The following is a 104,889-nucleotide window of genomic DNA, read 5'->3' on the forward strand; positions in this document are numbered from 1 at the left end:
TGATGATTTACCCGGGGTGATCCCTGGGCCGATCCCCGGGCCAGGGGCCCGAGGGCTGATTTATGGAGCAGTAAAACTGAACAGTCTTGTCTTCATCATCGGTTGGGTTTCTTTTTTCCCCCCCAGAAAAGCTTGTAGACGTTCTCTTCCTTCCGGTAAAAATCCCAACCGAGCAGAAAAGCCCTCCCAGCTACTTACAGCCTCGTCTTCCCCGCAAAATACCACCCTGAACCCCGATTCCCACCGTCCGACAGACCCAGCTAGGGTCGCATTGCCAAAACCCACCGCCCATCCGCAGATCCCCAGGGATCACGTGCCGGGGATCGGGTGGTCTGGCACCCTCCTCGCAACACCCAAGTGATGGTTAACGGAGCCGCATCCGCCCTCCCGCCCCGACCCCGCTCCCCTGCATCCCCCCGGGACTCCCCGCAGCCCTCCGTCCCTGGGAGGGAGCCAGGTGTAGCCAGAGTTTAATTTGTTTTAAATTAATGTGGGAGGTGTGGGGGAGGCTGGAAGGTGAAAGGAATATTTTCTGGGAAAAATACGGCCGCCTCGGTTTCTTCGGGAAGCTCTCGCTGCGTCCAGGGAGGGAGGGAGAGGTCTGCGAGTTCACTTCAATTAGGGGTAATAAAGCTGTTTTCCTTCGCCCTCGGTCCCAGGGAAGTGTGGCATTGAGGCGGTGATGGGTTTAACCTGCTGCTGGTTCAGGGGAGCCTTCTCCCAGCCCAAATATCCAAAGAGAGCTCGCGGTGGGTGGCGGCAGGAGCAGCGAGAGCAGGAAAAGCCCTGGAGATGGAGGCAGGTAGGGTGCAAAGCCACAGGGTGCTGGTTATTCACGTCCCGTCATGCTTCTGCTAGCAAAGAGGGGAGGAAACTCAAAAAACCCCCCCCCCGTGCAAAATCTTCCACGAGCTCTGCAAGTGCAGCGATGTCTTTGGGATGAGGTCCTGCCGTCGGATTTTCCTGGGATAAGACCCCGCTGCTGGGGATGGGGACGCGTTTTGCATTTAACCGCTGAGGCTCTTGGAGACGCTGTTTTGGGGAAGGTTGGGGGTGCCGAGGCCCGTCCCCTCGGGGTCTGCAGGCAGAGGCTTTGCCTGGAAAGTCAAGGGAGATAGGGGGAGAGGTGTGTTTTGGGGGTGCCACGAAAGTGCGGGGGAGGGGGACGTTCCCGGGCTCTTCCCTGCTCTGGAGAAAAAGCAGGATTTGGCAAAAGGCGGCTTTTGCTCAGCTGCAAAGCCAGCCTTGAGGGGGGAAAGCATGTGGGGTGATGTGGTGGTTGATCAGCGCCGAAAGCCTGTCGGGGACAGACAAACTGCCGTTTTGCTGCAGCCCCGGAGCATCGCGATTCACTTCCCGGCTGCTCCGTGTCCCGGAGCAGCCCCAAGTCTGGGGCTAAATCATTCCCTTCCTCGCAAACGGGGGGGCTGATCCTGCTGCAAACGGGAGGATGCTGCCGGCAGCACGTGCCCTGCCAGCTCCTTCGAGGCACGGGGACTCGCGGGGAATGAGAGCTGAAGTGGCAGCCTGAACCGCAGACGTCCCCGGGTCCCGGAGGCAGCCGGCGTTAAACTCTCTCAAGACACTTTGTCTCGCAGCTCAGGCAGCGCCGACGCTTTCCCAGTCCCGGCATCACCCCTTTTTTTTGCATGCGATGGCGAGACCCCGCAGGGACACGGTGCCGTCACGCCCCCACGTACATCAAGCAGCCGGAGATGTTTTAATTAACCGGCGTGCAACAAAAATGACAGAATGGAAGAGGCAGCGCTGGGAGCAAGCCATCGCTTCCCCGCCGCCCCTAAAAATGCAGGAGCAGGTCCGGATCGCGGTCCCCGTCGTCCCCATCGCATCCCGCGGCTCTTCCCAGCAGCCTCGCGGTGCCGTGGCCCCGCGGGCGGTCAAAGAGGGGACGGGGACGGGGATGGGGGGGTTGTGTCTCTTCAGCCATTTCTTAAGGAAAGAGAAGTGTGGCAACGGGCAGCGGGAAATCGGAGCGAAGTCCGGCCCTGGCTGGGAAGGATTTACATCCGGAGGCAGGTTGTGTCCCGTGCACATGTGTTAACCTCGCTCCTGCTTTATATTATTTATTTTATTCATAGATGGGATGAGTCAGCGGGGCCAGGGAGAGATTTCTCAATTCAGATAAAAAATTTGAGGTCGTTTTTCAAGTCCCTGCTTTTGTGGCTGTGGAAAATGCTGCGGGAGAAACACAAAACCATGTGAAACTCATTGAGGTTTCAGCTTCGTTACGAGCACGAAACTCGGACCAGATTTCTGCAGGGGCGGCTGCTGCGCTCGCCGCCCTCCCCGCAGCCTGGACGCCAGAATTAGACCCGGGTTTTTTTTCCCCTTTTTTATTTATTCACTGCAAACTCTTTGAATGCCTTCTATTTTTGGTGCCTTTCATTTAGCCAAAAAGCAAACTGAGTCACCTGACGGATGAAATATTTTCTTGATAAGACACTTCTTTCCCCTTGTTTTGCTCCCCGAGGCTCCCAAGACCGGTCCGTCCCGGCCAGCTGCTGGTCCTCATGGAAATATGTGCTATAACTAAACCTTACACAGCTGTTTCTCACTAGGGCATTCTTCAGAGGTGGATTATTTGTCATTCCCCAGCTTAATAATAATAATCCGTTAATGCATTTTTGTCATCCAATGAAGGAACAAAATGCTCCCATGTCTTTTTACAGCAACGGTGCTTTTCCACGCACGCAGACGGAGTTCAGGCTCTCCCTGCGCCCCGGCCCAACTAAATACAATAAATAACTCCCGCAGCGTCAAGTATTAAGTCTTATAATATGGCAGGGTGGGTCAGAAGCACACTGACTAACAAGCATATAAAAGAGATGTAAACGGGAAGGGAAAAGTGAACATTTCCGACATGCCGGTGGCCGTGGGGATCCCCTCGTCCCCCGCCCCGACTTGTGCTTCCTGGGAATCTTGTGAAAATATTTGTTTTTATTTCCGCGCTGGATCAGATGCCGTCCCACGAACGGGGGAGTTTGCGGTTCCCTCAGTGCACGCTCGATGTTTTGCAGCCGGCGGGCTGTGGGCAGATGTCCTCGTCCAGATCCAGATGTGCTGCACGAAGCTGCGGCTCTCGCCTTCCCCCCTCTCCCCGGCTCCGGGGCTTTGCCGGAGCATCTCTCCGAGAACATCCCGAGCACCTCTTGGGAATAAAGTCATCCTTCCAGTGGGTTGTTGGGTCTCTGATGAAAAGGGACCGCTCTGCCGCGGTCCCTTCCCTTCCTCAGGTAGGAGTGGTCCGAGCCTGGTGCCAGCTCCTGGCAGCAAAAATGGGGCATTTTGCCCTTTTTTTTGTTGTTTCCACTGTTGCCAGTGCCCTGGAGCCAGGCGGGGGCTGAGGACGAGGGTTCGCCCCACGCCTTGGTGTAAGGATGCAGCTACAGCTGCCGTCAGCCCCCAGGCTGCAACAACCGCAGCATCGTATAGTTATAACCTGGCCAAAATCCTCCTCGGCAGCCAGGACAGAGCAGGCTGAGCATCCCTCCGGACATCCCTGCCCGCGAGAGCCGGCCTCGCGCAGCCCCGGCTGCCGTCCCGGCGGTCGCTGCAGTAAGGGAGAGCCCTGGCAGAGTCGCGGGGGTGAGCGGGGGTGGCTGAGCCCCAGGTCGCTGGCAGGATCCTTCGGGAACGTTGGGTCCTCAGCTGCATCATCCTCCCGGCCAGCGCTTCGGAGCCAAAACTCAGCAGTTTGTCTGCGGTTCCCGGGTCAGTGGCTTTGCCAGGACGGAGGAGCCCACGGCCAGGGGCCAGGGAGGGATTTGGAAGCCCTACCTTGAGTTCTTGCTCCACCAGAACATGTGGGAGCCAGTCCCACATGTTGGGGTGATGCAAATACACGTGTTGAAGTTTCGGGGACACGGATAGGAGCGAGGGAGATCCAGAGGTCACGGCAGCACCTCGGGTGGTGGCTGCTGAAGTTGTCCCTGCGACGCAAAACTTCAAATGAGGGGTCAAATTCACCGACATTGAAACTGCTGGGAGCTGGAGGCAGCGTGTGAACGCAGCGCAGAGCAAGCGTCGATGCCAAAATTCGGGTGACTCGCTGTGCTTCAAGGAAATTAAAAAGCGCTTTCTCCTGTTCTTGCTTATCCAAACGTTCACAGCCTCCGCTGGCCTGGTACGCCAGAGGAATCGGCGTTTGGAGCAGGCTTGGACTTTGATTTGTTTCTTACGGCTTCCTGATGAGAAAGGAAAAGTTATTTTGGGAACCTCATGAATGAAACCCAAGAGGTGACCGAGGCATCAGCAGGGCGGGCAGGAGCGGCGGGGGCAGCCAGACACAATATTTCTCCTACCCGCAGGAGAGATGCTCTGGAGGCTGTTTGCCTTTGATTCCTTCTCCCCGCTGCTTCTTGGTGCAATGAAGAGCAATTATCCTTCCCGTAAAAGGCTCCTTATTTTAGGGGACTTCCAGTAACTTCAAAGAAGGGGCAGGTTTCTCTCGGGAACAAAGTCATCCTTTCAGTGGGTTGTCAGGTCTCTGATGAAAAGCACTGTCTAACGCTCGCTGCTGGGTGCTGGACCTCTGCTCTCTCCCCGTACCCCTGGTTTCGTTCAAAGCACGCGTCCCCGGAGGAAGATGCTTTCTACGCACTAATCCCACGCTGCAGGAGCCCGTCCCCAGCCGGGCTGAGGCCAGGAGCACCGATACCCGCTTCGCATGGAGCGATGGAGATGCCCACAGCCACGCAGGGATCTGCCGCGTATCCCAGTCCTCTGCCATCGAAGGGGCTGGTGGGGAAAGCATGGAAACGCTCAGCTTTCCAGCTCCTTCATCCCAGACAAATATTGTTTCTCCTTCTGAGGAAAAGGCAGCGTTACCGGAGCCGAGTTTGGCCGATGTCAGTGAGCAGCGCTCGGTTGGATCGATGCTTTTTTTTTCTCCCCAGCTCCTGTTCTGAGCCTCCAACTATGTTAAGAAATAACCTTTCCCAAAAGCCAAGAAGCGGCTGCTGCGGCCGGGGGATGCTTTTCATCCCGCCCTGGCAGAGCACCGGCCCTGGGCTGCTTGTGCCAGGGCTCAGTGGCACTTTTGGGCTTGTTTCTTGCAATCAGGAGATGCTTCCCAGGCGCTGTGGGGACCATGACGGGCAGGCTGAGCTCGGGGCTCGAGGGCACCGGGTCGGGGGGAGATGGCCACGGAGGAATTAAATTGTATTTAGGCACTGCACAAGCGCTCTGGGATGCCGCTTGGTTTCCCAGGGTGCTCCCATTGCCGGGATTGCCCAGGTTTGAGCTGCTTGGCAAAGCTGCTGAGCCCATTGCGGGATGTAACCAAAAAAGTTCCCATTTCGTCCCCTGCAGCCAGAGGGGCAGCACGGCTTGGGGAAGCACGGGAAAAGCTGTGCAAGGACCAGGCGAAGGGGAACTGCTGCAGTTTTGCTGGAGCCGGAGCTGCTCAGGACCGTGTTATCCCGAACAGCGACGGGAGGGAGCGGGTTGAGTTGCAAAGAGGCAGAAGGCACCAGAGAAACGCTTTGGTTTCGGGTGCCGAAGGGCCGAGCCTTGTCTACCTGCTGGCTCTGATCTTATCTCGCCAGGCAGGCTGCTCAGGGCAGGGGTTATCTCTGCTCCCCAGGCTGGTGGGGAGGAGATGAAAGCACCGTGGGCTGGGCTGTGTCCCCGTTTGGGGACCCCCAGCCCCCTGCCGCCAGCACCTTTGTCCGTGGGGTAACCGTAGCCGGCGGCGGGGGCAGCCGGTGAGGGACGAAGCGGGAAGGAGAGGGCGAGGAGGGTGTAATTTGGTAACCCAACCTCCCCGCTTTTCTTCCGGACAAAGGGGGTGATTACAGCCACCCCGGCTGGGATTACAGCGGGGAGGTGCAGAAAGGTCGGTGACCCACCTTGCCTCCCCTTCCCCTTCCCCTTGCATCCCCCTCCTTGGGTCCAAAATGTTTCTGCTCCCCCCGCTCAGAGTCCAGCAAGATCTGCAACCCCTGCGTGTGGCAGGAGGTAAATGAAACACGGACTCCCCTGATGCTGATGCTCTGCAGCTTCGACCAGCCAGTTCCTCTAAGCCAAAACTCCCTGGATTAAGCCATCGCTGCTCCCCCACCTCCAGAGTTTGGTCTCTATCCCCACATTTCAGAATCAAACACCCCATATTTTCCTAACATCCATTTTTCTCCCACATCAGCATCTTCCCTCTCGACCCAGCGCTAGGGCTTTGCATTCACTCTGCAGCAGGGACTGAGCGCAGCAGCCACGGGGTGATGGGCTGTCAGGGAATGGGGGGCTTGGGGGGGAGGGGGGGATGGGTAGGAAATCTTGGCAGAAGCCCACGGACCCTTGTTAAGTGTTTCTGGCACCTTTAACGATGCTCCAATCTGCTAATTGTCTGCATGCAGCCCCGGCTGAGCGCCGGCTTCCAGCTCGTGCTTCGCTCGCCCAGACACAGAGGGGCGTGGGAACGGCCGGGGGGATCCACCGCATCCTCACGTCGTGTTCGCCGGGGAGAAAGGGGCTGCCGAGCAAAGCAAACCCTGCGTGGGGTGGCCCACAGGCATCTGCCCCATCGCATTTCCCTGCAGCCGGGCTGGTCTTAGTAAAGCCCCGGCGATGGCCGTGCAGCAGCCGCTTTCTCCCAGTGTGTCCCGTCATCCAGCTGGAATTTCCCCAGCTGTGATTTAACCTCTTGCTACTTGTTTTGGTCCAAGAGGTGCTGATCCTGCAACAGATTTCCACACCGCAGGGTACTCCCTAGCTCCATGTACCGCTCTCTCCTGGGTTAAGCAGCCCTCAGACCTTCTGTCCTCCCTTAAAGGTGGAGATTTGCCCCTTGGTTTCTCCATCCTGCCCTTTTCCAGCACAAGGGGGGGACCCAGGACCCATCTCAGGTTTTGCAGCAATCTGAGCTCCGATCTCCATCCCTATGGCTGAGCAGCCGGGGAAGGGTCATATAACCACGGGGCTGGTGGGGGAGCCCCTCGGGGCCGGCGATGGAGCCCAGCTGGCCCCGCTTGCTGCCCAGCCTGGGCAGGAGGCCGGTGGGGGGGACGAGAAGGAAAAGGGGAGAGGGAGGAGGTGGTACGGTCAGGGACTGCTTGCTGGAGGGGATTAAAGGCTCAATCTTGAGTCAAGAGAAGGAAATTAGAATCAAATCAGCTTCTAGCGCCTGCTGGAAATCGGGGCAGGATTTATGGCTGGGGCGAGGTGGGTTGGGGCATCCCACGGCTGCCCCCGAGGGTCCTGGTGGGTGATGAAGGGGGTCGTGGTCCCTCCTCGCTCCTCTCGCACTGCTGTGGAGGGTGGTGGGACCGAGGAAGGGCCTGGGCTGGAGGTGACCCCCCCCTATTACGGGGACCGATGGGCTCCCTGCGTTCTCTGGACCGAAATATTCTCAGCAGTGCCTGGAGCTGGTGGGAGAGGCAGGAGGTGGCGAGGGAGGGACGGAGAAGGGCGTCAGCGCTGAGCTGTGCTGGATGCGGCCATGCGCAGCCCACCGCGTCCTGCGGGAGCCGAATTCCCGCAAGCTGTTGTAGGGGAGACAGGGATGCCCCGATGCCCTGGGGCAGCACCCGCGGGTCCCACGGGGGTGGCTGGTGGGGGCTCAGAGCTGAATGCCGGGGGCTGAGCACGGGCAGGAGCCAAGAGATAAAACATCACCTGCCGCTCCCCTCCTGCCTCCTCTCTGACATTCGCACCTTCCTTCTTTCCAAGCAGGCAGCTGTGTTTGCAAGCCCAGCACCAGGTCCCCCCCCTCTTCCCCACTCCCTCTCTCCCCAAATCCCACATTTCCAAACCTTCCCTGACCCCATCCATCACTTCTCTCAGCTTCCATCCTCTTCCTCCTCCCTCTCCCCTTCCCTTTAGTTTTTCCTGCCTGCAACCTCTCAGCTCAGCATCCCGCCAGCCTGCCCAAAGCTTTGTCCTCCCCATCACCGAGCGGGGCTGGAGCATCACCGTACCCCCACACCAGCACCCTGGGGTGCTCTGCGGCTCTGTCCCCCCTCCCCAGCCACGCCACCCCCCCCCCGCCACCGCAGCGGGGTGGAAATGGGGCGCCTGGCAGGAACCGCCTGTAAAACGAAGAAAGTTAATCACGGAGATAATTGAAACCAGCGGCCGTGGCTGGAGAGCGAGCGGCTTTTTCTGAGCCGAGGGGAGGAAGGAAGGGGGTGGGAAGCTGGGGGTCTTTGGGGTTTTGTGTTTGTGTTTTTTAAGCCAGGGAACAAATCCATATGGTTGCACGGGCAATTCCCAGGAACTTTTAGCCTGGGCTCAATCATAAATGTTTCAATCCTTTCACTTCAAGTGTAAAATTGAGGCTTTTTGGAAGGAAATGGGTTGGTTGGCGGCTCTTTCCTGGGGCTGTGCAGGCAGCCCTGCCCGGGGGGGGGTCCCAAGGCATGTGGCTGTGATCGATACCCCCCCGGGCAGCATCTGCAGGGGCCAACTATGTTTCTCACCCAGCCCTGGAGAGCAGGACTGTGCTGCCTGCCCAGCCCGTGTCCCCCTGAGTGCCCTTAACCTGGGCTCCCTTTGGGGAGTGGGGCTGGGGGGTGGCAGCACATCACCCCCCCCCCCCATCCCCAGCCACGTTCCTGGGCGTGATACGGGACCGTGGCACCCATCGACCTCACCTCGCTTTTCATTCCCCTTCCAGCAGCGCTGGGTGCCTGGGAGCACCTTGCAGGAGCAGCAAAGATGGAGGAGGAAGGTAAGGCAACGTCTGGAAGCTCAGAGCCTGCCCGGGGGGGTGGCAAGGGGGTGGCCCCTCTCTCGGAGGGGGCTGCGGGTGCCGGGGTTCCGTGCCCAGCTCAGACGGGCATTGCCGGTGATTTTGTTTCCCTCCTCACTAATTTTCCCACAATCTCGTTCCACCATCCTGCTTAAACCCCCCCCCCAGCCCAGGCTGCCCCCCACCCCCACGTCCCCCCGCAGCCAGCACCCGGCCCAATGTGCGGGTACTTTAGCTTGCAGCAGGTTTTAGCCCAAAAATGCCATTTTGGTGTCTGTGGCCTCAGGTCATCGGAATGGGTGAGGGGCAGCAAGGATGCACGTGCCCTGTGTGGTCCAGGCGCGTGGGCGGGATGCTGCTTCCCTCCGGCTATTTTGGAAAACCCCGGCTCGGGCTTCGGCTGGGGCTGGTGGCGGTGGTTATCCACCCGCAGATCTGCAACTGTTTTACGCCTCTGGTTTTTTGACCTTGCAGTTGTGTGTGCATTGCCTTGGGTATTTTCCAGGGTTGAGCCGAAGCAGCTCTCCAGAAAGCCCTGATTATTCCAGGCTGAAGAGCAGGTCTGAAACAATTAGAGATGGAACAAAACCCTTCCAGCTATGGAGCCGCACAAGGGAAACAGGGGGGGAGAATTTGCGTGGGATGGATTTGAGCTTAAAGACAGGCTGGACCTGCAGGGAGGGAGACTTTCCCCCCCGCTCAGGAACCGAGCAAAATCCTCGCTGGCCTCACGTCAGTTATTTCTTTTCACTCTTCAAGCTTAATGAATATTAGCGAGAATCGAGCGTTCGTCAAGAGGCTGCCGTGGTGGTGACCCATCCCTGGCAGCACAGGGACATGAAGTGACTCACAGAGCTGGAAAGATGCGGCCGCACCAAGATTTGCTTTGGTTTTGGAGGGACAGGCTGCAAAAACGGGTCCTTCCCCAGCATCTGTCCACCAAGGGGGGGGACAAGGATGTGCCCAGGGATGGGAAAGGGAGATCATGCACGAGGGTCAGTGCCGGTGCGCTGGAGTTGGCCGCTGTTTGCTGCCTTCCCACGGCTCGCCTGGCGCCCAGCCCGGCCTCCCTAGTTGGAAAACCAGAAATCTGTATTTCTGAGTACTTAATCTGGCAGTTTTGCAAAGCGGAGCGCAGCCTCCGGTCCCGGCTGACGGTCGCCGGAGTTTTGCAACGCGTTGCAACGCGTTGCAAAACTCCGGCGACCGTCAGCCGGGACCGGAGGCTGCGCTCCGCTCGCTTTGTTCGGAAGAGTCTCATTTTGCATCTAATGAAAATTTTATTCCATTTTTTTTTTTGTTTTGTTTCTAACACAAAGAGACATTTCCAACACCCAGCAGCTGGAGATAAAAAAAAAAAAAAAAAAAGAATAAAATATTTATTTTAAAATGAATAATAAACTAACCTGGGAGCTTGTATCTGAGGAGGATTTATATTCACTCTGTTTTTTCAGAGGGGGAAAATGAGTCACCAACTAATGGCCAAGGGGAGCTGATGAACTGGAATAAATTGCATGGGGTTTTTTCACCTTTCAAGGGAATTAAAACCTCTTCACCATCCTTCCAGTCTGGGTCTCAGCCTGGTTTTGCACCCAAGTAGTAGAATTTTCCCAGGAGAGGGCTTACAAGCTCGCCCTGGGAGCAAAGGACCCTGGAAGCCTCCTCTGAAGCAGCACTGTCCTGGCTGAAGCTCATCTGCAGTTTGCCTGGGAATTAAAATCTCCTTCATCTGCCCCGTCCTCCCTTGGAAACAGGAGAAAGTCGATGCTTCCAGACCCCTCGGAGGGTTTTTCCTGCTCTCGGTGATTTTGCCTTCAGCTGCGTTTGGAAGGAAACCAACCCGACCACTTTCTCCCAGTCTCTGTAAATCATTCCCCCACCCCTTCCCCTTTCATACTCAAATAAAGGAAATAATTAAAAGACCAGGAAAATGAGCTGTTGGCAAGTTTCCGACAAAATTGCTCAGCGCTACGGTGGTGTGCAGAGCTTGAAGCCCTTCGCGGGAGCAGGGTAGACTTTCAGGGAGCTGCTGCGATGTCTCCATCGGAGGGATTTGGCCACTTCTGTGGCTCTCTGCTCCCTTCCCTGTGCTCCGAGATGGCAGTTTGCTGTCTCTTTGCCAGAACAAAAGCACTGCTCAATACCCAGGTGGCTTCTTTTCAGCTTCAGATGAAGCCAACCTTCGCACAGGAGCCTGCAATGTCACTGGATTTACCAGCCAGCGGCAATTTGCATCTCAGAGTGATGCTTTGAGGGAAACCAGAGTGTTTTCCCCCACTTATCCTGCGGCTCGCCTGGCTGGGGGGTTACTTTGGGGTTCCCTGGGCAGCTCCGTTGTACCCTCACTCTCGTGTTGCTGGGCTGGAGATGGGGTTTCTCAGCATATTTTGGGCAACATCTCACACCCCCTGTGCCAGACCCTCTGCGCGGGGTCTCGCTGCGCTGATTCAACAGCAGCGACAGGAATTGCATGTGCTTGGGGGGGAACCGCTGCCTTGCCCTGGCCTCTGTATCCCCTCTCACGTTGTCTCCCTTGCTAACTCCCCCCAAGCGCATCCATCTGGGGCTGTTTAACCTCTCCCTGCTCCCTCCAGGAAGGCCACATCCATTAGAGTAAAGCCCCATCACCACCTCCCTGGGTTTGCACCCAGCTGCAGCAAAGCAGAATCACCTGGGGGAAATTTGGGGAAGGAGAAGGAGAAGGAGAAGAAGAAAGAGGAGGAGGAGGAGAAGGAGAAGGAGAAGAAGAAAGAGGAGGAGGAGGAGAAGAAGAAGAAGAAGAAGGAGGAGAAGAAGGAGAAGAAGAAGAAGAAGAAGGGCTGGGCTGGGCTTTCCCTCTCCTCCTCTCCCTCTGCTGCCTGTCCCCGCTGGTGGTGGCAGTGCTGTCCCTCCTTCCTGGTGAGCGAGATGCAATATCTCTTAGATGCATTGAATTAGGGATGGTTTCGAGCGAGGTGGCTGCAGGTGGCTACAGCTCTGCTGCTGCTCAGATGTCCTTGTCCTGTGATAACCTGTGCCAGGACACCCGTGCCCACTCCCTTATGTCCCCTGCCCCATATGAGGTTGTGGGGACACCTTGAGTCACAAGGACTTTTCCCACCTCTGCCCTGGCTTGCCAGGCACTTGGGTGCTTTGCTTTTGCCCCTTCCTCACCCGCTGGCTTGTCCCCTTGCCTTTTGGGCCAGGTTTATCCTAGGCCAGGTTTATCCTAGGCCAGGTTTATCCTGCTCCAGGCACAGCCCTGGTTTCTGCTGGAGTTTCTGGATGCTGCATCCACAATTACTTGAGGTTTGGACCATGCACGTGTTTCCCCAAGCCTGGCTGATAGAGATGTGGTGATGGGTTAAACCCGTACCGTGTGATGCCGGCTCAGCCCCAGCTCTCTGGAAAAGCCTCGGGCGAGGAGCCGAAAGCAGGTTAAAAGAGGAAGGCTGCCACGCAGCTCTCCCGGGGGCTGTTATCTCCCACCTCGATCCCGCCGGCCTCCGAGCAGCCCCTGCGCTCCCGAGGCACGAGGCAGCCTCGGGCACGGGCTGTGCCCGGCGCTGGAACATGGCCATCGCCCCGGCGCTCCTGGCTTTGCCGTCAACCTGCTTCCCATTATTTGGGAATGTGGCTCTCGTCAGCATATGGGAGGCAGATTTTGCCCGGGGGTGTGAAGGAGGGAGATGGAGCTGCTGATGCCGGCGCTGACCCCCGTGCCCCGCTCGGGGCAGGCACCACGGGGCTCTCTGGGGTCTGGAAATGAAACATCTCCAAATCCCCCCTCCCTCTGGCCGATTGCACCCCCAAATCCAGGCTAAATTACCTGCAAGAACGCCTGCTCGGCTCGCTTCTGGAGACAGACAGATGGACGGGGAAGAAATATAGGTGAGATTAGCGTTTGTCAGCTGCAGCTGGGTGCCGTGAGCTGTGGTTTCACTTGCAAAGCCCTGCTGCTATTCTGGAAGCTCAGCTTGCTTTTCCCATCTTTGTCCCTCCGCGAAGGGAAGGTCCCGGCTTCCCACAGGAGCCAGGAGGCAAATGAAAAGCATCTCCGTGTATCCTGGGGGTTTAATGTTTTTGGTTTTTCTTCCTTTTTCTCGGGGGCTGGTGAGGTTATCCGAGACCTCATGCTGGGGATGGCGAGTGGTTTAGCAAAGCGGTTCTTTGCCGGGGGTGACGGTGGCCGGAGCGGGCGTGTGGGTCCAGCACGGGTCTGTCCCTGTGCTCCCACGCTGGCGGCTGTCCTCCTGCCCCTCCTGCCCCCCCAAACCAGCCCCCAGCCTGGGGGAGCCCCTCCAGAGCTCCTTACAGCAGATGCGAGATTAAGCAGGGGGCTGTTCTCTCCCTCCCCAGGCACCCATAAAGAAGGGAAAGGAAGTTTTCCAGGGCCCTTTCCCCAGCCCTGCTCACCAGCCGATGCAAACATCAGGCTCCTTTCCAGATCTTATTGTTCTTCCCCCCCCATCCCCTGCACTCACCATAAATCAGGTTGCTCTCCCCAAGGACCATCTCATGCAGCTGATCCCACACATGAAGACCACCTCGCAAAGCTCCTTCCCTCCCTCTCCCCATCCCCCAGCACGGCTTCAGCCTGGGATGCAGGGAGAGTCGGGGGGGGAGAGGATGCTCGTTGCCCCCCCGCCCGGGTCCAGGCTCCCTTCCCCGGCATTGCAGGCAGAAACCCTTCAGCTCACGCTCGCAGCCCGGCTCCGCTCCTCTTCTCCATTCCAGCCTCTTTCCCAGGGGAGGATGGGGATTAAGAGGAAGCAGATTAAACCTAATGGATTGATTGCAATTATTTTCCCTTGTTTATTTGCAGTACCGTGTGGGAGCCTGAAAAAAGGAGAGGGAACGCTCTTTATGTGCGTGCAGTTCTGGTCCTCATTACGTTTCCTGCTAGAGAGCGACCCAGGCCAGCCAAAAATAAAAGCAGCTACATTTGAGCATCCTATTTCAAGCTCTTATAAACTGCAATGTGTAAATACTTCCGTGCGCAAACCCACACGCAATCCTGGGCGAAGCGACTCCGACACCGGCCCCGCGAGGTCCCAGCTGCCCTCGCCCACGTCTCCCACGTTCCCTGGGGACACGTACCCTCCTAGGAGCCATCGGAAGCTCTTTGAGGCGAGAGCCAACCCTCTTCTTTGGGGGAAGTTTTACCTGTGGGGTAGAACTGGGGGTTTTCCCCCCTAATTTGGCTGCCCAAGGGCTGTGTGAGTATTTAGCATCAGAAATGTGCCCTGTAGCCCTTTGCCCACCCAGTAGCTGAGCCCTCCAAGCCCCTCCTGGACTCGTCGTAAAAACTTTCCCCCACCTAAATGAATCTGCCCTGGGTCTGGGGGTTTTGTGTAGGACCCCAGGAGGGTGATCCTGCACCTTGGGGTGCTGAGGGCAGCATTGCTAACGGCACCGGGGTGCAGAAATAGGCGCCTTGTGCCCAAATGCTTCAAAATAAGTGGACTGGAGCCTTTTAATGCTCTTTTACAGCAGCTGAAGTAACTCGGAGGGGCAGCAGGAGGAAGCTACCCTCTTTTTTCTGTTTTTTTCCCCAATATCGAAAGTTTCTCCTGGAGTGCACCGGCTGTGCTGGCCCAGGGAGCGGGGTGGGCAGCGCTGGGGGATGCTCGGGACGCTGCCCAGCACCGCAGCCGCTTGTGTAACTGTTGTACAAAGCTGGATAAGTCCTGCAAAGCTGCCGATGCCACGTTCCTGGCTGAGGTCCGAGTCTCCGCCGCGCGCTCCCAAGAAATCCTCCTCTACCAGATAAGATCAGACTTTACATTCCTGCCATTTATAAGGTTAAAATAGAAAGATGGGGAAGAAAGAAGGAAAAAAAAAACCTCCACCCTTGAAGGCTTTGAGGCCACCTTTCCTATCGTGGATTCACAAACCTCAGTTCTTGGGGGCAGGGGGAAAAACGAAGCGGCACGCCAAGGTAGTGATGCTCTTTATTGGCATCCGATGGATACACAAGGACAGCTACCCACCCGGCCGGCGCGGCGGCCGCCACCCCCCGTGCATTGCCCCCCCCACCTCATGCTGCTCACACCCCACCCGCAGACCCCCCAACTCCTTCTACGACGGCTACTTCTTCACCGTGACACTTCCTAATAAATCGGCACTGGTATTACACAGGGGTGAGTGGAGAAACACACGTTCTTTGTACAACAGAAACATTAGAAAAGGACACAAAACGTACCGACGAGCACTAACTTTGGCTTGGTTTTCCCTCCTTGTTTTTCTTTTTTTTTTTTTTTAAATTTTTATTTATTTCCTGCAACCAGGGATTTGAGGCATCTCCTGGCTTCTCTTTGGATGCTGAGTTTGTCTCCGTTTCCTCAGCCCTGAGGAAATCCCTTTACTATGGCAATTGAAACCTGAGACCATGGCAATATTGTCCTGAAGAAAAGCAATTTCCAGCTGGCAAGGTACGGCCAAGTTGGCTTCTCAGACGGAATCGGGCAGTTTGTTTTGCTTTTGATCTGGGCACTTGATTCCAGTCGCCCTTAGTTCATATTTGAGTCGCTTCACCAAAAAAAGGGATCGATGGAAACAACCTGACGACCAATATTTAAATTCATCCAAAAGCATCCCTGTGGATGGCTTGGTCTGCAAGGAGCCGGTGCCCCAGCTGGGGGCTTGCAAGCCGGAGTCGCCCGCTGCAAGTGGAGTTGCAAATTTGGGGCAGTTTCCTTGGATTTTAGGCATGGGAGAGGGTCGGGACTCAGACGTGGGACTCGCAGCCCTGTCGAGGCCAAGTGTTTCTAACCAACGGGTTTGGCATGGGCAGCCAGTGGCCAAAGTTGTTCCTTCAAAGGGATCTTTGCTCTTTCATTGCACGAGGGCAGGAGGCATCAGATATCCCATCCTGGAGATCCAGATTCAGCCTGTGCTGCTTTAACATCCAAAGCACAGAGGGCAAAATTCCCAAAAGCTTTTGCAGGACCTGGATGCTCGAATCCTATTGACGCAAGCTCCAATCCCTCGGAAAGCGCCGAGCTCTCCTGACACCCAGCAGCTCCGCTGGGAACAGCCAAATCCCTCCACATTCCCAAGTTTCTCATGGACCTGCTGCAGTGATTTTTTGGGGCGTGCGGTTTCCCTGCCTCCCCATTGAGTCTTTAAGGCCAGAAACGAGGTGGGACCGAAGGCTTGGACTGCAAAACGAAAGCTCGCCTTGCAGGCAGAAAGACTGTGTGGAAGAGCAGAGGGGCCAGGGTGGGCACCGTCACCCCACGTCACACGTAGAAACATCGAGAAACGACACGGTATTATTTACAAGTCTTGCTTATCTCCTTAAAGAGGGGAGGAAAAAAATCGCCTTCTGCCTTCAGGAAAGATCTGAATCCGGAGGCAAAGGGGGAGTCCGCAGGCGCAGACGTACCTGGGACCGGTGCTGTGCACCAGCTCGCCTTGCAGTCCTTCATCTGCAAAAAGCCTGTGATGCTCCAGGCGAGATGTCGAAGCCATAGCTGTGTTGGGGACATCCCCCAGGACCGCGCTGGCTGCTCGGTGGCAGCTCGCGGGGGGAACGGGGTGCTCGCCCGCCCGGCGGCTGCTCTCCAGCATCACCCATGAGTGAGCTGGGTGCTGGGCGGGGAGCTGATATGCCAAGAAAATGCACTTATAGCTCTGGAGATGTGGAGGCGGTGAGTGATGTCCCCTCCCTGGGGCTGCAGTGGGGTCCTGGCAGAGGGAGGTGCTGGGGCCACCCGGGGAGGCAGTCAGTGCCCCAAGGGTGGGCAGCACCCGCTGCGCACCCAGACGGAGGCGAAGGGCCCGCAGGGGCGTTTCTGAACCCCCCTTCACAGAGCTGGAGGAGAAGGAGCCCTTAGAAGCAGGGGGTCGGGACCACCAGCCCCGACCGGGTCTGCGGGCGAGGAGGGACAGTGCAATCGCGGCAGGGTGGCTTTGCTCCTGGGTGGGTGCAGCGTGGGGACGCCGGGGCTGGTGCTAGGGGAAGGATGAGCAGAGCCCTTTCGTCATGTCCCCACCACAGGCAGGCACTTTTTCAGCCCTTTAGACCTCCGGTGTGTCCCCTCACGGAGCTCCAGCACCAGGGAGGCAGTGGCACCCAGATGCCTGGTCCCCGACATTGGGGTGGTCCCAGCCGCTCCTCACCGAGACCAAACGCTGGCAGCCCTGCGGAGCGTGCGTGGGGGTTGCACCCCCCAAATTTCACAGTGTAGGTTGGGTTGCTGGAAGCCAAGTCCTTTCCCCCAGCCCACCCGCCATGGCGCAGCCCGGCCATAGGACCAGATCCCTTCCCAAATCCTGGTACAGCAGCTCCAGTTCTCTCCGCGCCCATCCCAGCCCTGCCCTTCACCCGCGATTTGGGGAAAGCAGCTGGATTTCAGGGCGCTGGAGGGGAGCAGGAGATAGCGGCGGGGTGGGCCAAGGAGGAAGGGCAGGAGGAAGAGGAGAACTGGAGCCCCAAGGAAGGAGGAGAAGGGGCTGGAAGGGGAGAGAGGAGAGGGCTGAGAGCGCGGTGCTCATCTCTGCATCCGTCCACCCAGCCTCATGGGGCTGCAGAGGACGCTCCGGCCGCAGACGGGCTTTGGGCGTTGAGCGGGACTGAGCCCTGCTTACGGGCTGCCGGGGGGAGGCGGCGTTGGGAGGGGGCGATACCGAAAACAGGAGCTCAGTGCATATAGGACTGTAAATTGGGGGGGCCCGGGGAGCCCCCGCTTCCTTCCCACCCTCCCCTCCGGAGCTCTCAGTACCGGGGAGGGGAGAGGCGAGGGGGCGAAGGGGGAAGGGGACCCCGCGGGGCCACCCCGGGCCACCCTTCAGACGGGAGAGGTGGCGGTGGAGTCGCTGTACAAGCTCTCGGCGATGTCCCCGCGCTGGATCTTGCGCAGGGCGGCGAGCAGGGCGTCGAGGGTGGCCGTCTCCTTGGAGGACCAGTCGGTCAGGAGAGCCCGGGCGGGCGATTCCTCCCGGGTGAAGGAGTCTATGAGGTCCTCTTTGTAGCCCAGCTCCCCGGCCAACTGCCTCCACGTCTCCTCCGCGGAGCTGCCCAACAGCTTCTCCACCTCCTCCTGCTTGCTGGGCGGCAGGTTGGTGTAGAGGTTCCCATCTCCCTTGGGTGCTGGGAAGGATGAAGCGGTGTTAAGCCCATCCCCGGGGTGCCCTTGCCCACCCTGCAGCACCCGGTTCGTCCTACCTGGCCCCTGGGTGCTCTGGCTGGGGGGCTGCTGGTCGTGCAGGCTCTGGCTGTCCACCGAGATGCCGCTGTCGCTGTGCAGCTTCTCCCCCTCCGGCGAAGGCGTCTGGTTCACCGGGCGGTTGTTGGCCCCTTGCTTGTTCTGTTTGCAGTTGTTCCACCTGCAGGGAGAAGAGCGGGGAGGTGACAGCCGGTGGTGACATCCCCCAGGCTGGGAGCACGTTTGTGGCTTTGTCTCCCTTTCTTGGGACCACTTTTCCCAGGGAGAAGCGTTTCTCCTGCAGCCTCGACCCCTCCAGGATGGCAGCCGGATTGGTTTAAATTGGTGTTTGCGGGTGCCGAGCTCCTGGACTTTGCGAGGGACCAGGGCAGGGCTCCCTTCCGCATGGATCTGCTGCAAAAATGCGGCTGCACTGCCGGAGCTCGCAGGGGTCTCCCCACCACCCTTGGGGTGCCTCCAGCCCGGGGTGCCCGGGGAGCCACCGAGCCGGCCCTGGCCTGCCCGGGGCCAGGTGCAAACCCAGCGCGCCAGGGATGAGCCGCTGAGCGTGATCGGCCGCGACGGCCGCCCGCGGCGTGCCGGAACAAGCAGGGGCTGGGCCAGGGGGGAGTTTTGCAATGAAGGCTTCCCCACCCTGCTGCCATCTCCCTCTTTCACTCCTAACCGCCTGATTTCTCATGTATTTTTGGAAATCTGGCTCCTACCCATCCAGCCTGGTCCCCTTCCCTTCCTTGTTGGTGACAGCTCCGGCTGCGGGACCTCCAAGGGGGGGGCACAGCCTGTTTCCCACTACCCAATTCCTCTGCCACGACCCCAGGGCGCTGCCTTGGTCCCCCACCTTTTGAAAGCGATGTAGGCCACCAGCCCCACCACCACGGCCGCCAGGATGGAGCAGTAGACGGGGATGAGGTTGTCGGCGGTGCCACGGCTCACGACGGGCTGCGAGCTGCCCATGACGGTGGTGACAGTGTCTGCCAGGGTGCTGGGCATCACTTCGGTGTCGAAGGGGTCCCTGGTGACGGGTTCGGGGCTGTCGGAGCCCACCAGAGATGGCGTGTGCGTTGTCCAGCGCGGGTGGAGGTCTGCCAGGCAGGAGGGGAAAAGAAATGGGAATAATTAGCCGTGCCGCCGGCCATGCCTTGTAACGTGCTGCGGCAGGTGAACTGGTGAAGGGACAATGATCTCCACAGGGATCTTCTTCCAAAGGCTGTGGGGCTTGCGGAGGTGCCAGCTCTGCCCCATCCCCTTGTCCCCACGTTTGTCCTTGCAAGCCACCTTGTCCCCTGGCCCCAGACAGCACCAGGTCCCCAAGACGTCCCCCGCCCCGAATGGCTGATGGTGCCTGGTCACGGCTGGACATGGGCATGGCTTTGTAAGCTCTTCTTTCCCAGCGCTGGGTTTGCTCGAGTCCTGCAGCTCTTCCCCCGCTGTACAAGCTGCAGACTGATCCCCGGGCTCCCATCGCTGGTACCGAAGCCCAGGGATGCGGCCTCAGCTGCCTCCCACCCACCGCACATCTGCACCGGGACCCTTGTGAGGCAACCCGGCCGCCTCCACAGCTCGCACGGAGCCGGGCTCCTCTGCTGCCAGCAGCACCAGAGCCTGGATGCGCCCCCTTCCCAGCCCCTGTCTGCAGCCACGCACCCCGCCAGCCCGGCCCCGTTTGGGAGTGACCCCCTTCCCGCCGCACCCAGGCGTGTCCCACGGAGCGAGTGGATACGTCTTGTCTTGCCCCGGGAAAACGCTCTCACCTGGGGCTGCCCCATCCCCTCCCGGGGTGCCGGCTCCCTCCCTTTTCCAGGGGCTTGTCCTGCGCCCGCTGACAGCGGGGCTGTGCCACGTCTGCCAGCCCGGCGAGGATGGAGCGGGTGCCACGGCGGGGAACTGGCATCTCGCCCTGCCGGCCCTCCCGGCCGCAGCCCCCGGCCAGACCCCGCTGCCCTTTCGGAGCGGCGCTTCGGTGGCCGTCACGGCCGTTTCCGGCGGGACCCCGCTGCCGGCTAACAAAGCTGGCCCTGTGCTCCTTGACTTATGGCTCCATTTACTCGACCCTTTCAAGGGAGCTGCGCCGGCTGCCCCTGCGCTGTGAATCAGCGGCAGCCGGGACAAAGCCCTTTTCTCCCCAGCCGGGCCCGGGGCAGGGAATCACGCTGCTACTGCCAAGGAGCAACCGAGGCGTCCCCAGCCGAAGCAGCCCTGCCGCTCCTTGGGGGGCCGCGCACGGCAGCGGGGTGCGGGCTGGCACGGCGGGGGGCTGCTGCCGGTGAATGATGCTCTCCCCCTTCCCCTGGGCACTGAACCCTCCTGGGCTGCGGGGCCGGCTGTTCCCCAGCTCTTCGGGGCAGTTAATTCCCATCAGAAAGCCATCGACTGCCAAGTTCCCTTCTGATGAAGGCTCGGGCGGTGGCGAGCACGGCATGCGAGACTGGTGAACCTCTCGGCTCCGCTCGCTGCTCCTGGACCCCAAAAGCGGCCAGCAAAGTGCCTGCACCCATGGCAGCATCCTGCCAGGAGCTTGGCCAGGGAAGTCCCTGGAAAGGGCTGGGCACACCCTGGGGCCAGGCACTTGCAAGGGAGACGAGGGCTCACGGCAAGCGCTGACTCGGTAGGAAGCTGCGTGCTGCAACGCCCGAGCGCTGGGGGTCTCAGCTGGACACCGGGGTCCTCTCCTCCGAACCCAGACACATGCCCCTACCTCCCCATTGCTGTGGTGCAAAGGGAAACCAAGGCAAGGAGCACTACAGGAGACCCGGCGAACCCAGCTCTCCCCTCCGCACCGGTTCTCCCCGTTACCTCTGCATTCGGCGTCCGAGATGGCCGTGCACTCCTTCACCAACACCTCGTTCTCCTCGCAGGTGGTGCAGGGCAGGCAGGGGTCCACGAAGTTGGCTTCACTGGAGAAGGTGCCCTCAGGACACTCCTCGCAGACCGTGTCCTGCGAGTCCTGGCAGGGGAACATGAGGCCGAAGCCCACCTCGCACACCCGGCACTCCTGGCAGCTCCCGCTCAGCTCATCCTGGTAGTAACCGTAGGCGCAGCGGCACACGGCGTCGTCCGACTCCACGCAGGGCGCGGACATGCTCTGCAACCCCACGCACTGCGTGCAGGGCTTGCACGGCTCCGTGGCGCTCACCGTGTCCGAGTAGGTGACGCCTGGCAGGGGACAGAAGGTGAGGTGAGCGGGGTCCCAGCACGGCGTCCCCATCCCCGTGGGCCACTTTGCTCCCCGTCACCAAATGGTGCCGGGCCGGGGAGACGGGCTCGTGCAGCGGCTGCTGGCTGCAACCATCTCCCCGTTCACCATTTTCTCCCTTTTCCAGGTGTCCCCCCCTGCAGCCCCCCAACACCCCCGAGCATCCCCCAGCCCCCCTCCCCATTAACAGCTACACCCTTTCTGCAGCCATTCCCCAGCTCAGCGGGGTTCTGAGCTCCTGCAGCCTGGGCAGGGCTGGATGCTGCCCTCAACGTGCCCATCCCAGCACTTGGTGGCCGTCTCTGTGGGCAAGCATCCTTGTCCCCAGGCAAGCATCCTTGTCCCCAGCCAGAGCATCGTCCCCATTTTTGACGTCCAGGTGGTCCCCGTGGGCATCCGACAGCCATCCCTGCTCCCCAGCATCCCAAACGCTTTCTCCTCCGCATCCTGCCCAGGGGGTCCCTCGGGGCATCGCCGCCCTGTGCCCCCCTCCTCGGCCGCGTGTCCCCTACACGGGGCGTGATGTGAACAGGAGGTTACAACACTAATTGCTGACTCTCCTCTGGCCCCGGGGCTTCTTGCTCTCCGGTTTCATCCTGCAGGACCGACTCTGCCGGGGAAATCAATCCTCCTCCTCCCGCAGCACGGCAAGCTGCCCCCGTGCCCCCTCCCTCCCCCTGCCCGCTCCCAAAGGTGTTTGAAGATATTTTTAGCCCGGGAAGACGGGTCAGCTCCCGTCCTGGAGGGCACAGCTGCCGTCCCTGCGTCGGCTGCCTCCCATCGATCGCCCCGGCGGCCGCGCTGCCGCAACGCCCCGTCTTCCCTCGTCCGAAACGCCGCGGGAAAGTCCAGCCTCCTTGATGGAGAAGGTGTCGGGGAGATCAAGCACAATCCCTCTGCTAGCCCTGCTCCTCGGGAAGTCAATCCAGCCACGTGCTAACTTTTAATTACCTGCCTGTCTCCCGAGGATGATGGTGGGAGACGGTAATTCCCACCCTCAGTGGCCTCCAGCTTCCCTGGGTGGCCAAGGAGAGACCATGGACAGGCTCAGGGCAGAGCTGTTCTGGTGCTTAATTTTTGGCTGCTTTCAAGAGAGAGGGGAGTGAAGAGCCCTGAGACCCTGGTGATGGGCAGGGTTAGAGGGACGGAGGTGCCAGCCCAGCCTCGGCAGCTGCTTTCCCACGGTGGCTCAGGGCGAACCCCCCAACACCTTCTCCCGCTCCATGCCTGTGTCTGGGTGTCCCGCTCCTCCCTCGGGGCCGGCCCCGTGCCCCCCCTGGAACTGCAGGACCCCGGGGATGAACCTGCTCCGCCGCTGCCGGCCCCGAGCTGCCGCCTCGGCTCTGCCCCGGGGTGGGCGAGCAGCCCCTGCCCCGCTGCCCGAGCAGAGCCAGAGCAGCACCGGGTCGGCCGCCGGCGTGCGCAGCTCCCATTAACCTGGGCTCATCCTTTGCATTATTCTGAATTATTGATAGGCGCCATTAGAGCGGGGAAGTGGCCAGGGAAGGCATAGAGCTGAGTGGGCACATTTTCAGTGGCAGCAAGGATCCGAGCTGAGCCATTACAGCTGAGATCCAAACAGGGCCCCCTCCCTCCTTCCCTCCCGCCCGCAGCGACGGAGGCTGGCGAGGGGGATAAATAAATCATGAGGCAGCAATCAGGGGTGGCTGGCAAGGGAGGGGAGAAGGAAAATTATAATAAAAAAAAGCCAGTGGCCATTTGGGCTAATGCAGCGACCGTTTCCTCCGGCTCCCTGGCCCCCGCGGGCTTTGGCAGGGATGGTGCTTTGGTTGTAGCAAATTTTTGCAAAACACTTTGGCTGGTGAATCGGGAAGACATCCAAGGCGAGAGCTGGGAGGCAGCCCGGGGTGGAGGTGGGGATCTCGGCGGCCCAGGGCCGTGCCCGCATTCCTCCCCGCCGGCTCACGCTTGGCAAGCAGGGCGCTTTGCCGGGACCGGGGCTGCCTGCACCTGCCCAGCGCCTGCGGCAGCGGGATCCGGCGTCAGCCCGGGTCCAAAAGGACCCTCTCCCCATCCCAGCAAGGGCTGATGATGGAGTTTGCAGGTCTCCTTCTCTCCCCACCCCAAAATCCCATCTCTGGGCTCAGAGATGATCACCCCATGGTCACCCCCCACCCAGCAGCTCCCAGCTGACGAACTTCTGGGGATTTGTCCGTGCTGCCGTTAGTGAATGGATGAAAGGCTACAGCTGGGGCAGGGCTGGGGGATAAAGCAGGAGGGTTTGCAGGGGCTTTGTCCTGGTTGTGGCTCCCCAGCTTGCCTGCTGCTCCCCTCGTTGAGGCAGTGAGGGGGGTGGGTTGTCCCTTGGTGCTGCTGCTTATGACGGTTGCCTGATCCTGCCCCGGGGTGTAAACCACACCACACCGCTGTGCGGTTGGGTAAGTACTGGGATCTCACAGGGTAGATGCTCCCAAGCAAGGGGTGGCAGGGCTGTGAGCTGCTGGACTGGGAGGCAGGTGAAGGGCTGTGGGGGGAAACTGAGGCACGGAGAAGGGGACTGGTGGTCCCAGAGCAGCTGCCTGGAGGCCAGGAGCACTCAGCTGCGCTGGTCCATCAGCAACAAAGCTAAGGTGGGCACAAAGTGCTGCCCTGGGGGCTTTGCTCTCAGCCCGTGTGTGATGCTGGGAGGCCTCGGGGCTGCAGTCTTAGCTCCTGGCTGCTCCCATCCCCGCAGGGATGGAGGAGGGGGCCAGACCCTTTTGCCCTGGTTCTTTCCAGCTCAGGTCCCTGACCCAGCAGAGCCACTGCCTGATGTTCATTCCCCTGCAAAAATGCAAATGCCTAACGTGGGGCTGGGCAGGAGGAGCTGGGATGCAAACCAGAGCAGTGACACTTGCACCCGCGCCCCAGCTGACGCACGGGCTTCCAGCACCGCACCCAGGTCACGGTCCTGGTCTCTCCATAACCTCCGCATCCCACGTCTTCCAGGGAGGGTGGAAATTCCCTTTATCCCCTCAGTTCCCAGAAAGAAATCCGGGAGATGAGCCATCTGCCAGCCTGGAAGTGCTGGGCTTCCAGCACTTCTGGAAGTGGGGAAACTGGCTCATCTGAGCATTCCCAGGAATGCAGAGCAACCCTCTGGATTTACAGCCTGACCACGGAGCTGGAGCCCCACACCCCGGCCATGTTCCCTGCGGGAAGGGCTCATGGAGGTGGATGGCACAGTGGATGCCCTGGCACCAGACCCACAGCAAGATGGGTCTGAGCCCGTTGCAGCCCGGGAGGGAGCGAGCCCGAGGGACTCATCCTGCACAGCAGCCCCGAGGTTGCAGCCGGGGGGATTCAGCCTCCCCAGCCCCTGCAGCCAGGCGCTGGGAGGGTAAGCGCCGTTCATCGATTTTGCAGGAAAGCAGAGGTATTTTTAGCAGTGCCCTGACACTGCTCCATCCCCTGCTCTGGGCTGGCGCTGCTCTGCTTCTTCTGCTTCTCCCCTCCCCGGACTTTGCCTCCTCTTTGCTCCCCCGCAGCCGTGCTCTGTCCCTTCCCCCTCTCAAATCCCATTCCCGGAGCAATCTGGGCTTGGCTGGCACAGCTTTTCCTACAAATACTTGTCCTTAGGTCTTCAAAGGGTTTGCAGCAGTAAACTTGAAGGGCAGAATTGCTTATGCCTATCATGGCATTGTTTAAACAGCAATAGTTGGACCACTTCATCTGTAAGCATTTAAGCAGGTCTCCAGCACACATCTCCCACCGACATTTATGAAGCATTTGACATAGGCAATGTGCCTGGAGCTGGCCAGGAGAAAACTGTTCCCCTCTCTCTTGGGGACCTATGTGATTTGCTTCTCCCCTCTCAAACTTGCTTTTATTTTGCAGTCTTTACGAGGTTTTTTTTTTAAAAAAAAAAAAATAAAAATACAGGTGGCTCATCGGGAGACATCCCCGTGGCTGGATTGGAGACCGACACCCAGTCAGCATGGGGAGAGGAATTTTTCGGAGACAAATGTTGGTCAGTAGCCAGGGAGCCATCAGGAAGGGCTGGAAGGGGGATCTGCAAAGCTGCCTGGCACCACCGGGTCCCAAAACAGGGAGAGCTGCTGCCTCCGCGGCTGGGACTTGCAGGGCAGCGGTTTTGGGGAAATGCTGGAAGTAACCCTGGTGTCACCGCAGATGGGTGGCCCGGGCACGCCGCCTTGCGGGATGGAGCCCATCTGTGCAAGGGCTGTGCCCAGGGCTGTTGGGCTGTGCACGGAAAGATTGCAACAACCAGCACAAACTGTGCCCAGGCAACACCTCCAGGAGGGAAGGAGGATGCACATGGGGAGACCCAAGTGCCTCGTGGTCCCCAAAGCCCCCCTGTACCCTGTGCCAGCCCCTTTGTGGTGCTTCGCGGAGGGGAGCGGGTACTCACTGTCCAGGCAGGGCTCGCAGACGGTCTGGTTGACCCCACAGGGCTGCACCACCCCCTCTCCCAGGTTGCAGGCTTTGCAGCATTCCCCGCTCGTCGTGTACATCTTGGTGGGACACTTGTCCTTGGAGCCCCAGGCGGGTCCCTGGGAGAGAAAACAGAGCCGGGAGGTGACCCTTGTTATGGGACCCTCCCTGCAAGGGCAGGCGGAGAAATGCATCGCATCCAGGTAGGGTCCCGCTCTGGGGTGGACGTCCCATGTCGGGGCTGAAGGGGACTCAAATTAAATATAGGTCCTGGGAGAAATGGTTTTCCTATGAGCAAAACTTGCTCATCAGGAAAGCTGCTGCCAAGTGCTGCTGCTGGAGGGAGGTCAGGAAAGCCCACGTCTCCACAGTCCGGGCTGGTGGGTATTTTTGGGGGGGGGGATGTGAACTTTTCTGCAGGATTACAGCATTGTTTGCCCTTGTCCGTCATCTGAGTTGTCTCCTCTAAGGATGCTTTGCCATCCTGAAGGGTTCAGCCCTTCCCACCCTGGGGGATGGCAGGGCATTGCCCACGGGCTGGCAGTGGGGAGACCTGCCTGCCCCGATGGAGGGTTTGGAGAGCTTGGGTGGCACATGGGGATGAGAAATCAGACCCCACGATAGAAACGAAGTCTTTGAAGGGAGCACCGAGAGCTTCAGCAACATTACTGTCTAATGGAAGTAAGTGTATCTGCTTGTAAAACCTGTCGTCACATATGGAAGCAATAAACATGCCACGAGCGGTGGGATCAGAGCCACCCTCCACATGCACTTTGCAACCGGGGGAGCAGGGTGCATTTGCAGGACGGCAGCTCCCCAAAACACCTCTTGGCCAGGGCCACGCCGTGCAGGAAGCACCTCTGCCTGGGTGCAGAGCTGCCGAGATGCTGACGGTGATCTGAGCTCTGCCAGGGCTCCTTTTGCTCCCTCTGCTCACAGGCAGGCGTGTTCCAGGGCTGGACCATTTCGCCATCCAACTAAGCCTGATTTTCGGGGAAGAAACTCAGCTAATGCTTGGAGAAGCTCCCCCTCCCCGTGCATCTGGATGCCTCGTCAGCCAGTTGGCCGCCTCCTTGCACAATGCGGCGTTATGAACTCGCTGTGCATCATCCGGCCCGGCTGAGACAATGGAGCGCCAATTATAGGCATCTGAATGACAAAGTGCTCCAATTACCCTGCGCTTGAAAGCATGTGCTCTCCTCTCTGGCGCTGCTTCGCCAGCCCAGGCTGGCAGCCCGCTCCAGCGCCGGGCCCCAGCTGCGCAGGCAGGAGGGCTTGGCATGGGGTGGGGGGGGGCTTCCCAGCACCCCCCAAAAGACAGCTGGGAAATGGGTTTAGGGGTGAGGAAGGGGCTTGGTTTTGCCTCTCCTGGGGGACAGATCCAGCTCGTGGGGAGCAAACCTGGCTGGAGCTCACCCCGCTGCTCCATCCCCTACAGCCCCGACTTGCAATGTGTCTCCCCTGCTTGGCCAGGGGTTTGCCCCCCTCCCACCTCCCCATGGTTGTGGCAGCAGCAGCCGTGAGCGGGGCTGGGGGAGCAGCCGAACGTGCCTGGCTATAAATAGTGCTGGAAAGGCTGGGGCACCGCAGCTGGGGCCGGCAGCGGCCAGCTCTCCCACGCCGCAGGCAGCTGCGAGCGGCTCCGTGCGCCCGCGGGGATGGGACCCAGCCACGCTGCTTCCTCCATGCAAAACCCAGACCCTCAGCAGCTGACCCCAGGGACCCCCTTCTGGCCACATGTCCCCTCCCCATAGGGCTGCCAGGAGCGACCGATGCCTCCCCCCCTGCCAGGTCCCCCTCTGCTGTAGAAAATGCAACTTCCAGTCCCAGATGCTGCACCCCCCTACTCTGCCTGCATTTCCCTTTCAGTTCTCCGTCTCGAGCACTGAAACCCCCATAAAGATTAACACACTTATAAGAGGGGCACATGGTCTGAATTAGCTGGCTGAAATGTGTATGTTATTAACACAACTCCTGTTGACAAAGCCACAGGTATTAACACCATAAAGCATTTTGACAGCTGGACCAAGGAGGGGGGCACGGACGGAGGGCGCGAGCAACACCTCTGTAAGCTTTTAATTGCTTTCGGAGTTGTGTCAGGGGGTTTTTGTGTCCTAGCAGATGCCGCCGGTTGAGGATATGGCCTCGGAGGGAGCTACGCAGAGCGGGAATTCGGCACGGCACCATTAGCTCCGGAGCCCTGGCACAGAAAATCGCTTCTCACCGGAGCGGGGAAGGGAGGGGATGCTACAGCTGGAGATGGGCCCAGCGGCAAGCCTGGATCCGAACCACCCGCGAGTCTGACAGACGGGCTCTGCCTTTCTCGGCAAAACACCCTGTCTAGGAAAGGCCAAACCCCTGGCTCTGAGCAATCCCTAAACTTTGGGCAGCAGAAAAAGCCACGTCTGAGGTCTGCGGGTCCTGCCAACCCTCAGCACGGCAGGACCGGGAGGGCTCTGCCTCTTCCCACACGGAGCTACCGGCCAAGCAGCACAGGTAAAGAGAAGAACACAGGGTGCCCGGGGTTTGGGGTGGCCCCGGGGCTGCAGCCACAGCTGTGGGTGCACATCTGGACCTGCCCGGGCAAGGGCTCAGCGGAGCAGCCGGGCTCCCCCCGTGCACACCCCCCAGTACCCCCGGTTCGGCAGGTGTAATCCTGGGAGGCACATCCAGCCCCAAGGCAGCGGGTGCCCTGGCCGGCGACGGCTGGGCTCAGCCCTGACCTGGGGAGGAGGCTGCGGAGATTTGGGGGACCCCGAAGCCCAGTCCCGCTGTGGCAGGCAGGTGGCTGCCCGAGGTGGGTAATTCCCTGGGGTGAAATCATTTGAATCCATATGGTTGGGACAGTTCCTGCCTTTCCTGCCACCCGCCCGCCACCACGAGCTTTGCCAGCCTGATCCCATGCCCGGCACCGCAGGTGTACAGGGCAAGACGACCCTCGGGCACGGAGCTGCAAACACAGCTCTCCTCCTCGGTCTCTGCACGAAACCACTAAAGCACCAGCTTTAATATCCTGCCCGAAGGGTGTCCTGCTGCCTAACGAAACCTCTGGGACCCCCGTCAAATCCTCCCCCAACAAAAGCCCTGTTTCTGCCCCAGGTAGGTGCCCCATGTGCCCACCCGGCTGCCCTGCTCCGGGTCCCTCTTCCCTGGCCCCCCATGCCCTGAAGTTTTGTCTCCGGCACACGCTGAGGCTGTGCCCGCCCCGGGGGCTCACGCCTGGGGGAAGAGGGTCTTGCCCTTCACTCTGGGCAGCGAGTTTGGAGCTGGGAGGGTCTAAGGGAGATTTTGGGGATGTGGGACGGCAGGAGATGAAGGCACTGGGGGTGTTGGCAGCTTCTCACCTATTGAGTGAGGGCTGTCAGCCTTTTTTCCTGGGTAAAAGGGACGACAGAGCTCGGTGCAGCGGGATCAGAGGGGCTGCACAAGCCATCCCTGTGGGTTCCCCATCACCACCCACCCCCCCGGGCCCCCTCCCTCTGCCCCCAGAAGTGCTCTGCCTGCCACCCCCGGGGCCCCCGCCCGGCTCCCCCCGCTCCCGCCCGGTGCCTCCGGGACGCTCCAGCCCCGCACGGCGGGGAGCCCCGCATTGCCTGCCTCCTACCCCCGGGACCTCCCTCTCTGTACCCTCAGGGCTCTCCATCCCGGTACATGTGGGACCCTCCGTGTCTGCCAGCCTGGTACCCCCAGGACCCCCCCAAATACCCCTGTGTGGTGCCTCCGGGACTCTCCATCCCGGGACCCTCCATCCCATGCCTGCCTGGTGCCTCCGAGACCCGGTACCCCGGGGACCCTCTGCGCTCCGCGCCCGCTCCCCCCGGGATGCTGCACCCCCGCACTCACCGCCGGCAGCAGGAGCAGCAGCAGCGGCAGGAGCCCGGCCATGGTGCGCGGGGGCGGCGGGGCCGGTCACCCCCCCCGAGAGCCGGTGCGCGGCCGGGCTGCCCTCCCTCTGCCGCCCGCCGCCTCGGCGGCAGCCAGAAAAGAGCTGCAAGTCCCTCCTCCTCCTCTTCCTCCTCCTCCTCCTCCTCTCCGCCCCCGGAGCATCACGGCGAGCGGCCGAGCCAGCACCCTCCTCCGCCGGCACACAAAGCCCGGACCCCCCCGGGGCCTCCCCCGGCCCCCGCTGCCCTCCCGCGAAGCGCTTTTGGGGTGCGCTCGGTCTCTGTCCAGCCAGCTCTCCCCAGCCCCTCAATTATTGATGCCCATCCATCCATCTCCATGCACCCTCCTCTGCTGTCCATCCACCCAGCCATCCATCTCTCTCCATCCCCTCAAACACCCACGTCCATCCGTCCGTCTGTCCCTGCACACCTCGCTCCAGCCCTCCGCCAGTCACCGTCTGGTTCGTTAAGGATATTGCATGACGGGTTCGTTAAGGATATTGCAGTCCCGTCAAGAGGCTCTGGGCAAGTCAGTGGCCGTGGCTGGGATGGGGTGACCAGACCTCCTCTGGCCACAGGGGACAAGGGACAACATCCCACTGGTGCCTAGATTGGTGACACCCCCAGGTCTGTCACAGCCACCCAGGTGACATGGAGAAGCCCCCAGCGGGGAGCGGGCAGGCGATGCTGCGATGTCCGTAGCAGTGGCTGCCTGCTCCTCTTAGTAAATCCACCCTTGGCAGTAAAAAAGATCCCATATTGACGTCCTTTGGTCCCTAAAAATCTCCTTGCTCCCCGCATGCCACTATCCTCTGCCCCGGTGCTTCCAGCTTCTCGCAGGATGACTCTGCCTGGTGTCCTGCCCAGCCCAGACCCCACGGTGATGGGTTAAGCTGTGCGTGAGCTGGAAATGTCACAGCCTGTCCCTTGTCCCGGCGAGGCCCCCGCCTTGGTGTGCCAGCACCAGAAACGTTCTTTGTGGGGCTGACTGGAAAAATGAAGTGGGCTTTCTGGTGGCGTTGGTAAGGGAGGGTAGCTGGAAATGGCCCAGACACGCAGTCACTGGTCCCCGGGGTGGCTCCTGCGGCCGGGATGGAGGAGAGACGCCTTCCCTCTCCGACTTTGTCCACTGCACAGTGGATTTGACCTCGTGTCCTGCCCATGCCAGGCATTTCCTCACCCCTCCGGGCTCTGCAGGTGCTTTTGGGGTTCCTCATAGCGATGCTCGGTCCAGCCTTTCCCTCCACCGCGGCCGTTCAAGCCCCCCCAGCTCCCGACGGCCCCGCGGGCTCCTCCCTTGGGTCACATCAGCCCCTCCGGGCAGCAAAGCGCCCGGCGCTGAGCACAGCTCAGCTGGATTTCCTCTTGAAAAGCAAATTATCGACCTCCCGAGGTGTCGGAGGTCAGCTGCTCCCAGCCGGCTCGCGCTGCTCCGATGGGCAGCCGGGAAGGGCTTTAAGGAAAGTCCCTCGTTCGCAATCTTGCATTTCAATAAGATTAAACCAAAGCCAAAGCTGCCATTTGTTCTCCAACACGGAGACGCGGGAACACATGTGCGAGCCACATGGCGATGGGTTTGCCGGCCAGAAAGCCGTGCCGGGGCCAAGTGGGGACGGGGCAGGATGCGCCCGGGGCCGTGGGGCGCGGGATGCCCACCCGCATGTCGGCTGGGCAGCGAGGGAAGTGATAAGCCGAGCATCCTGCTCTCTTTTTAACGCACCGATGGATGGAAATGGGGCAAAGCTGCCTGCAGACATATGGTGGGGCTGGGCACGGCGGGGGGAGCAGCCGGGGTCTCCCACAATTAATTTGCTTTTGCCGCTCTGCCGCAGTGAGCAGCGAACCCAGCTGCTTTCCTTGGCCTCTTTGATAAATCCTCCCACCCCGCAGGGTTTTGGGCTGCAGCCTTCCACCGCGGGATGCGCTTGCCGGGGTCGCGGGGCTTGGGGCAAGCGGTCCCCGAGCCTCCCTCCCTGCCACCGCCCCGAGCGCGGGTGCTGCACCACGGCCTGATGCCACCACGGGAGTCATCCCGGGAAAAACCCAGTACCGGTGATGTAAAGCCCAGCCCGGCAGACAGAGACGGCCGCTCAGCTGGGCTGCATCTGCACGAGGCTGGGCCGACGGCCAGCAAAGGTAAGTGAAAACTTCTGCTCCCATCCTAACCCTCCGCGGCTCCTTTGGTGAAGGCACTCGCTAGCGCTTTTCATTAAATCCCCCGCACGCTTGGGTTTTTTTTTTCCTGTCCCAAAAAGGTTGCGGCCCTTTCCTGGCTCCATGAGATGACAAAGAAGCTCTTAAAAGTCTGCTGTCGCCTCTCGGAATTAAAAGCCAAGGCTCCAGGGGTTTATTTGCTGGGGGAGCATCCTTTAAGCTGCCAGACGGTGCTCTCTGCCGAATTGCATCCCCTAAGGTCAACCAAAAGCTATATCCACCCGCAATGGGCTCCATGTGCCAGAGCGTGGCCGGTCACGCTCCCAGGGCGGCTCGTGGCCACCGAAGGGGCCCAAAATTGTGGCTCAGCGATGCTGCTGGTCCCGCTCTGCCACAGCGGGACGGTGCCGCAGGGGCTGGCACGGCGCTGGCCGCCGGCAGAGCTGGGTCTGCCTTGCTGAGAGCAGGTTGGGGAGTGGTTTGGCTGCAAGCTGCCGGTTTGTAATAAGAAAAAGAGCTTTGGGTTTTTTTGTTGGTTCCCGACCTCCCTTCAGGCTGGGGGGGGTCACCCATGGGGGGGGGTTCCCCGTCGGAGGGGCAGCGTGGGGCTCCCGGCTGCTTGGCTGCCAGCACCCGGGCGGCATCGCTGCCTGGCAGAGAGATGCAGCTTGCACCGGGGTGCCTCCCTCCCCCCCGCAAAGGGAAGGTTTAATTAGCAGAAGCCCAATTACAGCTCGGTGAAATATTGCATTACGTCCCTCTCAAGGAGAGAGCACGCAGCATCCCTGGAGCGACCGTCTTCCCCCCTCGGTATCCTTCTTCAGGCTCATCCAGGTTCTTCCCCCAACCACTTCCAAAGGCCAAAGGTGTCCGAGCAAACCCGGGCGATGTTTCCCCCCCTCCTACCCCCCTCGAGGGCTCACCAGAGCCCCCAGAAATGGCACAAGTTAAACACTGGGTGAGAGCTCCCGCCTTCAAACTTTTTATTGATTTTACTAAAAAGCATAGGTAATTACTTTCCCGACAAAGACAGTAACACAGTTAATGGTAAGTTATAAATAACGATGAATAAATAATACACATTGGGCAAATATCATCCCGGCTGTTCACGGCCAGGGCTGAGAGCGTAAATAAAGGGCTGCAAGGAAAAGCCTGGGGGGAGCGAAAGGGCCCCCGCAACCGTGGGCTGGGACCGTTTTCAGAGCAGGGGATGGGTCCTGTATGGGGCAGAGCCCGGCTGCTCCGGGGGAGGGCAAGAGGGACCCCGCACTGCCCATGTTGTGCTGGGAAAAGATCCTTTTGAGGGGGAAAAGGGAGGAAATTTGGGATGGAAATGGGGCTTGGGGTTATTGCTGCCGACTTCAGCGAGGGGCTTCAGTTCGCCGGGAGCCATCGGAGCTTCCCTCGACAGACAGTCTCTGCGGGGTGGAGAGGAATTTGTGTCAATAAGGCACCTTTTTGAAAATTCATTATAATTTTTTCCATGGAAAAAGGAAAAAGAGGAGAAAAAAATCATTTCGTTTGAATTCTCTAGGCCAGCTCTGCTGAGAAATTTGCACCTTGGGCCACTTGGCAAGAGCCAAGCCCAGGTCTAGAGAGCAGGAAGCCGAGGGCTCCCGCGGTCCTTGGGCCTCTGGTTCTCCCTGCGATCGATGGGATTTAGGCACTTAAAAGCTTTTAAGGATGGAGGCCAAGGTCGGCGCTCGTGCAGCAGGCGCACGGGTGTGCTCTGCGCTCCCATCCTCTGCTCGGCCCCTCTGCCAGCTCCAAAACCACCCATTTGTTCTCCGTGACGGAGGGATGGGAAGATCAGCTCCGTCTCGAACCGCAATTTAAAAACTGCCGAGCATCTTTCCCGGCTGAAGCGTAGCGAACGCCGGGCGGCTCCGGGCTCGTACGCCCACGGCAGCGTTTTACCATTCAGGGGCAAACGGCTCTCTTGATTTAGGCAGCCGGGAGGGCGCTGCCATCAATGCCTTCCCCTCCTCCCTTACTCGAGCCTTGTGCCCGCTCATCCTATCTGCGCCGTGCTTCGGGGGCGGGCTGCGAAAAACGGGGAGTGCTGTGTAAAACCAGCGTCTGTGCTCTGCAGGGAGTTATTCCCGTGGGGACGGGACTCAGTTATTCCCATGGGGCTCAGTTATTCCCGTGGGGACGGGGCTCAGTTATTCCTGTGGGGACGGGGCTCAGTTATTCCCATGGGGATGGGGCTCAGTTATTCCTGTGGGCACAGGGCTCAGTTATTCCCATGGGGATGGGGCTCAGTTATTCCCATGGGGATGGGGCTCAGTTATTCCTGTGGGCACAGGGCTCAGTTATTCCCATGGGGATGGGGCTCAGTTATTCCCATGGGGACGGGGCTCAGTTATTCCCGTGGGGACGGGGCTCAGTTATTCCTGTGGGGACGGGGCTCAGTTATTCCTGTGGGGATGGGGCTCAGTTATTCCCGTGAGGCTCAGTTATTCCTGTGGGGCTCAGTTATTCCCGTGGGCACAGGGCTCAGTTATTCCCCTGGGGACGGGGCTCGGCCGGACCACGGCATCCAAAGCAGGCGGTTCAGAAGTTGCCCTCCCGGCCGGGTGGGAGATGACACCGTTCCAGCGCAGGCTGGGCCAGGATCAAACCCGGCCCTTTGTAGGTACCGGGACGGATGCAGCCCGCTGGCGTCAGCGGTGCCGGTGCAGGTGGATCAGGGAAGGATGAATGGACGATCCATCCACTGGCACGGGGGACGTGCACGTGGGACCGAAGGGCTCGGGGACACGCAGGGCACATGGCCGGGCGCTGCCTGGATTGGGGCCGCGGGGCTATCCCGCGGCTGTCTGGGGCTCCTGAGCAGAGATTTCACTTGGGTTTTGGCCCCCAGATACCCTCGAGGTGTGGATGTGGCCCGAAATCGCAGCTGGGCACCTACTTGGGGGAAGACTCAAAGCACCCCAAAAGCAGAGCTCCGGGGTAGGAGGGATTCAGCATTCCCCAAACTCACAAAAAACCCTGATTTCCATTACTATCAAAGTGTCCCAATCTGGTTTCGATTACACTCCTTGATTTCCATGCCTGTAATTTCTCCAAATGCCTCTCTCCGTCCCCCCCTCCTTTTTCACTTGCTAACCCCCAGCCTGACGGCTCCCAGCCTCCCTCCCTTCCTTTTTTTCTTTCTTTAACTGTCTTTCCAGCGTGATCCATCACCCTGACTGCAGCAGGGGGGATTCATGGTAGCGGCTGAGATGAATCTCTGGTTCCTTATAAGGACCGACCGAAGGAATCTCCGGCGAGCGGAGACCACGATGTCCGGGAAACTCAATCCCTCCTCGGGATGGAGCCACGGCAAAATCGTGAGACAGTAAAAATAGACCGTGGTTTCCCTCCCTGAGAAAGAAGCAAGATTTTGTACAATTTAAAATAACACTGGCAGGGCCAGGCAGGGGGGAGAAAATCGCTCCTCGTGGCACATATAATATAGGACATAAATATGTCCGCGGCAGCAACATTATCAATATTTTTCTGCTTAAGGTATTGATTGATTCCACATGCCAGGGGCAGGGCTGGCTTTCTTCTCACCAGCCCGGCTTTTGGGAACTGATTGATTCAGTTTTGTTGCTGATGGATCAAGAATTCTGCTGTTAGGAGGAAATGAATGTCAAATCCGTCGTGGCATCGATAAGGACGGAGCAAGGCAGGCGGCGCGGGCTGAGGCAGGACTGGGGGGGATGTTTTTTCCCTCGACTCATAGCTGGGCTTTTTGCTGGTTTTATTTTTTGGGGGGAGTGGACATTTATTTTAATTGCTTCAATGCTTAGCCAGTTGTAGAATAGAATAGAATAGAATAGAATAGAATAGAATAGAATAGAAAAGAATAGAATAGAATAGAATAGAATAGAATAGAATAATTTCAGCTGGAAGGGACCTACAACGACCATCTAGTCCAACTGTGGGATGCTTTTCCAACTGGTTTTCAGAGCCCAGACAAGATCCAGTGGGTTTTTTTGCCTCCCTCTTCCCTTCTCCCAGCATCTGGCCCACACCAAGCAGTGGTTGTGCTAGAAATATCGCCTGCTAACTCTGCCGTGCCTCAATTTCCCCAGTGTAAAGCAGGGAAGCTGATCCCTGCCTCTCCCACCCATATCTGGAAAGATAAGCTGTTTATTTGCCAAGTGTTCAGAGATACTGGAGTTCTATTCATTAATTGGTGAAACTGGAAATGTCAGATCAGGGTGTTTTCTGCTCTGCAGGTCCCAGGGCTGTTTTCAGGCTCCGTGCGGGTGCATGGGCAGGTGCCGTGAGGACGGGGACACCCAGCCACCCCCAGGGCGTCCGCTCTCCTCCCCGCCCAAACCTCAGAAAACCCAGAGGGCATCCAGACAGCAAAGCTTTGCCCCTGCTCCTGGCTGTCAGGAAACAGCCGAGGCTCCTATTTGGGGATGAGATTCTCTTTTTTGCTCCCCAAAACCTTTGCTACCGGAGTCATGAATGCATCGGTCGCTGTCCCGCCGTGCCCACCTGCACATTTGCACCAGCCGCTTCCCGCGGCTCGGCCCCATCCCGACCCTCTTCCGACAGCAAGATCCATCGCTGCGACCGCCCCGCCGCCCATCGCTCATCCTGCCTCCCCGGGGCACCGGCCCTAAAGGTTGCAGGTCTTTAAATCATCTTCATTTCCCCCCTGTTCCAGGCATTTCTGGCAGCGAGCAAAGGGGGGGCAGCGGGTTTGGGGCAGGAAGAAAGGGGCAGGGGCTGGGGAGGGGGGTCCGAGCCCCTTCCTGGAGCGTGACGAGGTTTCTATGAGGTTGGCCCGGGGACGAGCAGCTCCGGCAGCGCCGGGGTGAGGGGCTGAGCTAGCCTGATGGTTGTAATCTGCTGGGGATGTGCAAAACAGCTGCAACGCTCTGGCCCCACTTATTTTCCTTCTCCCTGGGGGTCCCCCGAGTCCCCTGTTCCATTTTGCTCTCACTGAAGTCGCTGGTGAAATCTTCATCGGCCGCTGAGCGGGGCTGGAGGGGATGAAATGCTCCATCCCGTCCCCACGAAGACCCCGGTGCTCCCCGACACCATCCAGCCCAACCCAGCGCCCCTTCCCTGCTCGGAAAAGGGAAACGATGAATCCCTCCTCCCGGGGCCGAATGAAGCCTTTTCTCCAACATTTCCTCAAAGCCAGGTAATAAACGGGGTAATAAACTTGACCAGATTACAGCTTCCTAACGAACTCGGACCTCTCCTCGCAGTGACTGCCCATCCCAGCCTCGGCGCCGGATGGTGCCCTGCTCTCATGGATGCGGGGCAAACCTGAGCAGAGGGAGCTCAAATATAATCCCATTTTCTCCTTTTATCCACCCAAATTACACAGCCCGTGGGAGTGGAAGGAGCGAGCGGGGTACCGCGGTGTCAGAGGGCTCCTGTCTCCTCTGCTTTTGATTAAGATGCAAAATGTTTTGGAGCACTTAGGGGGAAACAAAGAGATCCAGAGAGCCGCCTTAGTTTTCCTGGGATAATGATGTCGTCCATGATGTCAGCTAACGGGGGGGGCTCGAGTGACCCCCGACGGCCCCGTTCCTCAGATCACCACGTGGTTCCTCCAGCCCCGTCTCCCTGATGGATGGCTCTTTCCCATCGCTTTTAGCGAGGGCAAAAGGTGCTGCCTGTGCTTCCCCCCGGGATTTGGGATGACTTTGGGCTTTCCCTGCCGGCGCTGGGCCGGACGATGCTCTCCCACCCCGCGGGGCGAGGAGGGGTCGGTGCGGCTCTGCCTGCTGGGCCCCAGCAGCCCAAACCTTTGCTTTCATCAAGGGATACAGCTTTTTGGGAGCCACGTTTCCCTTCCCTGCCTCCTCCGTGCTCCAGTCCACGCTCGCTCCGGCAGACCCCGTCCGTCCGTCCGTCCGTCCGGCATGGCAGGCGCGATGCTTTCCAGCATCCAGCGCTTTCCTCCCGCACCCACCCAATGCTCCCCCGGTGCAGGGGGATTTGACCCTGGTAGAGCTGCTGAACCGAGCTCCTCGCAGAGATACCGAGAGGGAGAAAAGGGAAGGAGGGGAGGCCAGGACTGCAAATGAAGCCCGAGCTGCCGCTCAGAGATGCTGTCCCTATGGCAACTGCTTCCAGGGCCCGGCTGCAGCATCCTCCCCTTTTCATCTCCTCCTCGGCGCATCCGTGAGCAAAAGCGGGGCAGGAAACCTCCTGGGGAGGGGGGAGGGGGCTGGCCTGGGGCTGAAGATCGGGTGCCATCGCAGGGCTGCGAGGAGGGGTGGGAAACCGGGGGGGTTTCTGCCCGGAGAGCTGTGGGGGAGCCAGTTTGGGGGGCCAGCAGAGCCGTGACCCCCCGCTGCAGCCCCACGTGCTGCTGCGGGAGATGCTGGATGGCCAGACCCCAAAGCCTTCCTTCCACCTCCCCTCTGCCATCCCCCGCAGGCTGCTTTGGGGATAACCTGGGGTTTAAGCCTTTGCATCACCCAATAGAGACCCCTCCCCTTACTTTTTCCCCAAATGTCACATTTCTCCAAAATCTCCCATTTGGGGGGATGCTGGGGACCCCAGCAATGGCCAGGTAAGCCGGGAGATGGGAAGCCCTGCAGGGTTTGAGCCCAGCTGGATTGAATTAAGGACTTTCAAGGCAGATGGGAGACAGGAGATGATGTTGGGAGGGCAAAGGCATTGCACCTGATATAAAAGCAAAACTTTTCTCAGTTTTTATTGGGATGTTGTTCCAGAAAACCCACAAGCTCCTTGCTTTTGAAAGTATCGAAGGTTGGAGCCTCAGAGCTGTGCTGGGTCCTGCCCGGGGCTCGGCTCCTGGATGCATTAACCAGCAGCGATGTGGTTGGGAGAAAATGCATTTCCATCCGTCTCCCCGCAGGACAGCGGCTCCGATCAGCGCCTGGCAGGGAAGTGCTCATCAAGGTGAAGCGCGCGGGAGCGTAATGGGGAGAGGGGCTTCTCTGCGCCTGCCAGGCTCATTAATATTCCTGTGGGGAATAAATCTTCAAGGAGAATTACTGCTCCATGCCGAGGGAGGGGGTGGGCCGGGGGTGAAAGATGCAGGCAAAGACATCTGCTCTCCCCTGGGAATCCTCCCCGGGGCAGGAGGGTGAAGCAGGAGCCGTCATCCCTGGGGAAATGCCGAACGGGGGCCAGGTCTGCCTTCTTCCACAAGCAAAGCGGGTGCTTGAGGCTTCCCGTATTTCATCCATGTGGGATCTGGCAGAAATGAGGCCGGAGATGAGGAGGGCATGTGCCGAAGGCTGAGCTGCAGCAGGTGAGCGCAGTGTGCTGGTGTGAGACTGGGTTGACTGGGACGGCGGCTCTCGTCCCCGTTAGGCTGAGCCTGGCGTGGCTCTGGAGCGGGTGCTCGGTGCGGCGGCCGCTCCCCCCCTGTCCCCAGAGCCTCTTCCCAGCAACTCTGATTGAATCAGAAGGGAGCTAATTTCCCAGTCTGCTGAGATGATGAGGTAAACTAATTGCTGCCTTCATTCCCTATGCAAATCAGCCAGCCGCTGGCCCTCGCAACAAAGCCCGGAGCATCTGCAGGAGCGGGCTGAAAGCGGGGCTGGGAGCTTCCCGGCTCCCCATTTCGGGTGGGAGCCGCTGGGCTTCATGCACTGGCTTCTGCTAACCCAGCACCGCTGCACGCATAGCATCCATACGTGCCCCGCGTGCAGGGTGCCTACAGCTCTGTGCCCCCCAACGCTTTCCCTGCCCAGCTCCTGCCCCCTCAGCTCAATCGGCTCAATTATAGTGTTTGGTGTTTTTGAAATCCCCTGTTTCCCAGGGGGTCAGGGCAGGTTTCGTGGCTGTTTGCCGGGCAGTCGGCTGCACGTATAGATTAGAGCCAAGGAGGGAAAGGAAGGAAATTGTACGTTGCAAACGTGTTGTGCTCTGGAAATCATGTGAGAGCTTTATAAAGGTCAGATAAATGAAGATCAATTGGGTAAGGGTAATCTGATTGGGAGGAGCAGCGCTGTCTCTGTGGGGAAGCAGGCCCTTCAGACCTGCTGGAATTCTCCAAGTAAACAATGCTGAGGACAAGGAGGAAATTGGTAAAAGCAATTTTATTCTGGCTTCTAGAAGGGTTTTAATGAGGTCCATAACATGACAGCGATACGGAAATGCAGCTGGCGTTTGCAACAGCGGGCTGGGCAAGCGGGGGAGCTGAAAATCCACCTGGGAGAAGCAGCGCCTGTTTTGGGGCGAGCATCTCCTGGGTGTGCTGGGTGGATGTGGTGAGGCCGAGCCAACCAGCCCCAGGATGCTTTAAACAGGGCTGGATCTCGGGATGCACGTGGAGGTGGATCCCTGCAACTCCCCAAGGTCCGCACCCAGGTTTGGTGACCCGGAGAAGTCCCGTGCTGGGCTGGCAGGGGCTCTGCCGGCACCTTGGGACGGGGAAAGGCGGCTTTAACGTCTTTATAAACCACGGGTGGTTTGCTCTAAGGTCTCCAAGAGCTTGCACAGCCCCATCCTCGCCGCTTCGGAGGAGCAGGGGTGGAATGCCTGGGCTGCGAGGCCGAGCCTTCAGACTCCCCGGGGACCCGCGAGACATGCTGAAAGCAAACAAACCATTATCTGCCGTTCCTGTCGCCAAAAGCCTTCCCCTGCGTCCGCTCAGCCGTGCCCAAACAGCACAACAAACAAGCGCGTGTGTGCGGGGAGGGGGCCGAGGGCTGAGGGAGCCGCCGTCCCCGCGACTGCCTTGGTTTGGGGTTTCGGCTGAATTTTTGCTGGAATCGGCTGAGCCGAGCGCGGGAAAGCCGGGAGGTTTGGGGAAACGCTCTCGAAGCCGGCGGGATGGAGAGGAGGAGGAGGAGGGCGCGATGCTCAACGGCAGGGGGTGAGCCTGGGGGCTGGGTTTTCGGCTGCGATGTGGGTCAGAGCTGGGGACGAGCAAGGGCTTAAACCAAGCCCCTCTTTCACCTCTTGTGCTGTTCAGAGGGTGGTGAAGAGCAGCTCAGGGGGGGCTTTTCCTTCCCCCACCTCCCTCCCCATCCCCTGGCATGGGAAGGGGCAGGGGACCCATTTGCCACCGCTCTGGGGGTGCTGGTGGCTGGCTGAGCCCCCGAGCCACCTCCTGGCCACCCCCAGCAGGGCTGGGGCCCACAAACCCCCTTCTTTTGCCCTCTGGGTCCTGCTGGCAGCCCCGGTTGGGGAAGGGACGGACGTGGCAGCCCCCGCTGAAACCTGAGCTGCGGCCACTGGCAGTGACTGATCGGCTGGGGCTGGCTGCTGCTTTTGAAAATCTCCTCGCTTTAAAAGCATTACGGCTCCCTGGCTAATAAAGCGAGGGATTTGCTGAAGCTGCTTGAGGTCCCATTTTCTCTGGAACCCATTTCCATGGCATGAATCACCGAGTGGAATGAACTCAATTAGTTCAGACAGAGGCAGGAGATAAATCAGCGTCCCATTAGGAAACCCTGAGGTTAATTTATGGCCGCGAGCAACGCTGGCTGTCTCCCTTCTCTCCCCATATGCAACCTGCTCCAGAGCAAGCCGAGAAGCAGGGTGGCATCGCTGTTATCTTTCCCCGTGGTGGAAGATGCACTGGAGTTATTCAACCAGCTCTCAGCCCTCGCCTTGACCAGATGACCCAGATCCGGAGAAGCGGAGCAGCTTTCCTCGCAGGGAGCCTCATTCACCCGTTTGCTCATTCATGCATCACAGCTTTCCTGCAAAGGGATGCTTGGAAGAACGCTGTAGCCTTCCAGGAAATCTGGGCTGGAGCTTCCCTTGCAGCAACTCATAGCCTGGATGCTGGAGGCTTTGCCCTGTTAAATCCGTATATAGGTGATGAGCTCCTTGGGCCGCATCCTGCTTTCCCTGCTTGCAGTCTCAGGGGTGCTTGTCGGGCGATCACAGCAGAGGTGTTGCTCGGTGCTCTCCCTGAGCACCCACTGATGGAGGCAGAGCTCCAGGCGGGGGGAGATGAACCTGGATTTGGTCTCTCTGACCCATCTTTCAAGCCTTGGACCCACAAGGAGCGTCTCGACAATGCTCTTGTTCATACGGTTTAGTTTTAGGTAGTCCTACAAGGACCAGGGATTTGGACTCCATGATCCTTATGGGTCCCTTCCAACCTGAGATATTCCATGCAGGGAGGTGGCTGGGTGCTCGGTGTGTGCTCTGGAAGCTGCATCTCTACCTCAGGCATCAGGCTGAGATGCTTCTATGAATAATGTAGCTGCTGTGGTCTCCTTCCAGTCATTGGAGAGGGACAGGAATCTTCTGGGGGACAATTTGTATCTTAGTTGGGCTGAATCATCGCCTGGGAAGAAAGAGGCATGTCCATCCCTTGCTGAGGGATCTTAAGGCAGCTCGGAAGAAGGATTTGTCTTTGTGCACGCACCCGACTTCACTCACATCCCTGGGACAGGATTTTCCAGGGCATGTAGGATGCCAAAAGCCTGCCCTGTGCTGCAGAGCCAACAGGAAAGCCCTTGGAAAAGCCACTGCCCATCTCAGGGCACTTGAGCCCTGGACCCTAACTTCTCCACAAGTGGTTTCCCTGGAGCAAAGGGCTGCCTGGGAGGCTCCTGGGGAAAAGCTGCTCCTTCCACACTTGTTTTCACCAGGAAGGTGCTTGTGTGTCCTGCCAGAACATCCCTGGTGATGGTGCAGGGTGTTCCTGGCCCTTGGAGGCCGCAGGCTGTGGTGGTCCCAGGGGGATCAGCTCTCCAGGGAGGTGGTTTTGCTCTGGAGGTCCCTGGTTGCTGACAGTGAGCTTGAAAAGAAACCACAGAGCACTAATGGGCTGCTTCAGACGAGCCCTCTCGGGAACTGGGCAAGCGGGGTGCCTGCCTGCTTTGTTCACGACGGGCAGAATAAAAAATAGATGGATGGTGCATTTGAAATGTCAGCGTCCCAGGGATCTCATTACAGAGCATCCCGCTCCCTTCCTCCTCCCACTCCGGCGCAGCCTCGCGTTGCAGCCCCGGAGGCTCTCGGGGCGCAGGAGACCTCGGCAGAGGGGCGATGCCGTGCCGGCTGCAGCCTCGTGCTGTTGGGGTGGCTGGTGCCTGGTGGGCAGAAGCAGACCCCAGCCCCATCCTTGCGTGGGAACGGGATCCTCCGGGCTCGTGGCATCCCTCATCCAAGCCAGGTCCCTGCACAGGTGGGATAATGGAGGAACCCTGCTGGAAAACAGCTTTTCCCGTGACATCCCTTCTCTTTCCAAGAGATGTATTTAAAAACAAAAACCTATTGCCCTCTATCCGAACCCACAAATTCAGAGCTTTCCGTCGGTTTTGGCTAGAGGTCTTTGCTGAGGGTGGGAACGTGATCCACTGTGTCAGGTCCTGTCTCTGCAGCTTGAGCGCTTGGCTTGATCATTCCCCATAAACAACTCGCCCAAAATGCAGCGGCTGTTCCCTGCTCTGGTTTTCTGATATCCCCCTCGGTTGGTTTTCTGTCGTCTGCTGCTGCTCCTTAGCCAGCTCTCGGAAAGCTTGTAACGACGCTGTCTGCAGGTTCCCCTGGGTCCAAGGCAGCTGCTGGGCCGTGGGTTGCTCTCCTGCATCTTCTGCTCGTGGGAGGTTTCCCTGGGTAGAAAAACGGTGCCGAGGCTGAAGGGTGCAGGTGGGGGACCGGTGGCAGGGCTGTTGGTCTGTCTGCTCCCGTGCTGCTTCATCTCTGGGGCTCTGCACTACAGGTCATCGCCCCCACGGTGGGGGGGATGGAGCCCCTGCTGCCATTTCGTCGGGCTCTGCTCACCCCGGTGACTGCGGCAAAGGAGCCGCGACCCCTCGTGAGCGGGGACCTGCTCCCAGTTCGAACGGGGGGGCTGCAGCGAGCGGGGCGAGGTGCTGGGGGCGAGAGCCATGGCGCCTGGCTCAGCACCCAGCCCTGCTACACCCTCCTGGAAATCCCATTTCCAGCATCTCCAAAGGATATTAAAATTAAAACAAACCACCCTGCGTGCTTTTCACCCCCACAATTGTATTTAATTAAAAAAAAAAAAAAAAAAAGGGGATGGGTGCAATACTCCCATCTGTACGGAGCTTTGGTGAAAGCTTTGCTCGCTCTGCACGGAAACCCTTGAGCCCAAAGCGCTTTGAGCGGCGAGCGGTTCCTGCTCTAACCACGTCTGTCGGGCAGAAAGCAGCTCAGGCACGTTCCTCTCCGGGGAACCTTCCCCGGCGTCTCCTCCAGCTGCTGGCCTGGCCGGGGCTCCTCCGAGGCCACGATCCCCTCCTGCGATGCCACCTTCACCCCCTCCCAGGTTTGCAAGGTCCCGCGTTCTCTGCAGCCGTCGGGGCCCGGGGGGGTCGCAGTAAAACGGGAAACCTTGGGAAAAACTCCCATGAACGTGTCCCGGGGCTGAAAGTGGAGGAACCGGAGAGGGCTCGGCCGTGCACGCACCAGGGAATCTCCATCTCGGGCGGTTAACCCCCGCTCCCCGGGGGGTCTGGGCAATCTGCTGCGAGTTCCCAAAGGTTTTAAAGCCTGGGGGGGGATTTTGGGAAAAGCAGCAGCTTTGCTCCTGGAAAAGAGCATCTCCCCCCTTGAGAGCTGCCCAGGGCAGGGGTGCTTTTCCCAGGAAGAGCTCCGTGGCCAAGCCGGCCCCACGATGTGGCCAGGGGACACACGGCCAACCCCTCGCAGTGAGAACCCCCACGTCCCCCCCCCCGCAGCCCTGCTCCCCCCACGAGGCGCTGGCAAGTGGCGTTTTGAACAGCTCCGCTCTCGATATTTATTAGCCCTGATAAAAACCTCCATTCAAAGGCCCCGGGGAGCAAATCTGGTGCAGTGCAGACTTCCGAGATGTCGCCCGGGGAAATACCCCCCCGGCGGGGAGGTTTGGGTGAAGCTGGGGGGGCCGGGGGGGAGGGCGGGCAGTTCTTATCAGGGCAAAAATTCTCTCCAGTCTTTTTTGGCTTTTATTATTTACTTAGCAGCTTTTGTTTAAACCTTTTTACTGTCTATATAAAGAGGCTGGGAGCATCGCTCTGCTTTGATGGCCATCGGCATTCCCGGGCGGATCTGTTCCCGGAGCGGCTGCTCCCGGAGGTGCGAAGGTGGTTTGAGCAGGGAGGGCTCAGCCTTGGTCTCTCCCCACCCAAAACCCCACGCGTGGAGGGTGGAGGTCCTGGACCCGGCAGTGTTCATGAAACCCCCCTGCTCCCAAGCCCTGCGAGCGATGGGCTGGGGAAGGGCGAGGGGGGTTCGAGATGGGGGGGGAAGGTCCCCCCCAGCGGGTGCTTGCGCCTGGGTCAGGTCCATCATGATCCTGAGTGATGCTGGGACACTAACAACCCCCAGCACCTGACCCCCCCAGCACCACCCCCCCCAGAACCCACTCTTCTGGGTGTTCAACATCCCCCCAGCCCCTCTCCTGCAGCCTCAGCCTCCCTCCTGCCAGACCTTTAATGAAGGATCAGCTCTGGGAGAGGGGAGAGCAGAGGTCCTTGCGATCCGTCTATTTAACTGGCAGCCACCACAAGGCTTAATTGAATTAAATGATTTAAGGATTTCCCCTTCGCTGCAGGGGAGGTGGGGAAGAGCCAGTGGCTGGGAGCGGGGGGCTGCAGCCATGTCCCGGCTTCTTGCAAGCTCCTTGGGACGGGGGGTTTCTGCTCCCCCCGCCGTGCTGTAGCACCTTCCCGGACCATTCGTCCTTCATCCCAGCAGGAAAAAAGAGACTTTCTCTTTTGCTTCCTCCCCTGCAAAGCAATGGCCGGCGCTGGGAGCAGCTGCCTGGTCCCACAGATTTGGCTTTGCAAGGCGAGCGCTCCGTGCCCCCCGAGTCGCCCCCAGCCCCTCTCGTTAGCTCTGCCACCAGCCTGCCCGATGGCTCAATTAGCAGCAGTTTGAAAACTGAGCTCCGTCCCTAATGCAGAGCCTGGCAATAAACCCCAGCCGGGACCAGCACCCCCGGCTCCTGCTCTCCTTCGAGAGAGCAGGTTTTGGCTGTGCTTGTGTGACCTGCTCCCGCACCCTCCCCTGGCAGGGGTCTGGGGGAGCTGCCCCCCAAAATGCTTCTGCTGGAGGTTGCACAGCTGTGCCCCAAGCTGGGGTCCCCTCCCTGCCCGGAGCACCCACCCTGTCCCGGTGCTGTGGGGACCCCTCCTCGGCAGCGATAGCGGGGGGCCGTGTGTCACCTCTCTGGTGGGGAAGGTCTCCTCCAGGACACGGCTGGGTCGGAGCCCCTGGTGTCTCTCCTTGGGGGGGCTTTTCCCCAGCGCTGGGCTGAGCCCCCCAGCCCAGGGGACCCAGCTCCCGTCCTGCACCAGTGTCCCCAGCGTGTCCCCACCGCCACAACCTCCCCGTGCCATGGTGGCGAGGGCTGACCCCAGCGGGGACGTGATGTCCAGACGGTGCCTCCGGAGGAGCAGATGAATCCGGGCTTTCCCCGGGGCTGAGCCCCCCCGCTCCCTCCCCGGGACCCGCGCAGCCCCCGAAGGTCTGGCTCCAATAAACTTCAAAGCCTCCTCCGTGGGCAGCCATTAGCTGAAGTGTTTTTTTCATCTCCGTTTCGTGGTCGGACTCATTATTTCTGCTGCCGAGGCTTCCCCGGATCGCGTGGGGCAGGGATGCCGGGGGGGACTGGGGTCACCCCCCCGCCTCGCCGGGGGCAGCTTCGCAGCTCTGCCCATTGCAAAGCAAAGCGGGGGACGGGGCAGGATGTGGCCTCGCCGTGCACGGGGGAGAGCAAAGAGTTATCCCATGGACGAGGGCATCGGGGGGAGGTGGGAACCGGAGCGGGGGGGGGGATGCCTTCTGCAGAGCCCCCCAGGTCCATCCGAGCTCAGCATGGGGCAGGATCGGGGCCGTGCCTTTGCCCTCCCGGCTTTGGGGATGTTTCAGTAGCAGCTTTGGGTCGACACGAACTTTGCTGCCGGGTCTGGGAGCCCGGCTGCGGGGCTGAGCCCCGGGGGCTGCCCCAGCGGACCCCCCCTCCACCCCGGCCAGCCCCCGGCCCACAAAGAACTGGTTTTCTCAGCATCTTTTCCCCGATGCTCTGTGATCTGGCTGAGCGCAGCTGAGTTAAGGATGGATTCGTACAGCCCCCGAGCTGCCGCTTTCCCAGTATCCGTGCATTAAACATTATGTGTGTCAGCGGGGAATTTAGGGAATCAATTGGCAGACAATTAAAGTCCATTGAAATTTGGGTGTATGGAGAAATAGGCAGCAAAAAGGTTTAATCTCGGAGAGGTCCCGGTTGTTAACGGTGCCAGGGAATGAAAACGCTGGGAGAGAGCCATGGGGGAAGTAATACCTGGGGAGCGATGGAGATGCATTTGGCAGAGAAAGCCCCCGGCCTTTTAGAAGCTGGAGGAGTTAAAGGGAAGGGCTGGAGGCGGCGGGGTGCTCAGCAGGGGGGCTGGCTGCCAAACCCCCCCGCGGGCTGCCCGGCCGGGCTGCTAAAGCCAGCGGTGCGGCAGGTTGTGCTGGCGGGCAAAGGGCAGGGGCCGGGTAACCCCCCGATGCCTGCGAACCCCCCGATGCCTGCAAGCCCCCCGCTCGGCTCTCGCTGCCGGCACTGGTGGTTCCTGCCCTGACTCACAGCGAAGGGGCCCTGCGGTTTGTGCCCCCCCCCCCCAACGCTCTGCCTGCAGGACAAAGGCAGCCTGGGGCTGCCTGACCTCGCCGGCGTTTCGGGGTGGTTTCTTTTCACGGCAGCTTCCACAAAGCGCCGGATTGTTTCCCCCACGGCAGCCGGCAGCTCCGGCAGCGTTCTTGCCTCCTCTGAGATGGGGGGAGTGGGGGGAGGTTTTTTTTCCAGGGAGCTGCTCCAGAGATGGCTCCTACACCCATCATTGCCCCTCCGGCTGCTGGCTCACCACGTTGCCGCGGCACGGCACAGCGCCGGGTGCTCAGCGCGGTTTTGGCTGGGGTGAGGATGCTCTGGTTGGTACCGCTTCTGCGGGGGGGCTGCACTCAGCGGGTGCACGTCTTGGGGGGGCTGCAGCGCAGCATCCCCCCGCCCCATCCCTCCTGCGCGGGCAGAGGGGGATGCTGGGGATGAGCTGACCTTGGCAGGGACGGGGGGACCTTGCCAGGGACAAGGTCACGGGCAAGGGATGGGCAAGTGCAAAAACATCGCCGCAGCCTGGCTCAGCCGTGAGAGGGGACTCGGCAACCTTCACCAGGAGCCCATCGATCCGGCGGCTCGGAATAGCCGGGCCAGGCTGGAAAGGCATCTGCCGGGGTCACACAGACAAGAGCAAGCACCTGGGACTAATTGCACTAAATAAATGAGCAATTAAGGACATTACAGGAAGACTAAAACATCCCAGACCTCCCCCTGACCCCCTTGTAGTTTCCCTGGAAACAGCCGCCCGGCCGGCAGGTCTGGGATGCTCAGCCCGGCTGTTCCCAGCGGGATGGGGGGCATCGCAGCCGCCCCGGGGGCGGAGGGGGCGCAGGGCCGCGGGGCACGGCCGTGCGGGCAGCTGCTGGCGGCGAGGCGAGACTGAAGTGCTATTGTCCCAGGGACGGATGAGCTGCAGCAGGAGAGGGCAGGATTTGTCCCGGCGCGGGATGTGGCATGCACCGAGCCCAGCCCGTCCCCCTGGGAAGGTTTTGGCTCAAGGCTGGGGAGCCCCGAGACAGGGACAGCGATGGGGCTGGTGGGACACGGCGGTCTCGGTCCAGGACCACCGGGATGCACCAACTGCATCCCCCCAGACCCGACCCCCACCTTGCTCCAAGCCGTGCAAAAACCACCAGGAGGGTTTTTCCTCCCTGTGGGCACCCCGGCAGCAGAGACCCCCACCCAATCCTGGCCATGTCGCCCCCAAAACTGTTAATTTTGCTCTTTTTTTTTTTGTGGGGACTATTCCTGCCCTTCCTTGGGCAGCAGCACAGAAACGCCGTGTCCCCCCAGCAAAGCAGCTCCCACCGGCTTCACGGGGGTCCCAGGGCTCCAACCTCCGCCAGTCCAGGGTGAACCCCCCATCTCGGAGCCGTGCCACGGCTTCACCTTCCCGTGCCGCCGTGCCAGCGTGGGGCCGGCTCTTTCCAGCGCTTCTTGTAACGCCCCAGCTCAGATGAAAATGCTTTCAGAGCCCCTGGGCAGAGGGGAGCGGGGCTGGGCGCAGCCGCCATAAATCCAACGTCAACGGCAGCGCGGAGCCATCGATCGCCCGGCCCCGCACGGGTGGGCTCAGCCGCCCCCACGGAGCACCCACGGCCGGTGCTGCCTTTTGGGTGGGTGCAGCATTTTGGTGTTGGGGAGGCATGAAGAAGCAAGGGAAGCGATGACCGTGTCAGAAAAGTGGGGGGGTGTCAGAGCCCAGGGTGGGCTGGGTGTTATTCTGGTGTCTGTGGGACCCCCCCGTCTCCCCCCAAAGCCGGGGGGATGAGAAGGTGCTCGTTAGAGGATGCTCTTGTGGCTCAGGATACGAGCAGCCGTGCGCATCCCGGGGTGGGATCCTGGAGCATCCTGGTGTGATGGGGAATTAATGAGCAGTTAATGAGGAGCAGAGTCCAGCCCCGTTAGCCCTCCTGGCTGCTCTGGGGTGGGTGGGGGTGGTGGAGATGCTGCAGCAGCTCACAGACTTTGTTTGGGGGTTTGTACAGCTCCTAGCACCCCAAAAATCTTAATTTAATTTAGGTCTTAATTTAATTTAAAGCTTAATTTTCTGCAGCACTGCAAATCCTCATCATCAGGAGAAAGGAGCAGGGGCTGACAGCACAGCTCCTTGGTGTGCTGGGGCTCAGTGCTGGTGTGGGATGGGGTGCAGGGGGTTCACCCTCTCCAGGCTGGGCTTTACCTGCCCCCCGCCCTCCAGAGCCCCGCTCGCTCCCCCCCAACACCCTTAACAAGCAGCCAATTTGCTGGGAAGGAAATAAAAAGGTATGCAATTACAAAGCTGGTAGCCACAACCAGAGAGGGTCAGCGGTTCATGTGCTAATGCAAGCAGATTTTGTTATGATTCATTAAGTCATTAACTCCCTTTTAATTGGAGCTCCTTTATGGAGATGCCATTATACCTTTGCAGAGAAAATGGGAGTTGAGAATGGAGGGAGGATGGGAGAGACCCCCCTCGCAGCACGCGAGGCACCCCCGCACGCCGGGGTAGCCTCCAGATCCCCCCGGGGTCGTGTTTTGGTGCCGGAGACCCGAGCAGCCCATTTACTTTGCAAATTTGGTGGAAGCCAAAGGAAGGGGATGGGGATGGGGAACAGCTGGAGGATGCGGGGAAGATAAAGGGGCTGTGGGTTTTGGGGGGGCGAGGTCTTCCGTGGCCCAACCCCAGCCTCCTCGGAGCTGCTGGCTGACAATTACCAGCCATTACAGCCTTCAGGGAGCGGCGCGGGGCTTAATGCAGCCGGTTTCAGCTGGCTGCTCGCTTCCACCGAGGAGGAAACTTTGTTAAGCGGCGATAACCATCAAGGAGAGCCAAGAAACCCTGGTCCCGGCGCCCGCGGCGCTGCTGGGACCCCGGGCGGCAGAGAGCCGGGATGCTCCAGCTCCAGCTCACCGGGCGTTGGGGAGCCCGGTCCAGGCGGCTGCAGCTCGCTGCTCACGGAGCTCGACCCCAGATTATTCCCTGATGGGATTAGGGATAATCCCGGTTTTCTCTAAACCCTCCAGGACTTTCCATCCTCGAACCCATGGCTGAGCCCCGCGCCTGCTTGGGGGTCCCGGCCCCGCCACCCGCCTGGGGGGTTTTTGCTTCTCTGGGGTGAGTCAGGTGAAGTTGCCCGAATGAAAGACAGGCTCAATTTTAAAGCAGATTAATTAAACTGCATTATGGGCCTGTGTGGACAGAGTTCAGAACGAAAACAGCCTTAATTCGATTTCTCTGACTTGCAAATCGTGGCAGGGAAGTCAGCTGAAATCACATTAAGGCTGTTTCCACTCTGAACCGTGTCCTCGCAGGGGTTTAATGTAGTTTAACTAATTTAATTTAAACGCTTATTGAGACTAACTGGGTTACGTGCCGGGCGCGGGGCTGGCGCTGCCGGGGCTCGGGCTGGGACCCCCGTGCGGGGCCGGGCGGGTGGGAATGGGGCAGCAGCATCAGCCCCATCCTGCCGCATGTGAACCAAACCTCTGGTTTGGGTTAGAAAAACCTCATTTTGCCAAAAGCCATTCTCCTCTCGGGTGCCTCTGCCACCGCATCCCTGCAGATCAACGCCTGCCTTCACGGCCCCGGGGTCAGCGGCTGCCGAGTGCTCGGATTCTCCGCAGTTTGCAAACTTCATGCCATAAATTTTTCAGGGGCAGCGCCGGCCGGGGACGCCCGGTTGCGGAGGGCCGGAGAAGAGGAAGCTTTTTGTTCCTGTGCCGCGGTGGCCGGAGCTGGGCCAGGCTGCTCGGCCCCGGCCGCACCGCCCGAGGACAATGAGCCGCTTCTTGAAGCCGCCTTTTTCTTTTCCCCGTGAAGGAATGTCCCCCCGAAATGTGGTGGACAGCGGCAGCCTCGTTAAAAGACTCAAACGAGGGGTGCAGCTCGTTGCCATCGCCCGACAGCGGGGTCTTAGCCCGGCGCAGTTTCGGGGTGCACCTCCATGGCTGCCTTCGCCCCGTTCCCCGGGGCAGAGGATGCTCCTGGCTGTTCAGGGCTGCTCAGCTCCTCGCCTCCATCCCGAATCTGGCGAGTCAGCAGCCACCGAGGCTTTGGGCCGCGTCCTCCAGTCCACGAAGCCGGGGACGGTCTCGGCAGGCGGCGGGGAGACGCATCGGGTCCCCCCATGCCACCAAGCAGCGTGTCAGCCGGTACCGCCGGCGTCAGCCCTGGCTGAATCACCCGCCAGATATTCCCTGCACAAAGGACCCATTTTTCTCCGGTTTTGCCGTGCGGGTGTCACCGGCTCCAACTCGGCGGCTCCTGGGGCTCCCACCCTTAAATCCGGGCCCTGGACCAAAAATCCTCATTGCCATGAGCCTTTTTCCCTTTTTTGCATGAATGGGAAACACTCATTTTACGTGGTGAGGAAAAGGGAAGGGGGCTGCACCAACCCAGCAGCAAACGCATTCGCAACGGCTGCTATGAAATGCAAAGCGGGGGGCAATCCCAAGCAGGGGGGGTGCAAAGTCCCGGTCCCCCCCAGCTCCATAAATCCTGAGTTTAATGATTGAATTGTGCCCTCCGTGAATCTCACATCAAAAGGGAATAAATCTCTCAGTGTTTATAGCTGTGGCTTTGTCACCAATTAGGATGTTGTTATTAGATTAGATGCAAGTAGATAGAAGCCTCCTGGGACAAAGTCATCCTTGGGGGAAAGCCCAGGCTGGTGGGGGATGCACCGGGACGGCATCGGGCCGTGGGGGCTGATCCTGCCGGCTGGGCTGGAGGCGGGGGCAGATGCTCCCGGGGTTTATCCCTGGAGGGAGGCACGTGGCCGAGGGCTGGCGCGGGAGCCCCCAAAATTCAGCTTTACACTTCCCGCTTGCTGCAGTTGGGGGTTGCTGGGATCTGGCCCCTAAATCAATTTGCGGTGATTTCGGGGTTTTGGGAACAATGATCGCAAGGAGGGCCAGGTCCGGCTCAGGACCGTGGCTCCCTGGGGCACCCCCATTTCAGCTGGGCTTCAGGGGGGTCCCCGGCAGGTCTGGCCACTGCTGAACACCTTCACCTCGTCGTGGTCCTCTTTGGCGTCTGCTTCCCAGCGCTGCCAAGGCACAAAAGAGCTTTTGTGGCCTGGGAAGGAGCATTGCCAGATACAGGACGGGGCTTCCACAGCACATCTGTCCGCACAGCTGTGCCGGGGACCCAGCGGACCCCGAGATGCCCGAGGGGACCTGGGAGGGAGTGACCTTCCCAGGCAGGAGCTGCTCCAGCGCAGCCGCCCCAGGCTGCGTACGCGGGGTTGGAGGCGCAGGCAGGTGAGAGCTGGGGATCGGGGACATCAGCTGGGCCTGCCCTCACTTTTAGGGTCCCCGACTGTCACCTCAGTCAAAGGGCAGCACAGGCAGCTGGGAGGCTGCGGCACAGGAGCCTCCATTGCTGGGTTGCTGAGCAGCTCCGTGCCTCAGTTTCCCCATCTGGAGCAGAGCAGGGGGGAAAGGGACCCTCTGAGCTCGCAGGGGGGACACGATGCTCCCCAATTGCTCCTGGGATCTGCTGGGCCCTAAAGGAGGGGGTTCACCACCATTTTCATCCTGAAATGCTGTCGGGGAGGACGTGGCCTGGGGGGTAATGAAGTCCCCTGTGCCCAGCGGTGTCACATCAGAAGGAAAACCCAGCAGGGAGGGTGCACGGCGGGGACAGGACAGGGGAAAGCGGCTCCTCTGGGTCTCCCTGGGTTTATTTTTTTCATCCCCTTCTCTTTTTTCCTTTTTAATCAGGATTCCTGGAACTGACGGGAGAGTGCTGCTTCCCTCTAGCGGCATCGGCCCTGCTGCTTGTGGGGTTGCTGGGCCAAAGGGGGGGCTCACGGCGAGGGAATAAGGGACCTTTGTCCTCTGCCAGCACCGGAGCCCCGCAGCGGGACGGGGGCTGCGCTGGGGGCTGTCTGGTTTCTCACACCGAAGGGGACAAAGCGCATGGCGGGTGCCTGCCTGGTCCGGGGGCAGTGTCGCAGGCAGGCGGGGGATGTGGCCGGACGTCTGGGGTCCCTCCTTGGCATTGCCACCGCTTCTCCAACAACCATTGATCCGCCGCTGTCCGCACGCCCCCCCAGCCCCGGACCCGCTGCCCCTCTGTCCGGGCAGTACTGGGAGAGGCCAGTTCCAGCCCCGTTTTCTCCCGTGACAAGCGAGGAGTGGGCGCACGCTGGCCCACCCTCTCTGGGCGTTCAGGCAGCACCTCTGGGCCCCCGCACGCCTCTGCCCCGGCCCCGGCCCAGGGCGCCCCGCTGCAGCCCCCACGTGGCTTCCCTCCGCCAGGACTACAGCTCCCAAGAGGCCTTGCGGGCAGCGGGACGCTGCAGCCAATGAAAAGTGGCCTTGCTCAGAGAGTGGGCCGCCGCGGAGCTCGCCGGGAGTTGTAAGCCGCCCGATAGCGGGCCGGGCTAGGTAGAACTACATGTCCCAGAATGCCGCGGAGAGGCGCGGGCCAATGAGGAGCGGGCGTCTTGGCGCGGCGCGCAGGCGCGCTGGGGTGGGTGGCCGCGGATTCATGTGGAGGTCAGGGGCGCTGCGGGAGGGGAGCGGGGCGGGAGGGCGCGGTAGGTCCCGGGGCCGGGGCCGGGGCCGGGGCCGGGGCCGGGGCCGGGGCCGGGGCCGGGGCCGGGGCCGAGCCGAGCCGAGCCGAGCCGAGCCGAGCCGAGGCCTGGGAGCGGGAGCGGGGCCTTGGCTCACGGGACGCCTGTCCTGGGGGCGAGAGGCCTAGGAGGGAGCGGGGAGAGGGAGGCCTGGCGGGGGGGGGTCTGGGCTGCGGGAGGCGGCTGAGCCGGGTTCGGGGTACGGAGGGCCCGCAGCGGAGAGGCGGGGTAGCGCAGAGGGGCTGGGGGGAGCCGTGACCCGGGGGCGGGTCGGGGGAGGCGGCCTCGACCTCCGGGAGGAGGGTGGGGGGTGCCGGGGTGGGGGTGCCCACACACGCGGGGTGCTGCGGGGCCTCAGGCTCTGCGCCCAGGGAGGAGAGGCGTGAGGTGTGCGGGTGGAGGAGGCCCGCGGGGCTGGGGTGGCTGTTGAGGGGGAGAGACAAGAGTTGCCGGGGGGAATGCCGCCGCTGCAGGGTGGGTTTTTTGGAGGGGGGTCAATCCTGGGCTCCGTGGGCACCTGCACACGGGACCCCCCCGCCCCTTCTGGCTTCATACGGTTTTAACAAGCTCGTGTGGTTTTGCAGGAGGGACTTTTTAAAGGGGCTGGAACCGGACGCGTGAAATGGCTGCGAAGGTGTTTGAAAGCCTTGGGAAGCTTGGCCTGGGGTTGGCTGTCGCAGGTGGAGTTGTCAATTCTGCTCTTTACAATGGTGAGTGGGAGAGGCCGAGCGCTTTCCAGTTCGCTTTGTATCTTTTTTTTTGTCAGCATCTTGGCTGCTCTGTGCTTTTATTGCTAACGGCATCGGGGGAAAATAGACACGGAGCCCTGCTGGGCTGTTTGATACCTCGTGCATTGCACAAGCGAGAGGATTGCGAGGTCCCTTCTCTATGAGCCGCTGCCCTTGCGAGCAGACTGGGGGGCCAGCAGTCATGGCTGCATCTTCTCTTTGCCGTGTTGCTCCCAACAAGGAGCAATTCAATTAATTTCACCCGTCTCCTGTAGGAAAAGGCTTTGCCTATCCCCGATAGACCGTTTCCATGGGAAGGTTTTGGTGGTGCGCAGGTACAACGGGTGGCAATAGCGAAACCGCGCTTGACGTGCTGTTTTCTTCTCTAGTCGATGCGGGCCACAGAGCTGTCATCTTTGACCGATTCCGCGGGGTCCAGGACACGGTGGTAGGAGAAGGTACCCACTTCCTCATCCCCTGGGTACAGAAACCCATCATTTTTGACTGCCGCTCTCGCCCCCGTAACATTCCTGTGATCACTGGCAGCAAAGGTGAGTGCTGGGACCCAGCAACTGTAAGAGAACCAGGCGATGACGTGCTGTGGCTTATGCTGATGCTGCTCGGTTAGCAGCTGGGTGGACAGGAGAAAAAGCTTTACCACGGTCAAGACTTTTGTGATCTTTAACTTCCACAAAATGAGTATTTGGGTGGGATTTTCCTCTTCTGGACATGGAGATCCCACGTGTGCTGAGTCCGGTTTGGCACAGAGTCAGGAATGGTTTGATCTGTCTTTTTAGGTACAGAACAGATTAAGGGACCCTTCCTTCAGTCCCGTAAGTCGTCCCTTTAAACATGAAGTCTCTGTCTTTACAGTAGAGCAAGTAATTCCCTGCACCGCAAACAAACTGAAGCTTAAGGTGAAAGGGGTGTAATCCCTCCTCTGTAAGGAGGATTTGGATCCCAAGGTGAAAGGGGTGGTAAAAATAACTCGTCTTTGCTGGCAAAAAGAAGTCTGAATGTTTATTCTTTCTCATTTAGTTACCCTGGAGAGGACAACTTTCAGGATATCTCCTGTCCCTGTGGTTTGCCACTAAACTCGTGACTCTCTTCCTACAGATCTACAGAACGTGAACATCACGTTGCGTATCCTGTTTAGACCAGTGACTGCCCAGTTACCACGGATTTTCACCAGTATTGGAGAGGACTATGATGAGCGTGTCCTGCCCTCAATCACAACTGAAATCCTCAAGTCTGTTGTGGTAAGGACAGCGTGAGAGCAGCTGGGCTCTGCCGGTCATCTTCCTTTCCTCTTTTTAGCAGTGAGGGACCTGCTGGAGGGTGGAATATGTCGTGCTCCAGAATAAAGCTGCTCTTTCCACTTCCCAGGCTCTCATGGGCCATCCAGAAGAGCTAATTGTAGCTACACTAATTGTTTGTGTCTCGGTCATTCTGACTGCTTGGCCTGACTTGATTCATGTTGGATGATCTCTGGATGGAAAGAGGTTTCTTCGTTACCTGCTCTCAGTTGTTAGCTCTGCTCTTCAGGCTGGGAGTTGCAGACAGGACACTGGCATTTTCATTTCTCCTGTATTCTTAAATTTCGGCTTACTGAAGATCTCCGTTTTTGGAAGCATCCCCAGGGGACTGTGAAATAACCACTAACCAGCTTTAGTCCAGCTTTTACATTAAGTGCTCAACTAGACAACCTCCCCTCCAGCTTACGCTTAAACTCCCAGTCATTCAGTCTTTCTCTTACTTAAATGTCTGGGCAGCTCGCTGTTTGCTGGCTTTGGGAGAACTGGATTAACTCTGGGGCTCATGGGTGCAAAGACGGGCGGGGCATGCAGAATCTATCACTTCTTGGAGCTTTCTTCTCACTGTTGTCCGCCCTGATTTCAGGCTCGCTTTGATGCTGGAGAATTGATCACTCAGAGAGAGCTGGTGTCAAGGCAAGTGAGCGAAGACCTCACGGAGAGAGCAGCAACCTTCGGGCTCATTCTGGATGATGTGTCCTTGGTAAGAGCTCTCCTTTTCCCGTTTTTCTCTTTGGAGTGCACCCAAATAAGAGCAGTGGAGAAGAGAATCAGTGGATGGCCAGAGAAGGGTGGGCTGGAAGTTCAGACACATGGACTACGTTCGTCTGTCTGCAGTTGCATGGGATGTAGCGATTACAGCTCAAGTCAGTACCTCTGGTTTTGTCGCTGGCCTTCGGTGACCTTGAGCAAGCCTTTGAAGGCTCCGCTGCGCTGGCTCATCGACAGACTTCACTGCTGCAGGGCTTTTAGAGTTAAAACGAAGAGCAAAAGCTTCTGAGGGTGATGGATCAGGCTGCACATTGCTTTAGAGAAGGCAGCTGTTCCACAAGCACCCTGAGACACAGGGAGAAAGTGCTAGGCATGAGGAGGTAGTGCAAATGTACACTTTTCATAGCATCTTTTTTTCTATGAAGTATTAGTTATTCTCCTGGCTGTGTAGTCTTCTAAGACTATTCAAGGAGGGAGCTCTTCCCTCATACCTCCCTATAAGCTTTGTAAATTAAATCTGTTGTAATCTGGCTTGTACATGCACCTCTTCCTTTCTCTTTTGGGACTTCCCTCGAAAGCCTGCTTAAGAGGAAAGGGAAACGAGCTCTTTCATTTGGCTTTGAACATATAGGAAGTCTTCGCAGGAAGGTGACTTTGTTTCTGCAAAATGTGAGGTTTTGACTCTTTGTTTCTGGTGCTTTCTACTGAGCACACTACTGAAGGAAATTCACCTTTCCCTTGTCCCATCCCAGGAGCCTGTAGCTGTCCAAACAGCCCAGACTGAGCACACCAGTGCATAATGGAGCACGAAAGGTGTAGGATGGCTTGGCAGACAGCGGGCTTCCCTGCTTTGGGAGGGGAGCGCTGGGCGAGCGGGCTGCCTCTGCCGGGTGCTCGAGCAAGCGGCGGTGGCAGGGGAGCGTGGTGTGTCTCTGGAGGTACTGGTGTTACTGGTCTGCTGGACTGGAGTTGCGCTTGTGGTGTCTCCCTTGAGACTTCAAAACTGGATGGGGAGCCCCGCTTGTCCCAGTTTCTGTTTTTTTAGGGATACTGGCTTTCCATCTCCATTCCAGTTTCAGTGATAGAGGCAGGCCGCCCCCTCCCTGGGCGCTGGGTGGGTCACAGCAGTGCTGACGTAAACTGTCAGTGTTGTGGACTTTGCTTGATTTCTGCCTTGCAGACCCATCTGACCTTTGGCAAGGAGTTCACGGAGGCGGTTGAAATGAAGCAAGTGGCCCAGCAAGAAGCAGAGCGAGCCAGATTCATTGTGGAAAAGGTACCTTGTCCTTCTGAGAAACCTGGAAATGGTTGCCAGTATCTCCTTCCCATTCTAGCTTGCAGTGAACATCTCACTCACTGGAGAGAGACTGGGCAGGCTGAATGAAGTAGTCACTTAGGGTGATAATGCTGACATGCTTCTCAGATTGTTGGATAGATAAGGTTGGTTTTGTGGGTCTTTTCTTATAATCCTGTGTCACAGTCTTACTGGAGTGCTGATCAGAAATGTCTGCATGGAGGAGACAGCACTCAGGAGGAAGTGTCAGTTAGAAATGGGGTTCGACGCTGAGATTTGCAACCCAAGTGCTCCTACTGTTTGGGAATTTTGAAGCTTCCGTGGTGTTTGATATCATGGGCATGGGGGCCTGTGTCCTAGGAGTGTTACTGACTGCATGCAAGACCACGTAATCTCAGATCAACCCAGGACCTCAGTGAGCATCCACAGAAACAATTTCCTGTTAAAGTACCCCAGTAGAGCTGAGAACACATGCCTGTTGAGATTGCAAGAACCCGCAACTACACCCAAAATTAATCCAGTGGATGCAGTAAGATGCATGTAATCAGCTGGGATGATTAAACAGTAGAAGTGTTTATCTGACCTGGTTTTAACTCCACTGAAGTTCTCGAGTCTTTCATAGATAATTTTCCACCAGGAGTGCCCTTAGGTGGGTTAATGTTTCATGAGGTTAAGACTAATAGGGCAATTTCAAGATGATTTTTCAACGTTTTTTCCACAGTAGGCAGGAAAACAGTCTAAGAGAATGAATGCAGCTTTCAAATAAAATCACCTTCTGTCTTAGCTATCCTACTGGGGAAAAGAACAGTACGGTGGTGAAGTGGGAATTTATGTTTTAGACATGACAATAGCTTCTTTCTTCTCTTTTGTTTTCTCTGTTGGTTATTCCCCTTCTCATCTGTTTACTTTCAGGCTGAACAGCAGAAGAAAGCAGCTGTCATCTCTGCTGAGGGAGACTCGAAAGCAGCTGAGCTGATTGCCAACTCGCTGGCCACTGCAGGTGATGGCTTGATTGAGCTGCGCAAGCTGGAGGCAGCTGAAGACATCGCTTACCAGCTCTCACGGTCCCGCAACATCACCTACCTGCCCTCTGGACAGTCTGTGCTCCTCCAGCTGCCGCAGTGAACCTGGCTCTGCAGCCATAGCTAGCCTGGTCACCTCCACCTACCAGATCAGTCCTTTCCAAAAGAATCTTTGCAATTTCCTCATTGGTAAAAGCAGAGGAAATTAAAATTCAACCCATTTTGAATTCTTAATCAAATAAAACTGAACACTCTTGACAACAAACCTGCATTCCTCCCATGTACGGTCAGAGCAGTGGCTCCACTGACCATTAAGCTAGGTTTGAGAATTGCCCCTTTCCAGGCAGTTTGAGCGACAGGAGCAGAGTTTTCATCTGTTCACTCCTGGGACAAACAGGTAGCCCAGGTGACGCCCTGACCACAAGAGTGCTGTATCAATCTGGTTTCACAGCGATGCTTCAGTGCCTTTAGGCTGGCTGAGCCGGGATCATTACAGACTTGCAGGTCCTGGACTATGGAACAGGGACGCTCAGGGCTCGCTCTTCAGTCAAGCCAGTCTTTTTTCAGGTGTCAGCTGAGAGAAAGAGGACATCTCAGCTGGTAGGACAGCGGCTCTGCTGTGCCTGTGTGAACCATAGCACTGATAGCTGGAGGCACAGATCGAGTGGATTGTGGCTGGGGGTGAGAATAGCAGAGATTCACTTCATGTAGTAGATGGATTTCAGGCATGGAGGAGAAGATACTTCCTCTGCAGGAAATACTTCTCACGTACATGCTGGAAATGGGACATCTCCACTTCTCCCCCCGCTGCCGCACACTGATCTGATTGCTGCCGCTTGCCCTGTTGTGCAGCGTTGGTTCTTTCATCAAGGTCAGTACAAGTGGCAGTTGGCCTATTCCAGACGGCACCTGGGACAAAGAGGGGATGACTCGGTGCTCCGTGGCTCAGGCAGTCGGACGTGGGCAGAATTCTCTGTTACATCAATGCTCTTTTTATTTAGGGAAATTGAATTGTGAGGAGGATGTGATGGGTGAGATTGTATAACCAGCCTTCAATAAATGTCACGGTCCCAAGTGTAGTAGTGTGGGGGTTTTTTTTTATATCTCAGAAGAATGAAGGTTGGGTCAGTGGAGCATGACACCTCATGCTTGTGCTAGATTATTTGGATAAAAGTCGCTTAGCACAGGCAAATAGGTCTTGCTCCTGACAACTTAAAAGCTTGAAATATGATTCTTAGGCTGAATTCCTGCAACAAGGTCAGGCTGAGAATATCTTGAGGTTATTGTGAGGGCTTTTAATTGCTTTCCGTGCACAGTTCAGCCTGTCATTTACTGCATGTACACGCATTTTCCAGGGTGCTCTTTTGATGCAACACCATGCCATTGGAAAGAAAACAGGGGTGTATTGTACCTGGTACAGCCTGCAGTGAGCTTCTAACCTGCCAGCGGCTGTCAGAAGGCATGGTGCTAGCCTGGCACACCATTATTACCCCCATCCTGCAAATAGGGTGCTCATGCGATGTCTGTTATCCCTGAGCAACGCAGTCTTTGGGTGTCATCGCTACCCTGAGGATGTTGAGCCCTCAGGAAAGCTTCTGTGAATGGTGGGCTCATTTCGTCATCGTACAGCCACTTTGGGTTGTTGCCCTCGCCTCCGGCGAAATGGAAAGACTCGCCTGCTTTTTCTGCTGGGCAGGGTATGCTCTTGCAGTGATGAGGTGCCTGAGCTTGCAAAATATTTTAAGCAGCTGAGCAGTCAGGTCCATAACTCCCAAATAACTTCCAGACCTCTTCCCTCTCTAGTGCTCTTGTTCTTTATTCTTCTGGTTTACTGCTTCAGACACTTGTAAGGAAGCTTCCACTTTTCTCCCAAGGCTCCTTTTAAAGCCCCCTTCGTGTTTCCTGCATTTCTCTCTCTCTGTTAGTTCCATGCACCAGGTGTTGGCCTCACAACAGTGTGTCTGAAATCCCTTCTCAGCTTCTGGCTCTGCAATACTTCTCCCTCCAGTTCTGCATTTTCAGTGGAGTGTGGAGCGTTTCCTGCTGCTTTTGCTGTTAGCCTCTCTGGAGGAGGTGTCTCAGGCTCTAACTGTGGCCCCTGGGTCTGATTAATCACCATTTCCTTTGCTTTTGGGTGTAATTCTTTTTACAAATGTTCCCTGGCTGTTAACTGCTCCTTTACCCTTGCTGTGCCTCACTTAATGCCTAAAGCTGCCATGAACTCATCAGACTTCAAAGCTGCTCTTGAACCTGTAGCTGTCTTGGTGTGTGCTAGCTGAACCCCTTGTTTATATTGTGTTTATAGCTGCTCTTCAGCCTTGTAGACCATGTGGACTGTCGAGCTATCTGGCTCCAGATGGGAATGGTGACCCTAAAATCAGGACGTGGTTTTGTGTGGGCTGCACAGGGATACTGGGTAAGGAAACAGCCTTCTGCTGGCTGGATGGATGCTGCTCTGAGAGCTCGCAGCAGTGAACGAGCACTGCCTGGCATCCTCTGCCAAACTTCTCGGGTGCTGGTAGACTCCTTAATGTAAAAACAAAACAGAAAGTCAAGATTATGTAGTCAAGGACTGGCCTGCCTGGCGTTCCTGGCCAAGGCTGGACTGGAGAGTGTCGAAGGCTGAACTCCGCTTCCCAGGACGCTGGCCCTTCCCTCGCAGTGTTCGGGAGGCGTTAGCAGGGTGTGAGCAGTCGCTCTCAGTGCTCTACTTGTCGGGGCAATAGAAAGAGCTTCGGGCTTGGGTAAGATGAAGGCAGGCCGCCCTCGCTGCTCGAACAAACAAGGCGTCCCCACCCTCTCTGGCGTTTCTAACCTTGTTGCTCTTAATAATCCAGTAACGAAAACTTGTTCGTGAAAGTGGAGCGCAACCTGGGGTGGAGAAACAAGAGAGGGTCAAGGCATGTGGCTTTGTACTGAGGGCAGAGAGAGGAGTTTTGTTGTGCAGGTCCTGGTCTGCCCTCCCAGATAGCCTGCATAAACCACTCGATCAGCCTGACGTCCTGCGACTGTCACCTGCTGCTCTGCTGGCCTACCGGGGGGCTGGCTCCCAGCTGCGGGGCACAGCTCTTGCAAGGGCTGCCTGCTCTTTGCAACTCTCACATGTACGAAGGTGCTGGAGATGCTCCAGAAACAGCAGATCTTCCCCCTTCACCTCATCCTTAGAGAGAGCAAGAGAGGGGCTGTCTTGTGACCGTGCCTGGAGGAGCAACCGCTGTCTGTGACACTGTACTCCGTGATCACCACATGCCACGTCTTTTGGGTAAGACGCTTCAGCCCCAGGTAAGCTGTGATCATGGGTGGGAGGCAGCTGGATGATGCCACTTGAAGGGAAGTGAAGAAACTTCAGGTTTGTTTCTGTGACCAGAAAAGCCAGTGGGCCTGTCGTCTGGCTGCCACGCCTGGATTCCCACTGTCTGAAATGCATGGCACAAGTCTGATTGATTGAAGAATTTCCTACATTGAGCAGTTCCACGAGTTCTCTGTTGTGTGGGCTGTCTGCTGCTTATTAGGGATTGCAGCCATGCTAAAACTTCTGCTTTGGGGAAGGGGATGCTTTCTGTGGTCAGTTTTTCTTTATTTTTGCCACCTATTTGCACAAAACACTTTGAATTTAGTATATTTGACAACTTTTAATCCCCCATCAATTTAGTTTGAAATTGCTTTTCTCCAGAGGAAAGACAGCATGACTGCGTAAAGCCAGTGTTTCCCCAGCAAGGCTGGATGTGTTACTGGGCTGGAGAAAGCACACACTTCCTTAAGCAACCTAGCTAAAATGGCCCAAAAATTTAGTCAGAGAAAGGCTCTGACCCAGACCTCTGCCTGGGTGTTCGCTAGTCAGAAATAAATGCCCTTCTGTCAGGTTCTCCCTCCCCAAAGCTGACTCGCACCAGCATCACACCAGCTACTCTAGATCTTTCAATTTTCCAACAAATTGTTACCTTTAGCACCAAAGTCTTGGGGCAGGGGTGTTTTGCGGGTGCGTGATGGAGGCTGTAGCTTTGCTGCTCCCCGTGACAGCCCGCGTTAGCCAGGGAGGACGCTTGCGAAGAGGTCACCTTTTTCAGAGGCAAGACGAATACAAACTGCGGCGCGGCGGAGGCCGGCAGCCAGGCTGCTCTCCCACCAGGTGGCAGCAGCAATTCTGCTCTGCACGGGGAGGACAGTGGGGAGCAAAGGGTGTCCCTCAGCCTCCCGTGGGGACAGGTGAGCGGGGAGGTCACCCTGCCCGGGGCAGAGGACGCGAGGAGTGGACGTGGACAAAGGCAAACACAATAGCACAATCCCGAGGCAAAGAAGAAAAAGCACAAGCTGGCAAAAGAGCTGTCTGACAGGCAGCACCTCTTGGGCAGGCAGGTAGGAGGGTTTAGTCCCTGTGCCAGGCTGCCCTGGTAAACCTCTGATGCCCATTTCACTCTGTTCAGCATCTCTGGTCCCAGCTCCAGGTTTTAACCCCTCTAGGTAGCGCATTAAAAGGTGCAAATGCCTGTCTCTCTTTCTAACCCTGGTCCCAGGGTGGCTTGGCTTTGCAGCCTGCCTCCTTGCAGCCCTTTGAGCATTCCTCCTATCCCTTTCCCAACCACAAAAGGCCATCCCTAGTTTATTACTAGGACAGGAACAACAGAAATGTCTAGGCATGACTTCAGAGGTGCAAGTTGTTTTAGCTTGACATTAGAAAACAGCATTGAGTCTTCGGGTCCAGACCATTAGTATGATTCATTCATACCGGAGGGTCCAGTGTCGGTAAAAGCCTGGCAGTTTTTTAATCTGAAGCCCTGTAGTTTTGTGGCCCCAGAGCAATTAGAGTAATGGCAGCACAGACTCATCACTTGTATTTCTCTGCATACAGCCCAAAAACGGAACTACAGGGACCAGGTTTTGGGCAAAGTCTGCTGGTAATGGGCAACATAAGACCTGCTGGTGCCACTAAAGGGCCCTGTATGAGGGGGACTGCAGCCCTCTCTGCTACCAGAATGCATCTCCTGCTTGAGACCAAAGAGCAGCAGTTGGTTGCCACCTTCACACACCAGAGCCCTCACGCCAAGGCGAAATCTCCCTGCCCACCACTCTGCCTTGGCTGCAAACCTGCGGAGAGGTTTGGGTTTGGTTTTTTTTTCTGGGAGACTTTGCCTTACTTCTGCTTCCTTTCATGCTAGTGGAAGAGCTCAGCTCTGCACCACCCGCAGCAGCTGGGCCAGCCCGCTAGCAACATTCAGACCAGCCAAACAAGCTTTTGTTCATGATAAACAAACAGGAAACTGCCTGATTTCCTCTGTGTGTTCACCCTCTCTCTCGCACGCGTGCTCTCTTCCTATTTAATAGATAACCACCCTACCTGACTTGTGAAGAGGAGGCTGAAAACAACCACATGGATAGGCACTCTGCAGCGGTTGTAATTTGCAGCATGGCTGTTGCATTGAAATGGGCATCTGCTCCCTGACAGTCGCTGATGCACCACAGCTGAAGCCTCTCCAGGTAAGGGAGCTCCCCGAGTTTGTGATAATTTATACCCTGCAGCAAGCTGGCAGCGTGTCTGAAGTGGTTAGAGCAAGGGATAGGGAGGAGTTTCCTTATTGCTTCCTTTGTGCTGTTTATATCCAAGTGGATCTAGCAGAAAATGCCTCTGTCCTGAAAGACAGGGGCTGTGGGGGGAGAAAGCAGTTGTGGAAGCGGGTAGGAAATAATGTCCTAAGCCAGGCTGGAGCTCAGCTCAGCTGGGAGATGGGGAGCAATTCTTAGGGCCAAATTTGGTTTAATTATTCCTTGCCTGGAACTAGTCAGTGCTGGGGGCTGAGAGTTCCTCATATGCCTGAGCTGACTTCAGTCCAGCAAGTCCCGACTTACACTAGTGTAAGTCTCAGAGGTAGGTCAGGTTTACTTAGGGATGACTCGACTTTTTGTGCTTTGGTTTTCTACGTGGTGAAGCAGGAGAGGACTGTCACAGGTAGAGAGGTATAAGGGTAAGTGATGGGGGACATAAAGTATACTCTAGCTAGGGCATGCAGAACAAACTTCCAGAGAAAGTGAAGCATCTGATGTCTTTAGAAAAATACAGTGGGTATTTCTTTTAACCATGCGCTCACCCACAGCCATGCTGGGTTCACTTTCCCCACCCATAGAAAGCAATAAAAAACCAAACCTATGGGGAAAGGACCTGGTGGACCAGGCATCCAGTTCTTGCTTGAACACATCCCCAGGAAAGAGGAACTAGAGAGGCTGGGAAGCTCCCACGGGAGGCTGAGCTCAACTGCTGCTGTAAAAACAGCATTTGGGGTTCCCCGCACCGCATCTGCACATGATGCTGATCTGGACAAACTCAGAAACCTGCAGTGAGTTATCCTTGATGTCTGACAAGCCAAAGCTGCGCATGAGCATGGGAAGTTGTGTCCCAAACCGAGCTGCAGGAGGACAGTGCACAAGGTGGAATCAAGTGGAAGATGCCAATTGCAAGACGTGTTCGCGTCCCCCATGCTGGTAGGGGCAGCAAGGCAGGAAGGGCAGGAGGAGGCTAGGAAAGAGCGCGTGCAGGATGCCTCTGAAGCGGTAGGTTAAAAATATTCAACAGAGGCAAGAACAGGAAGGAAGCAGGGGTTAAGCCTGAACAAGGTGAGTCTATCCCAGACACGTTAATTCAAACATGACTTCCGTGGGTGTAAGTCTTGCAGTGCCCCTTCTGCAAAGCTGGTAAATACAGCTCTGTTTCCTCTGTCACTTACAGCATCTTCCTCCCAAGCACAGCTTTCCATGGGTGCTTTTCAAACCCAGAGGGAAGCTTCTACACAAAAAGCTAGGCTGGAAGATTGGGTGTAAATGGAAAGGACTCTAGTTAAACCAGTTTGTTCCTCACCAGCCAAGGTACATGGACCCTACTTGCACTGCTTTGGTAGGGGTTGATGCTGATCTGAGCAGAGGTGCTCTTTAACGCAGGAACAGAAATGTCTCCAACAGCCTGCTATGGTGACATTTCCATTTAACAATTACCCCAGCACAAACGTTAGAACTTCCCTTATGCAGGCAGTCTGCTGCGGAGACCACCTGAGACTACAGCATAACACCAAAGCTGATTGAACAGACAACAAAGAGTAAAAGCCCAATTCTGTGACTTTCCCTCCCTCCCATCCTGCTCTTGTCCCACTGCCATATCCCAGAATCCATATTTTACTTCATTTAAAAAAAAAAAAAAAAGCACAAAACCAAGGCTCCCCAAAGAGACCTTTTTTTATTTTTTTTGTGGCATGATTTTTATGCAGAGGCTGATGACTCTGATAATACAGTCATGTTACCATCCTGCCCCCAGTATCCCAAAGAAAGTTGTTAACCCACACATGGACCTGCCAGACTTTTCTGCATTATACAAGGCTGTTACTACTGCCCTGCCCCGGCTGAGATCAAGGCCCTGTAAAACCATGCTGGGTCCTTGAAGAGCTGCCCCTCAGCACCCAAGTGCTTGCAGCATTAAAATACTTGTCAGGGAGGGCTGAGTGTGTCTTCTCAGAAGGGCAGAGTTAAAGCTACTGGTACCACAGTCTGGAATTCGGCTTCTCGGGTGTTTATTGCATGTCAACTCTGCCTGTACCCTGCTGCTCTGAAGGTCTAATCTCTGGGACACAAGGAGATGCTGGTGGGTGTTAGCTCTGCTATATTATTTGGAGGCAGTTAATCTTTAATTGTGGCCTTACACTGAACTAGTAAAGGAGAAGGGAGAATGGGAACAGGAATTTCCTCTGCTTGAACTTCTACTTTGCTCTATATAGTCTCAAAGCCCAGCACCTCTGCACTCAGTGGCGGTGGTTCCCTCAGACAGCGCAGGGCTTCCTGTGACAAGAACTAGCAGGAAAACCCCTTTGTTTTCCTTTTGCTTCCTTTCCCATTGCTTGAAAGGATCCTGGATCCTGCAGGACATAGCAGGAGACCTAAAAGATAAAGCATTAATCTGAGAGTCCACCGGTTGGGTTGCGGACCCGGTCAGCAAGGTGTCAGCACCCTGTCCGTGCCTCAGTTTCTCTTCTCACCCTTGGCTGGTTTTCCTAGTGGGGCAGGGCCTGTTCTTTGCAGGGTCCTTGAGCAGCACCTCGCTCCAAGGGCCTTTCTCCCTTGGGGAAGGAGAAACAGTCGCAATTGCAACTGCGCTCACAAGTGTTAAGTGATGCCCAGTTCAGGCTGTTCCCAAAACAGCACTGTTATGATGTGGGGGCCTCAGCAAAACACCAAGCATGCAGAGAAGGCCTAGTGCTGTTCCGCTTGGCCCTGCTTAGTGCCAGCCCTGGCACCAGCACCAACCAGCCACCAAGAGTCACCTCTCACCATGGGAGGAAGCAGGTAGGACAGCCATCTCCCTGTTGGCTGTGGAAAGAAAGCAGGCTAGGAGGGCTGGTTCGCTGGCTGCCAAGTTTCCCAAGAAATCATCACAGCAGGAGTCCAGATGAAGCAGAGAGCCATCGCTGCCTGGGTAAAGTCAAGAACTCTTGTACACCGGGCTCCATCTCACAGCAGCACAGCTCACGTGGGACTGCAGGTCCCGGACTGGGCAGACATCTCTCATACCAGAGGATTCCAGCCCTGGTTTGCTGCCTGAAAGCCATATAAAATAACCAGAGCAGACGGCTCAGGGATTGCCCAGGAACACCCAGCTTTGCAAACCCAAGAAGCCTGCCCACGGGAAAATTAACCGCTGATAAAAGTAGTTCACCTCTGTTGGATTTTTCTCCTTCCCACACCATTCTGCAGCTGGTAGTAGTGGTTATCCCCACCACAGAGCTCGCTGCATCTCAACAATACTCTTACTGGTTAAGTTTGCTTTCTCAGCAAGTCTAGAACATCTAGTCCTCTAGAAAAAACACAGGTGGGTAACACTGTGTTCTGCTATCTGCGGCCCCTGGCCCAGCAAATTGTCTTACTTCTATTGTACTTTTCACTCTGAAAGGTCTTAAGCTGCTCAGCAGAAAAAAGGTCTGGTTTCCAGGGAGGGACAATGTCACATACTGCTGCTACTTCTGGAGCGAGCTGCAAACAGCTGAAACACTGCAGCAGGTTAGGGAGGAAATGAAGACCTGTATCACCTGTCCCCAGCACCCATGCAATGAGGAGGACACATGAGGGCACTTCCCACACTGGTTATACTCTAGAGAGAAGGGAAATGCCAGACAGAGGGGGCAAGGGAGCTGCAGCATCTTACTGAGCAGGGAACAAGATGCAGAAAGTTGCCCCTAGAAGTTACACACCACTGTGAAGGGAAAGCAGAGATGACAGCAAGGAAATCAGAGGGCTGATAAGGATCTGTGGCTGTGAGGCAGGTGTGTGCTAGGGAGCAGATCGTGTGCAAGCAGAGATGTGGGACTGTTGCTGCATTTTGTTTGTTTCCCTTTACCTGGCTGACATGTCTTTTCATGTCAGAAGCTAGATCAAAGAGAGGGATGTAAATAGCTAAACAGGCTTCCTTGTGGGAACAGGGCTGAGTGCCACAGCCAGCCTCTCAGCTGGATCCCTCCCTGGGAGCAGCATGAGGAGCTGTCACCCTCCATTAGCTGAACACCCAGGGAAGAACGTGTGCACTGCTGGGTGCCCTGGGCATTCAGGAGCCAAACCATGCAGCGAGGCTAGGAAGAGTTGCACTCCTCTGCAGCTGTCTCTTCCCTAGGCCACCACCGATGCTGATGGGACACAAACAGGGCCATGAGGACAAGTGCTTTGGTTTCATCATGTCAGAAGCCCTTCAGAGTCCAAGGCTATTTGCACTTGGTCCCTGCTTTATTTATTTTTTTTTAAACTCTGCCTCTGCAGAGTTATGGTGTCCACTGAGAAAGAGGGACTTGACACTTCCTTTTAATCTCTGCATATCTCTTATTTGGGGGGTAGTGAAGTAACCCTCGCTGACATCATCTGAAGCTGAGGATGCAGAGCACCTTTGTCAGGAAAGGTGCCTGCAATCCTCCAGTAGCCATTGCAACATGAGGGGACCTCATGCTGCAGGCTCAGGGTATGGAACCCTGGTTAGAAAACCACAGACTGCATCAGAGAAGAGGGAACAGCAGAACAGCCTGGGAGACCAAATGCTCTCCTCACATGCTGGAGAGAAAGATCATCAAGGCCCTGGCCTACTCTTGTCCCATGGATGGACACGAGCAGTAGCTTTGCCTTTGTGTGTGTTGAAATAGTTGATGGCTTTACCCCTCATCTGTACCCCTTTGGATAAGAGCACCCACTGTTTTCCAACATCCCTCCGCTGAAATCCCACATTTGGAAGTGGGGCTGTCACTGCTGTCTTGTTCATTCACCTTCCAAGAAAAAGGTCCCCAGCATTTTTTTTCCTGCCCTTTTCAAGGCAGGAAATTCTACTACATGGCATCCTTCACATGCACACAGTTAACCAAGAACAGCACCACATCCCCTGACATCCTCTCTCCATTTTTCTCAAGAAGCTGCACTGCACAAGGGTGTTGGGCCAAGATGGAGCAGTGCCCATGCCATCAAAGCCCAGGGTCTCCCCCAGCTATCCCCCTTTGCCTTCCAGTCCCAGCAGAGATTAGAACAGCCTGGAGCCTGTTCTGAATTGGGCCAGCTAGTAACAGCTCCCATGGGGCTGGTCAGAGCAGTGTGCCATGCTCTGCTCCTTTCCCATGCCCCCACAGCAGGGGTTGCTGGGGCAAGGAAGAAAACTGGCAACGTTGTTCTGATCCCACCATGGGGCTTCCCCAGCCTGCACTGCCCCTTTTATTTGACCGTGAACTTTAACTCTAAATGCCCCGATCACTGCTCTGGACAGGGAACTCAAATCTGGGTTGTATGTTCAATAATCAAGAGCAGGTGAAATACACTGGCATGTAGCATTACATTTCGGGGGGGTGTGAAGGTGTATAGATTTTTTGCAGAACCTCAAATCAAGTGCCCTACACTGTTGGGGGGGGGCATTTGCAGCAAACAAAACAGATGAGGAAACAAACCACTGGTAGAGAGGGATTGCAGACTAAAGGATTTAAAAAAAGGGACTACAGCAGGAACACGAGTCTGAGAGTGGGCAAGAGGGAGCCAAAGCTACATGGCACAAGAGATTCCTGAAGTCCCTGGGAAGCAGCTAACACTACCAAAAGGGCTGCTGCCCTTCCCCCTTTTCCTGTTTCTGCTACTCTTGCTAATTCTTTTACTGCCGCCAAACCTAAACCACAGCACTGCTCTTCCCTCCTACACAGTGCTCAGCAGTGGTTTTCAGGGCTATGGAGTAAGCTTCGCAGTTTCCTGGGAGAGGTGATACCACTGCAAAACACTGTGCCAGCCTGGAAAGCAGCAGTCCCGACCCTCCCCGCATCCTTTTATGAGCCCCATACCTGCCACCAACAGGGAGCTCTACCAGCAAAAAAATATTTTTTTACTTCTTGTCACATCTCCCTCATCCATCAGGCCTGGGCCCTGCAGGTGGGTGTAATCAAGAAACCACAGGCCAGAGTTAAGTAGTTACTAGTATTTTAAGGGGAGAGGAAGGTTTGAACAAGTGGGAGCTGGGGTTTGGCATAATAACAGAAGCGACCGACTCCTCTGGCTACTGTAAATCAGATAGGGCCTCACTGATGAGGCCTTTTTTAAGGTCTTACCTGGCTCCTGAGGGGCAGCTCTGTCACCCTACGCGACAGGCGGCCCTTTCAAGGCGCCTCCCATCCCGAGGCCGCAGCCGCTCCCTCACGGCAGCCGCTGTGTGAAGCGTTATCCCCATTTATCCGTGAGGAGCGGGGCCCCGAGGCCTGGCGTCGACCCGGCTTCCTATTACGGCCATTATTCCCCCGGCGGCAGGGCTGAGACCAGGGGCCTTCACCGGAGCGGCGGAGGTGCCCGCGGAGCGAGGCAAGGCGTGGGCCGGGGTTAGCCGCAGCGCAGCGGAGCCCTCGCCACAGCTTGCCCGGCTCAGCTGACTGCAATTAGGGCGGCCTCTCTAATTACCTCAGCGGAGTAACGGTCGGCCCCGCTGAGGGGAGCCGGCGCCCTCCCCCGCCTTCGCGCCGCTCACCGCGCTCCGCGCGCGCCGCCTCACCTGAGCCCCGCGGGGCGCCGGCCCCCGCGCATGCGCAGCGTCCCCCCCGCCCCGCGCGCCTCACCTGCGCTCCGCGCTCCCCTCCGGCCCCGCCGCAGCCCGAGGTGAACAGCGAAGGGCGGGGGCGGGGGGGGGGAAGCGAGGCAGCCGCCCGACGGCGCATGCGCCCCTGGGCGCCGCGCGCCGGCCCCGCTCCCCTCAGCCTATGGGTGTCCCGTCGTCGTCCTCCCCCCCCCCCCCCGCCCCGGCCCCGCGCGCGCGCTCCCCTGCTCGCGCACACGCGCACTCCCCCCCCACCCCCACCCCCCCCGCGCGGCAGCCACCTCCTCGGCGCGCGCCCGCACCGGCACGCGCGCGCGCGTGCGCGCGGCGGAGTCGCGAGACTGGCTGCGGCGGCCACGTAGCGCTGCGGCGGCGGCTGAGGGGAGCGGGAGCCGCGTCCGCCGGCGGCGGCGGGGCCTGGGCCTGAGCCCGAGCCCGAGCCCGAGGCAGCGGCTACTCGAGCGCCGCGGCGGCGGCTGAGGGGGCCGAGCGGAGGGAGAGAGGGAGGGCCCCGGCCGCCCTGCCCTCCGCCCTCCCGCCTCGCCTCCTCCACCCGCCCTCCGCCGCCTCGCCTGTGCCCCCCTCCCCTCGCCGCCCGGCATGGAAGGCGGCGGGGGCGGCCCCGAGGGGATCGGCCTGGGTGAGTGTGGGCAGCCCGCTCGGCTGGAGATCCCCTTCCCCCTTCTCCTCGGGCCTGGCGGCAGCCGCCGAGCAGCGCTAGGCCCAGCCCGGGGGTGGGTGACGGAGGGAGCGGGGTAGAGCCGCCTCCCGGCCTGGAAGGGAGCGGGGCTGGGGGCGGGGGGACGGCCGCGCCGTGCCCGGCCCGCAGCCCCCCGGGGGAGCAGGGTGCGGGCAGGGCACCCCCCGGGCGGAGGGGGTGCAGCCAGAGGAGCCCCCCGCGGGAGGAGGGGAGCGGGCGGGAGAGGAACGCCGCCGGAGGGCCGGGGGGTCTGCCCTGGCTGCTGTACCCCGCTGGGAGGGGGCTGTGCCACCTGCCCGGGGGGAGGGGAGGGAAGGTGAGTTGCACGAAGCAAGTGGGAGAAAAAAAAAAAATAATCGTGCTGTCTTTGGCTGTGCTGGACTGCCTTTCCACACCTCTCTGCGCTTTCTGCCTTTGCTTTCCAGCCCCCTCCCGCGGAGTGGTGGCACGGAGGTGTGGGGGCCACTGGCAGCCCTCTCCTTCCTCCTTGTCACTTGCTAATTGTGCAGCCAGGACGGTGCACGGTCCGCGATTGTTAGGAGGGGACGCGGTTCTTAAATGCAGTCGCTTCTGGGACTGGAGTTGTCATTGGGTAGGTGAGGAAATGAAATGTTACCTTGTCCAGTAGCTGGGTCCAGGTGTGTGAAGGGAAAAAATCAGATGTTTTCTCCCTTCCTCAGTCTTTTGCTTAGGTATCTTCCTGTTCTCTTTGCTCTCAGGACTGATGTTGTGGTATGTGCGTCCCAGGGTTTTGGTTTTTGTTTTGATTTTTAACTGCCTCGTGTGCAACTTTCGGTCCTGTGGATGTCTTGGTACAGATATTGTTAGAATGAAAATTATGCTTCAAGATAGTGTATCTCTTTGGTCTTAGTAGTATTATGTAAGTATCTTTAATCACAACTGAGTTGTGGCATCTTGTGCAGCAGAAGTGATTTAAGTCAAAGCGAGGGAAGTACTGTAGACATAAAGGATGTGAGGAATGTGCATTTTTATCTTTTCAGGGGATGACCTGAGCTGTATTGTTCTGGGAATGGCAACTGGCACATGCTTTGTTGACAGTGGTGTATGCGCGGTGAATCAAGAGAATGATGGTGGGGTATGTGTGTGCGCGCTGAATAAAGGAGATGTAATGCATGAGCATTGATTTGTGAAGGGTGGTCTGGTGCACCTTGATTTGCCACCGTGCTGAATGACTGCAGCTTGATTGTTCGCATGTGGAAGTTGGGTGCTCTTTCTCTTGAGGTATCTGGTGTGTATTAACAAAATGAGCATTATAGATGCAGGACTATGGACACTGGTGTGGTTTAAAAGGCTGTGGCGTAGGAAAATCTCATATAAAAAGGATCTAATATTTTATGGTAACAGATAATTTACATCCTTTACATGGGTCTAGTCTAGTGTTCTCGCCGGTACCTATTTGAAACCCCTTTATTTGTCTTTGTACCTGCATGTAAGATGCATTTTTTTTCTGCTTTATAGAGATTAATGAAGTGCTTGCAATATGGTTGTTGTGCTGAATGGATGAAGAGCCCCATCCCTGCCCCAGGCAGCCAACACTTAAATTTAGATGTTGATAATAAAGTTGAGATATAGACTGAACTCACAGTGTGAATGTGTAGTTGCGGGTTAGAAATTTTGAAAGCTTTTGCAGAGAGTATTTGATTGAAGGAGAAGTGCAAAATCATGAAGGCTTTTTACTTTTCTAACTAAGCAATTGCATGTAATAGGATGTCAGAGACTTAAGATTTTATTTATAATTTTATCTAGTGTTTGGCGACTAATGTTTAGAGCTGCTTCAGCATTTATTTGCAGTAATTGAGATCAGTTGTATTTGGGAAGATCAGTTGAGTAAATGTTTTGTGGCTGAGCATTTGTAATATTTGTAAAAAAACCTTTCAAATCTTTACATGATCAAAAGAGACTTTGGCATTATAGGCTATTGTTCATTTGTTTTAAAGGACTTAATTGATTATATTATTATTTCTTCTCACCTCATACTGATATAGGAACTTTGATGTTTTCTGGAGAGTAAATTCTTCAGCAGTTTTGTACGAATCGTTAGGTATATATAGGAGCTAAATTATAAAAGCAGTTTGTCAGGTTCTGTTGCAAGTGCAAGATACTGGGATGTTAGGTTTTTATTCTCGTTGCCAGAATCATAGAATGTGGAAATTTCAAACTGAGAGGTGAAATTTCATCTAAAGATGGAAAGTCATCATATGTACAAGAAATTGCTTATAGATCGAACCTATTTTGTCTGGTGTCATACCCCCTAGAGCACGAGATGTCCGTCTAAGAACGACTTGGGAAGAGTCCTTTGAGTTTGTACAACTGCATCAAATAGATACTCTCAGTAAACAAGATCCCATCTTCCAGTCTTGGTATCATGTGCCGTATCAGCGCCTAATGGAAGAGTGGTGTACCAACAGCATATCTGAGATAGGCACAGGTGTATTTAAGGTGATTACAAAACTGCGTGTCATCAGTGACCTGTTTCTCTGTGGCACACTATAATATGCCTTGTCAAAGAATTTGTTTCTAACCCCACAAAAAAGAGAGACATAACTGGAAGGACGAACCAACCAATTGAGACGATTGATATGTTCTCTAGCAACCTGATTCTGTGGATTATTATTGTATTAAAATATTTTATAACCATTCTCTTACTTGGTTAAATTCCTACAGCACAGAACAGCTGATCTCTTAATGTATTCTGCTGTGAAACAGCTCTCCCTACAAGATCCAGATCTTGACTTCTAAATGGAAGATTAAGTAAATTTTAAGGAACATAATTATGTTTTTTGAAACAGTATTAGTTTGCATTTTGCTAAATACATGCTATTTGTCTTTTCAGAATGTTATGATACCAAAGTTTGTTTCTTCCCCCCACAATAGTTCGAAAAAATGTGGATTTTTATGTGGAGGTCATTTTATTATCATGAAGTTATACGCTTTAAATATTAATGCAGTCAATGAGCAGATACTGTCTACAGTTGACATCACCCTATAATGTCTTGAGCTTCCTCAAGCTGAGGAAGCATGGCTGAATTATTTCAGACAGTCTTTTCCAACAAGAGTCTGTAGTTTTTAACCTGTTCTTTCTGTGGATCTAAATGCCTAACTTCCAGCTGTTTCCACTGTAAATACTAGGCTTATGTATTTCAAAAACTTTGCAATAACTCCTTTTTTCTATCAAAAGTCTAAATAACTAATCTCTGTTAACAACAAATTTTATGTCTTTAAGAACATTTTAATAAAAATACGATTTGTCCTTGAAGTTGCAAACTGTATTTAAACACATACTCTTATAAGTGAGTAAATGTGAGTAAAATTATATACCATCTTGGGTCTTTGCAGGACCTTAATTTTCAGTATTTTGGAAAGTGGGTGGGGTTTGCTTGTAACTCTTAAGTAGAATTCATGTAGGTCTCATAACTAGTAAAAGCATAACAGACAGACTTTCCTAGCTCAGTTGAAACATTCATTATAACCTAAACTTCTCGTATCTAATTTCCAAATTACTTTTGCAAATGCTTAATTTTCCAAGGGATCTTAAATTGGTGATTTTTAGGTTGCTCCTCCCTCCTGAAAAACAATTGCATGGGGAGTGAAACTCTGGCGGTAGCTCTGGTGCCAGCAGCTTAAACTCATTAACACAAGCAGCTTGCATTAGTTTCCTTGACACTTTCAGACACCCTTCCCTGAGGAGGTTTCAGACTAGTAGTTTTCGCTCAAGAGAAACATTTAGCTATGCTAAGCAACTACCAGCACTTTATGCTGTATTGCTCTCTTGTTTGTGTATTTTTAAGTTTTGAAACTTGATTCTTTCAGTGGAAAAGTGATTTTAGGAATGTAATAAAAGGCAAGTGGGCCTGCTTGAAGACAGGTTATTGGAATTAGGATCCATATTAATATTTGAGACAAAACCTGTTAAGCCAATTTCGTTCTGTCCCAGGTACTAAATACAAGTGAACAGAAAGTTTTGCAGCTGGAATTTTGGAGGAATATTTGTGGTATCACTGCAAAGACAGATGGCCTGGTAGGATAAGGTAGTAGAGCTTTTCTTTTTTTACAAGCAAAAAGTTTTATAGTTGAAAATTTACAGACAAGCATCCATTAATCCACATACCTTCTTTTATGGGAATGTTGTACACAAAAAATGGCAAATATTTGAGTTGGAGCATAGCTGAATCTTGCAGGTGCAGAAAGCTTACTAGAACTTTGCATTTCCTCTCGCTGACTAGTCTCGTGGAAACGAGTAAACGTGGAACAGTAAAAATCTGTTATGAACTCCACAGTTGCTTGCAGGTCATGCTTATTTAAGCCTTTTTAGTGCTTATGTGATGAAAAGGGAATTATGGAATGTGTCTTAATAGTGCTGTCTGAAGACAAATTACATACGGTGACAACTGTGAATTTTAATGGTAGACGGCAGACTATTTCTAACGAAAAGCCTGATTGCTGTTAGTGTCCAGTATCCTAACACGTAGCAAGTACTGTCAGCTAGCTGTGTCACTGTAATATTTTTGGACATTTGCTGAACAGGAGTATTTATGTTTTCTGATTGATGCAGATATTTTTTGCTACATATGCTTTAAAGAAGCAGCTCTCCTTCCTGCTCATACTTTTGTAGGTTTTCTGGTTCTATCCTTTCTAACAAATTACACTGTTTCATACAATGATGGGAGCTCTATCCTTAAGTCCAGAAACTTTCCGTTTTTTCTTTTCTTTTTCACGCTAGCAAATTTGAGGTATTTCTCACATAAATGATGGGGTCAGATGCATTGCCATTCGTCAGTATATTTTGTATGCTTTCTCACTGTAGTAAATACTCCAGGTTCCCTGTTAAGTGACACGCACTGTGCTTAGATTTCCCATGTTTTAACTGCATGTCACTTTATGAGGGACTTTTGTTGGCTTAGGCGTTTAATGCACTGCGACACCAGTAGGCTTGAGATAATGAAAATACAAGTTGTGGTGTATAGATGCGACTTCAGAAGTCTTTAGCAGGGACAGAAACATATCCTAAGACATCTTCATTGCCCACGTCATGTAATAGTAAAAATGGCTGCTGAGAATCTCTAGTTTGCTTTATTGTAATGTGCATGTCTTGAATCATTCATTTCACAGTTACTAGCTGCAGGACAAAATCTATTAGTCAGAGTGAAATGCCATGCTGACTGCAGTTTAAAGGTCTGAGAAAAATTATGTCCTGAATTTAATTGCAACTTTTTGCCAGGCAGTTTTGTTTTAACACATACCTTGTTGCACTTTTCTTCTTCCACTTGTACCTTTCTAAACTCATTCCAATTCTTGTGTTTTCCTGTTTGGTGTCCCCTCACCTTACTCGTTCTTTATTACACTGTTTTCTACGGCCTTTTTTAAACTTGTTTCCTAAACCAGTCTGTTTTCTTTCCCTCTTTTAGATTTTCATAGCTTTTCATCTAACCTGCAGATTTCTTGATGAAGGATTCTGCCTTCTACTTATCTTTGATAAATTACCTAGCCCACTTACGGTGCTATAAAATCATTTAACGTAATCTCTCCTGTGCACAACCGACTTCTATTATCCCACACTCCAAGCACTTTAAATTCAGACAATAAGATGAAGTTAATTATCCCTGCTGTCAGTGGACACTCTTCTTCCCTTCTCACCCTCCCTTCGCACAAATAACCCCAATCTTATGAGATTCTTACGGAGATGCTATTCCCTGTCTTGCTTAGGAAGCTAAGTAACTGTTGTTCCTTTTTGCCAAGAGGGAAAAGAAAAGTTTTGGGTTTTTTTTTTTTCAAGTGTTCTCTCTCTCACCCTGAAACTTGCTGGTTGCTGTAAAGACAGCATCTCATTGCTGAGATTTGGAATTCATGTGCCAGTGAGTAGGTCCTGAGGTGGTTTCAGTGATAGTTCGTTCAGACCTTTGCCAAGATGTGGATTTGACTTGAAGCCTATAACTCTGATCCTACTGTTCTTAAAGGTGAATCTGTGGGTTTAGATTATAACTGTCAGTAAGGAGAAAGAACTCATATCTAAGAATATTTTCATAATCACTAGGAACTTATTTTTAAATGAAAGCATGAGCTACACACAGGCTGAAGTCATTTGAGAAAAATTCCTGTTTGCTACAGGTTCTTGAAAATACATTATTTTTTCAACCTCAATTCTTAAGCATAATCCTCAGATGTTTTCCACAAATTTGTTATTGTGCTTCTGATTCTCTTGTCTTGGTATTTTATGGAAGGTGAAAGCCAGATTGCACCTGTAGAACAAATTGATTATTTCAGGAAGCAAAATCTTGTAATGCATGGTAGTATTCATGAAGTTGCACAGTGAGCTGGTTCAGAGGACTGATCCAGCTGAATATTTATCCCAAGGAATGGTTATTTTCCAGGAAGACTGATTTCCCAAGGCATCTCGCCTTGCAACCATAAGAATGCTAGCGTTGGCATACAAATAGGGAAAGAGTGTGCTGCCTCCTTTGGCAGCCACACAGACTTAGATCAGATTAAAATGAACAAGTAACTTTGGCCTTAGCTGATAATTGTCCTCACTTTGCCCAGAAGGAAATTTAGATACAAAGCGGAGATAAGATGTCCATAGCTGCATAATGAATTAGAGGAAAAACTGGGAATAAAATCCACTATATCAGTGGGAAGAGTATTTATGCTTGAGAATTGCAACTGTAAAACATGTGGAGGTTGAAATGAACTGCTGCTGTGGTACAGTGTCTGTTTTGATCACACGTAGACTTGCTGAACAGCTTTCTTTCTCCATGTCTAACTCTGGTAACTTCAGGGAGAGCTAAATGTAGTTTCTACTTGCAAAGGTAGAATATGTGCAAATAGGAGTTCTGTTGAAGTATTGTTACTTGGTTGGCATGTCTTGGAAGCTGATAAATTTGTGTGTTGTTAAATGTGCTTTGTTAAATTATGTAAATATTATAAAAGCAAGGCAGTCTGTTTTTCCAAAAGTTTACATTGTGCATCTAAAACAAACTCTGTGTGTAATGTTTCAGAAGATTCAGTAGCTCAAAACAAGACAGTAATTGGTAGTGGAAGATAACCGTACCGAATGGTTATTCAGGGTTTACAGGAGCGTTGTGACATTGTGCAAGGAGAAACACTTACAATAGTATAGTTTTGGTATTGGCATATTTAGACTTTGTCAACACTAGATTACTTAAACTTCTCAACAATCATTCCAGGACAGCAGTTCTGCTGGTGATTTGTGCTTGCATGAACGCACATATCAATCTTTGTATTACCCACAAGGTTAGCTGGGCTTGATCCGAGTAGTGTTGGCGGTTCAGTAGTTAAAATGCTGCTAGGAGTTGTAAAACTGAAACTCTGCAGGCAAATGCAGGTGTGTTTTTGTGGGCAGTTTGAAAGGAGGAGGTACTAAGAGAAGCCCAGGTAAGGACAGGAGGGAAAGCTCCTTGTGCTAATTCTCCATCCGCACAGCGTTTACCAGTGCAAGTGGTGAGTCATGCCCCTAGCTAGTGCATCTGCCACTGTGCAGAGGGCAGCTGTGCAGCTGCTGCAAGCTTTTTTGTTGCTATGGAGGTTTTTACAAACTTGTTGCTGGTTTCAAAGTCAAAATTATCTGCTGTGTAAAGAGCTCTAAATGAAAAATGGAGAGGATTTTAAACCTATCCGTAAGCACATTCCAATGATGTGAGAAGAACAAACTTTATTTTGGAGAGATCAAATTCACACTTCATGAAGCCAAAGAAGATTTTGCTATTTAAATCTTCTTTTTTCTACTACATACCACTCTCAGCAAAGTTCCAAAATATTTAGCAGGTTTTTTTAAGATAAACTGGTAGACTGGAAATGAATCAAAATGTTTTTTAAAAACTACATTAAACTGTGACTGCGGGACTCTGTAAAGTGTGCGTGTAACATCATGCGCTAGCTCAGATGAGATTATTTTAGACGTTCCATTATTACAGTGTAAAAGATAAATGATACAGGAGCACATTATGTGCTGTAATGTGTAGTACAGGCTGGTCAACAAAGAGCCGTAAGCAAACAAGTGAGTTTTCTTAAACTGAACCCTTCTGTAAAAAATACAAAACTTGATTGTTACCTCCATTCTGCATATTGCAAAGGTCTCCTGTAGGGCTTGCTAGGAGAGGAGGTAAGTCTATTCTGGACATAAAAGTTTATTATTTCTTGCCAAGTTAGTGCTGTCGGCTTAAACCAAGGAAAAACACCTTTCCTCCCAGAATAAATGTCCAAGTGGAAGTTACACCTGTCAGCTTTACTTTGTGGACAGACCATTTACCTTTTTTTGAGCTCTCTTAACTGATCTCCATGTACATATTCAAAGACACAGATACACATCTAGTGCCTCTTTCTCCATTCCTCTCTGGGAGGAAAAATGCTAACTTTGGGAAACAGAAGTACAGATCTTGATGATAGATGTCCTTTTTGTTTTCATATGGCTTTGTGTGTAGCCTATATTGTTAGTGTAATCATTTGCAATCTTAGAATGAGTTAGTGATGTTTAATTAGTGTCATCGTTGGCATCTATGAATATAAATGGACGGTTTAAAATCTTAGTGCAGTTTTTGCTAGTCTTCAAGATACACGAGCAAATAATGATGAAAGCAAGAGGTTTTAAAGCAAAAAGGAATCTTGCCACTGAGCAAGAAGAAAACTGGGCAATAAAAAGTGATTTGGAACAAAGAGTAGACTAATGAATGAAACAATTGCCCTTCAGTATCATAGCAGTGGGTAGTTTTGAACTTCTGGCATGTATTTTGATGAGTATACAAATTTGAAGGGACAGATGATCTGTCAATGTGGTCATAGAAAGCTTTTTGCTTCATATATGTGTCTTCAAGTTATCAAACAATTACAGAAAAGTAATAAATGTGAAAGCTAGGTGTACACATGTCAATGACTACTGTTGAGTGGTAACGACCTGGTTTTGTTTTAATCTTGCTTTCATTTTTTTGCATTGAAAGATATAGATGAGACACAATAGATTTGAATATAAGGAAGTTCCTAATTCAGTCACAGGTGTTTAATTTTTATATATTTAAGGTAGTAGGAAGGGCTTAGACTCTTAATTTGAGTGTATATCGTGGTGTACTAGAACTTCTTTCAAGATGGTTTTGCCTAGTAGAAGAAAAATGTTGAGGTTTATGGCTGTCATATCTAAAACTAGTTCATAGCCGATAGAAAGCCTTCAGCTTATTGCAAAAGCTGAGGGATTATAATGCCGCTGAATTCTGAAATGGCAACCTCTTAAACTATTTTTTGTGGAGATAATGCTTGAAAAAATTCCAGATTCACAGTTCTGGAAATCACTGGTTTGAAAGCCTTTGTCCCTCAAACCAGATTTCTAGATACAGCCAAATAATTCATCTTAAGAAATGGAAAAAGCCTGAAGGTTTTTTATCGTAGTTTTTATGTTTTAGCTGCAGGATATTATATAAGGCATTTTTCTGGAATTGGAAATATGGTCTGCTTCATTTTCCATTAGACTGTTAAATACTCGCAGGCAAATAGCCAGCTCCATACAGTGAAAATATGTTGCCTGCTGAGTTAGCAAGATACCTATCATAGATTATTTTAGGAATGGTCGAAAAAAATAATTGGAAGATGGGACAGCCTAGATGCTGTGCTGCATCTTCAGGCTTTCATATACCACCCCATCGAACATACTTCTGCGTGGACCTTTACTTTGAGAATTGGACGGTATTTATTCACTCTCCAGTCTTTTGTTTCCCTGCCAAGACTCCCTGCAATACTTTTAGTTACTGCCAACGTTGTTGGTTTTTTATGATGTGCGTGTCAGTTTGCTTAGTTGTACTAAGACTAATCCATTTGAGACAGAGATGCCCAAATATGTGGCATAGCTTTAATTTCACCAAAAGACAAGCCACAGTGCCACACACCGCTTTATGTCTGGTCTTTTATATGAGTTGATGAGAAAATCTGTTTCAAGCGAATTTTGAGTTTGCAGTGAAGAGAAGAGAGTTATGATTTTTTTCTGTTTTTCACAGAACAGTCCCAGGAATTGTCGTGAATGCTGTTTCTGAGTATCCTCTTGCTATGTTACACCATATTGCCAAAGTCTGTGTCGGCTGCACAAAATTGTCCTTCTGATACAGTAGATAGGATTACTCTTCTCTCCTTTCCTTTGTAGCTCTACTAAGGGTGAACCTATTACAGATACCATCTCTTAGGTGGGTGTTACAAGCTGGCCCTTGACGTCTAGCAGATGACAGAATAGATCGTTAGTTGCAGTCAGTCTTTTTATTTTGCATTTACATGGGCAAAGGCAGGCTTGAGTACTTACCCATAGAAATGCAAAAACTGTGAGGATGTGCTGACTGTGGCTCTGTCTTGAGATAAAACTTACCACTTAAGAACATATTTTCAGTTTTTTGCATATAAAGCAGCTGAGATGCACAAGAAAGGAGTGATTGTACGATGATATAAATAATTCCCTCTTGTGTTATAGTCCTGATTACTATCCGCTGACATGATGTAACTTGTACCAGATGTGTTTTCGCACTAACTGGGAATTGCTGTGCCTGTTTCATGCACCTGTTCTTCAAACTGTGCAAGTATATTGAAACTTTTTTTTTCATGTGCTCTGAAATATTGCTGATGTATTGAACTGTAGGTGAGTGGATCATTTTAGTCGAACACTTTGTATTTTCACATTGCAAGCTCTAGTCATTTCTTGCTAATATGCTGTTCAGAAGTCACATTACTTAAGGATTTCATAGAGCAGAGTTGTAGTGAGAAAGCATTAATGTTGTGTTATTTTTAGGAAATATACTGCATAACTTTGTGCTGGGCAGTATACTTAAAGCTAAGTTGTATCTGTGCAATGAAAAATTTATTTTTCTGATGCATTTTCTTGTATTTCTGTCCTGTCTGCTGACTTGAAATTGATTAACGGATAACACTGATTAATATTAACAGAAGCTAAGTGAAAAATCACACTCTTATTTACCTCTACATTTATATTTGCCAGAACGATGCATTCGCTTATCAGCCTTTCAAAATAAATACATGTGCCAGTTTATCATAGTTCTAATACTTCTTCTGTATCCAAATAATGTGACTAATAAGTGTGAAAGCGTTTAACTTACAATGATGCTGCTCTTTTGAAAGATTTGAGCTACACTTTTGCATTCTGAATTCACATAGGGTTTAGCTGTACTAGAATTTCTACCTGATGAGTTAACTTTGACCCAGCTTCAGGAAGCAGGGAAGCTGGCGCTCCGGTTTTGGTTAGAAATTTGAGCGGTGTCCGCACTGTAACAGGTTTGGCATAACGTTGGAGCTGTATTTAATCAATCCCCCCAACCTGCAGCCACTGCCTTAGTCCTGTTCTGAGTGTAGTTTCTTGAACAACTACTTGACTAGTTTGAAATTGGTGCATTATCTTAAATAATGTAGATTATTTATTCATGCATATGGTTATTTCACTGCTTGTAAACTGTGTGCAAATCTGGTTGCCCCAGGACTTAATGGAGCTGCTGGATTGTAGCTTCCAACCAAAAGACGTTCAGGATCCTGAACAACTTAAGATCATTAATGCATATGCAAAATGGCATTGCCTTTAATTATAACACAGTTATAATTGTTTTCTTAACTTTTAGTTTCTCTAATTGTAGTTTGAGAGAAGTCTTGTTTTATGGAAAAGAAAATTTCAAATGTCAAGATACTCAAACTTTCTCATTAAACTTGGTTTTATATACAGTGGTCTATATACTGAAATGGCAGAGAGAAAAACTTACTCATGCCCCGCCATGCCTCTTGATTGTATCCATTAAAAAGCTGTTGTTAAACTGAGATCTGTCTGCTCTTAAACTGAAGAGGGGGAAAAAAAAGAAGTTTTGGGGATTATCTCGTGAGAAGTTACAGGTCTGGTGTTGTGAAGGAAGCGTGCATATTATTTGTGATGCTTGTGTAAGGTGTGTGGTATTTTGGCGCTGCAGTGTTAGCTGCGGCTCAGATTCCCCCACGTATTAGGTGCTGTATACTTTTGGATAAATAATGTTGTCTTGCTGTCTTGTGAGCTATATCAAGGTTGCGAGCACTACTTACTCTACCAAGTTGGAAGTGAAATCTAGTACAAGTGGCTTGTAAACAGAAACAAAAAATTACTTTCTGTGCCTGTCTTGGAAAGGCTGTCTTATAACAAAGAAAGAAAATAATGGATGGCTAATAAATTAATGCATTTTTAATGTTGGACATTGACCATTGCAATCTCTTTTTCCATAGTATTCACTTTTCATGCAAGAAGTAGGTGAGCTGCAGGAAAGCCTGAAGCTCTTACCCTTCCTCTTCTTTTTCCTTATGGTGTGTGCAAAACTGTGGCAAATGCCACCGATTTGTGAACTGAGGCATGGGTATTTTTTTTAAAGGAATTTTCTGGTCCTTATGGCTATCTGTGAAGAGTAGGGGGAACTTCCAGATGTTAACTAAGTAATAAATCGATACAGTGCCGTCTTTGTGTCTGTAGACAAATCGCCCTTGTGCCCGCAATGCTTCTAGACGTGCCAACCTACAGCAAAGTGAATTAGACCAGCATCTGTCAATTTTCAGAGCTAATATTGATAACTTTTTTATGGGCAGCAATTAAACTGGTTTTTAAAAAAAAAAAATCAGGCCACTGTCCCATTGACCAGGAGCGGCAGGGTCATGTCTGGTTGCGGAGTGCCCCGAAGTGCCTCTTCTGTCCTTTTATGGGAGCCACCAGAAACATCCAGGCAGAAAGAATGAGCAGTTAAGTGTACATCTGTGGAGCTGGCAGCCTGTTTGCGATAGCAGGCAAACAGCTGTAGGCCAAGCGGGGGTCAGTAGCTCGCAGGGAGCCTTGATATGCAGAAATGACTGTGCAACCACTTCACTTACTACAAAAGCTGGAAGAAGCAGTGCTTTTCTTTACATCGGTGTCTGCTTCTGGTGGATGCTTGCCAGAAGTCAAATGGTACATCCTTGGCGCAGGTTAGATGAAAATAGGAGATAGCCAGACTGTCAAGCTGGTCCCTCTCTGAGGGCAAACTAAGGACATGTTAACCTCTGAGTATATTGCTCTTGGTCTGTGCTGATTTCAAGGCATCTGTTGAGCCAAAGTTGGGGCAGGTAATTGTGCTAGCACGCTCTGCTAGAAATTGTTCTATTTTTAGTACAGATAATGTGAAGAAATGTGGTTTTTCTTTAGAAGTAGCGAAAGCATTGTATGAAGTGTTGCTCCCACATACACATGCTTCCTCCACCTACGCATTTGTCTGCAAGTTGTGTGTACTTTTTTCTGGGTTTCAGCCTTTAATATTCGTAGGTTTGCAAACCTTTCTTGTATGATCTTTGATTGCTAAGTGTCGCATGCACCTCATAGGTTCATTCTATGGTCGTAATACAGTTATTCGTCAGTTTTATGTCTAGGTAGGCTTCTTCAAAAATTGCTTTGAAACTGTGTATCCTTTTTACATTTTGATCAGAACCTGTATTGCTCCCTTTTGTAGTATGGCTGAACTTCATTCTGTGAGCCCAAGCTGTTTGGCGGCTTTGAAAAAAGTGGATTCATCTTTTTAAAAAAAAAGGGGGTGGGGAACAGGAAGTAAAAACACCCAAGTGATGCTTTCTTACATTTGGGATTAGAAACTTAAGGAAAAAAATCTTCTATTAAAATATTTTGGGCAGTAATTAAACTACTGTCTCTCAGAACTGTCAGTACTCTAGTAGTGCGTCAATGGTATTAAATGTGTAAGGAGTGCTTTGCTTTACCAGCTGTTTGACTGTTAAATAATGTTGTTCGAAAGTTGCGTGTCCCTTGAGGGTAGCAGGCGGTGTATTCAAAGCGAAAGTAGGTTACTGATTCTTCAGAGTGAAGTGGTTTTAAGACCAAATAGCTTTGATAACTCAGAATAAGCCCCTTTGTTTTTATTTGAAGTGGTACTGTGTTCATACAAAGTGGTTTATTATACCGAATATTCCTTAAATGAGCAGAGGTGAAATGATGGCTGGATATGGAAAGAGAGTATTTCAACATTCAGTAAATGGGGGGGGGTGGAGGTAAAGCTTCCTTTTCCTGACAAGTTTTTTGCTTTTTCTGGCTGTCTAGCAGCAGCATTCTGATAGCCTTCCTGATTTACTTGTGCAACTTGAGAGATGCTTAAATATGCTGAGGAAATAATCACGTATAATTTTCTACATGACACAGTGATTTTCTGAGCTTCTGAATAATTCCTTAAATTTTGTTAAAGGAAAAGCTAAACAGCGGATTTCGTCATGCCCACTGCTTTCTAAGGGCCTTCCTGGGTATAGGGTTGTTCATTTTGGCCTGCAATCACAACCAGTTTATTTTATTATTTACTAGTTTTTCCATCTGAATATGACTTGTGATCACAAGCCAATGTTAACAGCCCATCGCCACATATTTCCTGGCCCAGCTGGGTCTTGGCACTTGTGTTCCCGCCTCACCTCTGGAGCTGGGAAGCTGGGAGCTGAGACCCTGCCGAGGACGGAGCAAGTATGCGGCAGCGGGGATAGACCCCGCGGTTGTGGTGCTGTGAGTTTGTCTGCAGGTCAGTCTGTCAGGCATCTTCGGGGCGCTTTTTGAGTGCATTTGGAAATATTGGAGAACCGTTCAAGAATCTGTTTGATTAACTTTAAGGTGGTAATCAAGACGACTGGTTATTAGTCCCTCACTTTCCCCAGTGTGTCACTTCACAAAGATTGTAGGGCAAGGTTCAGGTTTTTTTATTACTCAAACCACCGAGACCATTGGTAGGTTCATCTCCTGTTCAATTAAATTCACTTCAAAGGGGGAGATTTCTGGTGGAAGAGTAAAATAGAAACTATAATATATAAATTCTATCAAAACATGTTTGGATGGAACTTACTGCGTTTGTAGCGTGGAGGGTATTTTAACTCAGTACGATGTGGAAGGAAATTTATCATTAAAATCCATGTCTGTAATACTGCTTTAGGTTGGTTGCTTTTTATTGTTGCTCCAAGAATACTACTAATAAAAATGGCCGTATGATTCTGCAAAATCCAAGTGGTTTATACCTGTCTGCTGGACTTAGCCCAAGCTTATAGCTGCAAGGAAATTTTCAGGCGCTGGTAGTAGGGATCCGATTTTCTTCATACTTAGTTGGTTGATCCATCCATTTTCTGTTAGGGCCCTTCTCTGTCCTCTAGTCATGGGATGTCTCTTAGGCTCTGTCCTTAATTCTCCTCCTCTTCACGCTTCAGTTGCAGGTTTAGTCCTGAGTATGCTGTTTGGTCAGGAGTTCCAATGTGTTTCTGACTTGATCTGCACAGCCAAAAATCTTGGCTTGGTGTTGCAATACTGTGCTACCAAAATGTAATTGTCCTGGTGAAAAACAGATGTGAGAGCTTGATTACTTGTATTCATTAGGGATCACGTGGCATTTTTTGCAAGAGGAAGTAACAGTGTCCTGGTCAAATTCCAACTTGGATAACTGCAAGTGAAATTTAGATGGGCAAATGCAATATTGTTTGGCTACTGCATTGAGGAATAAGTAGCTGGGGGAAGGGAGAATGAGACAAAAGAGTAAGGGCCTTAAATCAAGAGGTTGTATGAGGGATCTCTGAGGTGGAAACAAGCAGGGGACACGGTGTTCTTAATCTGATTTAGTGCTGCAAGTTGAAAATGTCTCCATTGAAATTCTTCATGCATATCAACATTAATGGAATGTTGTTCGGTATAGTATGTCCTTTTTCCTGGGTAAGGATGGGCTCCCTTTGGGAGATAGAGAAGGAGAAGAGGTATTTCTGTGTAGGTATGCACCTTGTTTGATGGTGAGGTGTATGGGAGCAGAGCAGAGTCTTGGAGCCATCAGCGTTCCCCAGAGTCCAGGAGAAACACAGATCAGCATCTTGGCCCAGCATTGAGGCAGGTGGTGGTGATCTTTGGCGGGTGGAAAATATTCATTTTGAAATGGATAGCATGCCTTGATTTCCGTATCTTGGGAGTCTAGTACCAGTTCTGATCCCCACAAAAGGTGCACATATTTGTACCTAACTGCCAGTTTTGCTTGAGACAGTGCTATAGGACAGTCCATCCCCAGCAGATACAGCTCATAGATAATATACCCTGCGCTTTACCCCAGTTGTACAAACTCAGAACAAAAGAATTTGCTGAAGATTTTAGTGATTTTTTTTTTAATTGACTTTGTTTTCTCTGTTGTCTTTTATAGATAAAATGTTCAACGGTTCGTTGGCAACTTTCTTCAGAAGAATAATTACTACTGCTCTGCTCTTGCCATAATACCAGAATTCTGTGACCTACACATCAGTGCTAAACACCAGCAGAGAATCATATTTTGTTCATTCTGTGTAGATGGAACAGGCATCGGTCTTGAGAGTCCACCCTGATTTAAAGCTGCTTACTTGGTTTTCTGGGATTAAAGGTGCTCAATGAATCAGGGCCCCCCAAATGAGTCAAACAGCCAATTCTTGCCAACAGTTGGTTGAAAACTGTGCCGCGCATGTAGCAGGGATGGCGCAAGAGGACAGTCGCCGTGGTCAAGTGCCACCCGCGTTTTATCATGGTGCCAGCCAGGAACTTGATCTGTCCACCAAAGTATACAAGAGAGAGTCAGGAAGTCCTTACTCTGTGTTGGTGGACAGCAAAATGAGTAAACCACATCTCCATGAAAGAGAGGAGCAGCCATATTTCAGGGAGAACAGATCGGTAGGAGAGGTCCGGGCTGTGAAAGAAGATAGAGAAAACTCTGACGACTCTGAGGAGGAAGAAGAGGAGGAAGATGAAGTGACTTACAAAAGGGAGCAGATTATAGTAGAGGTAAACCTTAACAACCAAACATTAAATGTATCAAAAGGGGAGAAGGGTGTCCCCTCCCAGTCCAAAGAGACTGCTGTTCTTAAGACCAGCAGTGAGGAAGAGGAGGGTGACAGTGGGGAAGAGGCCACTGAAGACAGTAATGATGATGAGGAAAATGAGAGGCAGAAGAAAAAAGAGAAAAGAGTGGAAAAAGTTAGTGTTGCACAAAGGAGAACAAGGAGAGCTGCATCTGCTGCAGCAGCCACAACTTCCCCATCACCCAGAACTACAAGGGGTCGTAGAAAGAGTGTGGAGCCCCCCAAGCGTAAGAAGAAAGCTGCAAAGGAGCCCAAGGCACCTGTGCAGAAATCAAAGTGTGAAGAGAAGGAGACTTTAACCTGTGAGAAGTGCCCCAGGGTGTTTAACACACGCTGGTACCTGGAGAAGCACATGAACGTCACTCACAGGCGCATGCAGATCTGCGACAAATGTGGGAAGAAATTTGTTCTAGAAAGTGAGCTGTCCCTTCACCAGCAAACAGACTGTGAAAAAAATATCCAGGTAGGTTTGCTCACCTGCTTGCCAGATTTCCATACCTTCTGTCGTGCCCAGGATACAGCTAGTGGACACTTCAGAGGGGGAAATCTTTTGCGCAGACCAGGTTCTGACCGAGACCTTGTCTCTACGTATCAACGCTTTGGTGTCTTCCAAAAGAAGTAAATTGCAGGGAACAGAGTGTACAACTGACATCTGCTTTAGCAGAGTTACTCTAGTATTTAACTACGAGTTGGGGAAAACGCAAAGCTACTTTAACAAATGTCAGACTCCAGAGTAACTGGCCTGAAAACAAGTGCATTGGCAGTGAAGTACTTTGACAGGATAAACCCTCCTTCTTCAGGTGCTGAGCACCTGCAGCTATCGCTAGCTTTAAAGTTCAAAGTGTTTCAGTGTCCTGAAACCAGTCACAGAGTATGTCCAGGTAAGATTTGAAGGGAGAACGGAATTACGGCGTTTCGCTGGTATTGAATGAGAAATTTATAAAATACCGGAGAGGCAAGCAGGTGAGAAAGAAACTAGTAAAGTCAGGATTTGAACTGGTCTTAAAATGTAACTCTTTTTACATCCTACTGAGATAGTTACATACAAGTAATTTACATTAGTGTTCATGTATGCATATGGAAGTGTATGAATTCAGCAAGTAAATCTGTTCATGAGCCTGCCCTTTTCCCAGTGCAAAAAGCTCAGTAAATCTCACTGATAATATAAAGATGTCTGGTCTTTCTCACCGGAAGATTTGCAGCTTTTAATTTTATACAACAATGGAAGCCTGTGTTGTAATAGAACCATTTTAAAGTTTAAGTTGTGGAAAGAGTTTCAGACTTTCTGATTCATCTGTGGTTTGTACTTTGCTCGTAGGCATCTATGTTCTCATATAACTGGAGGCACTGTTGTTTTATATGGCGATTCGAACGTGCTTTTTTTGCCTTGTTAAACTAGGCATAGTCTTGCCACCTACTTCTGAAATAATCCCACTGCCAGCATGAAGCAGCTTGGGTTCAATTTCTGCGGAGCTGAAATGTTGAGAGTTTGTAGGGCAACAAGTTTTTTGTCTGTCCAATGAGTTTTACCAGAAAGATTTAAGATTTTTTTGTTTGTTTGTTTGCTTAAATGCTAAACTGAATTGGTATTCAATTCCCACTGTGTGGGAAACAGTTGAAATATTTATTGCAATTTCTCTTTGCTGTAAGACTCAAATGCAGCTCTATATAACACTATGCTATTTTTCCTTATGTTTCAGCTCATAGGAGGAAGACTGAAGGAAGGAGTATAATATAAGATAATGAGCCTTGAGCATAGTTAGTAAAATGCATAAACATTTCAGTATGTCCTTGCAATTTTTGAAATAAATACTTCAAACGTTTAGTGTAGCAGAGAACATTTAACGGTAAATTTAAGGAGTGCCCTATCATCCAGGTGGCTCATCCACAGCATAAAATCTTTTGACTTTAAACAGGAATTCATGAAGTTTGTGTGTGGTATAGAATGGAGAAGCATCCTGTAATCCATGCACTTGTATGCTTCTGAGGGGTTACGTTCCTATGTCCAAAAGTGATAGGAAAAGAAGAAATTGTAGAAATTGTGTTTTATATCCAGTACCAGAGAAGTCAGGTCCAGAAACTTTCCCAAATATATCTAGTGACAGAAGCACTGCTAGTCATCTTCAAGTTCTCAGTATAAGCATATATTCAACAATAATTTTTGTCTGTCCTGACATTTGGAATGTGTTTCACAGCTGCTTGCTAATTTGTTTTTATTGCACTTGGCAAAAGGAGTAAGGGGATATGAAAGTTTTACATTAATGTAGGGTTTAATATGTCAAGAGGGATATGGAGCCTTGTCTAGGAAAAAAAATGGTTTCATTATGTAAGTGGTAATTGAACTGATAAACATGGCTGGCTCCTCTATATTTTTCATCTAAGTGATGGAATATATCTGGTTTTCCAGGTAATTTCTGTTTTTCATCCTTTCAAAATTAGCACTTTCACAGAATTTCTGTGGTCATCTTAGACTCTCTGTGTGGTAGCGCTCAGTATTAGTGATCTAAATTACTTGCTGCGGATCGTCAATTAAATTGTAGCGTGACTGCTTCAAGGGCTTGCTTAACCTTAAATCAAAGGGTTTTTGATCATTTCTTAGCATTGCTTTATTCTCTAGGGGTTTTTTTCCCCCAAAGACTACAGTTTGTTCCTGACATGCCTCCAAGTAGGTGCTTTTAGAGGCAGAGGCTCTCCTTGGAGTCAGCATGGTGAGCGCTGTACCAGAGTTTCCAGGCCGGCAGAGGTTCAAGCACTGTGGAAGCAGTATAACTTCTCTGTGCAGAGAAGAAACTCCTCAGGTTGACAGAAGGCATAGTATTTGCTACTTCTGCAGTGAATAGCGTACAATCCTTCTTACTTTGAGGGAAGGAGGATAAATGATGGGCAGAAAAATGGAGATGTACCAAAAACCCCAAACACCCCAACATCTAACAAAAAATAACAAACCACAATTCCTTCCTCTTCACTTCAAAGATGAAAATTACTTGGTATCCTCACATACGTGTCTGCTATCAAGTTTCACAACTAAGATTATTCTGGAATTTTCAAAGTTGTACAAAGATTTTTTTTATCAAGTCTTTAGCAAGAACTAACTCTATTGGGAAAAAGAGACGCGTGAAAGCCGTTGGATCCTGCTCATCGCTGACTTTCTGGACATTTCCCAGGAGTTGTGGGAAGAGATCAAAACATTGTTTGCATATGGTCATTGTAGACCTATAGTGCTACTGATACATATAAATGAAGAGTCAGAACACGAAAGACGGAGGTGACAACTTGCTTTGCTGTATGAACTGTGTACCAGACTCTCCGCATGGTCAAGAGCTGCAAGATGGAAGCTGTCTTCTGTGTCGAGCTAAAAGGATGAGAGAGCTTTGACTCGTTCACGGGCTGTTAGACCTGGAGTTTGAGGGGTCACAGTGCTCCTGTGAAAGACAGGTCTGGATGTGCAGATGGGTTTAAGGCAACTTGGTGGTGTTGGCCTCCTCCACCTCTGTTGGCTTCTTCCCGCACCAGGGGTTTGGATTCTTCCCGCACCAGCAGCATCAGTGCCTGTGAAGTTGTCTGCTCTGTGTTAGCTCCTTGAGGGCTGCAAACAGCTATATATGCTGTTGTGTTCTGGAAATAAGTTAGTGCAGTGGCTGTGGTGCTCTTCAGGTGGCACCAAAATGCAGTGTGTTAACATCCTCTCTAATCCTGCCTGATCTGGGTTTTCTTAGTGTAATTGTTTCAAGTGTGAAACAGTAAATGTAAGCTGAAGTACAGTCTGAGACAGTATACAGCATTTTGACTTGTTTTGGGCTTCTTTTTGTCATGCAAGAGGAAGATACGTGGCTTAACTCCACAAACTTGAATCACTGAGTCTTTCTAATTTAAACTTCCTTCTATTTATCCCATTCATTCAGTGCGTTTCCTGTAATAAATCATTCAAGAAGCTCTGGTCCCTCCACGAACATATCAAGATTGTCCACGGATATGCAGAAAAAAAATTCTCTTGTGAGATTTGCGAAAAAAAGTTCTACACCATGGCCCACGTGCGGAAACACATGGTTGGTGAGTTATTGATCGGCGCTTCTGTTGGTTCTGCCTCTTAATGTGTCTTTGTGGTTCTTAACTCGTAATTGCTGTTTTGAGGAGAAAAATAATAAGGCAAATTCAGTTGTCTGAGCTTTATCCTTAGCAAAAAGTTCAAGTCTGTAGTACTGGGCAGCAAGCAAAATATGTATGTGTGTACATATGTGTATATACTTACAAGCTGTTCAGTAGTAATCATTTTCCTGCTCAGAGTTGGAGGAAAAAATTGGTTAAAGAACTGTTTGCATTTGAATGACCCTCTCTAATGTACTGTTGTGTTGCAGCACACACAAAGGACATGCCATTTACATGTGAAACCTGTGGAAAATCATTCAAACGCAGTATGTCTCTCAAAGTACATTCCCTACAGCATTCTGGAGAGAAACCTTTCAGATGTGAGGTGAGGCAGCAACTGGTAATATGTTTAGATACGGTAGCGTAAGGTATAAAATTAGTAACACTATCCGTAGGGAATGTAGGTGGAAACTGAATTGACCGATGTGTAAATGAGGTGCAGTTTCATAAAAATTTGGGGGAAATTCTTCTCCATGTGGAGAGCACAGCAGTAGTGCATCTAGCAGCAGTTCAAACTGAGACGTCTTTGGTTTGCTTTTACTGATGGCTGTCATGTTTTTCTCAATGAGTACACACTACAGCAGGATTTGAATCCTGGTTTTCTGTCGGTGTTCATAGCAAAGCCTAATGCAAATGACATTAATCCTCCCTGTCCTACCCAGTAACTTGAAACAGATAGAAGTGGCGACAGTGAAAATAAACAAATTACTGCTTGATTTTCACTTGTGGGAAAAACTATAGTCCTCACTGCAAACTATTACCTCCTTGAGATCTAAGACAGTGCTCTGAATTTGCATTTTTTAAACTGAGTGTGTGTGTGTTGGGATGGGGGGGAGTATCTCACTGATGCATTCACGTGCGTTTGCGATTGTAGATTTTATGCCTGCCCTCAGGAAGGAGACCGTATGGGACAGACTTACCCGGTCATATGTCTGGGGCAGATAATGTCTCGGTCATCTGATGGGGATGCTTGTTGGTATCACATGATGGAGGCAGAGGGCGTGCAGAGCCCTTCCTGTTCCCGGGGCAGGTCTGGTGGCTCACCCTGTCCACAAAGTGGGCACAACTCCAGCCAGACTCGTCGTAGTAATGGCGGTAGTGCAGCCAGAGTAGTCTTGGGGATAAGACTCCTAGGGAAAGAAATTACCTCATACGAATAATTAATAGCTGGAAAACAGACTGGCTTGCTGAAAAACAAGCCTGCCGTAGAGCTGCTGTTGGTTTTGCTGTGTGAGCAGAGTCCTCTAGTGGAGGCATGCCGTAGTCCGGCAGAGATCGCTGGCAAAGCTGCAAAACCTCCAAATGATACCTTAAGCCAATAGAAGCACTTTTCTGTTGGCATAACCGTGTCTCTGCCGGGCTTTTGCCAACAGCTGTGTCAAGTAAAGGTTATGACTGTTCCACGCTCCTTGCCAAGGCTCGTGTGCCAGCAAACCTTTTAGTACAGACCAAATTCTACTCTCGCTAAATAATTTAAATCCTGCATTTGTGTGAGGGTCTGTGTGTGTACTACTTCAGGTATTCTTTACTCCTTCACATAGTACATTTGAAGTACTGCCTTGCTTCCTGATGTGTGATGCCTGAGTATCGTGGGTTGCTGTTCTTCTGTTGCAGAACTGTGATGAGAGGTTTCAGTACAAGTACCAGCTGCGCTCCCACATGAGCATCCACATTGGGCACAAACAGTTCATGTGCCAGTGGTGTGGCAAAGACTTCAACATGAAACAGTACTTTGATGAGCACATGAAAACACACACTGGTAAGAACTTATCACAGAAAAGCACAAGTATCTCCAGCACAAAAACTTCCCTATACTTCCAGCTGTATTCTCTTCCTTGGAATTTGGGATCAAAACTGTTGTCCAACCTAGAAAATCAGACAGGAAAGGTTAATACATTAACTTACTGTTAAATCTAACTGTCTGTAGTCCTGTGATTCACTGTGGGGGAAAATGAGAGGTTAGGCTTACTTCCTTGTTGTTCTGGTCTGAAGGAAACCCTTGCCAAAGCCTTATAAAAGATTGTCTCGTGCATCAAAATCCAAAAGTGAGAGAGGATTTCATGAAGACTGAGGACTTCTGTGGAACAGCTGTTTCTTTATTTGCTGAAGGTGCTAGTCACAGTAGCTTTTGTGGGATGCAGTTTGTTTGCGTAAGTATGCTGAAGTAAGTATTAGCAGATGTTCTGTGCTTAACTGATTGCCGTATCTGTGTTCGGCAGGAGAGAAGCCCTTTATCTGTGAAATCTGTGGGAAGAGCTTCACCAGCCGCCCAAACATGAAGAGACATCGCAGAACTCACACAGGGGAGAAGCCCTACCCATGTGATGTGTGTGGCCAGCGATTTCGCTTCTCCAACATGCTCAAGGCACACAAGGAGAAGTGTTTCCGTGTTACCAGCCCCGTCAATGTGTCAGCTGCTGTCCAGATCCCACTGTCCGCGACTTCTGCCACCACAGTCCCTGCTGTAGTGAACACACCCACCACCCCAACTCCACCTATCAACCTGAACCCAGTGAGCACGCTTCCTCCACGCCCCATTCCCCACCCATATTCACACCTTCACCTACATCCTCATCCTCACCATCCACATCATCTCCCGGTCCCCCCGGTTCCTCATTTACCCCCTCCTCCAGCTCTTTTTAAGAGTGAGCCTTTAAATCACAGAGGCCAGAGTGAGGACAACTTTCTGCGACACCTGGCAGAAAAAAACAGTTCAGCACAGCACCACTAACATCTTTGCTTCCTGCCAGCTATTTTCCCATTTTATGCACATGGAAACATGCCCTCGTGGAAGTACAGAGGGTTAGGTGGTGAGGATCTTTGTCTTTCTCTTATGGTCCAGCAGATGGTCCTAATTTTTCCTTTGAATCAGTTAACAAACAAGGAAATCCTGTTTTGGATCAGCAGTGCTCATTTGAACCTGGGAACCAACAGGACTCAAACCGAATTTGCTTGCGTTTTACTGGTGACTTTTATAAATTTCAGATACTGAGACTTGTGGAATTTTATAATTTCATATCAGCTGATGAGGTATGCTTGCTTTTATATCCTGGACTTCTCCTCAAAGAGGAGATAGGCCTGGTTTTCTTTGTACTAATCGGAAAGGCTGTGAGATTAATACAGAGCATTAATTGTATCACTGTGTATCGTAATGGATTCTTTTCAGCTTTTGGTGCCGGCTATGGAGTGAGCCAGCCACGTATCACAGTATATTTGAGCATTATAAAGAAAGACAAAAAAATTTCTTGTTTGTGTAGCTCTCCTAACACACTCTTTATTTTACTACAGAAATTATTTTAGAGTTTTTTGTATAGACCTATTTAGTAGTCTGTTTCTAAAATGAAATGTATTTCAATAAGCGGTGTAATTTTTTCAGTGTAGCTGGACCTATGTTGTATAATAGATAAATTTTTATAATCATCAAAATGTGATTCTTAAAAGATGCATATAGCTTCTATAGTTAAAGTTATTCTTACAACCATACAACTTAAAAGGTGCTTCAGAGAAGAAAGAAACCCAAGAGGTCTCTGGAAAGGTTGCCTCAAAAGTGATGTTGATTTCAGAACTTTACGTAATTTATTTTAGTAGGGCTTTTTTTTTTCTTTTTTTTTTTTTTAACCTTATGTTTCCCTTTTCACAGTTTCTCGTAAGCTTTTTGGACAAGGACGTTGGGATAATGTATTCCTGCTCCACAGGTTTTCTTTAGTTCAGTTGGAGTGAGGTATGAGATGGGTTAGAAAGGGAGCCCCTTACACGTAGGGACCCGCTGGTTTGGGAATGGGGAGTCACAAGAGGATGAGAGATCTGACAGCAGAGAGGAAATCGAGTATCTCAAGTCAGCCAAGCATCTTTTCTGTTTATGTAGGAGAGCTGGTCTTCATGGCTTTTCATGGTATGATTTTAAGTTGGGGATTGTATCAAATGCTGCTCTTCAGATTGCTTTTTGGAATTCCTGGAGTTGTTAGGAGAGGGGAATTAAGTGAGATCATAAATGTGGTGTTTCTGACTGGTTGATTGTAAGAGTGAGAAGAGAAGTTTGAATGAGACAATGGTGTTTCAGTTGCATTGTTAAGAAAATGCTGATAGCACTGTATGTACCATGTGAAGCTCTATCCCATAAATGTAATGTGCATAAAATTATGGGATGATTTCTAGGGGTCGTAGTCATACTTTTGGCAAATCTAAGTTTTACAGTTGTAGGATAGGAAACTTTGAATTGTAGGCATGTCACTGTTTCATAATCCTGGGAGGCAATGAGGGGGAAATGACACGTTAGTGCAGGGATGGTGGGCTGGAATGCCAAATGTATCTGTTTTAACCAGTGAGTAGCTGTTATTTTTTCAGGTTTGTATTTCTCTTCAACTAAAACTAAATATAGCAGCATTATGCAATCTAGGAACTTGTTGCCACCTTCAGTGAGGACAGAGGCCCAAGGCAATGTACTGTAAGTCCTCTTTTCCTTAAAATTCCTACTCTTCCGTGCTGCTTTTTAAATTAAATCCCACCAAACTGTACATCCAGAGATCCTCATAGGCAGATGTCGAACTTACTATTCTGCTTGGTAATGAACTGGGGTTTTGTGGCTAATGGGATTAATTTTTTTTCAAGATAGCAGAAATGGTGGAAATTCTTCCCAGCATTACTTCCTCAAAGTTAATGCTGTTAAGCACTGTGTTTTGAAACACCATGTCCTCTGTCTGTTGCGAATTAGCTTCTTAGTTGATGTTTTTCACCATTTTCTACCACCTAATCATTAATGTTGGTTTTTTTCATAACAAGCATAGGAAACTTTAGGAACCAGAAAGGGCAGTTTTGGCCCAACAAACCTACTCCTTTTTGACTGAGCTGAAACCCCTTCCAGCATTTCTGAAAAATAAAACAACGTTTTTTAAATGTTTTCTCTATAATATTTATATACACCCTCTTACCTTCTAGAAGAAAAAGCCAGTTATGAAAGTGAATTTACACTCATGGTTATGACTGTTGTATTTACTGTGGCTGGTCCGCCCCGGAGGTTCTATGCATTCCACGTCACATTTGCAACCTACATTTCTGTTGTGCCACTATTTTATGGTCAGGCCTGTTATTAAATGATTTTTAAATGCTAAAAAATTCTTGGTAAATCAATTGTATTCCAGTTTTGCAAAATGATTTTCGTCTCAATAAATTTACAGTATTAGGCTGCTATTCAGAATTCTAAAATCTGGAACGGTTTTTTTCTATTATTTAGTTCATAGCAATGATACACCTTGTATTTTTTTCCTTCCAAGACTTACGAACTTCCTTTCTGTGGAAGAAGATTAACCTATCTAACCCGCTTAACGTTCTAGCATAATGTGACATGATGTCAACAGATTCTCCTCATTATCTGGGACAAACATATTGAAAGCTGACACACTGGTCTAAAAGTGTTCCAATGTGATATCTTATAAAGTACATATTTCAGCAAAAAAAGGAAAATGGGCGTTACAAAAGGCAGGAAATTCAAGGTTGAGATTTGCTGTGGCTTCTCACTTCTGCTTAAATTTGAATTGGCATGCACACCTTCTTCAGAGATTGTGCAACACTAAGGAATGTATTCAAGTGTGTTTACTACTTTCTGCTTATGTTGACAAAATAAGCATAATGTTTTGTATCAGCTTTACTGTATTTAGTAAGTTAAGGGGTTGGTTTATGTTGTTAAAATGCTTCCTTCAAGAAGAGCAAAAACAAATTATACCAACTTTGGGTTTGGTTTGAATGTTTCTGGAAAGTGGGACTAAATTGTCCTCTTTTTTCTTTTTTTTTAATTCTCCCCAAAACATCCTGCAGCCTAATGCAAAGTTTTACTGAATTTTTAACGTTGCATTTTTAAGGGGGGAAATTCAACAGAATTAACACACCATCGGGAGGTCAGTATTCTAAGACGAGCAGTTTAAAGGACAGTATCTTTTCTGGAGTTTAAACTGCTAGTCCACCAGACAGTGCCTTATCCTTACTAAAGGCATTAGCTGTGTGAGCTTGTTTGTTCAGTGTATTATCTCATACTAACTTATCTTTCTGGATAAAGGTGTGGTGATTATTTGTTTTGTATTGTCATGCCTGCCTGAATTATTGAGTCTCCTATTTACGCAACTCAGATACTTCTTAGATGGCCTAATTTGTATTGCTGCGCACATGAAAAGTTACTGTCACCCACTTGTATTCCCAACCAAATCTTAAAAAGGACTCAGAAAGAGTCCTTCAAGCTGAATTTAGGCTTTTTCACTGGGAAATTAGTTCATATCTCAACAATGCAGTCCATCTGGATGTTTTTGTCTTTGCCCTCTTGTGTCTCCTGAGCATGTAATAGCTATTTTCAATTTATTGGAGAGGAGGAGGTAGACCTCAGGGTATGCAGTTTAAAATACAGCGCTTCCCTTTGACAGTTTTAGTCAGTTTTAGCCAAGTAAGTGACAGACCAAGTTTACCTCTGAGCTGAAAAGATTAGTGTTCTTGTAATATATTTAATTTGTTGCCTATTTTTTTGCATTATAGTGACCATCAGTGGGGTCGAGTACCATTTTTGGGGGAGTTTGAGAGAGATGCTGTTGTGCAGGGCTGTTTCTGTTCGTGCAAAGATAATGTTTTTGGTTTGATTATTACTTGCAGAGGATGTAGGTAATGTGCCTTTGAGAATATGATAAAACAATGTGCAAACTGCAGTGAGGCACTCCAGAACACTAATAATGTCAAACTTTTTTCACTCTCGGGACTTGAGCTCAGGGTCATAAAATGTTTAAATGATGTATGGTTTCATGTTTCTATTGACTAACAGTATTTAAAAAAAAAAAAAAACATGAACAAACATAATGTATAGCTCAACGAGACTTTTTTTACCCGCTACTAAGGAACATCTCACTTGTAAATAGAAGATGCATCAAGTTTCTGGTTTTGGTGTTGGTTTTGGTCTTTAAACCTGGGAGACGTGGCTACCTGAGAGATGGAGGTGAATTAAATAAATGCTTGCCCATTTTCATGACAAAATGAACTGGCAGTTTTTCCAGCTTATTATGTACTACACTTTGATTAAGATATCGTAGAATCACAGAGTATGTCAAGTTGGAAGGGACCCATAAGGATCATCGCGTCCAACTCCCAGCTCCTCACAGGACTACCTAAAACTAAACCATATGACCAAGAGCGTTGTCCAGATGCTTGGTGCCATGACCACTTCCCTGGGCAGCCTGTTCCAGTCTCAGTGAAGAACCTTTTCCTAATGTCCAATGTGAGTGATTCTTAACGGAAAACATGACTTTATTCTTATATCTTACCTGCTTCTGAACTTTGAGCTCTACTGTTTTTCAGGAGTGACTGTAAAAGTGTGTCAGGTCTCTGTCCTTACAGTCTGATGATGTTATTTTTTTTAATGGGCATAATTTTTTTTGTGTAGGTTTTTTTTTGGTTGGCATAATATGTACTGCTGAGCAGATGACTCATGTAGAGTTTGAGCTTGGATGTGATCTTCTCCATCCTGGTTAGAAAAGTGTAGAATGAAGGTATGTGTACTTGTTAGAACCAATAGCCACCTGTCTTTAAAGGATGATATTTTTATGTTAAAAACAGTGAGACTGGCAGTACATATTCTACTGAGTAATTACAGATAACCTTATCATACACTATTTTAACAATTTGGAATTGCCATTTGACTTTCAGAAATTAACATTGTTAGCTATAACCTTATCAGTTCGGAACTGATAAATATCATACCTCCCTAGACTATATAGTAAATCTTCAAGTATTTCAAAAGTAGAAGAAAGGTACATGGAAAATGAATCACTGTAAGATGGTTTCACTCTTTTATAGTTTAAACTTGAAAGCAGGAGTGTCACTGTGCAAGTTTTGACATGGGCATTAAGATTTAAACAGTCTTTCATAGCACATCACTTGCCAGCTTCCATCGAATTAATTTGCCTTGTACCATAATAGTTATTTTACTCGTATCTTGACAACATTTTTGTACTATTTCACCATTTGTTTTCTTTTGTAGAATGCTCTTTCCTATCAATTCACAGGGAGCGTTCTCTTCAAAGGCTGCGGGTGGGGAAGAAGGAACAGTAATTTTCCCAGGGCTCGTGTGCATGTGAATGAAACTTGGTAATTTTTTGTGGAGATTTAAGGGTGTTCAAAACTGGAATTAAACTCAAATTAGTAACTTTCACTGTTTTAGCAGACAGAAGGCAGTTTCTGAAGTAATCTGGCACTAGTAAGTGGTATTGTCTTGCTGGCCTTGAAAGGTATAAATTAGTTAATTCTTATATTTTTATTTTAGCACATTGATCGTGCTCAAAATAAATTGCATAATATATTGTACATATATTGGAGACATGGCAGAAGAACTAAAATCCACCCTTAAAGAGAGAGAAGTTCAAAAGAAAGGCAAGCATTTGCATTTCCTATAGACGCTAGGAAAAAAGTCTACCTTAGGGGTTCACAGATGTCCTTAATAAAGATTTTTATCCTGGCAGCAACAAGGTAATTTTGCAGGTTTCAAGCTTCTAATATAATTCTGAATAAGAAATGAGAATTACATTAATTTCATTACTACTTTCCGACCCACCAAGATAATTTCTGCCTGAGTTGACCTGTTCAAATTTATTCTAATGCCTAAGAAAAAGTTTGTCGTGGATCACAGGGGGTGCCCTGTGATCTCAGAAATCATCAGTGCTTTTTTTGGACAATGCCGCATTCTTCTGTCTCGTTAGCTGTGCCTTTTTAAATGAGGATAAAGATTTGAGAGGGATTTAGTGGTTTGGGGTTTTGGTATTTTTTTTTTTTATTCTCCATTTTTAAAATTGGCCTGTCCCTGTATTTTTTTTAAATAAATCCTCTTGCTTTCTTGATCTCTTTCTGCTTTTACAGATTGGAATTAGCAAATATCTTCTGATGAAATGTCTCTGAATATTGGGAATAACTGCCTTTGTACTGAGTCATGGCCTACATATACATACAGAGTGTATATATTTTGCAATGTAGGCCATCCCTTTGTGTACTGAGAACTTATGTACACAAGCACTGTAGTCAAAGGAGGCTCCCTGAGAACAGCAGTTGGTCTACATGTTTGCAGTCTGTCCTTTTATGTCATCATATTGCTAAATATTTCTTTAACCCATGTCTTATTGATCCCTCTAATTTATCATGAAAATGGGTATGTGTGATATGTGCTTGCATTTATAATTCTTGCACTGTTTTCCATGGTCTAAGGCTCTTCACCGTGTACTGCAGCATAAGAGCCTTATAATGCACAGTTTAAACACATTTGAAAGTGAGAAATTATATAAAATTTTCCGCCAAAAAGGAAACGCAGCTTTTGTTGGAATTCTGTTTCCCGAAAAACCTACCAAACTTCTGGGCAGAGTGCAGAAGCAGACTAAAAATCCCCTGTTGAAGTGATCTATTAATTATTATCTTTCACTTGGAGAACTCTGAACAGGGTCGTTACTGTTTATTTTGATCAACCTATACAGCAGTAGCATAGTTCCCGTAGATATTTTTAATCTTGTTTCTGCACAAAGGAGAAATTTGTAATAACACTGACGCTGATCAGCTGGGGATGTCTTTCCAAGAAACTACACATCTAACTTTTCCTAAACTAGGTGTCTGGTTTCCCAAAGGCTCATTGAAGCCTTTTAAGCGGAATTGACCAGTTACAGAGTCCTGGCTTAAAGGTTAGTAGGGAAATACCTCTACCCTTTCAGGCACAGTAGGATTGATTGATTTTTCTGATACGGCACAGAATTAATGCGCTTTCCTAGGATAAGAAGAGGCATTGAGGGCAAGAATGAAAATCTAATGAGCGGTTTAAAGATATGCACGCACGTAGTCTGTTCAGATATTCAGTCTGTTAATGCTGTTAAAATGATTACCCCTAAAAAGAAGCCAGTTATTGATCCTGCTGGACAAGTATCCCAAGTTCGTTAGTAGTACAGGAATAAATCATGGTATGTCACTGGGTAATACAGAAGGCTGCTGCTTGGGGGGGATTTTTTTCGTTCATGTATCACTTAAAAACGGACAGAAGAAATATAAAGATTTGATGGGAATTCCTGTCTGCAGGAAAGCAGGAGGTTATTCAGGTGAGCTGCAAGGAATTACATTTTCTTCCTGGTTTAGAGTGGAAGGCATAGGAATGAAACCATCGTAAGAGCAGAGGTTTTTCTTTCTCCTTGCTGTTTACCATGGTCCAGCTGGAAAAAATGGCTAGCAGGCAGTGTTCAGAAAGCCACGTGGGTGTTTCCAGACACATGCAAGGCTGTCTCAGGGTTTTTTCCCCTAACACAACTGCAATTTGAAAACCAAACTTAATTTGTTAAAATAGAAGTTTTAAGAAGTGCTGCCTCACTCTGGCTGACTTGCTGCTAATGTTGAGGTTACAGCCCTCACGCAAAGAGGGAGTTGGTGATGTTGCACCTTTTATTCTTCAACCTGTAATTCTAAAATCAGTTGTGGAAAGATTTTGGAGATTTGTGGTTTTGGGGACTTTTTGTTTGGTTGGTTTTTATGCAGCAATAACTAATTAGTAAAATTTCTTGAGTAGCATGGGAAGGTTTTGAAAATGGGTTGTTGCTCCATTCGAAAGTCATAACGTAGCATGTTTCTCAGAAATGTGTAGTAATGATTTTCCCTACGTGAAAAGTTGCATAACATATGAAAAGAAAGGGGAAGGATAGGCACGTAGGGAGCTAAAATTTTCTGTCTTTCTGCTTTCTCTTGAACCGCCACTGGAGAGAATGCATTTAGATTTCTAATGAGAGCTGATACTAGCAAGAAGTAAAAGGAATTAGCAAAGTGAAGTTGGGAGAAAGCTGCAGCATAGACCTCAAGTAGCCCAGCTGCTGACAGCCCCCCGCCACCAGTAACATTGAACTGAAAAAAATAGCGAGGATCTGTGATTGTTGCTTGTATCAGACTTCTTGCTTATTTGACCTGAACAAAAGCAAGTGTGTTATGGCTAAGTGCTGTTTCTGTTTACAATCTTAATTTTGCAGTTTCATTTTCAGATTGCCTCAACTCTGTTTTGCCTGTAGTCTGAAAATAATAATTAAGGGGCAACTGATAGTGGAACATAATTTGTCCTTCTCAGTCTTCCACGTGTGCTGCTACCGTGTGCTGCATGTTCGAGGTGGATATGTGAGTTAAAAACTATGGGATGTTGTGTTCATGTCTGTGAATTGTGAGCTGCAAAATAATTCTGCAACCGTGCATTGGCACGTCTTGAGAGCTTGCAAAATGAACGACTGAGACAGAGTATTACAAAATAGTTTCCAGTTTTGCTTTTCAAACAGGAATTCAGCCTGCCTTCTTCCCTGAGTAACTCGATGCAGGGCAGCGAATTGCAATGTTGTTTGCGTACTTTCCCTATAAAATATTGGTATGCTTTCATCTCTGCTTAAAACTCTCAGCCTCCCTCCTGCATCCTGTGAGAATTACTTAATACCTTTACCAGGAGGACAACTTTCTCCATAAGCTTTGATAAAACTAGGAGATTTATTAGAAAAGAACTGTTGTAAAAGAGAACTTACTATTTAAGGGTTTCCAGTGGTGGTTCCTTGTGTGTCTACTTGAGCAGCCCATGTGATTAAATTCAGTGTATGACTGTCAGAGGAGTAAATACCCCTGTTCTGCAGATGTGGAACTGAGAGACCTGTCTGACATTATCTAAGCGAGTGACAGCTGGGGTCAGAGCTCTGTGTTATTTCTGATCCAGACCACTGCCCTAACCACAGGATCACCATTTCCCTTTTCAGTTCTTTTTAGATTTTCTACATAATTTCCTCTCTAAGGTTTTTCAGACAGTGAATAGTATGTATTATAATAAAGGAGATAAGAATCAGTCACCTCTTACTTTGTGGTTATATTGAAGCTACTACATACAGGCAAAAAGCCGTGAACGCAAAAAATAGCAATTGGGAAATCTTACTCATCTCACGATGTGTTTCTGATCGCTTAAGCTGAGCATGGAACAGAACATAGCCAGTGTGTCAACTGGAGGTGTCTCAGAATAATGATACATAAAATTAGTTCAGACTGAAAAATGATTCCTTCCAAGACAGCCCAAGCATGAAGGTATCCGCTTTCTGTTAAGCCTTAGATATCATTAATAGTCCAAAGGTCTTGTGATGCTTAAAATTAATGCCTGCGTCCTGTTCAAACTCTGGTTTGGTAACTGTGCTCTGATTCTTATGTAACCCCTGTTATTTCAGCAGGTTAAGGTATCCTGCACCTCCTTTTTACAGAACAGTTTCTGGAGGGTGCTAAAAGAAAATGCATCGTATGTCAACAGAGAGGATGAATTTGATATTAGCTGCACGATGACCTAGTTCCCAGGGGCTCGAAGGAGAACCAGTGCATTGAGAAATGAGAGCGTCAAGGAAGCATGTTATCTAACTGCCCATTCTAGTTGCAGGTTTGTAATGGAAAATGATTCATCAGCCATCACCAAGGAAA

General features: G+C 52.3%; 3 protein-coding genes and 2 long non-coding RNA genes across 9 annotated transcripts; 2 read left to right on the forward strand and 3 right to left on the reverse strand.

The window, feature by feature from the left end:
* Positions 1–17,481: 17,481 nt before the first annotated feature.
* Positions 17,482–29,347, reverse strand: NGFR (nerve growth factor receptor). Its single transcript, XM_075171859.1, has 6 exons — positions 29,291–29,347; positions 25,425–25,566; positions 20,653–21,012; positions 18,698–18,941; positions 17,859–18,019; positions 17,482–17,783 (listed from the first exon to the last, which is right to left on the reverse strand). The coding sequence occupies exons 1-6, from the start codon at positions 29,330–29,332 to the stop codon at positions 17,482–17,484; spliced, it is 1,251 nt and encodes a 416-aa protein (XP_075027960.1). The 5' UTR covers positions 29,333–29,347.
* Positions 29,348–53,401: 24,054 nt separating this feature from the next.
* Positions 53,402–59,712, forward strand: PHB1 (prohibitin 1). 3 transcript variants are annotated; one of them, XM_075171469.1, is made up of 7 exons: positions 53,402–53,488; positions 54,150–54,275; positions 54,683–54,844; positions 55,410–55,552; positions 56,193–56,309; positions 57,498–57,593; positions 58,524–59,712. In XM_075171469.1, exons 2-7 carry the CDS (start codon positions 54,188–54,190, stop codon positions 58,734–58,736), a joined length of 819 nt encoding a protein of 272 aa, XP_075027570.1. In that variant the 5' UTR covers positions 53,402–53,488; positions 54,150–54,187; the 3' UTR covers positions 58,737–59,712. The 3 variants fall into 3 exon arrangements, with proteins under 3 accessions (XP_075027570.1, XP_075027572.1, XP_075027571.1); XM_075171471.1 differs by having other exon boundaries at positions 53,420–53,462; XM_075171470.1 differs by having other exon boundaries at positions 53,488–53,529.
* Positions 55,300–70,861, reverse strand: LOC142091901 (uncharacterized). 2 transcript variants are annotated; one of them, XR_012676901.1, is made up of 2 exons: positions 70,717–70,861; positions 55,300–67,204 (listed from the first exon to the last, which is right to left on the reverse strand). It is a non-coding gene; the product is annotated as an uncharacterized LOC142091901 (long non-coding RNA). The 2 variants fall into 2 exon arrangements; XR_012676900.1 differs by lacking the exon at positions 70,717–70,861 and adding an exon at positions 70,219–70,665.
* On the forward strand, positions 62,011–97,611 carry ZNF652 (zinc finger protein 652). 2 transcript variants are annotated; one of them, XM_075171461.1, is made up of 6 exons: positions 62,011–64,108; positions 87,594–88,741; positions 92,181–92,328; positions 92,634–92,749; positions 94,039–94,183; positions 94,644–97,611. In XM_075171461.1, exons 2-6 carry the CDS (start codon positions 87,833–87,835, stop codon positions 95,153–95,155), a joined length of 1,830 nt encoding a protein of 609 aa, XP_075027562.1. In that variant the 5' UTR covers positions 62,011–64,108; positions 87,594–87,832; the 3' UTR covers positions 95,156–97,611. The 2 variants fall into 2 exon arrangements, with proteins under 2 accessions (XP_075027562.1, XP_075027561.1); XM_075171460.1 differs by lacking the exon at positions 62,011–64,108 and adding an exon at positions 71,039–71,334.
* LOC142091902 (uncharacterized) lies at positions 92,314–94,539 on the reverse strand. Its single transcript, XR_012676902.1, has 3 exons — positions 94,394–94,539; positions 93,345–94,290; positions 92,314–92,399 (listed from the first exon to the last, which is right to left on the reverse strand). It is a non-coding gene; the product is annotated as an uncharacterized LOC142091902 (long non-coding RNA).
* Positions 97,612–104,889: the final 7,278 nt, after the last annotated feature.

This window comes from Calonectris borealis, chromosome 22 (genome assembly GCF_964195595.1).
Source record: "Calonectris borealis chromosome 22, bCalBor7.hap1.2, whole genome shotgun sequence".
In the NCBI taxonomy this organism is placed as follows: Eukaryota; Metazoa; Chordata; class Aves; order Procellariiformes; family Procellariidae; genus Calonectris; species Calonectris borealis.

Coding starts and splice junctions, on each gene's coding strand:
- NGFR (XM_075171859.1), bottom strand. CDS start 29,332: ATGGCCGGGCTCCTGCCGCTGCTGCTGCTCCTGCTGCCGGCG. Junction 21,013..25,424: donor CTGCGAGCCCTGCCTGGACA/GTGAGTACCCGC, acceptor GTCCCCTGCCAG/GCGTCACCTACTCGGACACG. Junction 18,020..18,697: donor GCCTACATCGCTTTCAAAAG/GTGGGGGACCAA, acceptor TTCTCCCTGCAG/GTGGAACAACTGCAAACAGA.
- ZNF652 (XM_075171461.1), top strand. CDS start 87,833: ATGAGTCAAACAGCCAATTCTTGCCAACAGTTGGTTGAAAACTGTGCC. Junction 92,329..92,633: donor CGTGCGGAAACACATGGTTG/GTGAGTTATTGA, acceptor GTTGTGTTGCAG/CACACACAAAGGACATGCCA. Junction 92,750..94,038: donor AGAAACCTTTCAGATGTGAG/GTGAGGCAGCAA, acceptor CTTCTGTTGCAG/AACTGTGATGAGAGGTTTCA.
- PHB1 (XM_075171469.1), top strand. CDS start 54,188: ATGGCTGCGAAGGTGTTTGAAAGCCTTGGGAAGCTTGGCCTGGGGTTG. Junction 54,276..54,682: donor CAATTCTGCTCTTTACAATG/GTGAGTGGGAGA, acceptor TTTCTTCTCTAG/TCGATGCGGGCCACAGAGCT. Junction 54,845..55,409: donor TGTGATCACTGGCAGCAAAG/GTGAGTGCTGGG, acceptor CTCTTCCTACAG/ATCTACAGAACGTGAACATC.